Source organism: Melanerpes formicivorus, unplaced genomic scaffold, assembly GCF_026170545.1.
Source record: "Melanerpes formicivorus ecotype bairdi unplaced genomic scaffold, bMelFor1.0.p_v2 SCAF_16, whole genome shotgun sequence".
NCBI lineage: Eukaryota > Metazoa > Chordata > Aves > Piciformes > Picidae > Melanerpes > Melanerpes formicivorus.
In genome coordinates this window covers 13252995-13370807 of record NW_027142368.1, presented here as the reverse complement: position 1 = coordinate 13370807, position 117813 = coordinate 13252995, and the positions used below count along the sequence as shown (strand labels likewise).

The 117813-nt window shown below is 43.8% G+C and overlaps 1 protein-coding gene across 5 annotated transcripts; it reads left to right on the top strand.

The window, feature by feature from the left end:
- Nucleotides 1–19782: 19782 nt before the first annotated feature.
- Nucleotides 19783–95299, top strand: PTPN5 (protein tyrosine phosphatase non-receptor type 5). 5 transcript variants are annotated; one of them, XM_068148291.1, is made up of 15 exons: nucleotides 20026–20102; nucleotides 24798–24960; nucleotides 42663–42773; nucleotides 61401–61582; nucleotides 62461–62580; nucleotides 64780–64863; nucleotides 68710–68951; nucleotides 71187–71376; nucleotides 73689–73773; nucleotides 77588–77667; nucleotides 78134–78271; nucleotides 81274–81384; nucleotides 84832–84992; nucleotides 89440–89553; nucleotides 93126–95299. In XM_068148291.1, the coding sequence occupies exons 3-15, from the start codon at nucleotides 42764–42766 to the stop codon at nucleotides 93217–93219; spliced, it is 1611 nt and encodes a 536-aa protein (XP_068004392.1). In that variant the 5' UTR covers nucleotides 20026–20102; nucleotides 24798–24960; nucleotides 42663–42763; the 3' UTR covers nucleotides 93220–95299. The 5 variants fall into 5 exon arrangements, with proteins under 5 accessions (XP_068004394.1, XP_068004392.1, XP_068004395.1 ...); XM_068148294.1 differs by lacking the exon at nucleotides 20026–20102 and adding an exon at nucleotides 20535–20819 and having other exon boundaries at nucleotides 61416–61582; XM_068148290.1 differs by lacking the exon at nucleotides 20026–20102 and adding an exon at nucleotides 20535–20819.
- Nucleotides 95300–117813: the final 22514 nt, after the last annotated feature.

Genomic DNA, 117813 nt, shown 5'->3' with positions numbered 1-117813 from the left:
TGCAGAAAATGTACTCTTCTGTTCTAGCCCTGCCTGCATCTTTGCAGTCTCTCTGGGGCTGTCACCCCTTTTGCTGAATTATGTGTTCTGTTCTGCATCAAACTCAGCTAAGCACTTCCTCACAGTACTCTCCTACTTTTGCATCTCCTTTGCACTGAACAGGATTTTAAAGCATTGTTTCAAACCCACCTTTGACACACTCTTGCACTGCACTGAAGTTAAACAGTACTTTTCCTGGGGTGGGCAGGCACTTGTTTACATTGATGGTGCACTTTGCAAGGCACAGGGAACAGCCAGCTATTTCAGGAGAGTCAGGCTTAAGCTGTGTTTGCCTGGGAAAATATATTACCAAGAAGTAACAAACACAGCTGTCTGGTCTTTGTTTTGGGTCAGGTGGTAGGAGATCTAAAATTGATTCAGTCTCTAAGATTCAAATCCTGAATGAACATGCACAAATCGACCACATGAAAATCTACCACTCATGGAATGCTGATTTTTCACTGCCTTTCTTTTAGGGAGAAAATCTACCACTCAAGGAATGCTGATTTTTCACTGCCTTTCTTTTAGGGAGAAAATCTACCACTCAAGGAATGCTGATTTTTCACTGCCTTTCTTTTAGGGAGAAAATCTACCACTCAAGGAATGCTGATTTTTCACTGCCTCTCTTTTAGGGACAAATTTTACTTCCTATCACACCAATGTAAATTCACAGCAACAGCACTGAAGTTGGTGGTCTTGCACTGGAATATGCCCTTGTGTATCAAATGAGGGTATGGCTCTCCATCCGAGGGTGAAAGGCATGGCATGGCAAGTGCCCATTACTGACAGCAGAGTGCCTGCATTACCACTGGGCTAATATGTATTTTCAAAATGTTGGGGATCATTTACTAAGAAAGCTTTTAAATATATGTAAGATGGGAGCTTATAAAATGGAAATCCTGAAGAAAGCATGCATTGTTTGTTAGTATTCCTCTCCACTACACAGAGAAAATTGTTCAAAATCTAAGAGGGAAGTACTGCCCTGCTCTGTATTCCTCCAGAATCAACTGTGTGATCTCATGGGCAAATCATGAGGATCCCAGCAACCAGACCATACTGCCCTGCTTGCCGTGACCTGCCCCTCCTCCTAACTTCTCTGATCTCTCCATCCAACTCCCTTACATTAACTTCAGGCTGGGAAAGCAGCACTGTTTGGGGCAGTGTCAAAAATAAGCCTCAAGTAGGGACCAAATGAAGCCTGTGTTGAAACCCTTTCCTGGGACCGATGAGTGTAAGTTTTCTGAGCACAGCCTCTTCAGCCAGGGCTTGCCTCCAGGAGCCATGGCCAAGCTCTAGCTCTGCTGGCAGAGCCCCTTGCAGATACTTGTCATACAATGACTAAAAGAGTTTCTCTGAAATCATTACTACATTGGGGTGCCTTCCTCCCCTCCTCCCCACGCTTCCAGGCAGCAACTGCTCCGGCCAAATACTGAACTACAAACCTGACCCCAATCTGTCTGCTTCTTCCCATGACCAGAAGAGCAATCACTTACAGCTCTTCCTCACTGACGTAAGAGAGAGCAGTTGTGCTCAGAGTCTGAGCAGGGGTCTGATTGCAGGAGGCAACAGGCCCCCAGTACCACCAACTACAGGTATGTATGGTGGGACAGTGGCATGACCAATGCACAGCTACACTCCCCTGTGCAGCTACAGCTGTTCCACTTGGGACACAAACTCAGAATCTCTGAGGTGTTGCTGTAGAACATCCAAATTGAGTTGTTAATTAAAGAGGTTATGTTATGCTCCAAAAACCTCACCTTGACAAGCAAACCCATCTAGCTGTTCTCTGTTCCTCCCTCACCTTGCCCTGTCTTCATGCCTTCGTCTCACTGTGTGAAGTTAGCACCTAAGTCATCCTCTATAAGGATGTAAGAGGTTCATTTTCCTTCTGGACCACGGTTTTTTCTTCTTCTTCTTCTTTTTGGAACTGCCCTTGCCATTTTGCAGACAAGTTCCCAGCTCTGAGAGAACAGTGCATGCCTGCTGTGGGTGTTGTGAGAACGGAAATGATGTGGTTTGGATTTTTATGTGAGAATTCCAGGAGAAGGCAAAATGTTGCAAATAACCTCCATAAATCACTTGAAACAAAGCTCGGGAAATGCCATCAGAACTTAGCCAGCAATATCTAAAAAGAAGTTCATGCTGTTCTCCAACTCCTGGTAACTATGTTTGCTTAAGATGTAATTGAGAAACAACTGTGTTACCACTTTCCAGTTTGTATCTCCTAGCCCAGGCACAGCTCAATGCTGGCAGCTCTCGATTTGTACTATGCAGTATTTCATCACCCAAACAACAGACCCCGTGGGGCTAGAGTGAGGTACCAGGCAAAAAGGGCTGGAGTGAAAGGCTGGTGACATCTACAGAGCTGTGGAGTTACTGCAGCTCGCTTCACAATTCACTTTCCTCAGGCATACAGGCTGAGAAACAACCAGCCCTTGCTCTGGGTGGGATTCCACTCCTAAAGCATCAGTCTGGTTATTTGTTGTCCTGTACTGCCTCACACAATTCTTTACATAACTGCACCCTCCTGCCTAACCAGATCACTGGTTTTAAAATACATACTCTTTGTAGAAGGGCATCCAGACAGTGAAGAACCAGGCTACATCTTTAGTCCAAATGTGCAATGAGTATTGACTGGGACAAGGATACATGCTCTACTCTAAAATACCAGTTTTAGCAAACAAGTTTAAAGAAACCAAGTTAATCTTACCAGCCAGAGACATAGTTTCAGGACAGCAGCAGAAGTCTTGTTCCCATCAACCTTTGACATCCAAAGTCACGCTGGAATGAGCTGTGGAAAGAAAAAGAACACAATTTGGAGGACAACAGTAAAATCTGGGAGTTTGTGATCCTTCCCCTTACTGATTTTCCAGTGTGCTTAAAGATGGGATAGAGGATGAGCTGCTTTGAGAGCATATGAAGTAATAAAATTGTCTCTTGCCTCATTGGTTTTATATGAAGAAAATAGTTGTCTACAGTCAAATCTGTTTACTTCTTGTCTCTCAGGTAAGTTTTATAGCATTCAATAAAAGCTCATCTGTCTTCAAAACCAGATGAATTTTACTTATCCTGATCTCTTTCTATGATCAGGTGACCTGTCTGGTGGATGTGGGAAGGCCTGTGGATGTGGTCTACCTGGACTTCAGCAAGGCCTTTGACACCGTCCCCCACAGCAAACTGCTGGCTAAGCTGTCAGCCCGTGGATTGGACCATTACACTCTGTGCTGGGTTAGGAACTGGCTGGAGGGCCGGGCCCAGAGAGTGGTCGTGAACGGTGCCACAGCCAGCTGGAGGCCAGGCACCAGTGGTGTCCCCCAGGGATCAGTGCTGGGCCCTGTCCTCTTCAACATCTTCATCGATGATCTGGATGAAGGGGTAGAGTCAGTCATCAGCAAGTTTGCAGATGACACAAAGTTAGGGGCAGATGTTAGTCAGTTAGAGGGTAGAAAGGCTCTGCAGAGGGACCTCGAGCGACTGGACAGATGGGCAGAGGCCAATGGGATGGCATTCAACAAGTCCAAGTGCCTAGTGCTGCACTTTGGCTACGGTAATCCCATGCAGAGCTATAGGCTGGGGTCGGAGTGGCTAAGAGCTCCCAAACAGAGAGGGACCTGGGGGTGCTGATCGACAGCCGCCTGAATATGAGCCAGCAGTGTGCCCAGGTGGCCAGGAGGGCCAATGGCATCCTGGCCTGCATTAGGAATAGTGTGGCCAGCAGGAGCAGGGAGGTCATTGTGCCCTGTACTCTGCTTTGGTTAGGCCGCACCTTGAGTACTGTGTCCAGTTCTGGGCCCCTCAGTTTAGGAAGGACATCGAAACACTTGAGCGTGTCCAGAGAAGGGCAACAAGGCTGGGGAGAGGCCTTGAACACAAGCCCTATGAGGAGAGGCTGAGGGAGCTGGGGTTGTTTAGCCTGGAGAAGAGGAGGCTCAGGGGTGACCTCATTGCCCTCTACAACTACCTGAAAGGTGGTTGTAGCCAGGAAGGGGTTGGCCTCTTCTCCCAGGCAACCAGCACCAGAACAAGGGGATGCAGTCTCAAGCTGCGCCAGGGGAGGTTTAGACTCGAGGTGAGGAGGAAGTTCTTCACCGAGCGAGTCATTCACCATTGGAACGGGTTGCCCAGGGAGGTGGTTGAGTCATCGACCCTGGAGGCATTCAAGGGGAGATTGGATGTGGCACTTGGTGCCATGGTCTAGTCATGGGGTCTGTGTTGATAGGTTGGACTCGATGATCCTGGAGGTCCTTTCCAACCTAAGCGATACTGTGATACTGTGATACTGTGATTTTGTGTATAAAAAATCAATACCCGGACTTCCCACACTAATTCCAGGGCGTTAGAAAACACTTAATTTACCTACTTGCTACTATTTTCACTCTTATTTTTTATTGCTTAGCTGCCCCAGGAGGGCCAGGGTTCAAATGCAGAGAGCAATGGCCTCAGTCTGATGCTCTGATAGCACTGATGCAAGTCAGAGAGAAGAAATATTATCATCCTTTTTTCCCTTTTTTTTTTTTAAGCAGTAGGAACTGAGGCACACAGCAATTTGCTCACACACTCCAAAAGCCTGTGTCAGAGCTGGAATTTTAATTTAGATCTCTGGAGTGTCTGCAGTGCCATTTCTAATGGCTCCGTGAAAGCAGACTTGAACTTCTGTCACGTTTCTGAAGGCAACAGGCCTCAGACAGGCTTCCTTCAGCTTCCATACTTGACTGCAATGCCTCAGAGAGCTGCTCTGAGTGACAGGAGGCACTTCCTTTCCCTGCTGGCAAGATAAGTGTGTTTATTATTTTCTCAACCTGCATTTTGGAAGGTTACTTATACAGACATAGAAGTTTGCGTGTGACTCCTCTGTGCTAGTCCTCAGAGTCATGGTCCCTGCTGCTGAATATTTGCAATGCTCTTTTGATCCACAGCTTTGAAAGAGAGATCTATCAGAGAAGAGGGGGAAGTGCCACAGCTGTCTTTTCTATAAGTATTTATTTATGCACATAAAACCAGATGGGAAAGGTGCCCATCCTGTGTGCTAGGCACTCTTGATGATTATTTAAAAGCACAGCATAACAGAAAGACAAAGCCAGTCCACAGGCACAGCAGCAACCTTTGCAGAAAGCCTACATCAAAACTGAGAGCAATATGAAAGAGGAAGGCTATTCAGACCTCCAGGGTGAAAACCACCACACACTAAGAAACAGTGGTGTTTCCAAAAGCCCTAGATTTTGCCTATTCCTAATTTGGGACTGAAGCACAACAGCCTAGGGAATTCTGCACAGAGACAGGGTGTAAGCACGCAGGTCATGCAGCAGGACCATCACAGAGCGTGGCCCTGGAACGTGCAGAATGTGGTTTATCTATGCAAACAGTTTAAAACCCCCAAAACCAAACAGTCCTTTTTCCTGACCACTGAAGAGCTTCTCAGAAATTCTAATTTGGAAAGCTCAGGCAATTTGCACAAGGTTGGTCATGAGTATTGACAACTGTATATATAAAACCCTCTCTGCCTCCTCTCTCTTGCTCACGCTCCTGAAGGTACCGGAGCTAAACTAAAGCCACTTCACAGTCTCTGTTCTGATCCAGTACAACAGCTTTCAAACACAGGATGCAACCATTTATTTCAATGTCAATCTGGGGTGAAAAAAAAAACAACACACAGTCACAAAAAAACCCCATTGATGAATCTCTTCCCCTCCTCCCTCTGCTTCTGAGGCTTTTCTAATCTCCCTGTGCCATTCACCAGAAGCTGCTTTCTCCCAGGAGGTGACAGCAGCCTTGATAGAGTATTCCTGAAGTACCTAAAGTGGCTTTTCAGAGGAAGCTGTGACATTTAGATGCAGGCTGAATAAACCAGGTTTGGAACACCCAATCAGCAGGGGAGCTGAGAGCTGGGCATGCACAGCGTGCCTCAGGACACAGAATCACAACCCTCCTCGGATAGGAGGCAGGAGCTGAGAACAAATTTTCAAATGCATCCAGTGAAATCCCAGCTACTCCACTTGTAATTCTCCTTTTTTTCCCCTGCAGCTGAACTGACAGCCAAAGACTGAACCTTGTACTGCAGGAAAAATATGCTATTATTTTCCTCAAGAATAGAATAGAAGTAACCAGGTTGGAAAAGACCTCTGAGATCATCGAGTCCAACCTATCATCCCACACTATCTAATCAACTCAACCATGGCACCAAGCACCCCATCCAGTCTCTAAATCATGTCCTAATTTGTATACTCCTTAGATGTCCATTTTCTGGGAGGTCCAGATTGGTTTCTGTAGATTCTGTGTACTTTAAGGCTTAGGTTTTGAATGGCTTTCTCCTGACTTGTGAACCACAGAGCCTGCAACAGAATTGTAGGTTTCTGGAGTTTAATGTTAACCATTCTTTCCCTCACAAAGCACAAAGGTTTCATCCTATCCAGGTTTCCAAACTCATATTAGCACTGTTCTTTCCTGTTTTTAAACATTTGTTCTGCCATGTGTTATGTTGGATTCTATCCTGACACTGCTAGCATTTACCTGGACAGGTTAGCCAAAAGGATTGCTCGGTCTTCTGATGTCCTGGCTTTTGTTCCTTCTCATCAGTAAACTCCAGGTTGCTGAGTCAAACTGAAATGGTTCCAAGATGTATCAATGTTAATTTGCATTTGTGTCCACTGCTGTGGTGCCTCATGTGGGCTGCAGTTCAGCTGCTTTGTGAGTCTTTCCTCTTGCGTCCCAGCTATCTGAGCTCTCCTGTTGATGTTGAATGAGCACAAGGTAGGGCTACTGACACAGTGTGCCCTGGGACTTACCTAACTCCAGGCAGTTTAGAGAAACCCAGTTGGCTGGCATAATTATCCCAAATTATTTAAGTGACACAGAGACAAATCAAACTAAATTCAAATTCAAATGTTCCTATTCTGCTCAGAAAACATAATACAACTAATTCACTTTGGGATTACAGAAATATTTGAGGCCTGCACTTGCTGACCAGTAGTGTCTGGAACTTTTCAACCCACAGAAAGGAAAATACATCAATATTGTTATCTTTGGCCCAATTCCTGATAAACACAAATTCTGAAATACCAGAAATTCACGTGGGACAAAATGCTTACATTTCCTTGCTCTTTTGCTGCAGAGAGTGGAACAGAATGCTAAGCATAAATATCTCAACCTCCAGATTATTTCTGCTCTCAGATGGAAAGATGGAAGCATAAATAGACTGAACTCTGACTGATTCAAGGACAGAAAAAAAACCACAACACTAAATCACCTAAATTACTCTCAGGAGCCAGGAATTCTCACCCTTTGTCCACTGCTGTAATGATTAAATGGTGATGCCAGTCATGATAAAACCATCTAACAGGGGAAGGTAGGCGTTGGAACACCTGTAATTGGTGACAGCTAGGCTAATCATATATAGTTTGTGTAATTCAAATACTGAAAAAATACTTTCTCCAACCCACACAGGAACACTGTATCACTCCCTACTCCTGCGATGCATTGCACTAGACTTCTTTTTGTTAAAACTGTAGCTACAGTTTGTGTAACACTCTTGCTAACACATTCGTAAGTTAGAAATAGGAAGTGAGTAATAACACAAGCGAGAGCATCTCTTGTGTTACTTATCTGTGTGCCTGCAATTTATTTGGTCTCTTCTCTCAAGCAACCAGCACCAGAACAAGAGGACACATTCTCAAACTGTGCCAGGGGAAGTTTAGGCTCCAGGTGAGGAGAGAGTTCTTCACCGAGAGAGTCATTCGCCATTGGAGTGTGCTGCCCAGGGAGGTGGTGGAGTCACCGTCCCTGGAGGTGTTCAGGAAGGGATTGGTGCCATGGTTTAGTCATGAGGGCTGTGCTGACAGGTTGGACTTGATGATCTTTGAGGTCTCTTCCAACCTTGGTGATTCTGTGATTAGTGAATCAGTAAGAGAGATGCTAGATTGTTTGATTCCTGGGTGGCGTTAAACTGAAACTGAAGGTCACCCTTTGGTTGCTTTCCTGCTCTCAGGGACATTCATCTAAAAATTCAGACACGACTTCCATGTTAAAAAAGAGTTAATGTCCAGAGAAATCACATTAAAATGAAAGGATTAAAATGCCACAAATTTAACAAGCAGAATGGATCTCAGACTGTACTTTGAAATATGGATCTAGTCATGCCTCAGTACTGCTTCAGGCATATTTCTCAGCATCACATTACAATGAAAACCGGGAAGGGAGGTTTCAGTTGCTAGTTCAGCAAATCAACATTTATTCTTAATTCTCCTCTTTTCCAGTTGTTGAATTGTTCCAACAGCTACTTGAATTCAAACAGCTCTAGTCGGTCCCATGAAGAACATGGAAAGACTCAAATCAAGCCTTAGGCCTTTTAAGGCTTGGTCCACTCTGCACACAAGCAGACAGAACTTGTATCAGCTTCTGGAAGAATTGCCTTGGCTTATGCCATGGATGAGTATGAACTTAGGGCATATTTGTTTTACATACTAAGTCAAATACATGTAGGTGTGAGCTCAGAAAGCACCTTTGAAGTTAAGGCCTGGGGACAAGAGGTTGAGGAGGCTGTGAGGCAGGCTTTATCCACAGCCATATCATCTTAATAAATTACAAAAGTTGAAAGTAAAGTAAGCTCTGTGGAATTCAAGAAAGAAATTCCAGTACTTACTAGTTTTGGCCCATCATTTGGATTTAGGAGGGGGTTTCCTATTACTTAGCTAGGATGGCTGATATATTTGATTCATTAATGACACTAATACACAAAATAGTTCTGCAATCTCATCACATAACACCCCATCTTGACCTTCCAAACCAAGAATAAGTCACTCTTGAGGCTGTGAGGACTACTTCTTCCCTCATATACTGTCCACTCCACAGAGAACTGACCTTGCTGGAAGCTGAAATCTCATCCAGCACTTCAGCACAACCACTACATTTTATAATGTGGCTATGGTTTAGCCATAACAGCATCAAATGCCAACAGATCTGCAGTAAAACACTGACATTTCTTGACACTGCCTTTGAACTCTGTCACAGCATGAGTGTTGACCCATGGAAATGCCTCTTTCCCAGTCAGTTCCTGAAGGGCAACAACCTCTGCATAAAGATTCCTCTCACATCAACAGCTAATCAATGCAGCACTTGTCTGGGGTAAGGCTTCATCAGTATTCGATAGATAACAGAATGATATGATGAGAGATTAAGATTCAAGATCATTCCTCCTCTCCATGCTCCAGATACGGACTTGGGCAATCTCCCAGCTCCAAGCAAAGTTGTTATCTGGACTGGTGCTATTTTTCTACTATCTTCTTTACCTGACAACCTGATTTATGTGGAGGGGAAAAAAACAGGTAGTCAATCCTGAGGAATGACAGAAGGGCTCCCAGTCAGAGAGCATACTGAATCACTAAGGACCTTTTGCTATTTGTCTAAGCCTTCACAGGGATTTGGTAGCGGTATGGAGAAGTCAAGCTACAACTCCAGAGACAGTCTGCTAGATCTGCAGCTTGCCCCTTCAACTCCTCTAGCCAGAGGAAGACTTTTCTCCACAAGTAACAACTAAGATGTACAATGCTGAGATGAATCCTTCCCTTTCCTCCTGCAGTACCAAGCTGTCTGTTGGGAATTAACATGCCAGCTAAAGCCAGAAGTTTTCAACAGCCTGTTTTCAATGAACCATGCTCCACCTAACTGACAAAGTAGCCCTTTGCAACAGGCTTTTATGACCACTAGTCACAGTTCTCAAGCTTGTTTATTGCTTTGTTCTGATGACATTATTTTATATAGGAAACAGATGGAAAGATGAAATGCAACTATTGCCATTCAGGAGCAGAGCAATAGTCCAGATTGCTCCATATCTGCCTCAAATTGAATGCTGAAGTAAAGAAGATGAAAGAAAGCAGGAGGTGGGGGGAAATCCACCTTCTTACCCTTTTCCTAACTCCTCTGAAGGCCTGTGACAGACCACCCTCTGCTTCCTTTTAAGATGACAGAACAACAGTGCAGAGGAAATAGAGAAATAGATGCAAGGTAGGGATATAGATGTTATATCATGTATATATATATATCTCAATATAGTGATAGACCAGCTGGCCACAGATAAGTAGAGTTTTTTCTTAAGATGAATCTCTCCAGTTTTAAGCCTGGATGACCTTTCAGATTCTCTTGCTGAATTCTGTGCTTGAGTGCCATATGGATTCTATGTCAGTTGCTCCTACTGTGAGCACTGTACACATCAACTGGTGTGCATTACCCAGGCACTAAATAATGGAAATTGCTTCTTGCTTTCTCAAATGGTTATTACAGAAAATTAAAATCCTGTTTTTCTTGCAGTATATAAACTTCAAGAGCATTGATATTCTGAATGCAGAGAGGTACTAAATTGCATGGCAGACAGTACTGTTAAGAAATAGCAATAAGGCTTTTCAAAGAGTTACTCCAAACTGGTTAGTTTTAGTAGAGGAGACACAAATCAAGTCTGTTTGAAATTGGGTAGTTACACACTAATTTTTTTTCCCCAACCAAAAGTAAGTCAGACTGTATTATGGTTATTTGTGCAGAAACAGTTTATGTAATGACAAAGACAGGCTAAGAATTGAAGATGCATGTATGCATTAAGAAGCCTGATGTCATTAACAATGGGTTCCTCCCATATTCTGCAAAGAGCATCCTAGAAAAACCAATCAGTTGCATCCCCTGCAAAAGGACTCTCTCTGCAAGGAAGTTGCACTAGAAAACTTCCACCTCACACAGGCTGCTGCTATTCAGTTCTTTTTATTGTCATTCTCCATTATTAATATTTTTTCAAATGGGTAGATCTTAATTCCTGAGCTCCCACACGTCAGAATCTGGAGTAACTTCTGAGCACTGCCTGATGAACCAGGCTTTGTCACAACAGGCAGAAAGAAAGGGCGCCGCTGCTGCTGGCAGTTCAGTAACGCTAAGTGACAACGAGACTGGGAACGAATACCAACTAGAAGAATTCAAAGAAAAAGCTTGAAAACAGCTTCAGGTGCCAGACAAAGCAGTCTTGCAAAGCATATGCCAACTTCTGATGACTACATACAATATGCAGGTCCTTGGTTTCTTAATCAAGTTATTTTCAGCAAAGGGAGATGTATCTTGTCTTTTTGTTACCTGCCATGACAGAGAACATAAAATTCTTAGCTGATTATATGCCCTGAAATCTCATTAAACCAGAGGCAAACCTTTACTTCTTCCAGTATAGTGAAGGCATTTTTAAAGACATCAAGGTACTATTAGAACCAAGATATCTGTTGCAACTACTGTTCTGAGGGCAGCTGCTCGACATGTTCAGAGTGCATAACTCCTTAGCTGACCAATTCCTTAGCACACTGCATAGAACAAAACAGTCACATTCCATGCATGCCAAGAACAACATCCTCACTTTGGCACCCATCGGTTGGAACATGCTGCAGAAGCCACCTCCTTGACATGCTGGCACCTCTGACTGGGAAAAGATTTTAGCTTATAGATGTGGTTGGATTTTACTGGTTAAGTGACTGATAACAAAGAATATATAAACAGCCACTCTGAGCAACAGTAACTTTGGGTTAGGGACTTAGGAGCGGCTGCGGGGTTTAGGGCTACTTCTGTTAGCTGCTTCTTCTGGGTGTAGGAATGCTGCTAGCGATATGCTTGGGACTTCTGTTAGCTGCTTCATCTGTTAAGGGCTTCTAAGACTTCTGTAAGTGGGACTCTGAGACTCTAATGCTAGTGACCCTGAATGAAACTATGAAACTATGATTCTACAACACAGCAATAAAGGACTTCTGAGATTCTCTGCATTTCTGGAATCTCTTTGCTATACAGCAATGGGGTTCATGCCTCCATTCATCACCCAACAGCCCCAAAATGGGGTAGAACAGCAGATATCCACAGTTTGATTCCCCCTGTATTATTTTGGCTTGCCACCCTTACAAATATAAGTCATGCAGATATTCATACACTGCTGGTGTATGCTGACAACTAATGAACGTCAGTTGCAAATGGCATTTATTTATTCCAGACACATGGAAAGTTTAGGAACTGAAATGATTCTTTTCTGAATGACTTACCTGAAATCTCATGGTCTCAGGTATTTCTAACCTTGGTAGGACTATTCCATGTCCAAAGAAGGTACTTTCTAGGAAACATTTTCTTATGGAACTCTTGGACTAAATGTATATTTGGCCACTTGCTTCCAGAGTTTGTATTTTTGTTCCCAAGGGTGACTTTTTTACATCAATTTTTTTCAGTCTGGAGCAAAAGGACTATTAAATCAGAGAGATAAACAGGTAAAGATCTACAACCATGCCCAGCTCTACAAACTTCAGCCATCTCAAGCGTCTATCAACTCTGCTTAGCAGCAAAGCTTGCTGCAAGATGCTTGTTTACTAATATTTGCAAGACTACAACAGATGTACAAAATCAGCTAGGCTACAGAGAACATTAAGAAAGGGCAGCTGACATTTTAATTTAGAGAGAGGGAATTAAAAACACCACTAGCTGTTCCCTGGCATGGACATTTGGATAGTCAGAGGCAATATTCACTGTAGAAACAGCCTTTCCTTTCAGATTTGTGTTTTTGCCCCACTTTGTTGCCCCTAGAATCATAGCAGCTGAAACTAGACTATGACCTTTTACATACAGGGAGGTCTGGCTGGTGATGGCTGTTGATTTTGCCAAAACTTTTGGGATTTGGCTATTTATATGTAAAATGTGCAACAGCAAGAATGCTAAAAGCATGTGGAGACAGTATTTTGAATGCTAGATACATGCAGAAGGGATCCTGCAGAAGTCAAATGAATCTAGGAAGTCCGGGAGTATTTTAAAGCTTTGGGAAGCTTGACATGGATTAGAAGGCAACAGGGTCCTGCATCTGGGTTGAGGCAATCCCAGGCACAAATACAGGCTGGGCAGTGACTGGCTGGAAAGCAGTCCTGAGGAGACAGACTTGGGAGTGCTGGTGGACAAAAAACTCAACAGGAGCTCTCAGTGTGCACTTGCAGCCCGCAAAGCCAATCAGATCCTGGGCTGCATCAGAAGTGTGGCTAGCAGGTCGAGGGAGGTGATCCTCCCCCTCTGCTCAGCTCTGGGGAGAACCCACCTGGAGTACTGCCTCCAGTTCTGGAGCCCCTATTACAAGAGGGATGTGGAGGTGCTGGAATATGTCCAGAGAAGGGCCACAAGGATGAGCAGAGGGCTGGAGATCCTCTCCTGTGAGGACAGACTGAAGGAGTTGGGGCTGTTCAGTCTGCAGAAGAGAAGGCTCCCAGGTGACCTCATTGTGGCCTTCCAGTATCTGAAGGGGGCCTACAGGAAGGCTGGGGAAGGACTTCTCAGGATCTCAGGTAGTGATAGGACTAGGGGGAATGGAATGAAGCTGGAGGTGGGGAGATTCAGGCTGGAGGTGAGGAGGAGGTTCTTCCCCATGAGAGTGGTGAAGCCCTGGAATGGGTTGTCCAGGGAGGTGGTTGAGGCCCCATCCCTGGAGGTGTTTAAGAGCAGGCTGGATGAGGCTCTGTCCAGCCTGATCTAGTGTGGGGTGTCCCTGCCCATGGCAGGGGGGTTGGAACTAGCTGATCCTTGTGGTCCTTTCCAACCCTGACTGATACTATGATACTATGATTTAGATCTACTGTATACATCTCATTTCTTTCTTTAAGGTTAGCAGGCACTAGTCCTTTTTCTTGTTGGCTAGTACAACACACTTTCATGGGCTGTGAGTATATATGTGTGTGTGTGACATACTGTACTTCTCACTCAACTGCACTTCTGTTTGCAGAGGAAGATGTCTTTTAGCACCTGAAATCCAGCCCACGTAGTTTCACGCTTTTACTTGTAAGAATCTCACCTGCTTTCTTATGAGGAAGACCTGTGGAGCTGGTGTAGAAAACTACACTCCTGGCCTCAGGAATTTACTAACCAATTTGGAAGAAGATACTTTAATCAGTGGTAACAAATACCAGGGGAAAATTGAGGAAGAACATACAGTTGATAAGGTGAAGCACGTACAGAAGCTTACAGTTATTTTGAGTTTAGAATTTCCCCTTCAAATCTTAATAACTAATATTGCATTAATCTTTTTATTCTCCAATTGAGCCCTGCACTAACTGAGCAACCCTGAACTCACCAGAGTTCCAAAAGTGAAGCTGCAATGTGCTGTATTTGTGGACTGTGTTCCAGGACCTGACACTGACAATGCCCACCAGTTTGAGCAGTTGCTAATACTGAAGGTGCCAGGAGCACCACCAGATGCTTTTGAAAAGATATGCATTGCCTGGTTTATTTTTGTTCCTTCTCATACTCCAGAAACAGTCACAATATGGTCTAAAGCTCTTCCACTTCAAAAAATGGTAATTATCAGACCATGTAATGACCAAATGAAAACAGCCATCATCAGACCACTTTCAAAACTGCACACTCTCACTGTATCAGAGCTCAAGCTCTCTCCTTCAGCAAAGGTAGCTTTCCTGCTGCAGCTGTAGAGGTCTGCAGACACGATCCCCTGAAAACACACTGCCTTCAACGTACTTTTTTTGTCCTCAAACACGAAATAGCAAGCTGCCACTCCGGCTTCCTCTGAGCCATATGCTTTGGCATCTTTAAAGCATCCAAGCCAAACCTTCTTTTTGCTTTTCCTGAACTTTTAAAGTGGTATAATCTCAGGGTCCCAATCTCAAACTTCTGGATTTTCATCTTTCTCTCTTACTTTTGTGCAAATGGAAGGTTTTACCTCAAGCACAAATTACCATCCCCAAGCTTTGAACGAGACCACGTTAGCCCTCTGCAGTGTGTGTGTATCAAAATAGCTGCTGGTGCCACAAGCTGAGAGAGGGGAAACCCCAGGACATGCACCATATGGTGACAGGGACAGCAGTAGAAACAGCAATTACTAATTAAAACAGTCCTCCATGGTTTCAAAATGGCTTTTCCATGAATTATTAGCAACTGCTGTTAATCCTTCCTTATGATTGCTTCATTCTGAATCAACACATCTCCTTCTCAACTTTGCAAAAAGTTTTTTCTCCTTCTTCTTCTGCCTTTTTAACATTTGAAATGTAAGGAGTATTATAGTAACCATGGTATCCTGATGACATAATGGTTACCATGAGAACAAAGCTGAAATAGTGTCATCAGAGCCCCTTCTCTCTGCTGTGTGTTGAGTTTTATATTTAATAGAAATGGCCAAACTGCTGCCACCCAGCCTGGCCAATTCTACCCTGCTTCACTCAGGTTTCAAAACCTGTAAAAGCAAAGCTGCCCCATGCAGCTCCCTTCCACCTTAGCACAGTTAGTTTTGCTTCAGGGCAGCAGTGCCACTGCCTTATAAGTCTGCACAGCAGCCAGGTAAGAGGATAACTGCTGCAGCAGATTCCCCTGAGACACTGGCATTTGTCATGTCCCTAGGATATACTCCACTATATCCTTTGGCCATGTGTAAAATGGCAGATCTTGGTCTTTGCTTGCTAGGCAAAGCCGATTTAAAATCAAGTTTCCTGAACTGTGCTAGAAGCTCTCCTGGCCAACCTCTGAAGGGTCTCTCAACGCACAGCTGTCTCTGGTCCAGTCCTGCATTGAGCTCTGCCCAGAGTGCTTTGTACCCATACACAGATCCACTGCCTCCAGGGGGCAGTTAAGTGCAGGGATGCTTCATACTCAGCCTGTTGCAGGACAGGAGGGCTGAAGTGACCCCACCTGCCCGATTCACCTTCTTGAGTGCTCCTGACTGCTCCCAATTCAGAAATTAGTTCAGATTCGGTTACCACCAGACCGACTGCTGTGAACACTAAGTGCCACTTGCCCCTGGGCCAACAACCCCATTGCCAGAGGGCAAACAGGCACTGCCAAAATGCTCTACCCAGAGGGTAGCCCCAGCTTCACATAAGCAAAAGCTCTCAGCAGTTAGTTTCCTCAGAGCAGCTCCTCTGTTTCTGTTATTGCAGGAACCGCTGGACATGACTCACTGCATATTGTTTGTTCATTTTGCTATATATATTTCCCAAATGCTATTTTAAGTCACATTTCTCCCTTATGCTCCTACCAAGTTTACTGCATGAAAACAACCCTCTAATTTTAATTTCATATTTAACCAAAACAAACATGGTGTGGCTCTGTTCGCTTTAATGAAGCTGTGTTGGTTTATATTATGCATACAGATATAAGTGGTCAGAGGGGAAGACACAGAGGGTACTACAAAGCAAAGGGGCCACACCTAAGCAGGCAGCATTTCATACAAAGCTCCCTGCATTGTGCCTGCTTAACAAAATGTTTCCACACCAACCTAAGTTGATTGCAGATGGTTCACATACATTTCCTTCCTCCTCCAGCCAGAATCCATTGCATAGGCTCTTCCTAAAGCTTCTGACCATAAAGTTTCTATTGTAGCCCCTTTTCAGTACCTACTACCTGCCCTTTTTTACCCCACTGTTTCATACAGTTCTTCCTGCTTACTCTTTGGAAAGTAGGATAGAGTCACTGTGAAAGGCTAACTGCAAAGGCTCTCTCTAAAACCATAGAATAATTCAGGTTGAACGGGCATCTGGTCCAATTCATACTAATAGTAGAACCATCTTGGAAGTTAAATGAAGTTGTTCAGGCTGTTGTCCAGCTGAGTTCTGAATACAGCCAAGTATGAATGTACGCTCTCTGGGCAGCCTGTGCCAGTTTTTAAACATGCTTACTGTGAAAGTGAGAGCAGTCACCATTTCCTTACATCTAGTCAGAATGTAGCTCTTGCTACACCACCTTTTTCCTACAACTTCTTTTGCTATGCAGAGTCTGAGCCTATCTTTATTACTCAATATTCAGTAGGTGAAGACAACACTATGATTCTCCCTTTGCCTTCTCTTATCCTGTTCAACACAGAACTCCCTGGCAACTCCCAGCTGAGTGGTCACTGAATCTCTAATCTTCATCCTCATGTCTGATGTTAACTTCACCCCAGTCTCACACTTCAAGTCATCTTCATTTTTGCAGGCTAATGATTTCTGCCTTCCCCAGTGATTTCCCCTCAGCACCTTTCACCAGGGAAGTGGTTTCTCAGAACAAAGTCAAGAAGCTCTGCTGCCTCATAGTGATTTAGCTGCTGGCCCATCCCCCTGCCCCTGTGCACCCCACAGCAACAAGCAGCAGATAGCTGGTACAGTAGCAGCAGCATTTAGGACTGAGGAAACACAATCCCTGGTCCACAGCAGACCTTCTGAACTCTATGAGGAGTTCCTGTCACAGGCTCATTCCAGGTTTTCATGCCACTGACTTCTGAAGGGATGGTAATACTGAGTTAGTCCAGTAGTAACTGACAAGCCCAGTTTTGCCTCTTACATCAAACTCTGACTCACCCTGCACTGATACCAACTTGCAATTCTCTCTTAATTGGGAAAATCACTGGGATAGTACTCACTGCCAGAATTCTGGGTCATAAAGTCATTCTCTGACTCAGAAGAAGGTTTACAACAGCTGTGGCAGTGATATGTACTGTAGGTGAGTCATGCTGAACTATCAGCACAAACACAAGAACCTCACAAAACAAATGCATAAAGGATTACACTGACCCATCCAACTTATAATCTTACATTGGTTATTCTATAGCAAAGTATCTGATGGTGATTTATTGTGCACTGAGTTTTCAGGAGTGTAAAATTGAAACAAATGAAGTTACTATGACGCTTTTCCATCAGATGACTCCAAAGCAGCTTTTTAAATGCAGAGTCTAAAATTTTAGCTGGTATACATCTTCTGGCAGGCATTAAATTTGTGGAGGCATACTGATTTAACACAGCTCAGGCTTTGATTCTAGAGTCATGGGACAAAACTCCATGTTTATTGATTATGTAACTGCAAATGCAGATACCTCTCAAGTGCGGTAATGCATCTAACAGCAGTTAACTAAATACTCCACGCACATTCAGAAGTGGAAAATACCCTCTTCAATTGGAACTGAAGGAGAGATCAGAGAGATGAACACTACTGGCTTTCCAATCAGGTTCCAATAATTAAAATGAGGAAAATACATAAAATATTAAGTACCTTTGGGGAATTACTGACTTTTGCTGAGTGGCTACTGACTGAAGAGGCCCCCATGACTTGATCCTTTGACTGTCCAGTAAGTTAGGCTAGCAGTGATAATGTTACAAATCAAACTCAACCATATTCATCCCAAAGCACTGGGAAAAGCTCCCATCTCCAGCCAGAGGTTTAGTATGTGTTTAACAAGTCAGAACTTCTTAGGGACAACTGATCTGAAGAACAAAAGCATTACAAGGCTGCTCCACAGTACCAAGCAATCACTGGGAAAACCAAGTGGGCTTCAAAAAATCCTTGACACGTCTTTCTCTCTCCTGTTACTTTTGGACAGGAGTCCTAGCTCAGGAACTAGGTACAGGAATTGTTATCAGTATACAAAGGGTTGCCTTTGGTGGAGCAAAGCAGGTTTCCGGATGAGCAATCAGCCATGCTGCCTACGTATAAGGCCGTGGTGATGGCTCTGGTTTGAGAGGGCATCAACCTTTCGCCTTCTGCTCTGGGACTTTCCACACAAACTTCAACTGATGAGAGGCATGCTCTTCATGCACCCCAACACAGTCAACCACACTTGATAAAGAACTCTGGGGACCCACGTGCTGTAAGCACCCTTCAAATGCCGCCCCGGGCATCTGGGGAGTGAGTCGAAGACACAAACCTCTGAGCAGGGACAGCTCTGTTTTAAAATGGCCTCTCAGCCCCACTGAAAAGAGAGACTAGGGGGTGCCACTGGCTGGCTGCCTGCAGACGCCGGCTCCCCCAGCTCAGGAACCCGCAGCCCGCGGCAGAGGCTGGGGGCACGCCGCCCTACCCACCTGGGCCTACCGGCGCGCCTCCGCCGCCCCAGGGGCCTCGCTGCAGCGGCGGCTCCGGCTCTCCCGGGGCCGGGCGCTCCCGCCCGCTGCCTGGCTGTTTCATTCATGCTTTCTCCTTCGCCATCTCCCGCTCCGACTGAGGGGAAACGGGAGCGCGCGTGGGCGGCCGCTGGAAGGCTCCCTGTCAGTCAAGCGGCCGAGCTGAAAAGAAGGCGAGCAAGGGAGAAGGAGGGAGAACAGCTTTCCCGGGGGAGGGGGCGGCTGTTGTCGCTGCCAGCCTCGCAGCCCTTCCCGGGGGCATCTGCAGAGACAGGGTGCGGGGAAGGCGGGAGGGGGTTTGCACCACAGACCTTCCCACCTCAGGGGGAAGCGGCTCCTCTCTTGCCCGCTCATCACCTGTGCCCCCTCCTCACACACCCACTCGGCGGCTGCGGGGCCCGGCGGCCGCTCTGTCTGGCGGGAGCGCCGAGCGGAGGGGTCCATGCCTCTGGCGGAGGGGAGGCCGGGCTGCGTGTACGTGTCTGACGGGGGCTGCGGGGGCGGCGCGCCAGCGGAGGGGAACCGGCTGCCCCCCACCGCAGGGCGAACCCGGTGTGTGTCAATGGCGGGTGAGGGTGGGGGGTCCGCGGGACGGCGGGGCCACCTCAGCTCTCCCCGGGACTGGGGAACTGCCGGGGCCTGAGGGGCGCTTCATTGTCCCAGTAGCAACCGCACCCCTGGGGGTCAGTGCTGTGAGGGCGCTTCGAGGAGAGGCGCGAGGCAAGTTATAGCTGTTTTAACGGCCGTAACGGTTTCGGGGCCGGGGGGGGGGGGGAAGCGACTGAGGAGAGAGGAGCGGGGGCGCCGGTGCAGTGCGCAGTGGGGCTGGGGGCTCGGTTGGGGAGAGGCGCGGCGTGTGAGGGAGGGCCCGCTGCCCCCCGCCACGCCGCAGCGGGCGGCTGTGCCTTTGTGCTCCCTCCGCACCTGAGTGCGGGGCTGGGAGGGACGGCGCAGGTGGAGGCGGGCACGGGAGGCAGCGGATCTCCGGAGCCAGGAAAGGGAGGTAAGATTGTGCCGTGCTGCGGCTCCCGCTCCTGGGGCTGCGTGGGGCGGCTGCACGCAGGGAACTGCGCTTTGGGCTAGCGGCGGGGGCGGCGTACAGAGCGGTACAGGTCCTTTGCCTGGCTTTTCCTGTAGCCGCTTTCCATCTTGTCCTGCAGCACAGAAAGAGATGCAACAGCAGCATCCCGGTCCCCCGGGGAGGGCCGGTTCTCGGAGGTGGGCAAGCAGCATCAGCTTAGCAGAGGGGCTGCCGGGCCAGGGGCTGGGGCAGGGGGGACAGCCGGCGGTGCATGTCGGCTACCGCTGCCCCCGCGCAGCCGCCCGCGACCCTGCGAGGAGCGCTGCGGGCGGCCCCGAGGCGCCCGCTCCCCTCTTCTGCCCGCGGGGCCCGGGGAGGGGCGGCGGCAGGCACAGGGCTGGGGGCTCGCACTGTCAGTTTTCTCTGGTTTCCTCCGCAAAGAATACGCCAAGATAGGCGAAACAGACGCTGGTGTATGCGCTTAGCCGGTGTCGCAAGGGAAGGACTGAGGAGGGTTGGGGGAGGCTGCTTACGAGCCGGTAGAGTCGGCAGTTAACTACGGGCTGCAGTTAGAATTTTAGCAGCAACAGCTTTGCGATGCTTTCCGGGAATATTGCTGCCTTTGAAATGATGTGACAGGCAGCCTGTGGTACGCTGCTGCTTGCTACTAGATGGCAGTGCTGAGAGCAGGATAGTTGCGTTGTAGGTAATGAAGTGTTGGGAGGCTGGAGACTTATGTGCAGCTGGATTTTGGTGGAGTTACGGGTGGAAGAGAAGAGGCTTCACATCTGCCCGTTGAGCTTATTTGTAATTAATAGGATATATTTTTTTTTCAAACTTTACATATGATTGTCTTGTTATGCAATTAGCATTTACTGAGACTGACTGCTACCTTTTATGTGCGAAGGCAAAAGGTAGGTAGTAGGTTATGCCTTGGTGTTACGGTGTTACTTGCAGAGTTTCTGACGTTTGGATCCAGCCCCTCTGGCTGCCACCTGAATAACAAAGATTTACAGCTGAGGACCGGTTTCAGCGCTTCTGTTAGAGCAATAAATTACTGATTGAAAAGAAATGCGGCTGCATTACCCTCTTTTTGTTTCCTAAGTGTTGTGTATACAGTGAGGAAGCAGTTTCTTGGTTTAATCACAGTGTTATGTTGGGCAGGTTGGGAGAGCTTCCCTGTACGAATTATACAGTGAATGAATCAAGTTCAAGTCTTGGATAGACTCAGAGCTCCCGTTGATTGCAGCAGAAGTGTGGTACAGGACGAGGTGCTGAGTTTTACTATGTGTGGTATCTGAGGTATGAATGTTTGTTTTCTCTGCTTGCCCTACGCTTGTGTTCCAGTTTCTTTCTTTGGAGTAGCAGAATGGAGTGCTTTTGTCTATGTTTTCATTGATCTGTTTGAATTAGGGCTTTATATCTGAAGTCAAGGGTTGTTCAGGGGCTCACTATGTGCCCACTGAGAGAGAGACAATTTAGCCTGTTGACTTGAATGCAAATAAAAGGGACACCAGAACTCTTACTTTACATCTGCATATTTGAGTCCTAGTGTTTTCAGTAGGTATGTGCAGGAAGGGATGCATATGATGTTTACTTGTTTAATCCCTCTTTTAATTGAATAGGCATTATTCTTTGTAGCATTTTTGCGTTGGTTTGGGTATTTTAACTTCATTTAGCCTTGTTGTTGTGGTTTAAGGACTAAAATGTTTGAAGTGTTTGTCACTCCACTGCAGCAAGAGTTGCCAACTGGATGTCAGGCATGTAAAACTAGAACAAGAGTCTTTAAATAGTAAGGACATCAATTTAGTAGCAATTTAGTGTGATAAATGGTACAATACACAAGAATACAAATCTGAATGATTATAGCATACATCTTTTGATATTAGTATTGCTAAAGTACAAAGCAGAAAAGCAATTAAATGCATTCAACTTCTAAGTACCTCAGCTGTTTGGAAATGGAAGAGCTGGGTTTTGTTACATAGCTCATGCTTTAAAAAAGGGAGGGGGAGAGAGAGAAGAGCAAAATTGTTATTTACAAGCATTTATTTTGTTTTCTGGATCTCAAAATTCCATTATGTAGCAGATGCTTTCCAGTATCTGCTTTCTCAGTATCTGGACAGGCAGATGTTGCTGCAGAAAGAGCAATTACATTATTTGCAGCCCAGGATAAAAAAAGGAGTTCTGTTCTGACTTTCTGCCTCTGCCTGAAAAGATCAGCCATTTAGCTCTGTTCTGGGCTTGTCAGCAGAAGAGATTCTCGAGAGGGGGAAGTTAAGTTACCTCAACAAAGGGAACGAAGCTAAAGTACAAATTAGGAAATTTCTGTTTCTAGAACAAAAAAAAGAGTAAATTTGCCTCACAGACTCTGTTAAAGGATCCCCCTTGCTTGGATTTACTTTGCAATTGTCCGTGAATAAAACCTTGCCAAAAGTCAGGGAGTCTTCCTGGGGTTTGCTGCTTGCTGGTTGTCTAACCAGATTGCTCTGTACCGTGGGATGCCTGTCAAAAGGCAGAAGAGGCAGGGGAGGCTGGAGCACTGTAGGCTTTTGTGTAAGAGGCTTTCTGAATCGTAGCTTTTTAAAAAATGCATGACAGAATCGACCTTTGAAGTTCTCTTTTGGTTCGCTCCCTATCCTGTGCAGAGCACAGCAGGGTGTGACTGATGAGACCCCAGATCCGACCTGTGCTAGGACATGAGCTCTTGTTTAAGCTGACACTTTAAAGGGTTTATTTTTAGTTTTCAGATATAAAGTGTTTCTACTTTTGAGGGTATTTGAAATGCCCCGCAAACAAAACAGGCCAGCGAAACTTACAAACTGAAGAGTTGATTTGTGCTAAGGCATCCTGAACAGAATAAGGCCAGAAGAGATGCAGAGTGTGCGCATGCTTAGATGTATGTGTGCTGCTGCTGAGTGGGAGAGCCGTCATATTCCAGAAGGGCAAGGGTCTTGAATGGCTCTGGAAGGTGACAGCATTTTTGTAATTCTCACTGTGGAGCTCAGGCACAGCAACTCCTTTTTTGGCTCTTTTCAGACTTCTCCCATAATGGTACAGAAGCGACTTGATTTGTGATTTTAAACAGCTAGTACTAATAATTTGCATGTTAAAAGTCAGATTCGAGCTTTTGCATTGTAAGACTCCTGATGTGTGACCAGCTCGAATTACCTTAAGTGGTTCTGTACGTTCTTGGTTTGTCTTTTTTCCTCTTAGCTCTTCCTTGCTTAGCGATCTGCCGCATGTAACCTGACTCCTGACCTGTTTGGGGCAGGAGCAGCCTTTCATCAGTTGTTTCCCTGGGGCTCAAAGCCTTGCTTGCAGCTCTAAGACTGATATAATATGAAGTAACAATCCAACCCTGATTGAAGGTCAAGGGTAGCTGTCCAAATTATTTACTATTTTAAGAGGTGGACATATTAAGAAAAAAAAAAAAGCCTGTTCTTTGTGCTTCTATATCCTAACTAGTTTCATTCTGTGTTTTACTGCTGTGCTCATGGGTATAACAGCTAGACAGAATTTTTATAGCAGTGCTGACCTGTGGGCACAACTGTGTGTGTTTAACAGGAGCTCTTGGTTTTGAAACAAACTCAATGTTCAGGTATAGCAACTTGCTTAAGGTACAGGGACACTGTGGTCTCCCTTACCTCTCATCAGGGGAACACTTTGGTGTTGTCAATTGCTGCAGTATCATAGAGCCATTTGGACCATCTTTTCTAAAAGTGTTGAATATGTGATGCTGGGTTTGAATAGCAGTGAGCACAAGGAAGATCAATGACCATGGGTGAGATCTGTTATGTGCATGAATTTGTTTAGGGTGATACCTATTCTCCTAATCCTCTGTGTGCAAAGTTGGTACTTGTGGGTGTGCTAGAGTTTACAGTCTCACAGTATAACTAAGGTTGGAAGAGACCTCGAGGATCATTGAGTCCAACCTATAAACACAGACCTCATGACTAAACCATGGCACCAAGTGCCACGTCCAATCTCCTCTTGAACACCTCCAGGGACGGTGACTCCACCACCTCCCTGGGCAGCACATTCCAATGACGAACAACTCGCTCGGTGAAGAACTTTCTCCTCACCTCGAGTCTGAACCTCCCCTGGCACAGCTTGAGACTGTGTCCTCTTGTTCTGGTGCTGCTTGCCTGGGAGAAGAGACCAACCCCTTCCCAGCTACAACCACCTTTCAGGTAGTTGTAGAGGGCAATGAGGTCTCCCCTGAGCCTTCTCTTCTCCAGGCTAAACAACCCCAGCTCCCTCAGCCTCTCCTCACAGGGTGCTCAAGGCGTCTCCCCAGCCTTGTTGCCCTTCTCTGGACACCTTCAAGTGTTTCAATGTCCTTCCTAAACTGAGGGGCCCAGAACTGGACACAGGACTCAAGGTGTGGCCTAACCAAAGCAGAGTACAGGGGCACAATGACTTCCCTGCTCCTGCTGGCCACACTATTCCTAATGCAGGCCAGGATGCCGTTGGCCTCCTTGGCCACCTGGGCACACTGCTGGCTCATGTTCAGGCGGCTGTCAATCAGCACCCCCAGGTCCCTCTCTGGGAGCTCTCCAGCCACTCTGACCCCAGCCTGTAGCTCTGCATGGGATTGCTGTAGCCAAAGTGCAGCACTCGGCACTTGGACTTGGATTCAGACAGGTCTTTTGAAAGCTTCAGGAAAAAGTCACTGGTAGATGTAGCATGCAGAGCTTGCTTGCTAATTTTTCCCCACTGTTACATACACAGCTAACACATCACCATCCAAACTGATGTCTGTGTGCATACACCACCTCATCAAACTGCATAAGCTCTGACACAGCTAGTCTTAATTACACTGCTTTTTTAAACCCTTCAAGTATCATAACTCTGGTGTCACTAGAATTGTTCTACTGCTCATTTGTCCACAGATCATGTTTCATTAAAAGTGCTGATGAGCACTCAGGATTCTGAAGACAGCAGTTCTGTGCAAGATAAGAATGTTCCTTAAAGAAGCTGATGGAGGATAGAGGTCCAGAGTTCCTGGCAGACAGTGACAGCGTAAGATGGCACCGTAGTGCCGATGCAGAAATAGTAAGTCTGAAGGAGAAATAGATGTCCTTGACTTTGCAAGAACTTACTGCACTGAAGAAACTTAATAATGGGTTTGGGTCTGGTTTCAGGACTTGTGCAGATGTGTTGGTTTCTGTTTACACTGATATGACCATGGAGCAACTAGGCTTTCTCTGTATGTGAGTGTGAATTTAATCCCTCCACAGCAGATGAAAAACAAAATGTATTTACCCTGAGATATGCTTCCATCATTTCTGAACTACTTTGTTTCTACAACTGCTAGGAAATCTAGCAAAGAGATGATGTTAGCTTTATGGCCCTATGACTGAACCTACTGGTTCTGAAGCAGTCTCCATTTTGAAAGCTGTGTTTGAAAGATGCCTAGCTCATTTGCAGAAGGCTGTTTGAAACCTGCAGCTGACAAAGGTTAGAAAATCACTGATGTCATGAAACATGCAAAATATTTTATACAGATGATGTCCATACCCTTTCAAAGTCTTTTTTGTCACTGAGTCTTTTTACAGTATAGGTTCATATCTGTAGGCTACAGGTTACAAGCCAGGGGCTAGGACACTATCACTGAGTATTTTGCCTTGAAATGCAATTACATGGTTGTAACTCCAATATTAAATACAGAAATAATGTATTGCAGGTAGAAGATTAATAACTCCTCCTGGGGGCAGGGGGAGAATCAATATAATCAATATTAGTGGATATTTTAATGGACAAGCCCAGTGGACTTAGATTTTTCCATTTCAGAAAGTGGAAGAATCCTGTTTCCAACTTCCATTTCTCTTCACCTTCATTATGCAGTTCTTGTAAGAAACCCTAAATGCAGAAAGCATTTAAACTTGCAAAGTGTGTTTCTATTTGTAAGCAGGCAGTGCTCAGATCCTGTCTTTCCTTCCTATGTGACTCTGAGAGAGGCAGGAGATGGATGTATTTAATTGGGAAACAGAGAGCTAATTTACATAAGGAAATTTGCTAACATTAGTGTACCAAGCTTATTTTCCACCTCTTACAGAAGCAGACTGTGAACACAGGAATGTATATGTCTAAACACTCAGAACAGCTGCTCTGATTGGTAGCCCTGTATGGACAGACACTTAGAGCTAAATTCCTATTCACAGAATCACCAAGGTTGGAAGAGACCTCAAAGACTGAGTCCAACCTGTCACCACAGACCTCATGACTAAACCATGGCACCAAGTGCCATGTCCAGTCCCTTCTTGAACACCTCCAGGGATGGTGACTCCACCACCTCCCCGGGCAGCACATTCCAATGACTAATGACTCTCTTGGTGAAGAACTTTCTCCTCATCTCCAGCCTAAACTTCCCCTGGTGCAGCTTGAGACTGGGTCCTCTTGTTCTGGTGCTGGTTGCTTCAGAGAAGAGACCAACTCTCTCCTGGCTACAACTACCCTTCAGGTAGTTGTGGAGAGCAATAAGGTCTCCCCTGAGCCCTCTCTTCTCCAGGCTAAACAACCCCAGCTCCCTCAGCCTCTCCTCATAGGGCTTGTGCTCAAGGATTGCATCTAAACACAAAGGAGAATAAAACAGCAAGTGGAGCCCAAATAGCAATGCATGTTGAAGTGTGACAAAAGCACAAAGAGCCTCAAAGATCATGTGCTTGGGTAAAGGTACATATTTTTAAACCCAGTGTGAGAAATTAAGGCCACTCCTTTGTTCTGTGCCTCCACAGTGAGCAGAAGACTTTACATTTAGAAGAATGCTTTCTATTTACAGTTGCAGCTGTTTATTCAGGCAACAGTGCATCTGGTATTACTAGTGAGCAGAGAAGTGACTCGCTGACATTTGCTACTTCTTGAAATGCATGTTTACCAAAGTCAGAGTTACACCTACAAATCACAGGCTCCTTAGATCCTGCAAGTCCTGTGTGTCTGCAGCTGTACCTACATGCAAGGGCTACAGGTGAAGAGAACTGCATTTTGTGTCATTAAGAATTAGATGTTGGAAAACTGCTGCAAGAAAAGGATTGTAAACTTGAGGCAATAAAGTGCAAAGTGGCAGAGGAGCAGACGTGGGCAGTGGGAGCCGTTGGTGCATGCAAAGCAATAGAAGCATGACAAATGACCACCTTTAAAACAAACACACACCAAAACACAGTGGCAAATGATTGGTAGCTTTTGTGATAAAAATCAACAAGTGTTTTAGATTTGCTGCATAATACATGAGTTGTAAGTTGAGTTTTCATGTCCAGCTCCCAAGCAGTGGAGCATTTGCAGTGTGGGACTACGTCAGCCTATGAAAACCTTGAAAACGAGACTCAAAAAGGTATTACAACAAATTCATTGTTGGCCTGCAAGTTAAAATGTGTTGTGATTTTGTAAGGCAACTGCAATTTAAATGGAGAACACTTTAGAAAATAACATTTGTATTTGGGACATGTCATTTGGAATGTTTTTATTACTCACAGTTATTTAATCTCTGCCTTTCAGGTTTAATTTTTATGACCTGTATTGTTTCTGACATCCTTAGAAAGCAGAGCCTTGAAAATTTCACATCCTCAAAGACTCAAAGCTTGTATTTACTAAGCTTGTACACACCTTTTTTCCTTATCAAAACTATCTTACTCCATATGTTCCCATTTAATGTATAGTTTAATTCTCCACTGATTTCACCTCTTAGCAAGGGCAGCTTAGATGACTTTAGATGATCAATCTACTTGGACAAATGTATACCTCACTTGCAAAATGAGCTATCTCTCTTTTCCCCTAGTTCCACACCCCAGAAAGTATTCATCCTCCTAGTTTCTACCCTGACAGACAAATATTTCCTTTTTCCCTGCAAATAGCTACTACTCCCCTTCAGTGGGAGAACATACTGTGTTTGTAACACCAGCAGTATCATAAGCCTCTAATGGTATCTTAGTGTTTATTAGGAAACACAAATTCTGGCATTTTGTAACAATACAGAGCTTGTTGAGAGATCATTGAATAATCAAAGTTACTGAAGAAAAAGCTTAGACTTTTGCACATTGGGAATGCTTGTGCTGGACTGTACCTCTCAGGTGCTATAAATAATAACTATGTTCATAATGGATGCCTTGCAGTCTCTAAAAGCAGGTCAGTTCATTTACTACCTCGTTTCTCTTCCTGCTCTCTTTCAGTGGCAGATTTCTAGCAACCAAGAGCATTGCAGGCATTTTTGGGTGGAAGTGCTAATTTTGTGCATGGGAAATAATGGGAAGGCTCCACTGGAGTATAAGAAGGTTTGGATTGTCTTGGAAAGCAGGGTTCAAAAACATGAATCCTTATGGGCTTGGGATTTCACTTTTCTCCACTCTTGTAAGATTCAGGTTAGGACAGTTAGAAGCAAGTTAGGGATCTTGATTCAGCCTCTCTGAGAGAGTATTTATTTGCCAGAGATGTTATTTGAAGCATTCCCTTGGACCTCACTTTTCAATTTACTGAGTTCACTGAATTACAGTTGCCTGTTTGGGTTGGGGTGGCTGGGGGTGGAGAGTAGTGGTGGTATTTATGGGAGTTTTTGTTTGTGCTTTGGGGTTTTTGTGTTGTTTGTTTTTTTTTCAATGCAGGTAAACAGGCTTAATGTGTTTTCTAGCATCATCCAGAGATTCTGGGAAAGGGAATCTATTTCAATTCATCAGTCAGTACATGCTCTTTTCCATGATGATTTCTGTACAACCAGCCCTATATACTTTCAGGAGCAGAGACTTGCTATTTCTTTCTGTACCTTGACTTGTTGAGTATGACTAGATTTGTTTATTTCCTTTTGCACAACATCTTCCATTTGGTACTCCAACAGCATCTGTTCCCTCGTTTTCCAGTCTCAGTAACAGTGCTTCTTACCAGCCTGGGGCTGGGCTGTAGCTGTCTCCTTAAGGAACAGAGCCTCTCTTGCCAGTACAGATCACTGCCACCATTCCATTACACTGACCAAAGCATTTACTCCTTAAGTTTGAAAACAGCAAGCCAGAGAGGTAGAATAATTTAAGGAGCTGTCTTATTTCAGTCCTCTTCTAAACATGGAAATCGGAGCCTGCAAACATTTGTGAGAGGAAACCTTGGCACAGATTGGAGCGTTTCTGTGAAACTGCAGATGTGACTACTTTGTTATGAAACTGCTGGGAGCTCTGTGAATTATTGTAACAAATCCTGTGACTAAAAAGCATGTAATGGCTATTTTATTCTGCTGGTGATTGCTTCTGCACTTCAGAGCCCCTTCAAAATGGCCACGTAATTAAAACAGTTAACATTGTCTTTGAAATCGGAGGGGGACTTCTTGCATACTTTTATGAGGCCTGACTTGCACTGACAGAAGCAGTTGAGTGCCCAAATGCTGTGTGTATGTAGCCTGTTATTTATTGCCTTAAACCATTTTTTTTCAGACCCTCAAGTACTCTGTTCTTTGTGGTAACTTGCTGCAAGCATATGTAACGTTCTCCATGCTTTACAGCATCACTGGTTTCTTAATTATAGATTATTTTTTCCCCCCCTAAAATAGGCACTGCCATTTGTTCTTATCCTCCCTCTCTTCTGAGCTTTAAGCATCATGTACAACGCTATACCTCCTGAATGTTTTAGGAAGCACCATTATCTTTGCCCCTGCAAATTTCATGTGCACTCTCTGGCACTCTAGCCCCTCCAACTCCTGACCAGACATGCTACAGATCTTGCTGCTTAATATAGTTTCGCCTCTTTACTGCAGTTCTGCATATTGCCAGTGGGCAGCAGATCCCAAATGGAGAATCAGTGCCCTAAAGTTTTATAGTGGTGCTAGATAATGAGAGAACCAGCAATTGAATAACAATGTGTTTTATCTGCAATGTATTCTGTGCATCTCAGAACATCAGTCTTCAGTCTGTTATCCTTGAGTGGATTAGACACCATTATATTAGCTTATACTAGATTAAACTGAGGTCTGGTGCTTTGTATTAGTCCTGGGCATGACTTTATTGTTACATAAAGGTGTTTTAACTTCCAAAATGGTGCCAGTGGTAAGACACTGATTCAGGCAAGGTGCTAGTTCCTGTGTTAGGAGAGAGGAGGCTGTGATCTCTGTACCCAGGATTCAGAAGAAGATTCCCTTCTGCTTGGCAAGCTTGCTTAGACTAAGTCAGGTTCTGCTAGCACTGTATCTGGCTTTACTGTGTTCTGTCATAGCCTACTGGCATTTATCTGGTGGCTGGGGATTTGTAAAGCTGTGGCTATGAGATTGCTGATTATGCTGGGAAGAGAAGGCAGTCCAAAGCTCTCTGGAGTAGTGGCTGCTGTCATTTGGGAATATATTAAGGCATCCCACTTACTCCCTTGGTTGTTGATACTGAACAGAAGAAGAAATTGAGAGCAGATCTCTGAGCTGATTTACTGTCCTTGAAACTGGATGTTCATTCCAGTTTGGAATACAGAGTTTTCTATCTGTGTTTGCAAGCATTTCTTCCTTAATTTTTATAGCTCATACCATTCCCTGCTGCTCTGTGCATGGCTCTCATCCTTCCCACGTCTGTCACCTCTCCCAGCCCAAGTGTCATCTCTTCTAGCTATGTATATCTCTCTATTTCTCTCACAAAGAGCTGAGTAACCTTCTGCCACAAAGGCTTCAAACTAAGGAAGTGCAAACTGCCCTCTTTGTCCACTACATCCTCTCAGATTAGCAGCTTCTGCTTGATGTTGTCCAAGTATGAAAGAATCAGCTTTTCCCCAGAAGCTCAAGAATCCTTTTTTGTAAGGGACTTTATCTTGGACTGAAATGAGCTGACAGCCACCATTACAGGATACATAAAAGAATCATTTGCTTCAGATTTTTTTCCTCTCTCTCTCTTTTGCAAATGATTGCTGTGGACATCATGCTCTCCAATTCTGAGAACACAGTGGGTATTTGGAAATGCCATCTTGCAACCAGTTTTGGGTCCTGGAAAATGCCACATTAATCCAGCCAGCTGTTTCTAGGCCATTTCCAAAAATACTGAACTTAAGCATTGTGTCTACCTGCTTGTGATTGCCAACTGTCCTCTTTGGTTGCTGCATGATTTTAGGAGCTGATGCTTTATAAGTTATCAGTGAGAGAGATGAGCAGGAATCTTAGATTCTGCTAACATGTCAAGCTAGATGAAGCTTTGCTACTCATAGTGATTCACATGATACTGGTCCTTTGTCCTAGAGAAGCTGTTGTTGTTTTTTTTGCCCCTGTTGCTCAAGAACTGGCCTAAGATCTTAGCTCAGTGCAAATGTTTTAAGCTCCTTTGCCATGGTAATCTCTTATTGTGCATTTTGGAGCTGTTAATTGATGATAACTGACTGCTTAACCCATTTTGTTTGGAGGTTTCTAATCCTTCTGGCACACTATTTCTCAGTGACACTGGTGGATGTGGAGAGTGTTTTTGGAGGAAGCAGGGGGACTGGAATGCAGAAGAAGTGGTTTCTCTTTTGCATCTTCTGTGCATAGTGATGCTGTTAAAAGCAGTGTTTGGAAAGAGTGAGGGAATAATTGTTCCTGTCCCTCTCTGCACCCACCAGGCATTTACATTTGAAGAATACCAGGCAGAAGCAGAGTCCCATCTGCTGATGTTCCCCCTTTGCATGAGATAGTCCCTTAAAGAAGGGACCTTACATAGATGACTGTGCTGACCTGTGTTTTCTGTGTATATGTCATAGCATCTCTGTGGGTGTGTTGTTAAGTGCTGCACAGAAGAGGAAGAGGGAGAAACCAAATCATTGCCAGGGCTGGAGAAAGTAAGCAGCCCCTTCAGCTCTATGCAGGTCGCTATTTCTAAGCAAGGGTTTAGCATCCTCACAAAACTTGGACGAGGATAACTTTAAGCTTCATTTTGAGGCAACTTCTAATTCCTTCTTGTGTTGAATTTGATGGCAAAAACTCCTCAGATGGTGGAGGGAACAAGATCAGACTGCATGGTAATGGCTTATGGGTTGTGAAATCTCCAAGCCTGTCCACACAAGCAGAGGTATATTTTCTGTCTGAAAGGATCCTGATGCTCTGCTGAGGGGCAAAAGCTGTTATTCTGTTTTGACTTGAAGTGGTGTCTAGGGAGAGAAAAAACCAGTATTGGCAGCAGCTTCTTTTGCTTTGAGCATTATGTATGTGTACTCCCCAGAGAACTCATTAATTTTTAAGGCCATGGCAGCAGTAGGCTGAATGGGTACAGCAGTGATGCATGGATGGTTTGAGGTGCTGCATTCATCCTTTTGGGATAACTGCTCCCTTCAGTGACATGTGGCACCCCAAGATCAATGGGGCAATTTAACCTGAGAAGGCAGCTATTTAGTAAACAGGAAGATGCTGTTTGGTACAATGGTAGAAACAAGAAAACTCTTCTATTTCTGGAGCATTGTCTGCTCTCTGATCAAATCCTTCCTAAGATCAAGTTACCATGCTGGTAAACTCAGCCTGTTTTGAGGAAGGGAGGAATTATGAAAGCAGGTCAGTCTCACCATGGTGTGTGTTGGGGAGCCAGCATTGTGTGACAAGCAAGTTCTGAGTGACAGTATGCTTTCTAATGTGCAACTGGCAGTCAGGATGAGTGCCTTGATTGTTGATTTACAGGGTCTTAATGTTGTGAATGGATAAGTCATTGAAACCTGAGTATGTTAAGGGTGGTCATATTTCATGTACATATGGCCTTTTTGGAGCTGGTAGCATCCAAATGCTGATCCAAATCAGTCAATACTGTCTTAATATGGGATGCCTTATCTCAGACAGAGTGGGGAGCTCCTGAGTTGTTGACCTAAGTTATTACACTCAGCTTCCTCTGTAAGAAAAGTCACAGCAGACTGTCACTGCCTTTTGAGCTACAGCTCTGGACTCTGGAAGCAGCACACTGTTTTTTCCAAAGGTAGGTGCTTTCATGGGCTAGTTATCAGTACCAAACCAGCAAAGCCCAAACAAAGGAGGCCATGGCATGGCTCTCAAGCTATGATACCATTTTGCTGTTGCCTGGACACACATTGGGGAAGGATAAAAGGGGGATCCTCACGTGCCCCACTGGTATTTAGCTGGGGTTCACAGCTGGGACAAACCTACCTGGAGTCAAGGCCTGAGACACTCTGAAGGCTGTTCTTGGGCACATGTGCACCTCTGTGACTGATACAAAATAGGGACACCAGTGCCTGGACCTCAGGACAATGGAGGAAACAGTCAGCAGATGATACTCCATTTGGTACTGAAGGCACTTACTAGCTTTATCTTGATCTTACCATCCTTATTTTTAACCAAAAATAACAAGACATGCAGACAGACTGTGATCCAGACACTCAGTGATATAAACAAGTAATTGGACAACAGTACTCTCTCATTCTTTGGGGGGATGCTGACCATCCATGTGTCCCCCTGAGATCAGAGTCAAGGGCATTTACTACCTTCTCTGCTTTTGGAAACGGAATTATGTCTGCTTGTTCCTTTTCTTACTTTTTGGGGGAGTGTGTTTTCAAACAAAAATGAGATCAGATCTACACCAATACCAACACTTTCTCTCCACCTCCCTCCTAGAGTCTCTTTGTGGACACGAATGCTGTGTATCATGTCTCAGTTTCAGGGTAGGTTTGCTAACATAGAACTAGGGATTTATGGTATAAATGCTGACACAACCTTAACCAGCCTATTGCAAATGTGACACTAGTCATTAAGGACTCTCTAGGGTGCAGTACACTCCTCAGTGGATTAGGTTCCTGGAAATTTAATGGCAGTTTTCAAACTGACATCCACTTTGTCTTCAGTACATCTACAAGGCAATTCTGATGATGTGAGGGATTCTGTTTTACTTCAGTTTACTTTCATGCTGTACCTTAGGCAGGAGCTGGGGAGATCCTAGAGAAAGAGTAGGAAAACAGGTTGGTGTCTAGCTAATCTTCTAGACATTAAGCAGGATATTCATACCCAGCCCTCAGCACCCAGCTGAATTCCTCTCACCTGTTGGTGAAGCTCAGTTTGGGAAAGGCACCTGAGATTTGTGTAATTCTAGCTTTATTTCTGAGTTGTTTGTGGGATGCTCCAATACTGTGTGCTAGTTACAGGTTATCCACATAACATCACGGTGCAGTAACTGCCTTGACTCCATGTACAGACATTGACTCTGGAGTAGCAATCTTAAAGTCCTCATCCTCCTGTGGTATAACTTGTATCTGTGGGCAAGTTAATAAAAGTTTAATGGTTTTGGAGAGGTCTAATTGGCCTATGTAGAAGAAATTCTTTGGTGTATAATTGCTTAGCTAAAATGTCATCTTCCATAAAGGTCAGCATTTATTTTGTTGTTCTATCCTACCCTGCAAAGTGTGCCACCCTTGACTTAGCACTACTTAAGCTCTATGAATGCTATGAACCATGAACATTTTGGCCACCTCATCTCAGGCCATATGTTTTGCTAGTGTGATGCTTGTTCATAAGCTGATCAGACTGCTTTGATGGAGATTGAATGCTGAGAGGTCATGAATCCACAGTGATATTTAGCAGTAAAACAATCTTCAGAGCACTAATGCACATGAGAGCTGGGAAAAAATATCCCAAGATTAAATAGAGCCCAGAAACATCCTTATGAATGTGTAAAGACTGCCCTGAGCTTGCTGGATCATCCTGAGTAACACTGTCAACACGTCTTTCACCATCATTGGAGGTGTTCAGGAGAAAACTTGATAGGGTGCTTGGTTGCATGGTTTAGTTGATTAGGTGGTGTTGGATGATAGGTTGGATGTGATGATCTTGAAGGTCTCTTCCAACCTGGTTTATTCTATTCTAATAGCAAGCAGATTCTGTGTGCCTTCAGATGGCCAGCTCCTGCAAAGCACAAAAGTAGAGGAGGCAGTTAGGATCTGTGGTGATAGGCTGTTATGGAGAGATTTGTATTTTGCTTTAAAAAATCCCCAAGAGAAGGAGTTTGATGCAAGTTCCTAACATGAACTTAAACCATCTAGCAAAAGTGGCTCAAGTGTTTCTACAAACCACTTAACAAGCTGTCTGGACATGTGTTGAATTCAGAGTTACATCACTTGCATTTGTGCATTGCCTGTGATTCATTTTTGCTCTTTGTTACTTATGACCTGTTCTCTGGCTCCCACAGAAGCATGCAAGCATTTCCTTACCTGAATCAGCTTAGAATATCATGAGTAGTGCTGCACTACTCAGATTAGGGTTCATGTGGGTGGAAAGGGACGTTACATAATTTGAATCCAGTAGTTTAAGGGGTAGAGGGAGAAGGAAGTGATGGCTGTGCAGACATGAGTTGAGTAGACGTAAGGGTGAAGGACTGTGTGGCAGGACAACAACTCCTTTTTCATATCAAATTTCTTTGATGCAGCTGCAGTGTATATCACATGGGCCAGTGCTAATGGCTAGAAGGTGTTTATTCTCTGTTTACCTTCTTAGATGACCTTGAGAGACTTCCATGGATTGTGGTAGAGCTGTGAGTCTGGGCTCAACACTGCACTCTGCAGATCTGGTGTAAGAGTTCTAGGCAGAAGAATGTAGTAATTTTAATGCTTGTTGTTGTGTGTCATGAAATCCTGTGGGAAGGAATTATCCTTGCTGCCTGGAGATTGAGCTGAGGAGAATATTGTGACCACTTGTAGTGGCTGGCTCTGCAGCGGGGTTTTTGTCTGTTATGTGGGAGGCTTAGGTTTCATCAGAGCGGAGAATTTAATTTCCCTGTTTCACTGAGGCTGGATTTTTACAGGAATGTAACTCTGTGTACCTTGCAGAATCTGCAGGAGAGCAGAACTGATTTGTGTTGAGACAGATCTCCCACACGGCTGTGAAAACAAGTGCACAAATTCAGAGTAGCTGGGAGTAAATTTGAAGTAACTGTCATGGAGATTGATGTTCTCTCTAGGAGTTAATCTAGCTTTACATCAGGGTAACTGTGACCAGAATCTCCCAGGATTCATCTTTGCTAGACTTCAGTAGCTCACTAAATTAATTGCTAATTAACTTGAGATGGTTATTGTGGATTCTTCCCACATATTTCTTTTGTCTTACCATCACAGAATTTAAAGACATGGAGCTCCTCTAGATCAGACCAGATCTTACCTACTCTGAATTCCTGCTTGTCAAAAGCTGTTCTCTTCAGCTAGGTGTAGTACAGTGAGCACAGTCAGCAGGTATTACACCAAAGCCCTGCTCCTCAGTAATCCAAGTTTGTGCACATCTGGGGCAAGACCAGCAGAGATGTGGCAGCCCATATTGCTGAAGGCATTCAAAATAAGGAAGGGGTTAGGAGAGGTCCAGCAGGGTAGTCCCAGACTGCCCTTGAAGGTTGGCCTTGCTGGTTTCCACAGTGGAGACTTAACACTGACTACTGCATTTATGTCAAGGCTAAGTGGGTTCTCCACTGAGACACTACCTCCCCTCAAGACATTTCTTGCCTTGTGTGTCAGAAAGCAATTGAGTTTGTGCTTTGTTAATTCTGTACAAAGCAACTTGTTACACAGTGAAATACTAATTTGCAGCATCTGGGGCCATTAGGTGGAAAAATGGACAAAGTAATTCCTTCAAGTTCTGACAACATTGAGGCACCCTGGAAATCTGCCTTGTTCCTTTCCTCTTTGCAAATCATGGTCAGCACTGAGCTAGAAAGGCACACCTTTCTTGTGTGTGTTTGAAACTGGGATGGGATTCATGTGATCCTGCTGTAGTCTGGGTCAGGAGCTCTGGTGACAACCTTACTTGGAAATTAAATTCAGGTTCTGCTCCGGCTTCTTCCAGAATGGCGGTAGAGAAGTCAAAGCAAGCCAGCTGAGAACCTGTAATGCCCTTTGAAGATAGTGAAACGATCCGTGTTGGGGTTGAAAGAAACTAAATTAGGCTTCTATTCAACAAAGGGTCCTTAAACGTTTTGTCAGGTCTCACCAGAAAAGTCTAAGCACGTGAATCTAAAAGTCGCCTTTGTCTTTACAGATGTACTTAAACTTCTGCTCCTTGGCCTTCACTTTGAACTGATCTCCTAACAGCTTGTAGTTTGAGTTGGTCATACCGTCTGTGAACATGCAATGAAGATGGAAGAACACAATATAAAGCAGAGAGAATCTTTCTTGCCTGCATGAGAAAGTAAAGGCGTTCTGCCAAGCAAATATGCGCATTAGATGACTAACAGAGCTCCCACACTGTCAGTGTAGGCAGGGAATATGCGATGCAGCCACATACGTGTCTCAGAACCATACTGAGTGCTTTTTATTCTTAATGTTTGATTTTGTTTTTAAATTGGAGTTCAGATCCTTGAGCAGGATGTTTATCCCTATGCACAGAAAACAATATTGGTCATAGTTTTAATCTGCAGCCAAGTCTGTTTTAAACTACTGGCTGACAGCTGAATTTCCAGTGACTGCTAGAAATGGCACTAGGGTAGCCCTGCCCATAGCATCGGTCATTACCTGAGTTTGCCCCTTTGTAATGGCTGGGAAAACCCTTTTGTTCTTTCCAGGGAGAATGTTGTTGGGGGCTTGATCTCTCTTCTTTGATAAACTTGGTGTGAAGTTTTCACCAAGCCTAGCCTGCTGTAACACAGGATTTGAGTCCTGCTTGATGCTTGCTTAGCCACAGTTCTAAAGTACACCTGCAAGTACTACTGAACTGAACAGCCAGGGAAGTTCTGTGAATCCCTGCAAGCAGAGTGCAGTTCAACTTTGCATTTTCTCTAGCAGTGAGCTTTCACTGAAGATGGTCCCCTTTTAACTCCTCCAATGATGACTAATCCACCCCTCAAACTAATGAGTTTTCTATCAGTTCTTCAAGCTGAAGCAGCAGCCTTCTTGCTGCCTAGATGGAGAAGATAGATGGGTATGCAGTAGAGTGAAGAGGATGAAGCAAACGCCTCTTTCTGCAGCAGCAGAAGGTTAAATCATCATAAATGCAACATGAAGCTAACCTGAAGTGTTGATGTTTGGATAGTAGTCTTATTTAAATTCTTCAAGAAATATTAAGGACCTACTGAGCTGAGAACTCTGAAAACACAGAATGAGAGAAAGTCTCTTGAGTTGAATCTTAAATGGAGACAGTGGAAACTAAAGACAGACTCCAAAACCACCAAGTTACAATTCCATGGCCTGACAACCAGATGGTCAGGTATTCATAGTATCATTCAGGGTTGGAAGGGACCACAAGGATCAGCTAGTTCCAACCCCCCTGCCAGGGGCAGGGACACCCCACACTAGATCAGGCTGGCTAGAGCCTCATCCAGCCTGGGCTTAAACACCTCCAGGGACGGGGCCTCGACCACCTCCCTGGACAACCCATTCCAGGGTTTCACCACTCTCATGGTGAAGAACCTCCTCCTCACCTCCAGCCTGAATCTCCCCACCTCCAGTGGTTGTTGGGACTTTGGTTGTTCCCAGAGCTAAAATTTGTCCAAATTGATCACACTTTCACTGGCTTGTCTCACAAGCATGCAGGCTTTTAGAATGCAGGCTTCCAGAGTGCAGGCAGAGAAAGGCAGAGGTCTTCTGTCTCTTTTCAGGCCTCTCTCATTGACAATGACATCATCTGTCAATATCCTTTTAGCACTTAATAACTTTTTATCTGTTGACAAACTGTTTTTTAAGATTTCAAGAAGCCATGAAGCTATGTTTCCCTTACAGAACTATTTAGTAGCCTGCTTAATACAGATTTGCCTTTATTTCCTCTGTTATAAACACCTGCTGCTTCTTTCTTGATCGTCCTGAAAGTTGGCATCTAAATCCATCTGCTTTTATTTTTACCAGCAAAAAAGTCCATTGTGTGGACTGGCAGTTACAAAAGGTGGTGTGAATGACTGGAGTGAGACTCCACACATAGTCTGCATTACATAAACTGTGCTTTCCACTCAGCTAGTTAATTAAACTCGAGTTTCAGATCCCAAGACACAAACACTTACATGCACGCTTTGGTTTAATAACATGTTTCTGTTCCTCTGCCCCAGGAGACTTGGCCCTGTCTTCAGATTTGTCTGCCTTTAAGATGGAGAAAAGGGAATGTAAGGACAAAAGGAGAGCATGTGGCTCTCTGTAGTCTGTTTTCAGGCAAATACTTTGCTGATTTGGGGTTGCAGATGGAGGGAACATCATATAACACAAAATTGCTACAAATTGCCTGAATTACGTGTTCTTTGGAATAGATTCTAGGCCCTTCCTAGGGAAAGAGTGGACAGGAGCAATAGAACATTTCACAGTTTTGTGTTCTGCTCTCTGGATTACTGTTCTGTGATGATGCTCCTGCACATTAACCTCCCTTGCTGCTGTCAGTGCCCAGCTATATATTCAGATAATGGTACACACACTTTTTACTTGTATCTGGGCAGACTATGCCAGCGTTTGCAGCAAAATTAACTCGTAGCTTAAAAACGTGGAGCTTTGCTCAGAAAGAGCACAGGAGAGAGTCCCTCTTGCTTCCAGGAAGTAGTCTGAATGTGCTGCTGACTGCTCGCTAGCAGAAGTTTTGCAAGTGCTTATCAGTCCTCTGTGACACAACCTTTAGAGGCTTCCCGCAGAGCAAAATGAAGTGCTAACATCTTCTCTTAACGCGGAGCCTGATTTTGCTGGCACTTATGCGCATGAATAAGTGCTCCTGTGACTGGTTTTAGCTGCTCGCGTCAGGGTAAGGAACAGCACACGACTTGTAGAGGCAAGATCCTGCAGGTGTATTGCCTTTGTTTAAGGTGACTGGTTTTCTGTACAACTCCTCTGCCTTCAAGGTTTTCCTCAGTCATGGGCACGTGGCAGCATGCTGCCTCTATGTCAGTATAAAGTAGGTGCAAAATTGCTCTCATATTTGTTTTGCTTTGACACTAGCTGCAAGGTGTAAGGTAGTTGGGAATAAGGCTATGTGCATTTTCAGAGACAGGAGTGATTCCTGACTGTCCTTGCTTTAGTGGTATTTTCTTCTGGTCTTTGGCATGCTGTTAGAGAGCCAGAGGATGGATGGTGTATGTGAGGCAGTAGATGGCTTTATTTCCTACAGCAGTTTAAAAATGCACCTGTCCTGAAGTTATGTGGTGGGAGAAAGAGGAAGCAGAGGAGGAGGAATGCCTGAAGAGGTGGTGGAGTCACCATCACTGGGAGGTGTTCAGAAGGAGACTTGATAGGGTGCTTGGTTGCATGGTTTAGTTGATGAGGTGGTGGATGATAGGTTGGACGTGATGATCTTGGAGGTCTCTTCCAACCTGGTCTATGCTATTCTAATGCTAGAGTTTAGAGCCAATGTGGAGAAAGAGACTAAGTATGGAGTCTACCAAGGCACCTGTACTGAAAGAGACTGCAAAAGTTGTGTATAGCTTAAGACAAGTTAATTCCTCCTTTCTTGAAGCTGCAAGGGCTTGTGAGATACAGGCCTTTGCCTACAGCTTCAGCAGGAGCTGGGATTGCTTAGCCTGGAGAGGAGGAGACTCAGGGGTGACCTTATGGCTCTCTACAACTACCTGAAGGGAGATTGTAGCCAGGCAGATGATGGTCTTTTCTCCCAGGCAGCCAGCACCAGAACAAGAGGACACAGTCTCAGGCTGCGCCAGGGGAGGTTTAGGCTGGAGGTTAGGAAGAAGTTCTATACAGAGAGAGTGATTGCCCATTGGAATGGGCTGCCCAGGGAGGTGGTGGAGTCGCCGTCATTGGAGGTGTTCAGGAGGAGACTGAATGGGGTGCTTGGTGCCATGGTTTAGTTGTTTAGATGGGTTGGATTGGTTGATGGGTTGGACGCAATGATCTTGAAGGTCTCTTCCAACCTGGTTTATTCTATTCTTCATTTGACCCCTTTGGAAACATCATGATGCCAAGTTTCTTGCACAGTATTGGGTGTAAAGCAAACACTTCTATACCAGCATTTGGATATTGTGGTGGATTGTATTCAGGAAGGTCAAAGAAAGCATTTGTTATTGCAAACAGTTTCATGTTAAAAACTAAGGTGTGTGATCAAGTTACCTTGTGTCAGCTGAACCACAGGAACTACCTGTACATCATCTTAGTCTGCTGTTGTAAGAGCACTAAGCAATTTTTGCTTGAGTTTTGGCAATCTTGGCTTCTGTTTGCATCGGATGGAGAGCACGGAAAGTTAATTACACTGCCACTTAACAGAAGTAATAACTTCATATACTGAAGCCCAAGCACTTTGTGTCAAGATGTGGTAGCAAAAGGAGAGACGTATGGAGAGGAACAGTGTCTTTTATTAGATCACTTGGTGTAGTTTAAGGATTCAACTTGGCCTTCAGTAGCGTGTCAAGAGGCACCGATTCAGTTTTTTTCCTCTTTGGCTCCACTTGGGACTTGCCTGCAAGACATCTTTTCTGTGTTTGAGCTTTGACTGGAGAAAACACATGAGGAAACAAACTTAATAAAACCATCTAGCTGGAAATAATTAGTTGTCATCTCTTCCTGCAAGGGAGGGAAGAGAGGTGTTTCTAAGTGGCTATAAATGCCTAAATAACTTCTTAAACCTAGAAAAATCAGACATGAGCATAAAGAACAACTTCTGGATTGTGTTTTGATGCACACTCTGTACATAGACAGTACTTCTTATCCTTGGATCTACCTAGTTCCTCCATAATGTGCTTGTATTACAAGTGAAAGACCTTTACAGCAGATTTCCTCCCTTAACCTGGCAGTCCCTTGTCCTGGGTAGCAGAGGATTGCTAAATGCTAAAATGTGCCATATCTGTGGGGATTTTTTTGAGGAGTGCCTCACATGTGACTCTGCTGATTGGCTTTTACCTGGCTGCTGTCTTGTTGTGTCTTCTAAGAATGTGATTTGCTTTTAAATACATTTTGCTTCAACATCCAGCTGTGCTTGTCTATATGCAGTGGTCACCTCAGAGGTGAAGTCTGGCTATCTAGGTGGTCATTGATTTAGTAGCCTGTTTCAGAGCTGGAAAGATCGATTTCTAACACAACAAACACTGATTTCAACAGGAGGATCTCTGTGAGAGAGGGCTCTTTCAGGATTTAGTCCATTATACTCTTGTTTTTCAGCAGACTTCTTGGTTGGGTTTGTGCTTCAAAGTGTGTTAGTATCATAGAAAGAGTTGTATTGATTTCTGTGGGCTTCAGATGAGACACTGCATGAACTGGCCTGATGTTCACAATGCAAGGTGCTTTAGAGGTTGATGACAAATCATAAGCCTTGAAGACAGAGCATGTCATAATCTGGACAAAGAATCCATCTCTGCCCCCTCCCTGAGCAGAATTTGGAAAGAAGGAAAAAGTCCTTGCAGCTTGCTAGAGGTGAATTTCTTTCTGCATGCTCTCATGACCCTCTTGAGCCATATTTTTGCTATGCTCCCCTGGCATGTGGGACACAGTCTTGGAGGAGGCTGTGATGGACTGTCTGTTTCCAAATTCTGTACTCAGCCCCACTGTGTGGGTAGGTCTGACACATTCAGCAGTCCTTCACAAATAAATAGGGAGAGTTTCTGTCCTGTGCCGGCAGACCTTGAAGCACTCTGAGATTATATTGAAACTGGCCATTATGATTTCAGCAGGTGGTGTTTTCCATGTGGAGCAGATGACTCCTAAGGCATCCAGAAGGCTTCAGGTAGATATCAGTTCCTGCATGCAGACAATAAGCAAAAGCAAGTGGATCAATAACAACACAGGAATGTTTATCTCCTTTCCATGTTGTACCCCTCAGACCAGTGGCTTGGTACTTCCTTTATGGGTGAACATCACATTGTGGTCTTTTAGAATTTCTTTGAAGAAAAATAATTTGTCAAAACCCTGAATGATTCCTGAAGATCTGATAGTGTTAATGCTCAGGTTTTTTTCCCCCCTTACTTTTTTAGGATTTTAGTGCATAAAGGACATAAATGATAATCCCAGAGGACCATCTGTCCTGGAGCAGACACTGGAACTGAGCTATTATGTGACTGAAAGAACTGAGTGCATGTCAGATGGTAAGTAAGACAAGGAAGAACATATGTATCATACTGTCACTTCAGTGCAGATGAAAAATACAGTCATATCTCTCTTCTGGAAGTTGTCCTAATCTTGGTGAATGAAAGGAACAAGGAACAAACCAAAACAACCAGAAAAAGGAAAGGAAAATTCATTGCAAGTCTTAGGTGTTTTTGTTTTGGAAAGCCCAGTTAGCATGGAAGGTCTTTTTTGCCAGATCTTTTTGAAATAGAGTGCATCTTTTATTATAGTTGTAGACCTCACATCATGCAAAGAGTCTATTTTGCTTCCATTGCCTGTGTGATGTCCATGAACTCCATTTTAACTTCCTTAGAAAGTCTAAAGGATTGAGCCTTTGTCTCCTAGTAGCACCTTAGGAAGCCCTTTTAAATCAAACCCATAGCTGTCTCAAAGATGGTATAATTTGTTTGTGGTAACCACTAATTAGTTTTGTTTAATCATGAAGGAAGTGGGTGTTTCCCAGTCATCCTGGACTTGGTTCTAAGCATGTTCTCTTACCAGAAAGAGTTTCCTGTTTGGGCAGTCAGGGCTCTTAAAATTACTAGACTTTGAGCTTTCAACAGTGCATCAGGGGCAGATAAACTTTTCTTCTTTTTACTGGTTAGCTGATCTATTTACCTTCTGCTTGCAGCCTAAATATGCCTTAGTGCTGTGCTTGTCCAGCCTGTCTAACCATCTTGCAGGTATAGATGTCTTCTTACTTGCTGTGGTTGTTTTTATGCTACAGAAGCCATTCCCACCAGTACAGGTATGCCTTTGGAATCAATTCCACACTGTGAGGTAGCTTCTGGAAAAAGAATGTTGCAAGCCTTTATTTGGGAGTATCTAGAGGGCAAAAGCATGTTGTATAGAAGAACAAACTGTAGAAGTGAATGAGTTGATTCCACATGCCTGTACACTTCACTCCTGGAAAGCCCTTTATGAGCTGTCACCTTTTATTACTTGTGTAAGAATCCTGACAAACTTCAGGTAACCTGCAGATGTTTCTCCTGAGTGTTCCCCATTTTCTTTAGAGATTTAAGTGGTCAGCTCTGGCTGGCTGACAGCCAATACTTGCACTCATTTGATGGCAGAAAGGATGCTCTTTCCTTTCTGTAAGCTCATTGAATCATGCCAATATTCTTTGCTGCCTTTGTACCACAGTCTTGTCCAGATCCTTTGAGGAGGCCAGTGTTAAACCTAGGCCAGAAACACCACTCTTACTAACTTTTATATTGAGGTGGTGTGTAGGTGTGCCAAGTAAGTTGAAGCCTCATTCTGTTAGGACACGTGCAAACATCTAGTCAATGACAAACATGCACTTTCTGCTTCGAGGCACTTCATCTTGAGGGTCTAGCATAAGTGAAAACATGACATGATGTTGCCTGATCTTTGTGGTCACAGAATAGATTCATTTCAAATCAAGATGTAAATAGAATATATTCATTTCAAAGCAAGATGTAAATGCAATTCTGCTGTTTATACGAAAGGGTGAATTCAGAGCTTACTCTGCAGAGATTATCAGATTCATTGCTGCACTGAAATTTGTAGTAAAATGTAGTTTAAAAAGTAGGAAGTTTAAACCACAAGTGATTTTTGATACATCCACCAACACAGAAACCACACATGTCCTATTTTTAACTGGATAGTGTAAAAGAAATAAAACAAATTACATCTGTGTGCTATAAATGCAGTGTGGGAGTCTTATGTGTATGAAGTATATTCTTACATACTGAAAGATTTCATTATGTAATGCAATGTCTTCGTGTTTCATTTCCTATCCACCAAGATGGCTGCTCTGAGGCAGGCAATATGTGAATGGTTCTGGCAGTTGTGCTTTTTGGGTTCTGTCTGTCTTTAAAATTGCTTTTCTTTCCCCTGGTTTAGATGGCACCTCACTTCTTCCCATTGGATTTACACTTAGGCTTTGGCACTGCCTGAGAGAAGCATTTCCTCTCTTTATTCATTTCTCCTCATCTCCATTGAATTCAGCTTGGCAGAAATATCCTCTGTTCATGCACATAGCCTGCAGGTTGTTTGTCAAAAAGGTCTTTAATTCAACAGTGATACTGGCTTGCCCCTTATATGTGGGCAACACAAAGGGAAGTTTTTCAAGCAGTTTTGGTTTTATTGCAGAATAAGGCATGGGTAGTTCTGCCTTGCAGAAGAGCTTAGCCTGGGAAAACCTGATGTGGGAGGGAAGAAAGAAAAGATCAGCAGTCATTTGTCATGTGACATCAAAGTGGAATAGTTCCCACAAAAACCCCTGTGCTAAAGCTTTCCAGCTGAATGTGAGCTGAAGGTCATGCTCTTGCCTTCAAGTTAACATAATGGTGTGAACACGGAAGCGTTGGTGAAGTACCGTGGAAGAACATCTGTTTGCATAGGCTGCTTCTGGCAAGTGTGCTTGCTGAGGTGGTGTCCTGAGGAGGCCTCAGCCTGAGGTAGCTGCACAGACTGGTTTTGCCACAAGAGGCAAGGACTGTTAGAAGGTATCAGTGATGAAGGCTTAGGAAATGGTGTATGAAATGCAAATCCAGGTCTTTAAAGTTGATGGGAGATGCTCCAAAAAAGATTTGAAGTCGTTGTCCAGGCATTGTTGTAGGACTGTAGGCTGGCCTTTGTTTCCAATTTGGCTAAGGCAAAGGGTGTGTCATTCTGTTCAGCTGTCACTAACACACTAAGGAACTGCAGTACTGCAGAAAATGCTCTGTAAGATGGGGCCAGAGGTTTCCAGTGATTTAGTGCCTAAACTGAACAACCAATAAAAGAGATACAAAGAAAAGATTGTTGTCTTTATTGCAGAGCCTGTGAGCTAATGAGAAGCTTCCAGTGCATCGCTTGCTTAGGGTAGGTTGGAGGCCAAATGTTAAAGCAGTGTTCAAGTTCTGACAAATGCCTTGGGAGACTGTTAGGATATGTTTATGCTGGCCGGTGAAAAGCCAGTGAAAGTGATGGGAAAGTGGTCATTTTCAGTAAGCAGAAGGCTGTTTACTTTGCAGAACTGTCTCATGTTAGATTTTGCATGCACTTGCATCCAGCACAGCACATGAAGCAAAAGTATGCAGAGTGAAATAAAACTGGATGGTGTTCCTGGAGGCTTGCAAAGTTTTGCTGTGTAGCTATGTGACATAGCCACAAGCTGCTGTGGTGCGGGAGGAGAGCAGGATACAGATAAAAGAAGTCACATGAGTCTGTGGGGATGAGCAAAATTACCATGCTATTTTTGAAGGAGTGAGCACTTGGGTTGACATTTTGAAGCTGAAATCTTTCAGGTAAATCTTTGTTAGAGCAAGTTTCTTTGCAGCATGTGCACCAAACCCTGTGGAAAACTAAATTGATGAAAACATGAGTCCATCTCTGAGCAGCATCTGAGACTCAGGGAGATGAGGAGACTGAAGCAGTTTGCAGTGCCAGGGTGCACTGGATTTACAGGAACCCTGATTTCAGCAAAGAGTTAAATGAAATGTCTGTCTATTCTTTTTGACAGGTATCTATTTGGTAAATTAGCATGTGCCAGTTTTAGAGCTGCAGTCCTTATTGCTTTCTTTCAAGATTATGTAATTGGCTTGAAGGAACTTTAAGGCAGGCATTGGTTATTTGCAATGCATGAGAGGGTGGTGTTTGTTGTGGGCCTGGTTTCATTTGATGGTGTTACACAAATAATCCTGATGACTTTGGGGCAATTCCTTGCAAAAAGAAGAGAAGAGTGAGGAGGTGAATGAGGAAGCCTTAGTCTGGCTCTCTGTGGTTCTTACTGCTTCTGGTTGGGAAGTAAAACATAGCAATATATTTTCTGTGGCAAGAATGCTTCTCTGTGAACATAGTGGAAGGAAGAAGAGAGATGGTTTTCTTAACGGTTTGAGAAATACAAGTTGAGAGCCCATTCATTTCACATTGAGCATTCATTACATGGACATTCCATGGTTTCCCTGTGGTAATTATGAACAGAAGTCAGCATTTCTAACAAATGCTTGATTCAGAAAGAGATTTGTGCTTATAAAATGTTTATATAGTAACATGAGCAGAGTGTGGCTAACCATATGCTTGCAGATGGAATTCAAATAGAACCATGGGGAAAAAAAAGCCACTCTGACTTTGGCATGGAAAATCCCACCCATTTTCTTGAGGTTTTGGGTTGGGTTTTTTTTCCCCATTTCCATTGCAAATCGTGAAGAGGTGGCATTCACAATGCACTGGGTAGAAGCTGTGAGAGTGTCAGCCACAGTCACAAGGAGAATCAAAAGAATCCTAGAATCGTGCAGGTTGGAAAAGACCCCTGAGATCCTCGGGTCCAGCCATTAACCCTACTCAGCCAAGTTCACCACTGCGAAGCACCACATCTAAACGACCTTTAAACACATCCAGGGATGGTGACTCAACCACCTCCCTGTAACCATGGTTGGAAAATTTAGCATTTCCCAATGGATTGAATATGTGGATAACGTGCATTTACTGTGTTGTATGGGTAACCTGAGCAAATGCTCAGAGCAGTGCTTTTGTCCTTGTCAAGATCTTAAAGGAGAAGCAATAACTGGAATGTTTGGAAGATGTTTTCTGTGTGGCATACCTTTATGAAAGGGTCTTCCTGTGTATGCACCTCCTCCAGGTGCATGCCACCCTGCCTCTTTCTTCCCCAGATTAAATAAAGATGTATTTCCAGTTGCAGTATCTGATTTCAGCTTTGCCTTGGAAAAGTTCCTTGAGGAGCTCCCAGTGGCAGTTGGGAAATGATAATCACAGGAAACTTTAACTGGATTTTTATCCTGCTTCAGAGTTCAGAGCAAGGTAGTCTGGAGGAGAGGGAAGAAGGACTCTGCTTTAACTCTGAGGTTGCTTAAGCCTCAAGAGGAAGTTTTCATTGTACTGCACTTCTTGCATATGCTGCCTTGTTTGATTTGAGCTACTGCCAGATGCTGTTTTTAGTCTCCACTCAGTCCTTCTGCCAGGCTTTCACACTCCTCCTCCTCCTTCTTCTATGGGCATCTTTTATGGCCTTGTAGTTATTTTCCTTCTTTCATTTCTTCTCTCATCACATGTTCTCATTTCCATTTTTCTCAAACATACCTTTTCTTGTCACCTTTATTTTATCTTCTCTCTGCTTGTTGCTGCTAGTCTGTAGTCTAGCTTAATTTTCATCTTCTGTGTCACCTGATCAGAGTGGATTTGTAGGACCTGGTTCACTGTCATAGAACAAATATTTTAGAGGTCAGAAATACCCAAGGGCTGGTCCAAGATTGTGGGATGTTTTGAATTAGGTGCATTGTTGCATACCATTTTACATGCATGCCTCCTGGTCATTGTTAGAGTTGGGGGACTGATTGGTTAATGGACAAATTAATCATGAATACACCCCGAAACAAGCTGAACATCAGCCTGGTTAAAATGCTAGTTATTTTTGAGAATAGAAACTTACTGGTGTGTGTGTCTGCAGTAGTCTTACAGACTATTGTTCTAGCTGAAGCAAACTTACCTTGTGGAGATCTGTTGTTAGGAGTATCTGAAAAGCCTCTGTTGCTGTTGGAAATTGTGCTTGCTAGAGCTCTGCCTTACCAGTGTGCACACTGAGGTTTCATGCTTTCCTTAGCCCTGCTGGTGACATCCCTGTCACCAGGGGGAAGTGCAAGAAGCCTCAATTAAAAAGTATTTCAACAAGGATAGCTTTAAGAAGGGTGAGAGGGGAATGCGATGCCCGGGAATTAGAGGGTTTAATGATGGAATGTTTTCTTTATGGTATCACAGTTCTCTCTTAGAGAAGAAAGTCCTGGGAACCTGGGACTTGCCTGATCTTTGTGCATCTTCTTATCTCTTTCCACCTACTGGTGATCTCTGATCTTTGGTAAACTGGGGCTGCTCTGCGTGTTCACAGGGAAAAGCTCTTACAGAGGAGGAACCACAAGGATCGAGGAGTTAGCAAAGCTGACATAGGGCAGGTGGTAAGTCACGCTCAACTGTCACAAATCACTGAGGAGCAGTCTCCTAACCCTGCTGCCTGAGAGGAGTTAGCAAAGAAGCAGTATCTCAGCTGGTTGTTAGATTTCCAGTTGCAGTGTGTTGCAATAGGAAAACTGGCTAAATGCAACCTGGGAGTTCCCACAAAGTATGTCTTCCTCTCGAGAGCTGACTATATCGCACAAAAGAGACCATGTTCAAGCATGTTACTGAAGGAAAGAACAGGAAGGGTAGTCTGTCTTGCTGAACCTTCCTTAGGAGGGTTTTCAGTTGAACTAAGGAGCTTCAGCTCTCAGATTTGGTGGAGAAAGGAGAAATTCTGACACTGTGGGAGCTTTTGGGAGGACAGAAGAGGAGCTGCATCAATATTGACACATCTGACTTTCTTGAAGTGCATTTTAGCAACATCTGTCAAGCTTCCTTTAAAAATAACCCAGACAGCTATGGCTTAACTGTGGATATCTTCCATCCTTACATCCCAGCTTCAGGAATTTGTATTTTCATTTCATGAACGAATCTACCATCTTACTAGATTCATCCACCTGCTCATGGAAATGGAAACCCAGTAGACTTGAGTTTGTACTTGCATGCTTTGCCATCACAGCTTGCTGGTTGTCATCTGAGCTTTACATAATCTATTCTGTTCAGCCTTTGTGCTGCACTGTATTCCATATAATTTCATCCCTGAAATTGTGCCCACCTCTATGCTATGTGCTAGCACTGGGTTGTTAGACTGTTCTCACCATGGGATCTGAATGCCTCTTCACTGTAGTCTGTTTGGCTCCTTGTGTGCTGCACCCCATGCTGCGGTAGCAAGCTGCCTGGATATTACTATTCTGTGGTTCTTTGCACCTACCAAAGCATGTGAAGGCGTCTGGCATTGCTTTATTTTCAACTCAGCTGTTTAGCTACAAGAGTGTGTTATTTAAAAGAAAACAGCAATTTCACCTGAAAGTAAATGGCCAAGTGGAATTTTATTTAGTCCCAACAATAGAGGCCATTTGCTGTTGATGATTGCCATCATGGCACGCTTTAAGTGAGAACAAACATCCTACCCCCCTCCAATACACACAGGCCTTTTTTTCCTAACAGATTTATTCATTAAGCATATGTTCAAAGACTACAGCTATTACCACTTCTAAATAGAACCATTTTTTCATTGCTTTTCATAGATACAGTGCCACAGTGTTATGAAAAACCCATTAACGTTCCAGATTTAATTAACTAAAGTATTCTATTAAAACTCCTTTCTGCTCCAGCAGTTGTTTGACAATAGACAGAGAACTACTGTATGTTGGATACTGACCTTCAAATGACAGTCCAGAGTGGCTGCTTTGCAAAGTCTTTAGCAGTTTGAATACTTTGTCTCCCCCATATGCATGTTAAATAGACCTCTTACTTCTAAGACCAGAAATAGTAGGGGAGCAGGTTAGGCTGCAAGCCTTGGTCCCAGCTTCCTTGCACAGGCAGCATTCCTCCTGAAACAGGTAAAAGTTTCATCTGACCAATTTTTTCAGGCTTTCAGGAAGAGGGGTGGTGCTCCTGAAAGGCACTAAGTGCCTTCCATTTTGTATGGCTTCTGGGGGAGACAAGGATAAATACAGAAAGCTTTTTCAGAAGAGCTGTCTTTTTTCCCTTTTGTCATGCTCATGCAGCAGCTCTCAAAATGGCCCTTTCTGGCACCCTGTGTGCTCACTGCTGCTGGCAGGTTCTGAATGTCCTTTGCCAGGACATTGAAGAGCTTGTGGTATTTTCCATAGGGGTAAATGCTTGTGCAACATCTATTAGGTGAAGCCTCTTTTGTTCCTGAGGGTTGTTTTGTGTGCTAGTAAAGTGCTGTTCCTGTTGGATGTGTGGATGGATTCAGTCTTTTCAGTTGGTAAGGCCATTTCAAGCTCTGTAGAGATGTGAGGATAGAGATGTTCGAGTTATCCCCCAGAAGTAGGACTTAATATTTCTCTCTCCACTCAGCATATCTGCAATAGATCACAGTGCCGGTACCTGGGCTGTGCATGACGTCATAGCTCTTTCTTGGCACATCTTCCCAGCACAATTGATGTTATTGCCAGGACAAAGTGTACTGCATGTGGTTGTCACTGGAAGTTGAGGGGTGCAGGGAGAAAAAAGTGCTCTAGTGGAATCTGCCCTTTGAGGAAGACAGAAGTGGGGTGGGGTTGAAAGAACTATATTGGTCCTTACAAGCTAAGGATGAGATTTCCAAGGTTACTCAGTGCAGATTTAACTTTTTCATGTTTAAGTCAAGCATATACCTTAGTGTGAGGAGAGAATTGATATGAGGCATTCAGTATCTCCTGTTAATGCAGGTGAAGTGTTCTGGGTAGCAGAGCAGCAGTGTAGCCATGTGGATGAAGTTTCCCTTCCTTCCCACTGATGTGCTGTCACTCACACTTCGTGAATAGTACACCACGTAAGGGTGCTCCAGCATGGAGACAGAGCAGTGTGGCAACCAGAAGTCCATAAGGATGTGATTGGTGTCTTTGTGGTGACCTGAATTACAAATCTTATTAAACCAGGAGCTCTTGAAAAGGAAGAAATGCTTTAATCAAGGTGTTTTAAAATAGCCTCCATTTGTGTTGCATTGATGAGGTGGTTAAATTTTCATCTTCAGAGATGCTGTGAGACCTTTTATACCTGTAGCAGTGGGAGGTTTTAAGCATGCCTCCTTGGTGGTTATGCCTCCCACAAATGCAGCACACCTGCCACCTGCTTCCATGTAACATCAGGTTACATTTGAGGTATTGAAGAGCATTTCTGCACCATTTGCTTCAGTATAGAACAAAAATTCCTAGGCTAGCTGATACCAAGCTGGCCCTGGAGCTAGAAGCAGAAATGCGCCACTGATGCAGGATCCAAAATGGTGTCTCCATAGAGGTTTGCTTACCTCCTAGCAGACCTGCTGATCAATGTTAGCTCCTGCTAAGGTCACTCAGCATGAGGCTGCGTGGTGTGAGGCAGTTACATTGGATCAGGTGGAGCTTTGGGATGCATGCATCCATGAGATGTTTGTTTCTTTGGATTGTTCTATAGAGTGAGGCTCCTGCCTGCAGACAAGTGGTGCAAAATCCTCCCAGAATAATTGCAAAGCTTGTCATCAGAGTGTGCTTTTTTTGTCTCACCTTCTCCAACATAGATGCTTAACAACTTGTGCATGTCTGCTTATCTATCTAGACAAAACATTGCTCTGTGCATGTTCCCTCACTGGGAAGAGGATGAGAAGGCAAGCTGTTGTGTTTTTTAATTCACTACTCAAGGCTGTGTAATCATGGTGATGAGCATAGTATAGGAGCTCCTGTAGGCAAGACACAAATAAACAAAGTGACATTTACCTTCTCCTGTGGGCACTGACCACTTTTTGTGGTTACCTAGGGAGAAGAAGAGATTAATGAGACCACTATACTTAACCACAGGTTAACTTTCTAAGCATGTCCCTAACATGAAGGGGCTGCAGTTACAGAGGTAGCAGAGCACTAAACTGGAGAGAGACTTGGGGGTGCTGGTGGACAAGAAGCTCAACAGGAGCTCTCAGTGTGCACTTGCAGCCCGCAAAGCCAATCAGATCCTGGGCTGCATCAGGAGAAGTGTGGCCAGCAGGTCGAGGGAGGTGATCCTCCCCCTCTGCTCAGCTCTGGGGAGACCCCACCTGGAGTACTGTGTCCAGTTCTGGAGCCCCTATTACAAGAGGGATCTGGAGGTGCTGGAAGGTGTCCAGAGAAGGACCAAAAGGATGATCAGAGGGCTGGAGCACCTCTCCTGTGAGGACAGACTGAAGGAGTTGGGGCTGTTCAGTCTGCAGAAGAGAAGGCTCCCAGGTGACCTAATTGTGGCCTTCCAGGATCTGAAGGGGGCCTACAGGAAGGCTGGGGAAGGACTTCTCAGGATCTCAGGTAGTGATAGGACTAGGGGGAATGGAATGAAGCTGGAGATGGGGAGATTCAGGCTGGATGTGAGGAGGAGGTTCTTCCCCATGAGAGTGGTGAAACCCTGGAATGTGTTGTCCAGGGAGGTGGTCGAGGCCCCGTCCCTGGAGGTGTTTAAGCCCAGGCTGGCTGAGGCTCTGTCCAGCCTGATCTAGTGTGGGGTGTCCCTGCCCATGGCAGGGGGGTTGGAACTAGATGATCCTTGTGGTCCCTTCCAACCCTGAATGATACTATGATATTCAATTGTGCAGGCCAAAGCCTAGAAACAGCGTAGCCCTGGGTGGACATTGCACTCTAGGAGAGAGATAAAATTGAGTGTGGACATCCTGTTTCTGGAGGTCCACACCCTTAATTTCCACCAGTGCTTGTTCTGGTACAGTTTCTGAGTGATACCATTGCTTTATGAGGTAGCCAAGCAGTGTAAGCACAGCCTTTTAAAATGCATGAAAGGAAGCAAAATGCTTATACTTGGGATAGTACCCTTGAGGCATGTCTCAGGTTTGTGGCTGAAGATGATTGTTGAGACTGGTCTTGATATAATTTAATTTGCTCAGGAAAGAGAATGTCTTTGAAATAACTGTTGAATGTGATAGTGGCTTTCTGAAATGCTTTTGCTGAAGGCTCCAGGGCATAAGATTTTAGTCACTTAGTAAAGCAGGCTATCCCCAAATGAATGACATCAAAATGTTCACATTTGAACCTGGCAGGAAGCCAGCATATCACCCATCTGCTTCAGGCTGCAAACTCTCTCATTCACCAGAGCAGAAAGCGGATTTAATAACTGCAGGACACCAGGCTAGTAAGGCACTCAAGAAATTAGAAACACATCATGAGGTTAGCATTAAAACTGCAGAAGTTACTAACTTATGAAAAGAAATTCAAGCAGTACAAGTGTGCTAACACCTATTTGGATGATAGTAGTATGAATAGTAAAGACTTTGAAAAGCTCCTGAAACCAGAATGTTCTGGTTTCTTGTAATTGTCAGATTCTCAAATTGCTCCAGGGGAGGTTTAGCTTGGATGTTAGGAAAAAAATTCTTTATTGAAAGGGTGGTCAGGCACTGGAACAGGCTGCCCAGGGAGGAGGTTGAGTCACCGTCCCTGGAGGTGTTCCTAAAACGTGTAGACGTGGCACTCTGGGACGTGGTGTAGCGGCCACGGTGGGGCTAGGCTGATGATGGGACTCAGTGAACTTGGAAGTCTTTTCCAACCAAATCAATGTTATGATTCACTCTTCTATCACAGAGGCCATTTGGCTTAAAATTATTGCTGCTACTTTGGGATTATTCAGGCCCCTTTAAGTCTATCCTGTAGTCAAAGGCTAAAGGCACAAATTTATAGTTTGGGAGGGAGAGCTGGTTATTGTATTCCAGAGAATTCAACCCTCCACATCTCTGCATTGTTGTTGTCCTGTTGACACTTCTCCTTGATTGTTTCCTGTGTGAGGCTGATTTCATGAGCAAAGCCATAGCACTTGAAGTGTGGAACTAGAGCTGCTTTGTGGCTTTCCATTTTCAATTTAAAGGGAATGTGGAGTTTGGGAATCATTTGGGACAACCAGCTCCACCAAAAGTCAACTTGGAGTCTCTTTACAAAAGCTCAAGGCACCTCAAAAATTATCAGCAGGCACTTGAAACCTTTGACTGAAGAAAACAGCATAACAAAGAGATGTATTATTTAAAAAGAAAAAAGGGCATCTAATTGTTAAGTGGTAATCAGACAGAATCTCTGTGTGGAGTTGAACAGGAAAGGAAGAATCAATCTTATGCAAAACCAAAAGAAGCTCTGAATAGAGCCCTGATTGAAAGATGGCAAATGCTAGTTGTGTGTGGGTGTGATAGCAGTGAATATTCAGTGTCTCTGCCCCTCCAGGGGCTGCATTCACTTAAGAGCAGTAATTTGACACCACATTTCATATTAATTGTTTTGAGGCAAACACTGTCCTAGGGGATCTAGCTGCCCGAGGAGATAGCACACCCCTTAACTTGACGTGCTTCACCACAAAAAAGGACAGTCCTTAGCAATACATCTTATGCTTGAGACCTGTAAGCATGAGCAGAGACACTAAGCATAATCATCTTGTGTATTTGGTTTAGTAGTGGGAGTATGATTTATGTGTGGACAGGGGCATAACTAATCTTGCCTTGGAAATTAAGAGCAACTCCCCCATTATTAGTGGAGAATCAGTCTGCAGCAGATGGTACAGTAGCTCCCATATCCTTCCCATATGAGTGCTTTATCTGACAGTCCCTTACTGCTTCTGATGACTTCTAGTGGTTCATCTTTGCTGAACTGGGAGGCCTGTCTTTCTAGATCAGAGAGCCTGATGATTTTTTTCTCCTCACTCCCAGGTAAGTGAAGCTTACCAGATTGAGAGTGGTGTCAGCCAAGTGCATTGTGAGCTGCTTTACCCTTGCAGCTGTATTTCATATGAATTACTATGGTAAGATGATCAAACAAGTTATTTTCTCTCTCATTAGATGGGCAGCCAGTAACATTATGTAGGACTTCTGGGAGGAGTGCTGCCTTGAGCATCTGTTTTCTTCCAGGATGGAAGACTTTGATGGAAGCTCAAATGAAATCTTCTGGTCTCACCCTTGAATGAAATAGCCTCTGGTAGCAGGCTGCATCCTGAACCCTGAAGAGGGCTTCAGGGATGACTTCATAGACCAGAGTCCTGTCTTGTAAACGTGTGTTTTGTAAGTTCTTTGCCTGCCATTGATATAATAAAACAGGAAGCTTCTAGGCATTTTTACATGTCCTGTACTGTCCAGAAATCTAATTACAGAAAAAATTACCAAGAGTAATCTGGATCCTCTATAACTATGATAAACTTGTACCCCACCACTGACTGACTGCAGATTACCTTTTCTACCCAAGAGTTTATTACATAGTAGGAGATGTTGGCTTCTGTTATGCTTGGGGTTTATGGAAGCTGCAAGAAAATAGCTAAGATTTTTCTCTTCATCTTCTTGAATGATGAAAGTTTGCTCTGGTGGATATTTCCACTGTGGCAACTCAGTTGAAGATGCCCTTAGGAGCTGGACTCTCTCCAGATGCCATTGGCACTTACCGTTGTGGCACTTCCCCATTGCTGTGAGTCAACTACTACACAGCACCTTCTTGGAGTGTTGGAAAAATCACAGCAGCCTCCAAGCCCATCCAAATCACAGAAAAGGGAAAAGCCTCAAGGTCTCCTCTGTAGCCTGAAATGTGCAGCAAGCACACAACATCAGCGACTGACTGGGAATCAGATGAGGTTTGCAACTTGTTTGCTGGCCAGTCTCCTCTTGCTGAAGAGAAGGAGGTGATTTTTCTTGCAGTTTGGTATTTCTCTTCCCCATACCTCTGTAGCAGCTTGCAGGCTTGCTTTTGTATGTGACCCTGCAATATCATCATAATGGTCCTGGGTGAATGTGAACATTTTTTCTGACTTCACCTCTTTTTCTCTCCTCCCACCCATCCCAGATGAAGTGGCAGGTGGACTGAGTGGGAGCAGTGTGAAAATGAATGCAGAGAAAATGTGTGACTCAGCAGTTCAGTGGGGAGCTGCTGAGTGGAAAGGCAACTATTCTCCTCACACACTGCCATCAGGTTCCTGTTCTCTCAGAGATGAGAATAGGCCTTTTATGGGTGGAGCTGTGCAGCCCACCAGCAGGGCGAAGGGGCTGCTTATTCTTTTCAGCAGAACTGATTTCAAGTAAGGAGGGAACTTCCTTCTTTGATTTTGTTAGTTGTTGCCAGTGAAGAGGAGAAGCCTTGCTTGCCCATAGATTTTTTTTTTCTGTGTGACTTTCCTCCTTGCTTGCTTTTTCTCTTGATGCATCTTTCCATTTTGGTAATCCAAGTTTGGCTTGAGCAGCAGCCCCCCTCTACCAGCTGAGTATGAAAAGTGCAAGCGTCCAGTTCTCTTGGTGGCTGGGAGATGGCAATTATTTTCCTCCCTGCACTGTTGTGTCGAGAACTGCACTCAGAACCTTTCCCTTGCTGGCAACAATGCTGCTGGCTTTAAACAATGCCACTCATGGACAAACAAGTGCAGAGCAAAACTGGTGATATTTGTGAGTTGTCCTCTGGCACACAAGAGTAAATTAACCTTTTTCATGTCAGAATAAATGACATAGGAGACTGATGAGAAGGTTGCTGTTGTATAGGCTGGGTCTTTGTGAGAAGTTTTCCATTCCTCTGTAATGTATCAAAGATGTTTCTTGGACCTCTCACTTGCATGAATGGTAAATCAGGATTATTCCTACTTAAAGCTCTGTTACACAGAGGAGGATGAAGCCTGCAGTTAGACTTTGCAGTCTTACAAAGGACTACTGATGTATCTAATGTCTTCCAGTTAGATACCAAACTGATACTGGAATTGTTTTCATGCATTGCAGTGGTAAGTGGCAAACTTTGTGGCACATGTGGCTTAGTCTCTGAGTTGTTGCTAGTGTTTGAATTAAACTGTCTGGTATCTTCTGAAGTAGCTCTCTATGTCATTTTGCATTACAAATGCAAGTTCTACCAGCCACAAGTTCTTGGCAGCTAACACCTGGACTTTTTCCATAGTGGAATTGGAAATATTGAGGCAATTACATTGTTGTAAGTTGCTTCTATCTCCAGTCATGCAGAGCAGGTAGTTGTAGGATGCATTTAGGAATGTTTTTCTGCAACTCTTTTAATCTGTATGCTTGTATGGACTAGCTGCTCTCCTCCCAGTCAGTGTTTGATTCAGTGGTTTGGAAAAGGTAAGTGTATTGAACTCTTGCAAACAGAATAGGTCAAGGATCAAGTAGAGGTAGTCAGCACCATATAATCACTGGTAAGGTCAGAAAAACAATTAAAAAATGAAGGGGCCAGAGAGACAGTGATGCACTCTCAGGATTACAGCAAGTGTTGGAAGCAGCATTCCCAGCTTTCAGCACAGCCCTTCAGATCTTGAGTGTACTTTTTTACTGAACTTGCCAGATGAGTTATGAGTACAGAGACCATCAAGCAAAAGTGAGAATGTCTTCTCAGCCAATACCTTTCTCCTTAAGCTCTTTTCTTTGATTAGCAGTCCTTTTACCCTTCAGCAGAAGCTCTTTCTCCTTCATGTGCACTCCAAGACAGTTTTGGAGGTTTTTTCCAGCTTCAGTGTGTCCTGCCATCACCATGACTTGCTTGCAGTCTTATGACCTGCAGATTTAACAAGGCCTCAACCAGATATGTGAATTATAATGGGCTATGTCCTGCAAAGCAATTCAGGTGCATGTGAAAATAAGCAATTGATTTGCAGACCAGTATCAGTTGTATACATTCATCTAATCAATAGCAGAGCTCCCAAGCAGTGAGGCGGAAATCAGAGACAGTGATATCAGTCGGCAGCTGTGTTTTGGTGTCTGAAGATGCAGAGACTATGTATGAATTTAGGACTCTGGTGTGAAGTGCTGGTAATCTTGATGGATGGCAGGTATTGCAATGCCTTCACACTATGGTCCCTTCCTATAGAGTAAATTCTCACCATGCACAGCTCTCATTAAGATATAGACAGGTTCAGAGGGCTGTGGATGTCCATACACTCAATGAAACGTGGCACAATGCAGCTGAGTGTTGTGACTGCTGCAGCTTGAGAAATGTCAGAGCAAGTGAGGTCCATGTTCCACTTCTGTTTTGTGTGCCTCACAGGTAAGGTCTACAGAGTTTGGGGATTTCACCATGAATGAAGAAGCCACCACCATTAGCAGTATTTGTATTTCCTAGTGAAAAGGCCTTACCACTCAATCCCCTAGAAGCCTAATTCCCACAGGCACAGTGTGATCTAAGTATAATAACTGCATGAGCACTGCATTTTCATTGCTGCAGTACACCTTCTGTTATTAACATCCTTTGGTAAGGAGCAAGTCTTTTTTTATCTCAAAGACATTGTTAAATTGAATCTGCCAGTGGAGCTGTGTCAGTACTATGAGCAATAGCACCTATGCACAAGAGAGGAGACAAGTTCCTTTTGAAGTGCTAACTTTGTTAGGGAATACAGTCAGGATGCCTGGTCCTGAGGGACTGTTTTTTTGTTTTATTTCTCTGAAGGCTCTGGGTATGAATCAGTTGAGTTACAGAGCTGCTGATGCCTTGCCCCCAGCAGCATTTGACTGGATCATGGCATGTTTGTTACTGCAAGGCATTGTTGACTTATAACTGCTATGCATTTCAGTGTTTCAGTTAACTCCAGTACTCTAAGCAGGTGTTTTTCTGAGTGTTATCTAGACATTGTTTCATTCTTCTGCCTTTCATGTACCCACATAGGAAGTCAGAAAGAGAGGCACAGGGGTTTCAAAATGGGCACTGTCTGCTTATGGAAGTCTGTTACCTTGTGAGAGGACAAAGATGCTTCCCTGCATAGGTTATCCCATAGCAAAGTATTGTGTCGTTTCTTTTTGGCAGCTTGTACTGGTGGCTGTGTTTAGGAGAAGAATACAGGAGGGGTGGATCACTGGCCTCATCCAGAAAGTTCCTTTTTTCTGAACAGCAAGCATGAGGTTAAGCTTATGGTGCTGTTTTGAAATGTCAGTTTGCTTTAACAAGCCATATGGCTGCTATAGATGTCAAAGACCTCTTAATTCTTCTGCCAATGGTGGGGTTTTTTTCCTAGCAAGCATAGTCCTGCGTCAAAGCAGAAGCACTCGTGGAACTTGAATCCCAGTCTCCATGATGCAGGAATTCAGGAGGATATCATCTGGATGTTAGATTCCCTGTCAGTCAAATTACTAGCTTGGTTCACTCCTGGATGTAGTCATCCTTGTCAGCTGTCTCAAGACCTTCACACTGACCTTGACACAAGAAAACTTTAATGGTGTCTCTCATTATTACTTAATTTGTGCACTGAAAGAATCCATTAGGGCAGATAATACAGGAATATAGGATTGCAAAATGACAGCTGAATGGTAATTGAGGCATTGTTTAAAGCTGACATAGTGAAATCAATACAGAACCCTAGGTTGGTGTGATTATGTTTGTTAAAACCTAACCTGTGATTTGGAGTAGCAAATCTTTGAGTGGATTTTAATCCAATCTTAAACTATACATTTGTATGTATGGTTTGAGACAGTTCCCCATTATTTTACTTCTTACCCCCTGTTGTGTTCTGCTGTGTTAGTGAAAATATCTATTGATAGGAATATCAGTTCAGCAGAGCAGGAATTCTGGGCTTCTAGCTCTATAGACCAGATCTCTACTTTAAGCAGTGAAAATAACTGAAAATAGCATCAGTCTATTTGCCTTCATATAGGGCAGTTGTAAGAAGTAGAATGAGATTCCTACTGCTGTACAGCTGTTGCTAGACAACACTGGGAGGTGGGCTTCTGGCCTGTGGAGAGGCACCAATCCCCATGGTTACGGACACAGAGCAGTCCCCTAACTTTGACGTCTTTGATCCAGGTGTGTAGCTAAGTGGCTTTCACATCGTCATGTTAGAGTCAGGGTTGTGTTTCCAACCTATGCAGAAGTGGCCTTGTAAAATCTTAGGCTGTTACAGATGTAAAACAAAGGCTTCCCATTTCCCTGCTGCATAAGGCAGCATAATGAGCTTTTGGTGAGTTAAAAAAATCAGCCTTCTGAAATAGGAAATCTTACAAGTTCTAACAAATACCTGAAAGCTGAGCTAAGGTCTGTTTCAGTGAAGGGAGGGAGAACAAAGACTGAAGGAGAATAAACATCTCGTGTTCCTGTCCACTCATGGTTTTGTGTTTTATAAATCAAGATGAATCCTTACAGTACCAATGGCCAGACCCTCAGAAAATACACAGATCCCATCTTTCATTTGCCTTATTAGAGCTGTGGCTAGTTTATGGATGCTTATCTCATGTGGAGTTACTATTGAGGGACATGTAGTGAAATGTCTGATGAGAGGAACATGTAGACACCTGACTGCAACAAACCATAGAAGGACCAACAACGTGGCCTTTCCCTGGAGGACAGATGGCTGGCTTAGGCTTAAAGCTGTGGTGTTGTACACAGGGCAGCTCTGAGACTTTCCAAGTGTAGGATGATGTAAATCAGTAGTACTTACATCAAATGGGTCTGATCTTCCGCTCCTTTTAGCTTCTAAATTAATTTGTTTGCTCAGGCTGTGTTCAAAATACTGCTGCTGAGGGACTAGCCGCTCCAGTGCATATTCCCACTGAATGGAATAGCATTGCAACGTTATTAAATAGCCCTTGAGTATGAGTTAATCCAAGAAGTAAGTTATTAGAATAAAGTCTGTGTTATTGGTGCCTTAGGACACTCAGCCAAAACCCAGAGACCCTGAGCGCTGTTCTAACACCTACCGTGAAACAGTCTCTAGCTAGGAAATCGGTCACCAAATTAGACAAAGCAGACATGTAAGGGGAAATGGAGAAACTGAGGCAGAGAGGGGCACAAGGGGTTCTCCGCCGCCGTGTAGCCGGGAAGTGTGGCAACAGCATAGATGGTTCCTTTTCAGAAGTCAAACCAAAAAGGTGCAGTGATGTAAATGAGAATTTAATAACAACAAAGCCCAGAACCTGCGCCTCCGGAAAGAAAAGGAAAATAATTTCTCCACCCACGCTCACTTTTCTGACAAAGGCAGGTGAATGCAGCTGCACTAACAGAGTGTGACGCTCGCAGTCCTCAGCCGCACTTACCGATGCAGAACCGAGCGGTAACCATCGTCTCTAGGCAAACAATCGCCCTTGCAGCCTCCGCCGAGGGTGCGTGCCATTCATTCCCTGCACATGTCGTTTTCACGTGAAGGTCTTTCCAATCCAGCTGCTATGGAGTCAATGGATGAAACTGAAGGGCAGCAAGGACAGCTGAACAGGAAGGAGCAGCCCCTGAAAACCTCCCAGAAAACAGCACTGCTTGGTTGGGCGGCTCGGTGGAATGGATTGGTGCCTGGAGACAACATGTATCTGTTTGTCCTCTCACAGATACTGGTAAGGCAGCTCACCATCACGCTGTTGAAATGCTGAGACCCTTCTTGGGAGCTTGGTTTGGGAGTTTCCTCCTCATCTGCTGCAGATGTAGCAATGGGCATAGCTGCAGTCCTCCCATTCTGCTCACCTCTCCCAGCACTGCTTTGCAAACAGCCCCTGCCTTTTGGTGTCCCAGACTCCTGTCCTGTTCCCTGCCCCTCTGGAAATGAGCCCTTTGCCAAATGGCCCATCTCCCAGCAAATCCATTTGCTGTGGCCAATATGTATGGGGGTAAATAACCATCTTGTTAAAAAGTGGATTGGGTGGTGTTTCCTTTAAAGTTGTAGCATGCCCTTCATGGTCAGGGATGAGGCTGTACTTCGCCACCAGGTTGTTAAATATCACATCAATGCTTTTGTAGGTTTGTGTTAGCTGTGGTGTGTGCAGGTGCTTCAAGTGATTCTGGTGAAATGTCTTGATGTGTATCTGTGTATAGGGATGCCTCCATAAACACAGCTATTTGTTAAAGCTTTGCATAGAATGAGATAGGCCTTAAGAGTCTTTAAATTGCCAGTTTTCATCTAAAAGTAATGATGCTGGAAGTTCAGATGTCAGAGAAAGCTGTTGCTCTTTTGATGTCCAGACTGCTGTGGGCAGTCCTTTTGCTAGTGTGGATCAGTTTGAGCTTGCTTCACTAGTTAATGGTAGCCAACCTTTTAGCCTTCAGCTTTTTAATTCGTGTTGAGCTACAGCCTGGAAAATACCTGACTTCTTAAAGCAAAAACGATGATCAACATGAAATCAATGAGAACTAAATTAGTTAATTATGCAGTCTTGAAATGAAAATGAATGTTTGTATAATGAGATGCTCATTATGTATTTTCTGATTGATTGCACAGCTTCTCTGCATGATGCTGTGGTACAGCACTTACGGGACCAGCCCAGCATCTCAGAATGCCTTTGACCTGCTGTCTTACTTGCTTACCCCATTCAAAAAGATTTTGTCAGATCAAGAGGAGGTAAGTCCCTGAACTCCTCTCTGGTTACATAGCTGGTGTCAGTAGCCTTGGGTGGTGCTTCTAATATTTCTCTTGATTAAAAGTATACTTCATATAGCATGCATTATATTACTGCTGCATTGTTTGTGTGTCCTGAAGTGGTGACAAGAATTTCCTGAAAACAGATCCATATTTTGTCTTCCAGGTACAGGGCTGGATTTTTTGGCTGTGATGTTAGATCAGCACAGCAAATTTTTTGTGATGTGCAAATGATTGCGCATGGAACAAAACAACAAAAGTAAAAATCAGCCCTCTAAGATTTAGCCCACAGCAAAGAGAAAGCTGGAACTTGATTTATAAGGATGGATAGAAGCTCAAATTCTGGAAGAATGGATCAACTCACAGGAAGGGTGCAAATCACAAGATACTCAGTCACAAAACTCTGGTTTTGGTTGAGTGTTTAGAGCATATCTGTGTGCAGTAGAAGAATTTCAGGTGTACAGATTCCATTATATCTACAAAGCTGCCCCAGTAAAATTGCTTAGCTTCTCACCATGACATAATGACACATATACCAGTATGATTCATCTGATAAATTGCTGGGGTAATTATCCCCAGTGCAGATTTCTCTGGTGTGGACAGAACCTTAATTAAATGGTGAGCAACTGCCTTGGAAAAAATCAGGTGAAATATATTTGCAATCAGAATGGTTCAATTCACTGTACTTAGTATTTGTAGTAGAGGCTATGCAGTACAGATGGGAAATGTAACTCAGTGCTTTTTGTGGCTGCCATACAGTGGAGACTGTTTCCTGTGTTCTCTTAACAGTGTTTACAAGCTGCATGTCACCTCTTTGTTTGTTTTGAAAGAAGCACTCTTTTTTTGGCCCTTTCTCAGTTGTAAAGATTTACTATGCACAGTCAGAGCTTTTGTAAAGTGCTGCTAGTGTCCCACTTGCAGTGGGTCACTCATTAAGAAGTTATTCCTTACAGAAAATCCCCAATTTACAGAACTTCAACTCAAAGTAAGTGTTCAGTGTGCAGGAAAGTGAATCTTAGAATGCACCACAAGAATACCCCAAGTATGACTGTGCAGATGCTCGTGCATATATTTGAGGATTGTTTATTATAGCATGATTTCATAGTATCATAGTATCTATCAGGGTTGGAAGGGACCATAAGGATCAGCTAGTTCCAACCCCCCTGCCATGGGCAGGGACACCCCACACTAGATCAGCCTGGCCACAGCCTCGTCCAGCCTGCTCTTAAACACCTCCAGGGACGGGGCCCCGACCACCTCTCTGGACAACCCATTCCAGGATTTCACCACTCTCATGGTGAAGAACTTCCTCCTCACATCCAACTTGAACCTCCCCACCTTCAGCTTCATTCCATTCCCCCTAGTCCTATCACTACCTGAAATCCTGAGAAGTCCTTCCCCAACCTTCTTGTAGGCCCCCTTCAGATACTGGAAGGCCACAATTAGGTCACCTGGGAGCCTTTTCTTCTCCAGACTGAACAGCCCCAACTCCTTCAGTCTGTTTGCTGTGCACATTGAGATTTGAAACCAGTAAAGGCAAAGAAGTCTGCTGACATTAAAATAACTCTTAACTCCAGGTTTCTCCTTTATTGTGGATCAGAAGCAGTAAAAGTCTTTGCCCACTGATTCCCATTAAAATTGAATTTTGCACCTACTACTGAAAATAGGCTAAACTCTAAACTACTTAAGCATGGCTAAGACATCAGAGTGAATTTCAGTGCCAGTGCTGTGAATAAACCCAATGGTATTTCGGTGTGTAGAAAACAGAAGTCCTCTGTGGTGTAAGGACCCTCAAACATGGGAACAGTACTAAACAGTACTAAAAGCCCTTTGCCACCATACAAAATGATATTGACAATGAAACATTGGTCCAGGCTGCAAAATTGAATCATGGATCCAGATCTCAGTTTTGGCAATGAGTGATGCTAGGATCAGATTTCCCATTTGCCTTAACAGTGAGATCTGGGGTTTAGACCACCTGAGATGCTAGAGCTTAGAGATAGTTTACATTTTGGTCTTCTCCACAATCCAGTGTTTTTTCCTGCTGGTGGCTTTTCCACAGACAAGAGTGTGGCCTGACTAAAGCTGTATGGGCAATCCAAGAATGCACCCAGAGTTTGCCAAGAGGCTATGCTGTGCCTCTGAATGTTTTATTTAGTTGTCAATTCTCTTCTTTGACAGGACCTGACTAGGATTGGAAGCATTGTGGTATCGTACATCCTGCTGTCTTTAGCCTCTCTAGGACTGTTATTTGTAGGATCTCTGGTAAGTTACAATAGTATGCAAACTATATTCATCCCCTTTTTCAATGAGTTTCATTAAGATATTTAATTTATCCAAAGTTCTTGCTTGCTATGCCTAATTTGATTGTAAAGTAACATGTTTGGGGCTAGTTCTATATCTGGTTGCATGAGGTAAAGGACCATGACTACATTTATCCTTACTCAATTTTCTTGATGAGTTGGGGAGCACACTGATGGGTTCTAATCTTCAGATCTGCAGATGGAAACTATTTTCACTTAAATAGAGGGGCTGTGGTCTGGTAAGAGTACCATTTAATACTGTTGCTTTGTGAATTGCCTGCAGAACATCCATTGATTTAAGTGGCAGAGCTATTGCAGTGCAGCGGTGTACATATGAATGTAATGCCCTTGTAGATGTAGGCCAAGACCCCAGCTGCAGAAAAAGATCAGTAGCATGATTACAATTAATGTAGCTAACTGTCAGCTGTTTGGGAGCAGGAATGCATTGCACCAAATTGTGTGGTAGATGGAGACCTCTTTCATTTTTAGGGAGTTATTGATTGAAACTGGCCCTGTATACCACTGTATTCCTCTTAAGAGTAGGAATGGAGTTACTGAATATGCAGGTAGAACATCCTCTCCTGTCCTTGCAGCAGTGTGCATTCAGGTAGCTCAAGAAGCTGGAGCTGTACTATGTATCTACTGTTTGGGTGATGCACAGTATAATGAGAGATAGCAGAGAGCCTCAAGACTGTTGGTGGGAAGGGACCTTTAGAGAATACTGGTCTAACATCCTGCCAGCACTCAGAAAGGTCAGCTGTGCCTTTTTCTACAGAGGTTTTGATAATCTCCAGGGAAGGAGATTATATCTCTGGTACTATTATTATCTCTCTGGTACCTGTGCCATGACATCATGACACTCCTGGGGGATGATTTTTGTCCTAATGTCTCATCTGAATTTCCAAAGCTGAATGTCCAAGCCATGACTAAGAGGAGTCTGGCTGCATCATCTCTGTGAGCTAGCTGTCCTTCAAGTAGTTGTGGGCTGCTGTTAGATCACCCAGCCTCCTCTTCTCCAGACTGAACATGCCCAATTCCCTTCACCTTTTCCAAAGTGCTCCAGACCCCTGACATCCTTCATAGTACTCTACTTGGCCCACTCCAGTTTGTCCACATCTGTTTTAAACTGAAGGGCCTAGAACTGCACAGGATATTCAAAGGGCAGGGGCATCAGTGCCAAGCAGAGGGGCATAACTCCTTTGATGGCCTCAACTCCCTGATAAGAGTGTGGAGGTGGTGTGTGGTGTTATATACCATGGTTAAGTTCACTCAAAGGCAGCACAATGGCAACATCTTCTGGTTTGTGTCAGGTGAATGTACTTTGAGCAGCTATTTGCAAAGCATTTGGCACTGGTGCCTCCATTATTGGGATCACTGATGCAGGCAAGGAAGTTAGCTGGCTTTATGCAATTCTCTGCTGGGTTTTTTTTAATGTGGCTGTTTCTTATCCAAATAAATTTTGTCTTCAAAAAAAATCAGCATCTGGTGATTTTGTAAGTGCACGTAGTAAAGGATGGAAATGAGCCATTTGGGAATTGTGCTGAACTTTGAATTCCAGCTCATTTTGTAGCAAAACATGTAGAGCTGGAAATTGGAATATCAGGAGTGTGATTCTTTTGCATCTCCACCCTGTTTCTTGGTAGCTGGAAACATTTTATTGCTGACCCATTCCAGCTTATTCCTGTATTGGGATATCTGTGACTGTAATGCATGTAGAGCAGACCTCAGCTAAAGTCTGAAGCACTTTTCTGAGAATACCCAGGTACCAGAGTTGATTGGGAACTTAGCAATGCCAGTGAAGATAAAAGGCTGGATAGAGTGCTTGAGGTTTGCATTAGTGATGCTGTCTATTCTCTGTCTGATATAATGGTGTGTTAAGACTCAGGAAGCTGCCAAGAGCCAACACTGAGCTGTCTAGACCTCCTGAACAGGTTTTCAGAGCTGACTAATTTTTCCATGATTTAGTTTAACCCCACCACTTTGAAGTATAACTTAATTTCTTCCAGTGTCTTGGGCAGTTCCTTATTTACCATAGACAGCTGTCAACCTACAGAAAAACTGCTTTATTTCTGGGGTGAACTTTTTGTTCCTTTGGACTTAGTGTTAATCACTAGTAAAAGGGGTCCCATGTCACCATACTAGCTCTACAATTGTAAGATGTAATTGGTATTCAGACCTTACGCTTGGCCCTCAGCACAAGTGTTGATTTTAGTAACAGCAGCACTCTCCAGCAGGACAGAATTACTGAGCAGTACGCTGTGAACAGCTCAGCTATTGCAGTCTCGCAGTGTGTGAAAGAACCATGGCAAGTACTGTGGGAATGCCAAGCTCCAGAAGTCATCTTGGGCAATGAAAATAGAATCAGACCTTCAAGCTTCTTGCTTGTCATCCAGTAGGCCAAGCATGCAGGACAGGCTTAGATCAGACTTGGCCTTAAGTTTGTGTAAAATTGAAGTCTCGTAATCAGGTTCCTGTGTTTGCTTTTGTAATTGCTGTGTAGTTTGATAAACTGGGGGGAAAAACATTGTTTGAAGCAGCTGTCAAATGAACACTGCTGCTTTGTGAGAATAACATTTGCTAAAGCTGACTAGGAACAGAAATTAAAACCCGCTTCATTTCTTTTCATTCTTTAGGCTCAGGGAAATGAGAGTACATGAAGATACACAGGCACAAGAAAATTGTTGTTTAAAGCCCTGTACAAGCTAATTTGCTTTAGGAAGAGAAATTTGACCTTTTTTAATAGCATGTTTTCTAAACTAAATTGCTCTTTGGAGGCCATTTAAGAAAAGGACAGAAGAGGATTTACATGGGAAAAATAAGACCTGTTGGCCTTAGTCTCAAAAGGGCTCCTGACAGTACAGTGTAGTTTGTGTAACATTCAGCCTTAGTGGTACTGCTCCTAGTTCAGTGCAATATGGATGAAGTTGGCCTAGGGTTCCAAATCCTGGAATTCAGGAATGGTCTCGAAATTTGGAACTGAGACCCATGGGGAGGATGAAAAACTCCACTGATGTAACCTCCCAGTCATCTAGTCTGCCCCAGCATCCATGCAAACCAATTTGATGCTGTAGTATTTTAGATTCATGCTAGTTCAGACTTAGTTAATTGATATTATAAACTTTAGTATTACATTTATGTCCTAGAACTTCAAGGCTTATTATTTCATGTCTATACCATGTTTAAATCAGATAATTAGCTTCTAAAGCAGTCTTTGCCACTGGCCCAAAAATGCTGTAGGCATTCTGAGCCTCAAAAGCAATTGCATCCAATCAAGGCCTCTTTTTAAAGACGATTGATTTATCCATGAATTCAGGGTAGAGTGCCAGATTACCAAAGATGTGCAGTTCAGGAAAAGGTATTTACCTTTCTCAACCTATGTATATCTAATTTTTAGTTGGAAACCCTTTCTAAGTGAGGAGAGTTGTGATTGTAGAATAATGTAGTAGATGTTTTGTGTTTTGTAAGCAAGCCTAGGGAAGGGTAAGAAACTGAACAAAAGGACAGTGATATCACATTGGCTTGCATATGATGGTCACAAGCACATTCCTTTTCCAGTGTTTCCCTGAGTTAAGCCTTGCCAGCTCTGTGGAAACCTCTGTGGCTGAAAGCAGGTTTGAATGGGTAGATGTGAATCCTTGTAACGTGCCCCACAAAGCTGCTCCGGCATGGAACGTTCCTGTCCCCTTCAGTACTCTCTAATTCTAACCCGTTGTAGTGGGCTGGGATGCTGCCCTCAGACCCATCCTCTAGGCTGTGTGCAAGAGCTGCAACCAGCAGAAGGCTTGTTTAAAATGTTTGTTTCCTCCAGTTTTGGCATCTACTCAGAGCCCCTCCAGACCCCCCCTTTCCACTGCAAGAGGACAGGCGCCAGTCTGTGAGCCGACAGCCCTCATTCACATACTCAGAGTGGACAGAGGATAAAACTGAGGATGACTTCCTAGATCTGGATCCCGTGCCGGAGACTCCGGTTTTTGACTGCGTAATGGACATTAAAGCGGCGGAGACAGACCCAGCGACTCTGACCGTTAAATCTGTGGGCTTGCAAGAAAGGTAGGGCAGAGGTGCCTAACAGGGGAAAGTCGGCGCCCAGGTTTGGGGGACTGAGGGGTTCTGTGCCTAGCAGGAAGATTTGTTGCCTTCATGAATATCACTTTAAAATGTATTTTAAAGCCAAGCACCTGCTTTGTTTCCTGTCTCGGTTTTGGTCCACTCATAATGTTAGCCAAAACCCTGCGGTGTCTAGACAGCTGTCAACAAGTGTCACTCAAAAGCATAATTTCTTTCCTTTGAAATACCCATTTGTGTTTGATCAGTCCCTTCCCCTTCTCAAGAAGGCAATTTCATTGTATGTAATCCACTATAGGGCAGTGAAAGCTTTTACCTCCAAAAATAGGTGAATCATAACCCCTTTTTTCCCCCGTCACTCATGCTGCAGGATTAGTCCTTTCTCCAGAGGCAAACCATAGGACAGTGATAATCTGCAGTATTTCTCACAGAAATGGGTTAGTCCTAAACTGAATTAATTCCTTTGAAATGAACCCAGTAATGAAACTTTGGATGAGCTGTGTTCACTGCTTTAACCATCAGGACAAGAGCTTCTCAGATTCACAGCTGGGAAACAGCAGTTTAAGATAAAAGGAAGACCTTTTCCTGGTTTATGTTCTTTCTTTTGTCTTAGTTAAATAGAACAAAGATCCTGTGAAGAGGTCTGCAAAGGTGGTAAATAAGAATGAGGTTATAGAAGGGCTCAACATAGCAAATTACCACCTCTTTTTACTTCTATGTTTTCAAGCTCAAGTGGAATGCTAGCCCTTGGTAATTCTTGTGTCTGAAACCCAACTCAAAGGGCAGAACTTAGGTTTCAGAAAGTGTGATGCCAAATTGCCAAACCTCCACACAACACAATAAGAGGAAATGTTACAGAAGAGGCTTTTGATATGCACTCTGTGCAATGTTTTTTCTCCTTTTATTCTTGGTGACATTTGTCCTAAAGTATCCTACCTTTTATTGTTATGTTCTACTTTAAATGTGAGATTGCAATAACCTCTGGGGCTTGTCCCTGAACCTGCTGCTGTCGGTGAGTTTCGCTGTTGCTTTTCATCATGGGCAAGATGGGTCTTGAAATGCATCAGTTGTTTGTGCTTTTGACTATCCCTGGGTTCATGCTGTCTCTCTTGGTTTTAAAATGCTGACATTTCTTATCAAGTGACCACTAGCCTACAGGGAAAATACTCACTGTTTCAAGAGAATTGGGGAGTGTCAACAATTGGTTCAGCTAATGAATTACAATTAAAAAGAACTGTCAAAGATGTAGGGCTGGGAAAAGAAATGCAGTTGCTTGAAGTTCTCATACTCAGTAGAGCATGTACACTGAAGATGGAAAATGAACTTATTTTCAATGTATGTGTGTGCTCAAGAAGCCAAATATTATTTCAGATTTGAGCTGTGCTCTGACATTTAATTTACATCAAGCACTGGTCACTCGTCTGTAGTTTGTAGTGTTCTCTACCCTCTTTTGCATCCATTCTGCTTCTTCATTTTACATCCTTCTCACTCTTTAGCCACCCATGTGATTAGAAGAGTAGTCACTAACTAAATTGGAATAGCACTGACTCTTACTCTGAAGAATAAGCGATCTCATTTCCTCATCTGATGAACTATTACTATTTTTATCTATGTAGCCTCTTCTACCTTAGTAGAACCAAGAGCATTTGCTATCGAATCCAACTGTTTCTGGGCAGGAATGTGGTAGCTGTGTCACAGCACACAGGAGAGTAGGAAAGGTGTCACTAGAGATTCGTTGTCTACCACCACTGGCCATGTTTCATCCAAAATCATTTCCCCATGACTGTGAATCATAGCAGGAGGCTGGCTGCACATTCTTCTGGAAAAACTCCTGAATCCAGAAAAGGGCTGTGATCCAAGTAACAACTTCTATGAGCTTCTCTTCTTCTCTAGGAGCTGGTCAGGCCTGCATGTTTATGTGGATTTCACCAGCTCCTGCTAACACCTTCTAGCTAGATTTTGCCAGCCAACAGTCATTTTAAAACGTTTACTTGATGGATTCATAGAACAATTCACCTAGTTGTGTACTCACATCTTGTGTGAGTTTATTCTTTTGTTAAAAATACTTAGACAAAAATCCATCAGATCTATTTGGATATGCGAGACTGACCGAAGCTCAGAAATGCTTTAAAACTTCTGTCGCTGGGATTGTGTCAGTTGCCAGCAGCAATGGCTCAGTCTCTTCTGTTGCAAGCAAATCTCAATTGTTCTGTTTTGCAGGAGAGGCTCAAATGTTTCCCTCACACTTGATATGTGTACCCCAGGCTGTTCTGAGCAAGGTTTTGGCTATGTCATGTCACCACGGGAACAGTCAGCCCGAGAATACCTCCAGACAGCATCAAACATTCTCACTGAAGAGGAGCTGCACAAGAAAGCACTGGATCCTTTCATACTCCAGGCTGAGTTCTTTGTGAGTATCTGACCTCTCTTTCTAGGAACATCAGAAACATGGGGTGCTGTTTCCCTTCTATGAACCTTGGTATTATTTCATCCATTTTATTTTACATCCTTAGTGCATGCAAAGTCTACCTCTATCAGTGAAGCATTTAATGTGGCTCCCAAATCATGTCTGAAAGTTTCCATTGATGCCACTGGTTCTGGCAACAAAGAGCTTTGTTTCCACAAGGTTCTTTCCTTAGGCATGCTACTTTTTAACTAAAAAAGCAAAGTCTTTCACTCTGGAGTACAGAAGAAAAGCCAAGCTTGCCATAGGCATAACTTCATGAAATGTCTGGAGTTGCCCAAGGGATGAAATTAGTCCCAAGTGTATGCTCTTTGCTGTTGAATGCTTGGCTTGGAACTGCTTTCCAAACCTCAATTTTCTCCAGTTAACCAAAGCACAAGATAGCTACATCACTCAGCAGGAGCCACAGAAAGTATGTCTTACTGGGATTTTTTTTCTGCTCAAAACCTCTTTGCTAGTTGCAAGCTGCTCTGGCAGTTGCTTTTACACTTCTGAAGTGTTTTCTTGGTTTACTGTATCCACTGTTGCTTTGGGATAAAGAATTCTTCACTTCATGAGAAAAAGGACTTCCACACACATGAAGCAAGGAGTACTGGGTTTCTAAGTAGCAATGAAACTAATGTTAGAATCAGGGGGTAAAAATAGGCTGCATTTCTCAGAGAGATTTGTGAATTAGTTTTCCTGGTGTTCAGAAAATCATTCATCAGCCAAATTATCCCAAGCCGTTTTCATTCTTTAATGAAAAAGCATAGATGAAAGTGCTGCATAATCAAAGGGTCATTTCTCTAATTACAAATTAAGGATCTAGGTTGGGTTTTTTATGAAACAGTTATCACCAGGTAGCTCTGCATCATCTATTTTCAGTCTGTCTAACCTAGCTGGTTTTCAAAGTGCAGACCCATAGTGAAGCAAGCAGCTGTGTTTCATTGTGGAAGAAAAGGCAGAGGGGATGTCACCTGCAGGGCTAAGTCCTGAAATTCTTACAAGATGTGGAGTTTTTTGTGGGGCAGAAGTTCTGTTGACTTCAAGAATTCGCTTGAGCAGTGAATGACTAACTCCCAATGAATCAGACCATGAAGCTTGACTCAAGAGTTTTGGTTGACTAAATACCAATCATGCAGGTTGTGTTCCCATGCAGTTCCCCAAATGGATAGGACATCAACAGAATGTTTTAATCATGGAATGGTTTGGGTTGGAAGGGACCTCCAAAGGTGATCTTGTCATGAATTTTCTCTGGTTAAGCCCAACAGTGTGCTCAGTGCTGTATATGAGACAGAATGCAGATAGTCTTCTAAAGCTGTAGAACATAACATAATCCATAGCTCCTCTGCTCATCTCAATTTCTTCCCGGAGTGAGGCTTGACTATTCAACCCTGACTCCTTTTACCATATATCCAGTATTGGTGTCTCAAATCCAGTGTGCAGCATCTGGGATGACCAGCTCCACTCCCAAGTTCTCATGAGCCCTTTCTCTGCTGACTCTGGTTTATACATCCCATTTCATCACAGGCCTACTGACACCCGTTGGTCGGAGGTTCCTATTTGTTCCTGCCTGGTGTTGTCCACTAACTTAGAGCAATTTAGTAGTGAAGAATAAGAAGCTCTTCCATCTTTGTGTGTTCTTTGGGTCAGCCATGTAGCAAGCAAGTAATCCCTAAATACCCCTTCACTGTCCTGACCCATGGAGCTTCGAAGTGTGGTGAGCAAAGTGTGATGCTCCCTGAGCTCTGCAGAGTTAGGTCAGTACGCCAACCTGCCAGAAAGTGTGTCATCATTTGTTGCCGCCGAGAGTCACTAGCAAATTATTTCCTTCCACCCTCAGAGGAAGAAGTAGTGTGAGTCAGAAAGGATGGTGTCTGAGGTCCATTGCTTTTGGAGCAGAGTATCTTACGTACCACCTTTTACTTAGTTCTGTGCCTACACAAACAATTCAGCTCTAATAATACGAGGAGTCAACATAATGCCGCTGCGTGTGTTCCTCAATGAATTAGTCACTATGAGCTTTTTGGTATAAAGGATTTCAGAAAAGAAAGCCAATGACAGCAAAAGGAAACATCAATCATATTTCAGTGGTAAATTGCTAGAAGTACTGCACCATATGTCTCAGTTGACTTCATCACTTTGCCTCCTTCACAGGTAGGACGTAATGGGTTTGGGGTTTTTATTCCTTTTGTGCATCTAATAACGCTACCTACTGTGTTTTGTGGTTTTGTTTTGTTCTGGTTTTGTTTGTTTGTTTGTTTTGTTTTTTTAAACAGGAAATTCCAATGAACTTTGTTGATCCCAAGGAATATGATATTCCAGGCTTAGTACGTAAGAATCGCTACAAAACAATTCTCCCAAGTAAGTCTCTGCTTTTTAAGTCACCGAGGCTCACGTGCTGAAGGGCTTTGCACTTCCCTTCTCAAAACGCATGAAGTGACCTGTCAGCACAACGTACTGTCCCAAGGCTGTGTATATGAAGCAGCAACATGATTTCAAAATGATTTCAGAAGAGATACAGAGCATGAGGAGCCTCAAATTCACAGCAGCACTTAGGGGTTTAAGTCATTAGAATTGCAACATTCGGTGCTGCCTAAAAATTCTACATGAGAACTTGGTGGTGGTTATTGAGATGTTACTTAGGGGTCTCTTTGATCAAACTCCTTTAGAAAGACTAAATTCTAGCAATGTTATATTCCTGACCCATGTTTTTCTCAGAATTATGCCTCAGATGTAAGCTGAGAAGAGTCAAAATTGTCCTGATGGCATTAAGGTGATGCAGAAGATCAAAATCTTTTTGCTACCCTATTTTTGTTTGTTGCCAGGAGTAAGACTTGAGAAATGTTTTGGTGCAGGTTTTTAGAAGTGTCAGCAGTTCTCCCCTGTGTCTTTCTTAAAGTCACTTTGAACATGATACAGTTAGATTCGTGCCTGTGTTTTTTCTGTAAGCCACTGTTGGAAGATGCCATTGCTACTAACCAGTAGGTCTGTTTGGAAGGCCCAAAAGGTTCAGTGTCAGGTTAGCAAAGAAAAGTGCAGAAAAGTCCTCAGCTATACCTGTCATTTCAGTCAGGGAACCTGGACTGCAAATAGTTCCAGATAAACAGTTTCTACCCTATCATGTCTCCAAGGGTTAACAAGCTTGTCCCAAACTCATTGTGATCTGGGTATTTTTTTTCTGAATGAATTCCAAAACTAGTGACCTCTGTACAGCTTTGTTCCTGGCTCAGACCAAACGATGGCTTCCGGAGGGAAGAGGGCTGACGCTTCACTTCGTTATCCAGCTGTCTCCCATTTCAAAGAGCTTGGTGCTAGCAAAGAGAGCTAAACGTCCCCTTTGTTCTTTAGAGCTGCGTATCCCAGTACACTATCCATGCACAAAGTGGGAGAGGAAACTGAAGGCAAGATGAGGGAGATTTCAGGGCTTTTCAGGATTTGACCTTCTACTGCTTAGAGCGTCTAGCATTCCTTCGAGTTCTAGCTGCAGAAGGCAGTCGTGGCAGGAACTACTGAAAAATTGCAGTACAGCAAACTGAGACAACTGATTGTCATAGGGAACAGCATATGCTTGATTACCAAACTAGAATCAAACCCAGATTCTGAATTTAAAAAGTAACTAACATTCCCTTAGCAGCTGATTCTCCAGGAGCAATCTGGGCAGTTACCATTAAAAGGTAAGCAGTCACTTAATATACTGACCAGTTACTTGCAGCCCTAGAGTTGATTGTAGTAAGAGACCTGATACTAGTGTGTAATTAATCTCATGCACTTTGCTTTTGCAGTGAATTGGTTTTTTGCAGATTCTCAAATTTTGCCTTTGGTAGTAAAATGGCTTAGAATTGAGCTTTTTTTGATGGCAGAAGGGTGTTTTGGGTAAAATAGCAAGCTGAGGAGGTTGATTTGATGATTTCCTAGCTGTGAATTGGCTTGCAGGCAGCCCTCTTCTGGGGATGTCCTACGGCATTTCCTGGAAAACTATAACTTTGTGCTAAGCTGTTTGGAGGCACTTTTTGAATAGGTAGAGAACTATGTTCTTGTTACAGCATTGCAGAGTGACAAGAACTTGTTGTGCATGTTGTGTAACAATTTTAGTGAAACCTTTTCACAGTGGTGATGTCTAGACAGACTCCTTCAATTTCTACCTAGCCTTATTACTTTTGCACCACTTTAAATTGCACAGAACATTTCAGCAAGTTTCTCTAAAGTGTCAGATATAGTATAGATACAAAATGGTCATCAAAGAGGCTGGGGGTGGGGGAAAAGTTAGCATATCATTTGGTTTGTTAGTGAAACAGACTGCTACTGCTTTTTAAAAGGTGTGTTGTCATCTTAAATCTGGCCTTTGTTCCTCCTGTTGTCCTGGGTGAAGTTTTCCTTTAGAGTAGGATTTGGTTCTGCTCAAAAGCCACTCTGAAATTTGAAATACATAGGAAAAACTTCTAGGTCAGAGTCTTGTTATGTTGTGGGGTTTTTAAGAGGAGTTATTCCTGTTTACATATTTCTAAGAGATGTGATTCAGCTTCAGCTCCACTTTCTGCAGCACAACACACATTCTTGCATTGACACTGCATTCACAGGCCTCTCTTAAGCAACACAAGGCTGAAACTGTTCACTAACAAACCACCTTAACAAATGTAAATCCCACATCAACAGCCAAGTATCGGAATTTGAAAGCATATTCTGAATGATTTTTAATGTTTGTGGCTATGGCAATAGAAAACTCCACGGTGAGAAATAACCCAAATTCTAGCACAGCTGAAGAATACTGGAAGAACCCAGTGCTAAAAAGTCTGTGGCACGTGTTGGTAGAATTCATCAGCTCTGTTTTATTTCTCCCTGAAGACCCCACATGAGCTGGACAACAGTGTTAGTGCTATTTTTAGTGCAAGAGAACGTGTAATTGTTGCTCTAAATTAAGCAGACTGCATGGATGACTGTGTAAAACACAGGTAAAGGGACTTTATGCAAGGGGTTTAGCTCCCCAGTCAGTGACATTTGAGCAAACATCTGACACAACTAATGTCACCTTCTTAATGGTGTGCAGTGTTGATTAAAAAGCAGACTTAAGCTCTTGTCTCACCATCTCCCCAGCACTAGAGATGTGAGTCGAAGCTGAGCAAGAGGGAAGTATGTTATCAACTCACTGACCATACTACTTCTGTGCTACAATACAGTAGCTTTGTTAATATCTTTTGCTTTGTGCCTTGTGATTACATTGTCATGTGATAGATAGCATGAATCCCTTCTGAGGATAGTGTTTGATGCTGAGCCTTTGGTACTGTAGAAATGCCTGTCTGCTTAGTCCTTTGTGCTTTCCCCACTATCACACCGGTTTTGCACTCCTGAAATTCTGCTCTGGTGTCTTAAGCAGGCTGGATTTTTAGCTAATGAAGAAGTCACCTGTGGTGAACTTGCTGTTCACTAGGACTTCTATCAGGGGGATGTTTCTTGTCAGTGGTAACACACTGTGTAGTAGTGGTGAAAAGTGGATCAACGTGGGCCTGTGTCAGCTGGCATAAAAATCAGTGGAACAGCTCCCACTGGCTCCAGTGGGAACTGGATGAACTTCTCAGGTAGAATAGTGTCATAATTTGTCATGTAATTAAATAATGCTTCATAAACCAGCCCTAAGTAGAGAGACTCTCAAGTGTTTAAAGCACTTATGCAGAGTTCAAAGTTGTTCTTTAATTTCTCTTTAACCATTGTAATCATCAATAGCAGATCCTGGAGTTCAATTCCTTGCCAAAGTAGCAGAAGAGTTATTGTCGTGCCTGCGTGCAGTGGTTTGGGAGAAAAGCTGTTTGCTGTCATTTCACAAACAATATCCCAACGTCTTGCAAGACAGAATGAGTCTGTTGACCTAAACAAATAAAGAAATAGTTTCCTGGAGCAGAAAACTGCTTTTCCAGAGGCACTCTGGGACGCTGACTCTGCAACTGGAAAGACTAAGCAGGCTTCAGAGAATAGGTAAAACTATCAGGAAAAGCCTAATTACCCAAATCATCCTTTCCTGGGTTTTTATGGTAACATTTAAACATGGGAACTCTCTAAGGCCACTCACATCTGTTGTGATTGTCATGAATACATATCAATGTGTCACTGTAAAAATTAATCTTGTGTCTCTCTGTCCTCTGAGCAACTGATAAGCTATTACTTATCTCTTTACACTTTTTAGATCCTCACAGCAGAGTGTGCCTTACCTCAGCTGATCAGGATGACCCCCTCAGCTCTTACATCAATGCTAACTACATCAGGGTGAGAGCTCAGCAGCCCAATGTATCTGTCCAGCCTCTATCAGCCACTGTTCATGTAAACAGAATTGCAGCATCCACTGGCTTTTAAAGGCATCTTCTCTCCTGCTCACATGAACTGAAAACCAGATCCGGAAGTGCAAATGTACAGGTTCAGACCAGGCAAAAAGACACTCCTGCACTTCCTGATGCAAACTGCTTGTCAGCTGGTCTGACCAGGGCACTGGGTCACAAGCCTGAATAAGGCTCTTGACCTAGCCAGCATCACCTCAAGACTGTTGAAGACTCATTGCTGGTGTTACAATGTGAGTCTATATGGTGCCTTTGCTCCGTGTACACATGTGCAGGAGAGAGACAGAGGAACTGATGCACCATTCCAACCAGTGGTAGTGATCTGTTTTAAAGACTGAGCCTTCAAGCCTGTGGTGGCCATCCCTGTTAAAATTGATTTCTTCTTGTTTTGTTGGCAGGGCTACGGAGGAGAGGAGAAGGTTTATATTGCTACTCAGGGACCGATAGTCAATACCGTCAGTGATTTCTGGAGGATGGTGTGGCAGGAGCGTTCCCCCATCATTGTCATGATTACCAATATAGAAGAGATGAATGAGGTAAAGATGTTGCCCATAGTCTGTGCTTTTATTTCTTCTCTAGCAGATATTTCCAGCATAGATGCTAAGTCAGAGAACAGTATTTCAGTGGCCTGAACAATCGAGCCAGCATTAAATTCTTCAGGCTCAGAGAACATGAGGGCTTCTCTTTCACTTCAGTCTTGTTTTGTTGTCTGACTTAGCTGCTTTTGCCATCTTTCTTTTCCCAGGTGACCTGAAACCTCTCCAAATCCAGCTCTGTTTGCAGACACGCTTTCAAGTTCTCTCTAAAGGAATCAAACCCAATAGCATCCTGTAACTACAAAGGCTGAATATCTTTAATTGACAGAGTTGGTGCTGCTCGATCTTATATTTATTGTAATTCACTCTCTATGTCTGCATTTCACTGAGGCTGTTCCTGGCTGGTAAAAGATGCTAGTTACAATAATTAACAACTAGAGCTGACTTGGATATGGAGACCCTTTTCCTGAATTCATCTAGGAAATGCTTTTGAAATACTGAAATGAAGATGGTGAAATATTCTGTTCACCACCTACTTCCAGAAAGTAAACTGTCATGGTGTTTCTGTCAATCTACCTGACATGATTTTTTGTTTGCAGTTTAAAATACTGCTGTCCTCCAGCTGTCCATTACAAACCTGCTGAAATCTTTACCCCATAGCAGTGTTGCAAGAACCGTGTGCCTGGGCTTCAGTTCACAAACAGGTAGTTGAGCTTACACCTGCCTTTATTGGCAGTAAGATGCAAGAAAGTGGTCTGAGCATGTGCTGGGCTCTGCATCCCACCTTACCCCTGGCAGCAAGGTGTAGTGAAGAGTTCCAAATGATGTTTCTTAAGCTGCAACAGCTATCACAGGCAGCTGACTGGGCACACACTGCCAAGACACTGCTGATGCAAAATCCAGGATGTTGCTGATCTAAAACTCTTGTTTGCACTAACATTTTAAGCTCATATCTGCCTCTTTCTGAGAGGCAACACTGAAGTAATAACTTGCTCATTGATCAGAGTCTCTGGTTTATGGCAAATAAAATGTTAAAAAGTTATGGCATAGTGTACCAGAATCATTTAAGGTCAGTGAGATTTGAATAAGATGATGCAGAGGAAATACTGGTCCCAAATTACATATCTGGTTGCTAAGTTCTTCCACTGTAGTTTTCATAACAAGATCATAGAGAGCAGGAATGTAAAATAACCTTTATATCTGAATTTCCTCTTATCAACACTGACCAACTATTTCACCCATTGTATCAGTCTTGGGAAGCAGTGCACTGCAGTGCTGGTGCACTATGTAATGGGAGCTTGACACAGCCTATGTATCATAGCAGAGCTGCTGAGTCTCTTCTGTTACCTTTTGTGTCAAAAATTAAATGGTGTCAGGAATCTGAGCCATAAATATAGGGTAAGTCCTGTCATGTAAATGTCTTCTATATTCATTCCTTTTCTTCCATAACACATATATTAATATATGAATAACAGAACTCAGAAGTGCACAGATTCAGAGCCAAAGCCTTTGTTCAGCAATGATGCTAGTAACAGGGCTTTGTGTTCCTCCTCAGTGCATTGCCTTTGCTAATGCAAGTATTAAAAGCTCTGTTATCTCAGCTCTCTGTCACATCTAATCTGAACTGACAGACAGCCCACAGAAATGAGTGGGCAATCTTACTCCACTCCTTCAAGCAGAGCAACGTCTGTGCTATTGATAGCTGCTAGGGCTCTTGACAGTTTTTACAATGGATTCTGCAGTGCAGGAGCAGAGGAAGGAACAACGCAATCTGCGTAAATAATTTGCCAGAGACACAGTGGGCCCCACTCCCAGTGGGTTATTCACTGATGCAGATGGAGCAGCACTGATTCTCCCACACACAAATTTTGACTCAGTAACTTTGCAAGGTACTTTCCTGTTTAGCTTTCCTCCTGAAGTGGAATATTTTTTTTGGTGAGGGAGAGCAACGTAACTGAACTTGCTTCCTTCAAGATCAAGTGCAGCTATATAGAAGAGGAAGCTTGCAAGGCATTTTTAACTGAGTTTGTCCAAAAGCTCATTCTCCAGTAGTAACAAGATTTCTTCCTCCCTTGTCACAAGGGTGCCTTTTGTGCAAACCCTACCTTGTTTATGTCATTCCTTGTCCGTGAAGCAGTTCAAGCACCATGCTGAAGTGTCTCTCCTCCTTTGCATACTGATTACAGAGAAACTGCTTACAAAAACCACTCTCTCTTTCAGTCCTTCTTTCAGGATAGAAGTGCTTGAAAACTCTCACTTACTCATCTTGAGTGGATGAGTACCACAGTGTAAATTTGCAAATGGGCTGTGGTTTCTGCTTCTTGAATTGTCAGGTTGGGCTGGCTGCATCTCTGATTGGGTTTTGGCAAAATCAAATGTAGTAGTCTAATAGCTCTCACACCTGTTGCTTCCTTCCAGTTCCTTGGCTTTGACATATTCTCAGTGTCCATTTAAAGTGGGGTTTGGTACACAATCTAATTCCCCAAACCTCCTAAGTCGTGTTCTTCTGTACAAAAGCTTATGTAAATTATCATCTTGTATTCAGAAAGCATTGGCCCTTTGTGAAAAATAGAGAAGAGGTATTTTGTGTTTCCATATCAGGGTGTGCACACCACAGAAGTATCGGTAACTAGTGTCTGCTGTACTAATCATGCTTATCTTAAGAAAAGGATTCATTTGAAAACACCAGCACATTGCCACAGGCCTTTCTAATGAACCTCCAAAATGCACATCACTTGCATAAAGACAAATAAGGATCAGTGTATTTAAGCCCTGCTTAGTCATTACTTGATTTGTGCATTTTTAATCACGCAATCAGGCTGTTATGGATGCAGCAAAAATCACCTGAAATGTGGTCCCTGTTTAGAAAGGGAAAACTTGTACTTATTATAGAAACAACGTTTATTCATATTCATCCATGCATGTGCCAGTTCCAGAGGAGTAAAAATGAAGCTCCCTTGGTATCTGAAAGCTGAAAGAGATTTGTTTTGTATTGCACACAGAAATGCACAGAGTATTGGCCAGAGGAACAGGTCACCTACGAAGGAATAGAAATCACAGTGAACCAAGTCATACAAGCAGACGATTACCGTTTAAGGCTCATCACCCTAAAGGTAAATCATTCCAGTGTGCTTACAGTAGTTTCCCTGTCCAAACCCTTAATTGAAATGTTTATAAAGGGTTGTGTAGAAGCCACTTTTTATTAATAAAGTGGTCATAGCTTTGCTCAGTTCACTAACCTACAAAGACTACAGTGAAAGAAGCAGTCAGAATTTCAGACTGCACAAGTACAGTCTGAAAGCTGCCAGCCAGTTGTGGTAGGATGAGGTTCACTCAGTGGAAGAAACCAATGAGTCATTCTGTGCCTGTGTCCTCTCTGTTCACTGGTCAGTTAGAGTGACCCCATGGATTCTTACCAGCCTTTGCAAGTCCTGCTGCACACAGTGCTGGTGGAGTATCCTGCTAAACTCTGTAATGATGTTCTGTAGAATTCAAAGGCTTGCTCATTGTTTGGGCCGTGGCCCTAAAGGGTGTTATTACTAACAGGGAACTTGTACCTGCCTGGCATTGTGCACATTTTGTGGTCTGGGGAGACCCCTGGGAAATATTTAGATCATGCTTCTTGTCTTTTTATGATCATTATTAGGATGCTGTCAGACTGCTGGATACCCACCAGCTCTTTATGCCTACGATGACTTGTGCTGCTAACAAGATGTGGGGGAGCTGAGAGCTGAGCAAGAGGTGTTTTAATGTTGCTTGCCTGTTTGCAGTTTCTGTCAACAGTGGGACTACTGATCTGCCTGCTACTTGTCAGTGGTGTGGTAGCACCACTTCTGTTCACCGTGGCTGAAACCCTTTGAACAAATACCATACTAATTTGTTCTTCAGGTGATTTGGCTGACTTGACTTCAACAAGGCTTTAAGGGATTGTTCTTGGAGTCATAACCATTAGATCTGTTGATGAGCATTAAGAACCTTCTCACCACAGCATTCTCCATGATTATATTTCTAAATATTAGTATCTTTCCAACTTCTTGTAGATGTAGTTTCACATACCAGTGACCATTCTGTCATCCTGTGACTAGACAGCTTAAACAGAGGTTTATTTTATGAAGTGCCTAGCTGCTACATAGTCTAAAGTACCAGAGTCCCATTTTACAACTGTTTCATTGCTAGGTTGTAGAATCTCAAGCCACATGTTTCAATAAGAACAGTCTATTTACACTGACTTCATACATCTACCAGATCTACCCCTGACCTCAGTATAACAACACAATGGCTTTCCAAGCTGCAAAACCTCTCTTTTTATCCAACCAGTTTCAAGTCTCTTCAGCCATATGCTAATAGGCAGAATGCCAGCATATGAAATCCCATGTCTAGATTGAGCGTGGAAAGTCTGTCACTCATGCTTTTGGCAAAGGCAGCAAGGAGAAAAATCACACTCCCTGACAAGTGGGATGTAAAAGAATATTTTAAAGTATTTTGCAGAGGTCTTGAATACAAGTTATCCCAAACAACACAGTGCAGCAGCAAGAATAATACCCAAGGCTTGTTTACCTCTAGCCACTGATGATCTCAGCCTTAGCTGCAGCCTACACGATGCTACTTTAAACCGTCAATTAAAGCTTGCCTTCTCCTAGGTGTTACCAAGTCTTCTCAGTCTCAAGGAAGCACCAGTAGAAAATATTTCATTAAAGTCAAAGCAGAAGTGTCCAGAACCACAAAGCCAGGGCTCTTAAGCAGAAATTTAAAGCTGTTAACATCATAGGCAGAACGAAAGACATCCAGAGTTCATTGTTAGCACTCGGGCTGGTTTCTGTCAGATGAGTGACTTTATGTGGTGATTCATGTTTTTCTTCAGATGACTTTTATCTTCTGCATTTCTCTCAGTATTATTGACAACATTTTTATTATAATTTTTCACAACCCACTTGAGAATCCAGTGTTCATAACTTCTGTGGCCCACACATAGTCAACACGTTCAAAAACAACTGTGTGTATTCATGTTTCAGAGCAGTGTTGATCAAGTAATGTTCATGACAACTCGTTCTGCTCTCTTAACCTGAACATCTTTTCACTAGAGTAAATAACCTAAGGGCAGGCTCTGTGCTATGACAAGACTCTCCTTTCCTAAGCTGATACAGATGTACCCTGAAGGTTCCTATGGCTGTGTTTCACTTAAACCCTCTATAAGCTGGAACAGTAGCTCAATGGAGCCCTGTCTCCCTTTGTCCAGTTCTCACCTTCCTACACTTGTGCCATCCCACATGTGCCTGCACAGGTGTTTTTGTGCATGTGTGGTAAGCCAAAAGGGGAAAGTGAGATATCCACATGGAAATTAATCCAGCACAACAGAAAAGATTGAATCAGATCACTTCCCCAGTCTAGTTCACCATGAAGCTATGCATAAGATTTCTCAATCGAAAAGAAGGATGGAAGGTGTCACAACCACAGAGCACTTTTAACATCCAGTGACTGACAGTCACAGGCACTTAAGAGTATAGATGACAGAAACTATTTCTAGGTTTTTGCACCTAGTTCTTTATAAAGAGTCAAATTTGTTCTTTTTTTCCTCCCCTCTTAAACTCAGCCAGCCATGTGTTTAAGGGAAGGTTGTGGAAGCTAACACTTCTGTTCCTAGGCCTTCTGAAGACATGTGCTTAGCTAATACCAGCTGGCTTATGTTATGGCTGAAAGGGTAAGGCCATTTCCCTGAGCTCCATGTTACTATTTGGCACCTTTAGAAATGAGGCAGAAGGATGTCACTTTGAACACAGAAAACCAGCAGCATACAGTGCTACTTGGCACTCAGAAAAGGTAAATGGCACATTTGTTCTACTCGTAGCCATGCTGAGGCGGAGAATTGGGATTTTTGTCCCTCAAAAAGCCCTGGACTGCAGCTAGATACAATTCCCACCTTCTGTAGTGTCTCTGAATTTGTTACCATGTCTAAGAGAAGAGGAGAACTGACAGGAAACTGATATGAGTCTGTCTGTCAGAGGAGATAGAAAAATAATCTCCCATCTCTCTCCTTCATCTATCTTTCTAGCTATCAAAGAGAGAGATATGGCTCCGGGCTCTCTGTCTGTCAAATACATTATGAAAGCAATTATGTCACAAGCACAACTCTGGCTTTGCTGAATGAATCTGTCAAGAGGGAACAGACTGCCTGGAGTGTTGTGCACACAGCTCTTGGCACTAAAAGAGCAGAATACTTGGGTGGGGAGGGCAAGGTGAGGAATTGTTGGGTTTTTTTAAGGCAGTTTACTGAAATGATATTTGAAATGCAGATTTCTCTCTTGTGTGGCTTGTCATTTGGTCTTCACAGGATCACAGGATGTTAGGGGTTGGAGGGGATGTCCAAAGATCATCAAGTCTAACCCCCCTGCCAGAGCAGGACCATAGAATCTAGCCACAGGTTGCACAGGAATGCATCCAGATGGGTCTTGAGAGTCTCCAGAAAAGGAGACTCATCCTTAAAGGGAAGGACAGGTTTCAATACCAAATTACAACCACAACTTGTTTTAAACTTGATGGTGTTTGTTTTCACTGGATTGCAGAAAGGAGAAGAAGTCAGAAACCTGAAACACTACTGGTATACATCTTGGCCAGACCAGAAGACACCAGATCAAGCCCCTCCTCTGTTACAGCTAGTACTGGAAGTGGAAGAGGCCATGCAGAGTGCAGAAGAGAAGAATGCTCCAGTGATTGTTCACTGCAGGTAAATAAACATGGTAGCTGCCTTCTAAGGGCTTCTTGGCATGAAGTAACATAGTGCAGATACTGTCATGCTGGCCATCAGTCACTTGAGAGATCTTGCCCAACTGATTTGGAAATGTACTTGGAACTACTAAAGCGTAATGACAGTAATTTTCTATTACTAGGCATTCATCCAGAGACAGACTGAGCTGGTGGTGGCTCAGTTACTTGTGAGAAGTCTCATTTCATTTGTCTTGCCAGTAACACAAACCTTTAATGGTCTCAAAAGGGCCAGGGTACCAAGGGTTGACATGCTGTGTGTGTAGTTGAGTAGGAAGACACATGCAAGAAAAAAGAGGAGAATGCTGAACTTTAAGCCTCAACCCCCCCTGCTTTGTAGATTCCTTCTTTGGCTTTGGCAAAAACTCTTCATTATGCCACAGACAATAGTTTAAGTGTAATGCTTAAAACAAATGAAACAGTGGCAAAGCTGATTGCAGTAAGTACTTATCAAGAGACAGGAAAGGCATGCAATAGAGTGTAAAACTGCAACACTTATGAAAAGCCTCTGGCAAAGATGAGCATTTCTTACATGGAAGAGGCAAAATCTTTACAGTGGTTTCAAACCTGATGAAGGAAAACTGTAATTATCAATCACAGGGCAGAAAAAAAAGTAGATGGAGATAGATACTCCTCTCTGTCTTCAGAAAGAATTAGGATGATGTACTTAGCACTTGTAGATGTATTGAGGTGCAGTCTTTTGCATTGCTAGGTAGGGAGCGTGTTAAGCAACGACTGCTCACTGTTATTACCTCAGCTACACTGGATGAAGTTTAGTATAGCTAAATGCAGGTTCTTAGAAAACTAGAGAAGTTCCACAGGTCTCAAAGCAAGTCTTGTTTTGCTGGTATTTAGAGAGATTAAATGTGATTACTTCAAAACTACAAGTCACTTCTCCAAACAATTATTCCAGGTAAATAGCTGAAAGCCTGATAAGAGCTGCAGTAATCTTGCTAGGGTAATCTTCCATAATATCAGTAAAATACTTTTTGCCAATTTGATCTTTGGGATTTTTGTAAGGAATTGTACTTAGTTTTGCATGACATTTTCTAGGAACTGGCAGAAGTCTGCTATCTGAAAGCCACAGCAAACGAGGAGCTATCATGTAATGGGGGTGGTTTTAAAGAGGCTCTTGGTAGCTTGGTGTTGTCAAAGACACCTATAAGCTAGTACAGAGTAATCACTGGTAAAAGATTTGTGTAATAGAATAGAATTGAAGGAGACCTCCAATAGAATTGGAAAAGACCTCCAAAATCATCCAGTCCAACCTAAGGCAGCTATGGCTATTCAATCATTTTGTCCAGTTTTGCACACAAGCAGCACCTGCAGTGCCAGAAGGTTGTGATGCCCCCTGTCCAGTTTTGCTGCCTCTGTTTTAAAACAGATTTTAACAAACTGGGGAGACTTCATAGTAAAATAAGAAATGGCTTTTAGAAAGGTTCCCTTTGCCCTTGGAAATCTGTCACTCTAAGAGCTCCTTGAAATATTATGGTATTTTTTGCAGGTAAAGATTCTGGTCACCATGTCACTCTTGCATGCTTGTTTTTGTCCTCTTGTATGGTGTCATCCCCATGACACAGTAATAAATGGGGGTGGAATGGGGCATTTTTATTTAACTAACTACTAAGAGGCACGACAATAGGAATACTAAATATTTTATGTGCTGACTGTAGACCAAAGCCCTTTCAGATTGTTCTGAGTTGCAGTCACTTTATCCTAAGAAGGAATTTAATAGGTTGTCTCTGTTTGAGAGTGGTATATGCAGCATGCTGTTAGCCAAGGCCTGTGTCATGCTGAGTACTGTAGCTCTTTTGACCTTTGTGGGAGATCTTCAGTAGCACATAATCACTGTCCTTTTGGCCTTCAGTGATGTAACATAATGCACCTTTAAGGGGGGAAAAAAAAGTAGAAACATAATCATGAAGCTATTCTTATGAGCTTTGGAGGGATTGTAACTGTCTCAGCCACTGAGATACCTGTCCTGGGACAAGTGCTGTTTCAGTGCTGTGTGCTTGATTGAAACAATGAGTGTTGTTCCCTCCCTTTGCAAAACTCTGTGAAGTCTGGGGGTAGGAAACAGCATACAAGAGCTGTGTACTGTGGCCTGTTTGGTTATGGCATCAACTGGAAGACAAAGGGGCTTCTGTGTTTTCCTGGGTTTTTGTTAACCATTGATGTACATCTATATGCAGCTAAGAGTCCTCTGAGACCCTGAAATATTTGAAGTCTTGATGAACAGTCTAGATAGAGTAGAGCAGAATAGACCAGGTTGGAAGAGACCTTCAAGATCATTGTGTCCAACCCATCAACCAATCCAACCCATATAAACAACTAACCCATGGCACCAAGCACCCTATCAAGTCTCCTCCTGAACACCTCCAATGATGGTGACTCCACCACTTCCCTGGGCAGCACATTCCAATGGGCAATCACTCTTCTGTATAGAACTTCTTCCTAACCTCCAGCCTAAACCTCCCCTGGTGCAGCCTGAGACTGTGTCCTCTTGTTCTGGTGCTGGTTGCCTGGGAGAAGAGACCAACATCCACCTGTCTACAACCTCCCTTCAGGTAGTTGTAGAGAGCAATAAGGTCACCCCTGAGCCTCCTCTTCTCCAGGCTAAGCAACCCCGGCTCCACAGCCTCTCCTCATAGGGCTTGTGTTCCAAACCCCTCACCAACTTTGCCGCCTGTCCCTGGACACGCTCCAGCAGGTCAACATCCTTCCTAAACTGAGGAGCTCACAACTGGACACAGTACTCGAGGTGTGGCCTAACCGGTGCAGCATATATGATGTAGTAAAGCAAGCAATCAGGACAGGAGGTACAGAGAATTTCAGGGAGAAAATATTAAAGTCAGGTAGGTGCCTCCATCACAATTATCTGAAGACTGAGATGAGTTCTTAGGGAGTAAAACCACCCCCCAAACTTCTATTAAATTGCCTTGATCCTTCTGTAATACAAGTTCAGAATGATTCCAATGTAGGTGTTTCCCTGTCTATGCAATCAAACAGGATTAGGACTTTGTGAGCAGTAGGGAACTGAACTCTGCTGTTGCTGGTCAGCTCTGGTGAGACCCCACCTGGAGTACTGTGTCCAGTTCTGGAGCCCCTATTACAAGAGGGATCTGGAGGTGCTGGAAGGTGTCCAGAGAAGGGCCACAAGGATGATCAGAGGGCTGGAGCACCTCTCCTATGAGGACAGACTGAAGGAGTTGGGGCTGTTCAGTCTGCAGAAGAGAAGGCTCCCAGGTGACCTAATTGTGGCCTTCCAGTATCTGAAGGGGGCCACAGAAAGGTTGGGGAAGCACTTCTCAGGATCTCAGGTAGTGATAGGACTAGGGGGAATGGAATGAAGCTGGAGGTGGGGAGATTCAGGCTGGATGTGAGGAGGAAGTTCTTCACCATGAGAGTGGTGAAACCCTGGAATGTGTTGTCCAGGGAGGTGGTTGGGGCCCCATCCCTGGAGGTGTTTAAGACCAGGCAGGACGAGACTCTGGCCAGGCTGATCTAGTGTGGGGTGTCCCTGCCCATGGCAGGGGGGTTGGAACCAGATGATCCTTGTGGTCCCTTCCAACCCTGACTGATACTATGATCCTATGCTGGTCATTAGTTGCCGGCGTTGTTGTACTGTAAACGGCAGCAGGTTGCTTGCAGTTGTGTCAAGTAATTATTCCTGAGTATGCACACTTAATTATTTAACGCGTGAGAAGAGCTGTCAGCTTTTGCTGCTAGGTTTTTATTAGGTGATAAGAGGAATTCACAGCTTCAATAGCACTGTGCCTTTGAGAATCACATCAGTTCTGGTCATTAAGGATTGCATCCGATACAAAGGTGTTCAGGGAAAGACAAAGCAATTCCTCTAAGAGGGAGTTCAGAGCATTACTAGCCTGTAGATCTGATCAGAAAATGGCATCACGCTTTCCATACCGCTCTTAGCTCTAATTATTGAAGCAAGGAGGGGTTGGTGGTTTTTTTTATTGTACCTGTGAATGAAAATAGCTTTCAAAGAAGCTCGTAGGATTAAGAATCTCAAAGGAAAGGTTGCCTTCAAAGCGAGGCTTGCCCTCAAACCAAGTCTAACTAAAATAATGTTTAACTGCTTATTTTCAGTGGTTCAATGACAGGTTCAATGGCATACTCAGTCAAATAGTGCCTAACAGTCCATTTTTAGCACCCTATGTGCAATGTTCACCCCTTTTGCTGTGAGTGGCTCGCACTTAATTGTGATGTACCATTGAAGTTGGTGCCTTTTCCTAGTTAGGGCTTTATATTCTCCAGCACCCTCCTGGCAGAGGTTGGAGGAAGTAAAGGGATAATGGGGTTTGATTGCTGGTTTAATGGCTCACATTTAACGAGAAAGTTACAAAGCCATTCTGACATCTTCACTGCCTCTCTGCTTTTCCCTCCCTCAGTGCAGGCATCGGGAGGACTGGCTGCTTTATTGCAACTAGTGTCTGCTGCAAACAGCTGAAGAGCGAGGGCATAGTGGACATACTGCGAACAGCCTGCCAGCTACGGTTAGACAGGTAAGAAAGCCTGCTTCCTTTCCAGAAAGACAAAAATGCTTCTCCTTACATAAGGGGAAGGATTACCAAATGGAAAAAGGGGAGGAGGGTAAATGGAGGTGAAGACAGAACGTTCCTTGGAAGAAGTTGTCCTGTTCTACACGGTTCTGGCTTGTAATCTTTGCTATTTTATGAGCAGTAAACCTTTAATGAACAGCCCTAGAACTGAGCTGGATTCACAGCTGGCATCAAGATCTGCATCGCTGCAGGCTTTGCTGCAGCAAGGGCTGAGCTTTCGAGGAGTTGGCCCCATGTTCATACTGAAGCAAAGGCTCAAAGGTCTGCCTGCTGTACTTGAGTTCAGAGCCACAGACCATCACTTTGCTCCCAAGAGGAGTGAAAAAAAAAAAAGGCCTTGCTTACTTGGAGCTGTGAGCATTGTTGGGAGGGCATGGCTGCTTGGGACACTGCAGGGGGAGGGAGAGCATGTACAGTCTGGAGTGTTTGCAGACATATGAAAGGAGCTAAGAACATCTCCAGAAATTCAGTGGCTTCCAGTTAAGCGTTTCTTAACACACCACCTTGAGTTTGATTATGAAGTAAATAGACTTGAATTTTGCACCAGAGATGTTATTTTTCCTCTCCTGCTGTTTCCAAGTGCCATCAAAACATGTCTCAGTGCTCTCTCTAATGGTAATGATAAATGTAGTCGGGGGAAGAGATGTCACGAAAAACATACCAAAGATTTTTCTGGGAAGGAGAGGAAAAAAAAAAAAAGAGCCTCAACCCCACGCTGAACTTTTATTTCAGAGGAGAAATTATGCTCAGTGGGAGGCAGAAAATGAAATGCTTGCTGCCCTGCTGGGGCTCTGATAGACAGGGACCTGCAGGGGCTTGAGGGTTTGGCTATTTCAGTGGATTTCAGGCCAGATAAGGAAAGGGGTTTTTTGATAAGATAAAAGCAGAATCTGAATAGTGACTGTTGATTATCCATGGCCCACTGAAATAACTGGATGGGTCTGAAACAGCCTATCTCTGTGACTAATGTTACACAGGAATATAGCTATACAAATCAAGGTTGAAGTCACTTGCTTTCTAACGTGCTTGATGGAGAAGGCCAGTTAAAAATACTAGCTGTGCATGGAGGAGGGAACTGGCAGTCATGTGCAGAGGCTGAAACAGGAAGATCGCATTTAAAGGATGCAGTGGAGGGAAAGGAAGGCCTGCAGGGAACTCTTAGCTACTACATACCTCTTAGAAGTGGGATGGGATAGGAAAAAGCTGTTTTCATGTCCTGTAAGAAAGTACTCAAGATAGAAAGCAGTCAAGTCCCCATCCTTGCTACAGAAGAGCACGGTTCCTTCAAGGACTGAGACATGGGACTTGTAGCCTCTTGGAAGTCATGCTGCCACACACTGTGACTTTCACTAAATCCCCAAAGAGGCAACTATAGGAAGGAAGACTCCTGCTGTCTCTTCTTGTTTGGTGATTACTGGCTAGAGAAAATAGGGTAGGTGGGAGGGAAGGAGTCACCAAGGACGTAGGAAAAGAGGCTTGGATGCAGGCCAGAGCAGACACATAAAGGAATGCACCTCGCTGCTTCACAGCAGTAGAGAGGTTTACATTAGCTCTGAGAACCACCTTTGAGCTTGCTGTGAGGTTGAAGGCAATGAGTGGTTTTTTTTCTTTTCATTACCTCACAGATCCCTTGGAAAGATTCTGTGCCCTGAGTTTTTCACTGGTGGCCAACAGTTGGTCCTAAAATAACCTACTATGACTAAAGAGAGGAAGCAATCACTCGTGCATCCTTCCCACAGTGCTGAGATGTTTGCTGTCCTTTCCCACAGTGCAACTCAGATTTGTAAGGTTTTTGTGGCAAATTGGGGTGAAAACATCCGTTCTCTGTTCTGTGCCAAAGCCTGGACAGCAAGCACATATCATAGTGTGCATATGTGTGGGAAGGGGAGGAAGCCACCACATAGCAGGGATCCAGATGAAAAGGCAAATAATTTGCTGTGTTCTGAAACACGATGGCCAGCCTAGTGCTGCTGTTGCTACAACTTCAGGGTGCAGCCTCACTGTTAATGGAGCTGATGGGGAGCAATTGTCAGATATGACTAACGTTCCTTGTGTGTTATGGACTGACAGCAATACATTTCAGTGCTGTGTGCAGCACAGAGGGACTCAGAGAGATCAACTGCGAGCTGGTATTAAGTAGAGCAGAAAGGGAGGAGCTCTACTCAGCTGGGAAATAGTTTCTTTAGAACACAGTGTGTGTTTCCCACCTTTGCTTATTGATGTGAGGTTGGAGCATGGGTCCCTGCCCTTCCCTGCTCATTATGAAGTGTTATTTTGAGCAGCTGCTTAACAAAAGAACAGCAAGAGGCAGCAGGAGGAGGTTGTCTTGATCACTCATCTACCCCTTACTGGTATGATTACTGTGTGACCCAGAATTGTCACGCTGGACCCAACTGAAGAGGGCGGTCTCCAAGGACAGTGCTAGCAATCTGCTGGCTGGCTGGCTTGGAGGACACAACTTGTCATTCATTTGCTCTGGTGAAGGTTTCTGAGGGAGTTCAGTACACGTGCTCGTCCTCAGAGGGAAATGGTCTGGTTGGCTCTGGCCACCTGTGGGTTCCCATTTCAGTTCAGCTCCTAGCACTGTGTTCCTAGGAGCTGAATTCACCTGCATTCACCTTCTGTGAATTTGAGCCCCGGGGTTTAATTAGGATGTTAATGGCTTATCAACAGATTGTATCACTGTTGATGAGGCACTCTTAGTGGAATCTTAAATGCTGTTAAAAATCTGCTTAAAACGGACAACTTTATCCTTGTTCTTTTTGTTTCTTGCTGTCTCCTGCTGCAGTATTTGTGTGTTGATTAACAAGCTGCTTGCAGAAATAGGCAGAGTGTGGATACATGGGAAAGCAAACTGCCTCTGCTGCTGTTTGTATTCCCTTTCACGTTTGCAGTTTTGAGGAGAACAGCAAAAGCTGAAACAAAACAGATTTCTGTACTGGGAGGCTTTAAGTGATCAAGGTGTGCGTGGCAGTCAGTTCAAGTCAACAAATCTGACTTGTCTTTTGTTCAAGATCCATTGTCTTTTCCCAAACTCTGCTGGCCATCCTCTAGTTTCCTGGTGAACTTGCCAAATGCACAGCATGGGATGGCACAGAGGAAAGAACTCCCTCTCCAGAATGGGAAAGTTGTGTGCTGCATCGTGTGTCTGGGTTGGCCTGGCCCTCTGTAGTCCTGAACTCAGTCCCCAGAGCAGCTGTGAAGTCTGGGATGCACTACCTCACCTCTTTATTCCCCCTACTGCCATCTAGCCATCCAGAGCTTTAGGGTGACATTCCAAGGTGTTTGAAATGGTGCTTGGAATACAGGTGCTCTGTTAATCTGAGTGTACATGATGATGGTGTTGCCTTACTGGATGAGGGCCTCTGTCAAGAAAAGGTAAAGCTGACTCCAGTTCTGGCTTTGGCATAGATCTTTTGTGTGCAACACAAATTTTGTGTTAGCTGTGCCCTTTCCTCATATGTTTGCATGTAATAAGGCTGCTGTTTCCCTCCCCTTTTTTCTTTCCTTTTCAGGGGAGGAATGATCCAGACTTGTGAACAGTATCAATTTGTCCATCATGTCATGAGCTTGTATGGAAAACAGCTTTCTAAAGCAGCAGAAGAATAAGTGTTCATGATATCCCTAAAGGCTAAAACCAAGAGAACTTTTGACTGCATTCAGACACATTTCAGATCTGATAAGAGATACACGGTAACCTGGCTGTCTTAGCTGGAAAGGAAAAGATCCTATTTTACTTTGATATTGCTTTTCTGCTCTTGTTTGCATTGACATTTAAGAGCTAAGGTACACCTTGTCTTAAACATACGTGACAGGACGTAATCTTCACCAAAAAAACCCACAAAAGCTTATTTATACTGTAAATAAGAATAGTAGCTTCATTTGTTACAAAAGCAAGAAAAAAAGGAAGGGGAAAAAAAAACAACCAACCACACTACAATCCACTGTCTTCAGTTTGCTCTTTTTCACAGCTCATTGCTGATAGTATCCCAAATACAGTGTGAAACTTTTTGAATTGTCATGCTGTAATGTGCCGTACGTTGACTAAGCTTGAAAGTAACTTTTTGCCTCTTTCTGATTGTTTTTACCGATGAAATTACCGGATACTGTGTATAGAGTAAACCTTCTGAGCCTCTGCGTTGAAAGACTCAAGTAGACTCTCGTTGAAATGATGTGTCACGCATCATGGTTGCTTGGTGACTTTTTTCCTACAGCAGTCCGCCACCAGTGTTGCCAGAACCAAGCGGGGAGGGGAAATATTTCAGTCGTGTGAGTCAAATTCTTGCCTCCCAATTCTTACCAGCAGTGTGTACCCCAGGTATCATGACAGCTTGGTGGATCTGAGCTATAGCAGAAGCATAGAATGGCTTAGATTGGGAGGGACCTTAGGAGATCATCCACTCCAACCTGCAAGGTAATCTGAACAGGAATGTGTTCATACTTTAGCTTTTCTTTGTCAGTGTTCTGGCACCTCAGCCTGCAACCAGCTTTGCTATTTGCCTGGTTTCTGTTCTTACGTAGTCAGGCCACAATCTGAACACAATCTCCTCTGAAATTCCTCTGAATCAGGTGAGGAATTTTGTGGGTTGAATCCATGTTGGTTAAAAGATTTAATCATAAAATAACTTGCTGAGTGAATTTAAACTTGTTTCAAAGCTTGGAGGGTGCACAGTGCTTATTAAAATGAACACAAATCCTGTAGGTAGCTCTAAAAAAAACCTTAATCTGAACACCTTGGCTGCTTCTTGGTAAATGTGCCCTCATCCCAAATTTAGACAGTCATTCTCCCATTCTAATCACTAGTCCAGTGACACAGGCTGCTGCCCATGCTTTTCTTTGTAGACCTCAATCAGGCTGTGAAGACTGGTTTGTGCTTAATGCTTAGAGGTAAGCACATGTTTAAGTGCTTTATTGAGCAGAGAAAAATGGAGGTACACAGGACTCTCGACATGGAAGATAAGTGTTTTGTGAATAGAAGCTGTAATGATCTACTAAAAATATTTTTGCTTCTCTTTATTTGTAACAATAACCCAAACCCACTGCTTTTATTGGTGCAGGAGATTCTGAGAATTGACTGCACTTCCTAATCAGGAGAAGGTAAAGCAGCTCTCAGAACAATAAGGGCTGATCCTGCTCCCACTGAGGTTTTGCCATTGACGTCAGTAGGTGCAGGGTAGGGCCTGAAATGTTATGCCTACAAATTCATCACTGTGGGGAAAGTTTCCCAGTATTTCAGTACACATCCTTTGTGTTTATTCTGTATCCATGAACCTGTAAAATTCCTGTCAGCAGGGTTTGCATGAACGTGTGGCAAAACGTGTTATCTTTGAACCACTTGATTTTATTGCTGTATTTAAAATATTTCCTTCAGTGAGAAGCTGGCAGGAAGAACTGGCATTCTTTTTACAAATACTGGTGGTAGTCATTAAATAGAGCAATAAACTTAAGCTTTTGAGCATAACATGACTGTTAGTTTTATGTAAACCTTGCTAGCTGTATTCTCCCCACTGCTACTGGCTCTTTTGAAGGGGTAACGCTATTCCACCTAAGCACTCCTTAGAAGTAACAAAGGCACCACTGATGTTCTGAAAAACATTGTAAGTGGATCTCCTTATAAATGTTTTCAGCTGTTCAGTGCCCTTCAGTGTCAAAACTGACTCAGTGAATAAAATTTCTTGTTCTGTCATCAGCTTCCTGTGCATCTGCTAAAGAATATTTCATGACGATGAGTGGAAATGTGCATACAGGAGCAAAGTTCAATGAGTAAGTTTCCTCCTGGAGAAGGAGACTTCATAGAGGAGATTTGGTTTATGACAAACAAGATCTAAAGGGCTGTAAGCCACTGACTTTGAGGTCCTTGCACACCTCAGCAAGTATTAGTTGACAATGCTGCACTGATTTGAGAAGTGAATGATTTATACTGATGAAGGAAATCTAACCTGCTGTCCACTCCTGTTCTGCATCTATGGAATATCCTGGGAGAGTGGTCATTGATCAGACTGGTTTGTATCAATTCACTGGTACAAAGCAAATGTCAGCCTAGTTGTATAAGCTGTTGCCATCTCACACCAGGTAAGAGCATGCCACTTGATCAGGCTCCAAATATTCAAATCCCTCTTGAAACATTATTGTGTCTAACAGATTTGGAGCTAATCCTCCTATTTGCTCTTTGGCCTTACAATAATTAATGTATTTTTTTCTCTCTCTTAAAAAAAAGGTAGAATTTGAGGTCTGAAGGACCTGGTATCAGCTGTTCTGATCTGAGGTAGTCTTAAGAAGTGCTTAGGATTAGCAGAAATGAGCTCTGGCCATGCAGAGGCACTTTTGATTAGTAGAGCTGCAGCTTCAGTAATCAGCAGATTTGAAACTGAGCTGACAATAGGAACTAAGCTATGTCTTACTAGCCTTCTCTTCTTACTGGAGACTCTTTTCTCTCTTAAAACACAATTCCTAGCACATTGCCCAGGCCTCTTGCTTCCAGAAACTACAGCATTGATACCTGCAACACAGTTGTTTCCCAGAGGACTGATTTTTCTCTCTCCAGGTAAGTTAGCACATAACAAACTTGAGATTTGTTTTATTTAGAACCAACTGTGATGTCTTCTGTTTCACAAGATGATTCACACTTGGTGAACAGGACAGAGCCTAGTTCAGTGCCCCACTTGTCCATGCTGGTCATTTGGTCCATGGCCATCCCAACTAAAGCAGTGTTACCTTGTTTGCTTCTGCCAGAGTAACAGACTAATGGCAAGATACAGAGTTATGTAAAAACAAAAACAGATTGCACTTGAGGAGAACAACTGTCCCCACGTGTCTGACTCTTAAGGATGATGGTAAGGATGACTTGGTGTAATTATTCTGAGACATCAACTACCTAGCACTTGTGTACAGTAGAATGTCACACAGACTTGCAAACAAGAGTTGCTTGCTAACAATTCTGGTTGCTTTCTCTACAGTTAGTCTGCTTAACCTGTGAATTTGCAGTTGCTAAAGGACCTCAGACTGAAGAGATCACTAAACAGGACCTGGGTTCCTGTCGCTCCCTGCTGTCTCTGCAGTAGAGGAACCATGCAGCTTCCACCCAGGTGGTCTTAGTGCAGATCTGTCGATTGGTGAGTTGGCAGGTTTTAGAAGTGGACTGGCATTGTTATTTTTGATGCAGTCTTTCCCTGGAAACTGTTTTAAACAAAGGGAGATGGTAAATTTACAATTTGATAATCATAACTGTGACTCTGGTTTTATACATGAAACATGCTTTATATATTTGCTAGGGAGAAAGCCCCCACCTTTTGGTGAGATACACTGGGTGATAACCTTGCTTCTTCTGCCAAATCTGTAAATGCATATTTGCATCAAATATGTGAGAGTGACTGTCAGCTTGGGCAGCTCAAGAGTCTTGCAACAAAAAGGATTGCTCCATTCAAAAGCACAGAAGAAATATGTGAATGAAATCAGCATTTGCAGCTTTGTGTGTAGGGGACAGGCAGTCAAAGAACCACATGCTGTATACAACACAAGCATTGAGTTGTAGTGTCTCAAAGCAAATTTCACATATTCACAAAGAGGAGAATTCCTTCTGCTGTACACTAGGAACAAACAGAGTACTGGTACAGATCAGGCTCTAGCACCTGAATACAACAGATGCCACATTCTTGTGGCATGATGTGAAAGTCACAGAAGGGGCTACAATTAACTTTGGTGCAGAAGACCTACCCAAGCCTATCTGCCGTGTCATCTCCAGCAGGCAGCAGTGTCAGGTTTAGTCAGTTGGTAGCAAAACTGAATGCAAAGAAAGGCTAAATTACTTACTCAAAATTAAAAGCCAAGTTGGCACCAGAGCTGGCAGTCTGGCTCAGAGCATTTAAGAAGATAAAGCTTAAAGAGTCTGGCAAAGGGCTCAGGTGTTGTGGTTTCTTTCTTCCTGTTGGACCGCAATAATCAACTTCTGTGTGCTCTGTTGCTTCTTCATCTCTTATCTGCTTATTGCTTCTTAGGCTTAAAACAGAGTTAGAGAAGTATTGCATTAGTTTTAATCAAATATGTTGATAGGCAGTATGTTCCTGGGATCATCTCTTCCCTTGGAGACAGCCTGTCTTGCTAGACAGTGGCTGCTAAGTGGCTACTTTCCTCTGAAAAGGCTAAGGCGACAGTTTTCTCCGGGGATCGGGGGAAAACATCCTTCATAGATCCTTTTGTTCTTTCTCCTTCACATGTTTAGCCTGTTTGCCTCTGAAGTGGACATAAGGAAGAGTGTCAGGAATTAAGTCAAAACTAGTAAGGCACAACAGAAACTTCCTCTTCTAAATTAGCTTTGACTCTTTTTGTCTCAAGGAAAACCACTACATCCACTGTATCTTTACAGTCTTCAGGACACTGTGATGAATATGGAGGGCAAACACTGAAGCATCACAAAGGTCAGGGTAACAAAGAGATCATTCAGAGTAACTTTTCCTCTATGCATGGCATTGGGGCCAGGCTTATGGATCCAAACCTAAGGATCTTCTCATTCATATGCAGTGGTTTTCCCCCACAGCAGTGTGTGTGCACGTGTGTGCGTACTCACATGCCCACTCAGTGTGCCACAGTAGCTGGTGTAGGAACAGATCAGGAGGGAGGATTCATGAGCACTGTGAAATGAACATGGAAAGAGACTGCCTAGTTTTTGAGTCAGTTTGGGTAGGTGGGAGGAATTGGATTGGGTTGGCAGTGTTTTGTTTTTCTTGGGGGAAACGTGCCCAGATCCCAGGTTTCTCTCTATCTGCGTTGGGCTCTTGTTCCTGAATTAGAATGTTGTAGAGGTAAGTGAAGGCTGGTTGGTTGACAGATTTGTTAGGCAAGCAATAAGTAATACCTTATCCACTTTACAGCATGACCAATCCTATTTCCACACATTCCTGGTTTGATAAATGCAGCTCTGTTAGTAAGAAGAGCAGAGAAGGGAGCACAGAGCTTTTGTTACTGGAACCCTTCTTTAGCCTGTGATCTATGGCATGTGGTTTGTTGGGGGGTTATTGCTGCCTACCTATGGTGTATTTTGTTCACTGGAAGAATTGGCAATGTTTCAACCTCTGTGTATTTTTTTTTAATTCATTTTTGTAACATTTTCTGACCCTTTTCTTTCTCTCCTAGACTAGCAGAAATCATCTTAAAATCATCAGGAAAGGTGGTATGTTCCTGAGGAAAGGACGAGGGGTTGGGCTTTGCCATTGCTTTTTTCCAGACTTTACCCCTAGAATTCCTCTCAGCCCCTGGAAGTTGGTTAGATTTTGATGTTCTTAGACTTCCTAAGTTCATGTGTTTTGCAGTGTGTAATTCAGGTGTCCCCTGCCCTAGACTTCCTTTTTGTTCAAATTTAACACAAATACAGAATAGATAATAGCTGTCTGTTCCAAACAAATCAAATGCAGTCAGTTCAAAGAAGCAGCTCATTGTTTCTGGTTCAGCCTTCATTGCAAGCAAGATAGGTAGTTTGTGTCCTTCAGAATGGATAGACCTGTACACACATAAAGTGTCCTCTTGTACCCACACTATTTCAACACTGCTGCTCTGAACACTAGTAAAGTAAAAGAGAAATACACAGCCTGAGATGTGTAATCCCTTCTCTTCTTGAGAAGTACCTTGCTCATTGTGAATGAAATCCTTCTCTGTATGAAGAGGGGTGACAGAATCTCAGGCTCCTTAAATGAGTAGAACAGAACTGATGAAATAAGGACCTCTCAATTCTGAAGTTGTGGACTGGTTTTCTTAAGAGTCTGGCCCCTGTTTGAGTGACTGAATCAACTGGCTGGACTTGGAAATGGTGAAAACTTCTATCTCTGTAACAAAAGAAACCAAACAAAGCCAAAGCCTGGTTGTTTCACTGAGGTGTGCAAGGAGCACTGGGGAGTGACTTAAACACCAAAGTAGGATTTGTTCATTGTTTAACTATTTGAAACCTGGACCCATGCATTTTGTTCTTAAGATGAAAAACAAGACTGCTGAATTGTTCAATAGTCTGATCAACATTTTGGAATGGTTTCACAATTAACCACAGAAGTATACTCTTTTTAGCCTCACCTGGAAGTTTTATCATCCTTGTTGTTCCAAGAATGGGAAAGTGCTGAAGCCTCTCTGAAGGATGTAACAAACACAGCCCACAAGAGGCCACTATTTGTTTAAGTTTTGAACTACCCACAGACCGATTTGTCCAGGCTAAGGGACCCAGGCATCTTCCTAGGATTGCAACAGTCTGCAGGACTTGTGTCAGCTGAAGGACACCGAAGGTCAGTAATGGTCTTGAAAGCTCCAGTCTCCTAGTAGGAGTGATCAGGACCTTAGCAACTAGAAAAGGTAAAGTATACATAAACATATTCTCAAGATGTCCTGATGCTTTGAGTTCTGTGGCTGTGGGCAGGCATGGTAGAAATAGGCTGTCTGAGAGCAGTAGCTTTAGTCCCTTGTCTGCTTTGCTTTTCCTTCCCTTTCCAAGAAATGAACCTTGTGAAGCATCACTCTGAGCTATAACTCCCTGAGACACCTAAAACCAGGAGTAAGATCTGAGAAAAGTACTTAGGCAGTATTCAGTTACCTACAAAACAATTAGTCAGATGTGTCCAAGTCTGTCTTCTGTGACTGAAACTGAACTTACTTGCACCAAGTCTTTGTTGCAGGTACTTGAGTGGTGGTGACAGCCTGTTCTTGAGGTCTGGTTTGCCTTGTACATGGGTGCTCATTGTTAATAACAGCCATAGTGAATACACTGTGGTAGCCACACTGCATGTGATGAGTGAAGTTCATCTCTGCAGAGTGCCCATGGCTCGATTCATGGTGCATCTGTGTTCCTAAGCACAGAAGCTTATCTGATTATCATTTTGTTTTCTTTCTTTCCCACAACTGAGAGATGGGCAGGTCAAGTTGTGGTGAAAAGCAGTAACAGACAATGTGATATGCTTCAAGTGCAGCCTTTTGGGCCTCTGGAAGTTGGCTCCAGCCTCATCCAGTTTCCTATTGTACAGAATACTTGCTGTGCATCACCCATGTGAACGGGAAAGGCCTGGGCACCTCTTATGGCTGACAAAGTGTTATGCTAGGAGTAAGAGGTAATCGTTGTTCTCAGATACATGAGGTTCTACGTACAGTGTCAGCATCTGCAGGCAAACAGTTGAGAGTCACAATTGGGATGTTGGTGGGCCAAACTGTGACCTACTTTCTTTTCTTCTGTCTTTGCAATACTCATGATTCATTGGCCTTTTTTGGCTCAAACTGAAATCTAACATTATACAAGTCAAAAACCAACCCACCATTACCAGAGCCCCCATGTGAAAACACCTTTCAGGAGATAGCAGACTTCAGTTTGAAGCCTAGCTATTACACATAATAAGCCAAATTCTTCACTTGACGTCAGTGTGGCAGACGTGTGAGTCACTGCTGAATTTGGACCAGGTTTAGTGGGGAAAAGGGGAATGATAAAATGCACCTTGGTGCTGTATTTTTATTGGGACTGAACTTTGCTGATATGGGGCTTGAGAGTGAGTGGATGGGCCCAGGCATAAACTGATCTGTTTTCATCTACATATGCTCCCACAAACAGCCAAACGTGTGCCTGCTGTTTGAAAGAAACTCAAGCACATTATATACAGCAAAGTAAAAGTGGTGCTGCCCACCTGCCTTACCTTTTATTGCAGTAGGTCCATCTCTTAAAGATAAGCTTTGCCATAGGTACTATTTTTTAAGTATAATACTCCTTTGCTGTTGTTAAAGCCCTTACCAGGGCTTGGGCACAGGCTGTTTGGTAGTGCAGTAGGTCCCTTACTGAATCCAAATAGTGCTCCTGTGCCAGGCACTGCAGCACTCTTGACAAGTAATGCAGGAAGATGTAGTCTTTCAGCTTGCCAGATGGTTCCAGGTATGCTTGTAGATGTCATCTGCAGTTGCCTGAAACCTACTACTTAAAATGATCTACAGTAAAGGAGGGGGGGGGGGGGGAAAAGCAGAACTAAGAGGAGATGAACAGAAAAGCAGTGTGGCTGTTGGTAAGAGCTCTGTAGGAGTACGTGCAACTTTTACTGAGCATTATGAACTGTAGTTAGCTTCATTTCCACTGAAGCTGAAGGAAGGAATTGATCTTTCTGCTACCATTCAAGAAAGAAATCAAAATTGCTTCTCCGACATCTTGCTATTTAGTGTAGGAAATTGGAGATCAGGAATTAAAAATAACAGACAATGTTTTTTTCTTTTCAGTGTTTTAACAGCTGGGTCCCTAACTCCTGACAGAACTGAAACCACTGGAAGTCAGACAGCAGTCTTTGAAATCTGCCTAGCAGATTTCCTGTGCAAAACTTCACATAGGAGTTCAATAGGAAAGAGCTGAAGAGGGATGGTAATTCTGAAATGATCACATCTGATGGTGGATTGGCTTGCACTGAGGAAACTTAGGGTTTGCAGCCCAGTGACTGGAAAGCACTCAGTGTTGAGACTAGAGATTAGTGCAGAACACTCCACTCTTCATTGATCAAAAGTAATGCAAGATAAGCATCTTTGGGCAGTGGGCAGATCAAACACAAGAGAGCAGGGTTTAAGCTGTAAAATCCACAGAGTAAAACACAAACCCCTAGAGCTTGGTCTGAGAAGAATGGAAGCTGCAGTCTCAATTAGACAAGCAGAGGAGCATCAGAACATCTCTTTCACACTGCAAGTTCCAAACTTGCATAGCAGCCCCTGTTATATCCTGCAAAGGCAAAGCCATCTGGTTTGATTTATAAGTTGCTTCCATGTATGTGCCATTTCTTTCTTGCCATCCCCTTTCCCAGGGGTTTCAAGTCAATTTATCAGCAATCTCAAGAACACCGAAGTGAAAGAGAAGGGAAATGCTTGTCTGGAGTGTATGCTGACTTCTGAGGATGTCACTCTGAGGGGAATGAAGAATGAACAAATGACTGAGAGGTCTCCTGAGTACACCATGAAGAAAAGAGCAGAGCTTACAATTAATGCTGCTGAGCAGAGTGCCTCAGGAAATGGCACAGTCATCCTAGGTGATGTAAGGCAGAGACCCCAGCAAACAGTACAGCAGTGGCAGCGTGACTGGAAGGTAAGTGTGAATGGCTCAAGAGAGGAAGAGGAATGGCAGCTTTTATGTTGTTGTTTAGTGAACTCTGCAGAGGAGCAGTGCTGCCTTGCTGTAACAGCTAGGAAACTGATGTGCAGGCTATTTATTAGTATGGAATAAGCCCTCAGTCTGCACCTTCTCTTGGTAGCATGCTGTGTAGAGCAGTAGAAGCATAAGGCAGTAGATCTGCCATTTAAGTCCTTGCATGTGTCACCTTAACCAGCCTGGTACAGTGTACTGTAATTTTAATCAAGGTTGCCCTAATGAATTCTTACCCTGATTCTTTTAAAGCAACCCATGGGATGCTTGACTGCATTCTGCTGAGGACCAGCAGCACAACATGCAGCTTGTGAATATTTAATACCACACTTGTTTGGTGAATTAATTTTGCAAGTAGCATTATTGATGGGGTAAACTTAAGTCAGGGATCTTTACAGAAAGCCACAAGCTGTTAAGAGGAGGAAGAGAAGTTGGAAAGCTTAGCTTCAAGTTCTCAACATCAGTTGGAGAAGAATTTCAAATTTTGATGTGGATTTTAGTATTTCAGATCACTTCTTTCTATGCTTTGAACTATGCCCAGGTGCCTTCCAAGAAAAGGGCAGCATTTTAGGACCATTCTAAAGTGGAGTGCATGAACAGAGGATAAAACGGCACTAGTGTGTCCTTCACAGGCTCTGGATGAGGTGAATATTCAGTTGGTAGGACAGTACAAAGGAAACTTCAGGGGCTAAAAGAAGCTCAGCTGTGAGGTCAGGCAGTATTTCCCACATGGAAGATTGATCTGCCCTAATGCCCACCCCTGTCTCTCTGAGGCTGGGCTCTTCCTAACAGTGTTGCATTTTCTGTCAGATGATGCCCACGAACCTTACTCTGGTGTGCAGACTTGGGGGGAGGTCACTCCATTAGTTGCATTTTGGCCAGGTATTTGTCTTTGTTTTTCCAAAACAGACCAAAAAGGATCAGTTTCTTGGTGGCATCCACAGCCCTTGGCAGGGCTTTCCAGTTGTGCAGCCAGCTGAGGATTCTGTGGCCAGGGTTTGAGCTGTGGTTCCTGGAGGAGATGGGTACTAGCTGTGGTATGTGAGTGCCCTCTGCGGGCAATGGCCAGGATGGTCTGAAGGAGACAGTGTGGGTCAGGGACCTTCTCTAGTCACTCTTCTGGGACAAAAGCCACTTCTGTGGCATAGGTACCCTGGAAAGCCATGTCTGAAATGCTTCTGACTCCTGCACATTCTGGAATTGCAGTTTGGTGCCTTAGTTATCGATTCAGCTTTCCCCATGCAGAGTTCAGGTTCAGCTACAGATACTACATAGGCAGCAGAGGAAGCATCCAGCTGGTTTGATAGCTCCTCTGGAGCAGCGCCAAGAGGCTTTGTTCTGCTTCAGCTTTTGGGTTCCTGTAGCTGCATTCCCTCCAATGAACACAAATAAAGAAGGACAAAATCTCCTTAGGAGCAGCCTTTCTTCAATGCCCTTTGTTCCCAGGATGTCCAATTTACAGGGCTGTTTTCATCCTGCAGGCCTGTCCATTTGGGTAGGAAGCTTTCCTGCCACTGCATACCTCCCTGGTGTTTGAAGTGCTCAGCTGACAATCACTCTGCAGTTTTTCTGCTCACATCCTTCTACTGGAATTTCTTCCAGAGATATTTGCAGCCATGAAGGGTATGTGTGAGATGTTCATGTTCTAACTGGGGATTCTACCAAGCTCTGTGTTATCCTGAATGATGCAAAAGTGGAAGGAATATGGCCTAAGGGAGGCAAATATGCGAAATACCCATGGTGTCCTCAGTACAGTGGAAGGCTGCAAAACTCAGGTGGAAGATTTTCTCCAAAAGCTACTATGGGACATGGCTTGGCAGTAAGAAAGGGCTTTTGACTAAGGACAGGTGGAGAAATCAGACAAGAACAGATCCAATCTTTCCCAGTCTGATACAGCCTCACTCTTACTAAGTTTTGGCTTGAGATCCCAACTTCTTCAACATTTTCTTTCCCAGTCTCCTGTAAAAGATGCCTTCACACCTGCTAAGCCACTTTCTCAGCCTGTAGCCTCTCAGTCTTTCCCACAAGGTTGGCTTCTCACCACCCACCCTTCTCCCTTTCCCAGTCTCTGATTTTCAGAGTAATCAGTAAATGTATCCTTTTCATGCTAGTGCATGCCCTTGGATGCATGCTGTGTGGCACATCTAGGCAGATGGCAGATCGCTCTGTCCACCCAGTGCTGAACTTGTTTTGTCCAGAGATCACAGAGCAATTTACCAGAGTAGGAGCCAGAAATCCTGAGCGCTTAGTCATCTTAGAGCAGGTAACTCTGATCAGAGGGTTCAGAGACAGGGCTAGAGAGGGTGTTTGTTACAGTATGGGTTGTTTATTGCTTCAGCAGGGAGCCAAGAACAAGCTCATCATTGGCAGCAGAGAGGAGTACGGAATGAAGTGAACGTGCAGAGCCAAGGAGGCAGAGAATGGAGCAACAGTTGCTTTTGGAGGTAGCCACCCCATCGCTGTACTGCTCTTCACTAGGTGTACATGAATACTTGCACAATGGGTGCTCCACCAGGTCTCCCTACCTGGACCTGTACCATTTTAGAGGCTTACCTATGTGCGTGGGCAAAACCTCTTCTTTCTGCTTTGCTCCTTGAGGGGAGAAAACTGAACAGTCGTACTGGCTGATTTTAGGTGACTAAGCAGAGGTTTGTGTTCATAAATCAGCAGAGCCTTTCCTTCAAACATCGTTGTCAGGAGCAACCAGCACACCACCTTCTCTGGAGCTGCACACAGATTAAGTGTGTGTTACTGAGCTCCTGGCGGGCAGATGGCGCTGCCTGGGCTCTAGGGCTGCCTGCTGCATGCAGCAGCCTCTCAGAGGCTGTGGAACCAGGGCAAGGGGAGAGACCCTGCAGTGAGGGTGGTGCATCTGCAACACTCAGTACTGATCGTACCTGTGTTGCAGTAAAACCCATCCACAGCAACGTTTTGGTATAGGGAGAGATGATTTTCCTGCATTCAGAGCTAATTTTAATGCCCTTCTGTAGCATATACATTGCATGTGAATAAAACACCAAGTATGTCAGGAAACCTGGTGGGTTTTCCTTCTTATGTGTAGGATATCTTTATCATTTCCCCATATTACTCTGTAACAAATGAGGGAGCATTTTGTTTACGAGCAGTCCCTAACTTTGATCCTACTACCTTTACCATGAAAATAGATATCTATATCCCAGTGTGACCTTAGAGAAGAACAGCACAAAGGGCTGATGTTTCCTCTTGTGCCTTGCAAAACTGAGAAACTACCTGGAATCAAACCTCCAGGCCCTAGGGAAATGAGCAGCTTACTGTTTCCCAGAGATCCTTCTTTTTCTGCAGAGATGAACAACTGAAGGAGAGCAGGCAGCTCCCTGTACAGGAAACAGAGCTTAATTAACTGAATCAAAGCATGCTGGAGATGTTGAGTGCCCCTGAGGACTTCCACAAAATACAGAATTCTTATAATGAAAACATGGAGTGTACGAAGGGCCCTGCTTTGGACTGTCTCTTCTGGGAGCTCTCAGACACAGGAAAGCTGTCAAGCTATATTTATAACTTTCAAATGTCTTCTGTTCTTTCCAGATTCTTCTGTGATTGAAGAACCTGTCCTCAAGCTTCTTGCTATATACAGTGTTACTGTGAAGACTAAGCATGCAGCAAGCATCAAGGTTCCTCTCAAGGCAAAGCCAGTGCCCAAAGATGGTGTTGAAGTGACAGAGGAAGAGAGAGTGGTGAGGGAGGAAGCCAGTGACTGTATCACAATCAAAACCTGGGTGAAAGAAGACAGTGGAGCCGTCTTGCTGAATCTGAAAAATCACTGTGGCTCAGCCTCTGACAATCCTTACCTCAGCTTCACTGGTAGGTCCTCAATTAATCACTTTATAACAGGATAAACACTGCCAGATGTGTTTGATTACTGACACTGTAATTTGGACTTACTCTTTCAACAATTTGAGGTGGATCAGAGTTATCAAGTGATTCAAACCAGTTCAGTTTTGCTCTAATCTACACTAGTTTACACTGTGAGAGAGGATATGATACTCTAAATAATAGCCTCCCATGTCACTCTAGTCAGCTGCTCACACTGCAGACAATCCAAATCCCCCACAGGGAAAAGCAGAGCTCCTGCAACACAGAGAGAAAATGTAAAATGAGATGTAAAGCACCCAAAGGCAATGAAGGAAAGCAGGTGACTCACTTCGTCATTGAGAGGAGGATGGCTGGAGGAAAAATTGTGGATCAAAATAGGGGTGGCAGAAAGCACATTTGCTATGGAAAAGGAGGAGGAAAGGAAAGCCTTGTAATTCAGAATGCATACCATCAACTCTGAGGGCCTTGCTGAACCCCTGGAAACAGAAGAAGGTTTTCCTGGAGAACCTGTAAGCCAGCTGGTTTTAATCTGGTTTTGCAGTCCAGCTTCCTATCATTCTTGTCCTTTTCCCCCATGTTAGTCCCCAGATGAACACTATCCTGTGTGCTTCAGGGGGCAAATTCAAAGGACAAAACTGCTTTTTGCTCAGGCTGACAACCAGAATCACACAAATACCCAGGTCCTGTTCACTGCAAGTGTTTGTGGGCACAGAAACCCCTTGGTGAGGACCAGCCACAAGAGAGGGCTGACTAACACTGTTCTAGTGTGAGTTACATAAGCTTAGATACAGCAGAGATGAAAAGTGGCTTTCTCTGGAAAATATTGTGGGGGAGGAGAGAAGCTAATTTAAAAGGGAATGCTTAAAAACATTTGTTTTGCAGCCAAAAAATAAATTATGTCAGCCAAGAACTAACTTGGTTGGAAAACACTGCCAAGCTATCTTCTAGGAGTTATCGTTTGGGTACCTCCTGTCTCTCTTTCTCCTTGATGGAGTGAGATCCCCAGTGAAAGGGGATTTGCACTCCCCTTTCCCCAAGACCAGAGTGTACCACAGAAGATACAGTGCAAAGAGCAAGTCTGGCCTGTTGAAACATTTCAGAAAGGAAATCAGCAACTTGAAGTAATATATGTTGGGGGGGGGGGGTGGGGGGTGTTTAATCTAAAATTCATCTTTCTGTCCAAACTTCCTATGCATTAGGGAGGGTATTTCCGAGCTGCTCTGCAATGCATTGCAGAAAGAGCAGAGTAAGCACAAAGTTTAAATATTCCAACAGTTGAAATGACAAAGGGAAGTAGATGGCAAAGAAATAGCCTTTAGAGAAAGGTTGTGGCCATGGATAAACCCAGGCATACAAGTTACCCTCCTCAGCTTCTTGCTCTACACAGGTGCATGTGGATGTTTATGTACCACATAACACAGACACACAATTTTGGGTCAATGAATTCTGATGGTGCTGTGCTAATTGGATTTTCTTCTATGTAGGTCCTCTGAGACATATCTCAGTATCAAGTTGTAGATGTTCCATCACTTGGAACTCCCCAGCCCAGGATGAAGGCTCCCCAGTGCAAGATTGCATCACAGAAGAAAGAGAAGGGCAGCAATCTTTGCATCCCAGTCATCAAGGAGCCAGTCCAAGGTGATACCAAGATTATCATCTGGGTTTTGTAGACAGCATGAGATTTAGATAAACTTTGAATGAAAACTGGAGTATTGATTAATCAAGGAACATCTCATCATCACATCTAGCAAGGTGCACACTTTGACACATGCTGTTCAACGTGAGATTTTCAACCCTCAACCGGAAAAGGCTTGATACCCACGAGCGACAATCAGCACCTCTGAAAGCCACACCTATGGGTTTGGGTGCCTAATTTCTAGCATCTTTGTTTTATGTTTCTCTCTACCTAAACTTGACTTAGACCAGAACTGCATTAAACAAGTGACTGATGTTGTTGTCTTCCTCAGATAGCAACCATATGATCCCTGCTTAGCACAGCTTGTGTAACACATGGGAGTGTTCCTATCAGCAGCAGCAGCTGACTGACGAGACTTCTGCTTTTCTTCTTCTGTTAATATTTTGGTTCTTTCTTGGATTCTTTCCTCTGTCTCATTCAAAATGTTGGACTTGGATGTTAATTAATCTACAATCAATCATGCTATCCAAAAATATCCTCCTCTAGGCACCAACATTACTCGTGGTAAACAACGGAAACACTTTTTAGGGCAAATGATTCAATTCCTGAGGTTTGGGTTGGTTTTGTGGGGGGTGTTTTGTTTCCAAATTGAATGGAGGTTTAACCTTGCTTCCCCTAGTCTGGGGAAGGCTTGCCCACTCTGAGTTTGTTACATCATAAGAAATCCCACTGAGGTCAGTGGAGCAAGACAGAAAGATGTTTATTCTTACATGCTGGGGAAAAACTCAGGCTAAAGGCTATATACAAATGATAGCAATCCATTTTTCCCCTCACGTACATTCAAATTCCATCTTCTCTTTAGGGAAAGAAAATTGAAAATGGAGCAGGCCTCTAGGAGAAGTAAAGGTTAGACCTAGCTAAGGTGCTGCCTGAACCTCTGAAATGTATATTTCACAGTCTCAAGCTGAGACAGGGGAGGTTTAGGCTGGATATTAGGAAGAAGTTCTTCATAGAAAGAGTGATTGACCATTGGAATGTGCTGCCCAGGGAGGTGGTGGAGTCACCATCACTGGAGGTGTTCAAGAGGAGACTGGATGAGGCACTTGGTGCCATGGTTTAGTTGATAAGATGGTGTTGGGTGATAAGTTAGACTTGATCTCTGAGGTCTTTTCCAACCTGGTTAATTTCATTCTGTTCTCCATCAGTCTATGAGCTGATAGTTGTTCTTGGTTTATCTCAGTCGAAAAGCGATAAAATAAAAGAGAATAAAATTCATGACCACTTGGGAAGACACTTAAGAGTGATTAGAGAGTTATGTAATTGTGATGTGTTGTGTAATTGTGATGTGTGTGTCTCTAGGTACCAGATTCCAATGGGGCAGCTTTCTGGAAGATACAAAATGACTTCTGTGTGATAGCTGTGAATGGTGCAGGCCCTGGACTTCTCAGCATGCCCTCAACCTCTCACTGCAAAGGATCTCAGCAGTAAGTTTCCTTTGCTCTTTAGTGTCCAGTTTTCCTGCACTTGTATGTGATGACCAGGTGGATGCATTTATGACTGACATCTGAGGAAATCTGGCTCAATGGACTGCTTTGTGTTTACAGCTCAACTGAAGATTAGGAAAGGCCTCAATGCTGTTGGCTATAAATGTAATTCTAATTTAAGTGCCTGTAAGTGTGACATGATTCATTTAAAATGTGTAGCTATTAAGATAAGGACACAGGATGAGGTGTCCACCCTGGGGAGACTGAGCATATGCAAACAACAGAGACTATCATAGTATCAGTCAGGGTTGGAAGGGACCACAAGGATCATCTAGTTCCAACCCCCCTGCCAGGATAAAGGCCCTCACAGGTGTAGATGCTTCTAGTACTTAATGTTCAAATCTAAGTTGCCAAATGTTCAACTCTAAAGGCCCTAAAAGTATGACAAAATTTATGTCACAATGTTCCTTTCCCCAGTCCCCCATCAAAGCTTTTACAAGAAGAGAAAACTTCTGTGGAATTCATGCAAGTTGCTTACACATTGGTTTTATTTTCACACTGGATCTTTATTAGTAAAGAATCTGGAGGTCAAAACCACAGACAAACTCCAAAGGATTACAGTAGCCTCAGAGATGCTGACATAGGCAGATTTGTGCCAGTTATAGGGAATGTTAACTCTTACACAACCAGATAACTGAAGCATTTTAAAAACAAAAGGCTATCAGAGACCAGCAATAAACAGCTCAAATTGTTGATGAGATCTTGCAATAGATACAGGAGTGAGCTTTAGTAGCTGCACATCATTTAGAACAGAGCTGCCCAAGTGTGGAAACTGGGATAGCTAAAAAAATGAGACTTCTCTGTAGTAGACAAGAGCCTTGAGGTTAAATAGTTACTCAGATAGGAAAGCACTCAAATTCCTATACAGCAGAAGACAACACAAAACCAATTTTAAAGCCTGAAGCCATCATTCCTCTCCTATTTGAAGACTTGCATTATTTCACATTATGCCTAGGAGAATATGTCCTGTCCATATGCACCCTATTCCTTATGACCCTGGGTGCCCATAGGAGTGTTCCACATAAAAGCCATTAGCATCAAGTTTGTCATGGCATGCTGCACTGGTTGGCTTTTCTTGGTTTGAGGCAGTGGGGGAGGGCTGTATTTCAGCTGAGATTTTCAGAGCAGAATGTGGCTTTGGAGACACAACTGCCTCTTCCTTTGAATTAAAATACCCAGATCTTTTTCTTTAATATTCCCTCTCCTGCTCAGAGGTATTAGAGGGATCTAACTAGACTGCTGCAGGGTGGACTAAAGAGCACAAAGCAAGATCTGTATGTTCAAAATCAGCTATTAATTAAAGGTACTAATAGTCTTTGGCAAATAAACTCCAAGAACATGAAGAGGATCTTTCAAGCCAGTAAGCAAATTCACTAATCCAAGCAGTCCATGTAGCACCTGACCACTTTGCACAGGACTGGAAGAGGGATTTACTAACAAGAGGAGACACAAGGCACTCAAAGCCATACAGAACAGGTTATAGGAAATGTACTGCAGAGCTCACCAGTCAGCTAGGAAGAGACCTCGTCCAAACACATGGAATGGAAAGTGAGTGGTGGCCTAGGCTTGTGGAGGGTGCCCTTTCCAAGCTGAACTCAAATGGTCCTGTGTCAAATGTAGTGAGGAATTTTCTTAATGGCCAGCCTTGGAACAGGGTCTCCATGTAGGTCCCTGTTAGGAACTGCATTGTTTGGTTGGAAAGAATGTGCTCTGTGTTGTTTAAGGCTCCTTGTATGCCAAAACATTGCAGGTTCAAGCATCTGGAAACCGGAGCAGCTCTGTATTCACGCATGCAGCTGTGTGCCTGTGGATAGAGTGGCATGACACAGTTTTGCTGCTGTCACAGAGCCTCCAGGAGTGATGAAGGTGGATTTTTTTTTTCCAGCTCCAGCATTTCACTGGCCTGCCTCATCTTGTTGTCATTCACTTGACATGAATAGGTCATGAAACAGGCATGAAAAATAGTTCTTATGCATGAGGTATTTTAAAATGCTGCCATACCTCACCTGAAATTGCCCTGAAGCTGCTGATTGCTGAGGCATTAATGTTCCTTTCTGGTGCTATGTGGAAAAGAGCTGGCAACATTGCAACCCTTACACTTACTGCATTCTGCTGCAGGTTGGAAGGTTGCTTCTCCCAGTCTCCAGGTGTGACTCAACAGACTGAAGTATGCCTTTACTTCTCTGTGCAGTCTCTCTTAATTTCTCTGTCTCCATATGTGTGTGTGTTTGTATGTATGTTTTCCTTTTATCCTCTGCATAGGTTTGGTCTGACTGTGAGGCTGAAGAGTCGCATGGTGGTTTGTGCCAGGACAGCAGCATGCATTCATACATCTTGCCCTGTGAGGTTCTTTGTGGTTGGAGGAGATATCCTGCAATTAATTTCCGTGAGCATCTGGTGAAATACTGCAGGGCTACGGAGGCTTTAGTTGTCCTTTGGCCTCTACCACATGAGCTCTCCCTTGGAGACTCATGCAGAACTTGAGGTTCATGAAGGCCAGTATGACTGCTCACTATTTTCATGGCCAGTCATTTGATAAACCTTTCCTGTGGTGGTAAGTGTAGAGGGGCTTCTGCACAGGTTTGTCAGCTGCACAGCCCAGCTCTCTGCAGCTGGAGTAAGTGTGGTCAGCAAACCATAAAACATTGGTAAGCTCTCTGCTTCATCATGAGAAGCAGAAGTTTTCAAGCATGCAACTGCAGGTCATGCTAACTGAAGTGAAATCCTTTTTGATTAAACCTTGAGTGAGCAAGGGGAGTGATGGGATTGTAAAGACAATGCTTGAGGTCCTAGCACTGTCCTTTTGGAGGTACAATTCCTGTTAACAGATGTTGAGCTGATGTCTGTGGAGGCTAAGAGCCATTTCTGTGCTTTTTTTTTGTAACCCTAGGCTACTGCACAAGCTGAGTCTTTACAGGACCCTGCAGAATCAGCACCAGGGTAAGAATATGCTTCCCAGTCTAAACTGCACCACACCAGTTTATCTGGATCACACCAGCTGTTTCTTCTCAGCTTTCAAGATTAATCTATTGAACTGTAGCATAAGGTTTAGATGCCCAAGCCACCCACGCACACTTCACTGGGGACAAAGCCTGTTGTTGCTTTTATAGCTTGAAGCAATCTCTGATTGTTGTCCTTGAGACATTTTCCCATCAAGTGGCTCCTGCAGACACAGATCTCCTTTCTGTATTCAGAGATGTGGTTTGTTTCTGTTATCACCCAAGTCAGGAAACAGAATGTTATATCACCACATTTTTCTTGGCCAGGGCTCACCAAGGATACCAACCAGAGGGAGGACAAGAACCATTCCCAGTCTTATTCACTGTTCCTGACCTGTACCATGTCATCATCAAGAATAGTTACAGAGGAGATCAAGAATAGTTACAGAGGGGCCCTTTATGACATTCAGATGCAATTTGCAGGTACAGTATAGAGCAAACTTGAGCATCTTAGTCTCTTGGTTATTGACTGTATGTATTCCTCTGCTGATGGAAACTTCACACCATTTCAGCTGAGAAGGTTGCTTTGTTGTTCTTGAAGAAAGCAATCCAAATCATATGCATCCCTCGTCCGAAAACATGCTGCAGGAGCAATCAAAACTGTTGTTTCCACTCAAGGGAAGAGGGACTCCCTGGTCAGAGAGGAGTTTCCACAGTTGCCACTGTGTTTTCCAAGTCCCATGCCAACTCAGACCTGAGCCAAGCAGGGCAGCAGCATGGTTCAGAGCTGAAGGTTAAGGAAGGTATTTGTTAGGGCTTTGCTTGCTCTGTCCAATGTAGAGGGAAAGGGCAAAGCAGTTACCTCTCCAGATATCCCCAAATGGTGCCTTGTCTTTCATGCCATGGTTTGATCAGGCAAATCCCCATAACACACAGCAATGTCTTCCCCCTCAGCAGTCTGGTGACATAATTTCCATTGGAAGTGGTTCTGTGATGGCCAAGTGGAGGCAGACTGGCTTCCTTCTAAGAGAGACTTCTATTACTGTAAAGACCTGGTGAGGGTTAGGGACCTTTGCAGTGTGTTTTGTACTTGTCATCTCTTCAGAGAGGGCCTTATATTTTCATCAGAAGGGACTTGCATGCATAGGGCAGGTTGGTCCTCAGGTTGCTCATGGTAGGGGAAAGCAAGGAAAGAAGTACTTTCCTAGACACACAGGGACTTTGGAAGGGAGGGGCTGAAGTGAATTTCCCCCCTCCCCAGAAAAAGACAGATCCCTAACAGACAGAAGAAGACAGAGAATCCCTAACAGCAGAAGCCACTCACTAATCTGCAGGTGGTTGAAGAAGTCCCTAACACTGACTCTAAGACATAGCTCAGATGTCAAAGACAACTAGCAGAGTGGTTATGGTGTGCTGAAATGTGATGTCAGTACCACCTTGTGGTTCACAGCTGCAGGAAAGCTCTACAGCACTATCACAGGCCTGATTCCAGGGAGGAAATACTTCTTCTGAGTCATTGCCTGCAGTGACACTGGGGACACTGATACCAGATTCACAGGAGCAGTGATACACCTCCAAAGGCAAAGGTAAGCATAAAAATTCATGACAGCACTGGAGAAAGTTGGGTGGTGTTGTATGAAAGGCTATGGACTAAGCTCAGGCTCCTGTGGCCTTGGGTATATCATTAACCTGTTCTCAGGCTTGGGTCCCACCTGGAGAATACTCCCAAGAATACCTCCTGCTTTATCCCATCCATATGTTGGCAGTCTCTCCAGGCCTGGGCTTCCTTTCCCTCCATGTATGTGTAGCACATTGCACAGCAGTTCATACAGATGCTGGTTTACATTAGAACCCAAGGCAGCAGGGGCTGTGTGCAGGGAGGGTGACGTTATCACATCCTGACATAGAGAAAATGGATATTCCAAGTGTCTTTGAGCACATTTCCAGTCTGACTGGCATTTATTGCCTAAAGGAAGAGCAACTACATCTGTCACGTGTAGAAGACTGTGTAACAGTCATTTGTGGGGCAGAACCTGGAAGAAGTTTCTAGAAGCCCATCAGGTAAACACCTTCTTTGTCAGTCTCCTGCTAAGGTGTAATGACTAATAGAGGTGTCTCAGTAGCATGCATTTCTAAAGTGCCTTGGGAGCCAAAACTCCAGAAGTATTCTAGATGTTCATGGCATTAATGAGAAGGCATCAAGACATCCCCATGAAGCAAAAATCTGACACCTTGTTTACAGAGCAAGAAAGAAATGAATTCCTTGCTTACAGTTGCAGAGATTAATGGGAGACTGAGGTTTCTGATTCCTTCCTTTCCTGCTGTTCAGTTTGTATTTGTTTACATGGTGAGATAAGAATGCTGGTCAGGTGCTGAGAGTAATGGGGTGTATTGTTCAAGTCTGCCTCCTCCCCAAGTTTTCCCAATACTCAAGCTCTTGGGATATGCACTTGTGCAGAAGACTCTGTCTGGGGCTGCTGGCTCTCTGCTTGCATGTTTGTGTGTGCAACAGACAGTGCAGCATGAAGCAGCCCACAGGGACTCTGTCCTGAGCAGTATTTTGATGTCAAGGTGGAGTATCCCAGGAAGGACTGTGCTTCCTGCTTCATCATGCCACTGAGGAACCACAGCATGGGTCATGGCAAGCACTGCACCACAAGTTGTGCTCTCATCTCCAGGCCCAACAGTGACCTTGTATGAAGGCAATATTGGCATCCAACTCTAATTTGTGGTTCAACTTAACAAGTAGCATCTGCCTGCTTATGATGCCTTCATCTTCCAGCTGCAAGCTGATCATCTGTGATCTAAGTTAGATTTGCAGCCACTGTGACTTGGGGGTGGTAATTCCCTCCAGGCTGAATAGCCATATATTAAATATCTGAGGAGTTTCCACCCTGCTATTTCCCAGGACAGGTGCCCTTACTGGGCCTGGCACTGTGGAACACAGTTCTCTGGGACAGTTTAGAATAAACTTTTGTTTAGAATAAACCAAACCAGGTTGGAAGAGACCTTCAAGATCATCGTGTCCAACCCCTCAACCAATCCAACCCACCCAAACAGCTAACCCATGGCACCAAGCACCCCAGCAAGTCTCCTCCTGAACACCTCCAATGACGGCGACTCCACCACCTCCCCGGGCAGCCCATTCCAATGGGCAATCACTCTTTCTGTATAGAACTTCTTCCTAACATCCAACCTGAACCTCCCCTGGTGCAGCCTGAGAGTGTGTCCTCTTGTTCTGGTACTGGGTGCCTGGGAGAAGAGACCATCATCCACCTGGCTACAACCTCCCTTCAGGTAGTTGTAGAGAGTGATAAGGTCACCCCTGAGTCTCCTCTTCTCCAGGCTGAGCAACCCCAGCTCCCTCAGCCTCTCCTCACAGGGCTGTGTTCCAAACCCCTCACCAACTTTGTTGCTCTTCTCTGGACTCGTTCCAGCAAGTCAACCTCCTTCCTAAACTGAGGGGCCCAGAACTGGACACAGGACTCGAGGTGTGGCCTAACCAGTGCAGTATACTGGGGCAGAATGACCTCCCTGCTCCTGCTGGCCACACTGTTCCTGATGCTCTCATCCTTGTCACAGAAGAGGTTGCTCAGTCTGTAGGTAGGGTAGCTGAAGCCACAAGAGCCATGTTCTCAGAACTTACCTTCATGTCAAAAACCAGCTGAATTCTGACTTTGTCTTCTTCTGAAGACACTGACTTTTGTCTTCTGCCAATTGAGGCAGTATTGGGTCCCTTGAAATGGTGTATTTGGGCTAGCAGGTCTCTCAAATTCCTCAGCTCAGAAGCAGATATAGCCATTTCTCAGTCCCTAACCGAGTTTGCCCTGCACCCATGGTGTACTTAGCACCTCCAAGAGGCAACTGATGCAGTCTGACAACAGCTATGTGCTTTTTTTGCACACCACAGATGCTGCACTGGGTAAAGCTGTTCTCTTCCTGTGTGAAATGGCAGGATTTTGCCAGCATTGTATGCAAGCTAGTAAACATTTCCAAGGCAAAAAGGAAGAAAATGGGACATTTCACACCCCACTCCCTTCCCTGGTTTATTCTATGCCAGTAGCTCCCATTCAGTGAAGCTTTCAATCAGGCTGTAACATGCAGCTTGGTTCCAGCTGGCTCAGACTGGTCCTATGAGTCTGACCACTTCCAGGTGCATGGGATGAGGTTTTAGGAACAATAACCACAAATGGTCTTCCTGTGTCACTGTGCCCAAACTTAGAGGTTGGTCTTACAATATGTACAGCAGGGCCTTGAAACAGCTGTGTCCTGTGAGTTTGTTTCATCAGCCTCTGGTGAGCTCACCCTTCTGGTTAACTGGGGAGCCTTGAAGGTTAAGCATTCTCCATTCTTTCGTCTGTTATGACACTGAAGTATGTTTGTTTCAGTCTCCCTTGCTAGAGACAGGCCCTGGTGACTCAGGACCTGTTGGTGTTCTCTTAAGGGGAACAAGAGAGATACTGCCAGGCACAGCTTGAAATGAAACTGATACAGCACCAATAATGAGGGACTATATTTGGAAAGATCTTTGAAGGTTATTTTTGTCTGTGATCATTGCTTCTGGACAGCCTGCAGACAACTGCTGAGCTCCCTCACCCCGGGCTTGGTTCTTTATGCTAATGCAGAAGTAGCTCTCTGTGGGTCAGTGGAGGGAGGGAGAGGATGCACAGACTGTTTCCTCTTCTGATTTTCAAGCAAACTTATCTGTCTTTGTAGGATACATGCAACACTTCCTTCCCTGAAGCCACCCACTGCCTGCCTGAAAGACTGATAGCAACTCTACTGTTTTTTGAGAACTTCTAGTGTTACTTGTCTCCTGCTTCCCATGCTCCCTGGTACACTCCTCCCTGAAGCCAGTTTCAAGCCAGAGCTGGAGGACACATTCCTAGTCCCTAAACTCTGTGGGAGCTTTGGTTAGCCTGGCATCTGCCAGCCAGGATGACACAAGAGGGCAACCCTGGGAGTGCTGTGCACTGAGGTTGGGCAAGCCTGAGGGACATGGAGAACAGCTTTTTATCCCATGGAGATCTCTCACTGTTGAGTAGAACCTACCACGCTGAGCTTGTTACAGTAAGAGCTGTCAGAATGGGAACATACCTCTGCAGTTAA

Coding starts and splice junctions, on each gene's coding strand:
- PTPN5 (XM_068148293.1), top strand. Junction 61,583..62,460: donor TTGTCCTCTCACAGATACTG/GTAAGGCAGCTC, acceptor TTGATTGCACAG/CTTCTCTGCATGATGCTGTG. Junction 68,952..71,186: donor TCTGTGGGCTTGCAAGAAAG/GTAGGGCAGAGG, acceptor TCTGTTTTGCAG/GAGAGGCTCAAATGTTTCCC.